Source organism: Aythya fuligula, chromosome 2, assembly GCF_009819795.1.
Source record: "Aythya fuligula isolate bAytFul2 chromosome 2, bAytFul2.pri, whole genome shotgun sequence".
In the NCBI taxonomy this organism is placed as follows: domain Eukaryota; kingdom Metazoa; phylum Chordata; class Aves; order Anseriformes; family Anatidae; genus Aythya; species Aythya fuligula.
In genome coordinates this window covers 44,655,996-44,779,585 of record NC_045560.1, presented here as the reverse complement: position 1 = coordinate 44,779,585, position 123,590 = coordinate 44,655,996, and the positions used below count along the sequence as shown (strand labels likewise).

The following is a 123,590-nucleotide window of genomic DNA, read 5'->3' as shown; positions in this document are numbered from 1 at the left end:
CAACTAGAGTTTCAGTCTTGAAGTAACAGGAAAGTCCTGAACACTTCTCAAGGAATAAAAGCTTTCTTTATGCCAGCCCCATTTCAACTGCAAAAACGCCCAATTCCATATTTCCAACATTATAACACTTTGGTATTAGTGTGAATATGTAATATTACATTAAAGCGTATTTTATTCTTCCCTCTATAGGAATGGTAAAGTTCTGCAGCAGTGCCTTACAAAAGCAGTATCCACAAGTACCCTAGAGATTTAATTCCAGGAGATTTGTTCTAAAGATGTAAATAATAGCTGTGAAACATGCTGTTTCTTTTTTCCAAAGAATGATAGAGGAAGTGTGCTATGGTTGAGATTTGTGACATTACCCAATATTGAAAGTTGCAAACATGCACAATTCAAAGCTTACTTTTTCACAGCCCTTCTCTTAGATAATATCATTTTAGAGTCTTCTTTTTTTTTTTCTTCTTTTTTCTTTTTCCTTTTTTTTTTTTTTTTTTTATTCTTTTAAATCCAATCTGCATATCTATAGTGCTTTTAAAGCATCATTCTGTGAATAAAGCAGATGTAAGCATCCTCTGGAATCACTAATTTGTAATAAAGGGCAGTTACTAAATTTCCACGTTCAGTCAGGAACAACAGAGTTGCTGTCACCTTTGTTGAAAAAGAGCTTTGAGTTTTTCACAAGATCAAGCAGAGATGGATGTGTGCTTAAATGGAATGATCAAAATGATCAAAGGAGGTTGCTTCAGTTGATTTTTGGAGGTAAAAATAGGTATTTGTTACTGAAGAACTCGTGTGAAGAGGCAAGTGTTTTCTCTTCAGAGCACTTATATAACTCAAGAAAGCTCACATAGCTTATGCAGAATTGTCCAGCATGAAATTAAATTAGTGGATCATATCTATTTATGCCAGTTTTGAAGTTTCCCCGTGCAATGTTTCCGAGAGTCTCTCTTTAAAACAATATTATGTATGTGGGATCATATCTGCTATAGCGATGTAGATTTCAGTATGGTAACTCATAGGAAGCAATATTCTCCAAAGAGGCCAACTTGACTAGAATAAATATTATTCAATGATTATGATATATCAATTATAAATGTGTGTATGTTTGTATTGCAGGGAATCCAGGGAGAAAGGGAACTGTATTCTACAGTATTCAATAGTCAACCGCCAGTGATAATGTTGTTTTCTCTGCATGTCTTCTTGCAGCCAAATCATTAGTGTTATTAATGAAACTAATAAACTGAGAACATTGTTTTAGTCCCATAGTTTTAATCGGCATTTAATGATAATATAGAAAGTACCTAAAGGTGATCGTGTCTATGGCCAGTTTCACATGCATCTCTAGAAGGAGTTAAGTGGATAAATCATTCCTGTGGATGAAAAAGAAGTCAGACTAGACTAAACACAAGCCAAGATGCAGCTGTATTGGAGAAAAAAAAAAAAAAAAAAAAAAAAAAAAAAAAAAAAAAAAGGAACAGACTGGGACATGAAAAAATTTGACTGTGCACTGCATGAGAAAAGTGTAAGCCTCCAGGATACAGAAGATGGAGCAGACAGCAAGAATTTATGAATAAAATACAGTGAAAAAGTAGATTAGGGCTAAGTGAACAAGGGAGAAAGACACAGACAAGGAACAAAACCTACTGAAACCAGTGGGACACCTAACTGTGGACTGGAGAGCTGTGGTGGCAGGGAGGATATGCTGACAGGGATTTAACTTGCAGAGTTAGAAATGGAATTGACTGGGCAAAGAGAAGGACACAGACAAAATGGGAGAAGAATGAAAACCAGAAAAAACTGCATTTAGGAGCTAAAGTGAAGAAAAACTTAGCTAGGACTAGAAGAATGAGGTGAGAAGGGGAATTTGGACCAGCTAGATAAGGAGGTTGAGATAATCAGAGAGGTGGGGAGATGGGTAAATCTGGTAGCTGCAGGGACAACCCAGAACACAGAGATCTCACTAGGCACAGAACAAGAAAAAGGGGTTTAGAATACAAAACCATAAAAGAAGAAACTATATCTAGGTGAAGAAAGATAAATTAGGCTGGTTAGGTAGGTAGAGGCAGCAGAACAACTCAAGAAACACTTCTCATTGTATACTTACAAGAAGCAAAGCCTGATTCCTGAGCAGTTGCTTAAAAAATTGTCTCTGTTGTTCAATGAGTGATTTTAGGCCTTTTTCACTAAATAAAAATTACATTCTGCCCAGAATACTACATTATTTACGCTTCTAGAAGCTTTACTGCAGCAGTGCTTTACAACAGAAATTCGTAACCATCCCTTTGTCTTGCCACATCACTTGCGAAATGCTTTTTGTTTCATTTTATAGATGGGAGCCAAAGAACCAAGTTGTTAAAGACAAAAATACCTGGCATTATGGTGCACCCAACTTCAAGTGTGACATTTCAGAATACCTAACACTCAAAGCACAGCTCTTACTGACCTCAGTTACAGTCAGACTCCAGGGTACAAAATCAGGCATGCAGAGAAGAATAAAAAAAAAAAAAAAACACCCAGAACACACAATTGATGACTATCTGCAAAGTCTGTCATATATGATTTGTCAGGATTATTCAGGAATGCCTTGGCATATACCAGAACATCATTGGAGTCTCTAAAGTAGCACCTAAGATGCTGAACTCTCCTCTTTTAGAGGCCCATTTCATTTGCAGATATAAATGAAGCAAAAATCGTGCACATAACCTCATTTTCTACATTTTTTGTGTTAATCTTCAAAGCAAGTTCTTCATGCACACTGAAACTTCTGTACAAAAAACATGTTGAGATAATGCACAGTTATACACTCACTGTGTATGTAATTCATACTGCATATGCACATGGAGTCAATCATGGAAATTTGGCCTCTACAACACCACAGACAAAAAGAACAAACTGTTGCCTTAGGATCACACAAAATAAAACAATAAATTTAGCAATGTTGTTTTTCCTCCCAAGTTTTATTAAGATTTCTCAGCCAAAGATTCAATTTAAGCTGACCATATGCCTTTGTTTATTGTCCATGTAAGAATTCTAATCAGTAAATTATGTTTCTACATTTTAATTTTGCTTTGGAAGGCTGTAGGTTCAGTTCAGTTGCAAAATGCCTTCTAAATAAATACCTCTATTACTTCTCATGCCAGAAAAGCTTAAAAAAAAAAAAAACACCATGTGAAGTCACTCTTTGTATTGCCCCAACATCGTGACATACACTGGCTACAATCCAGCCCCTTTTCACAGAATGCTAATTACTTCCAAACACTGAATTTTGAGGTAATGGGATTCTTTGAAAGCTGAGCATGAAAGTGGATCCCAGGACAACTTGGTCTCAACAGGTAGTGAATATCCCTTCAACAAAAGACATAAGCAATCATGTAGCCAAATATACCTGGAGTTGTTCTAGGTAAGAATAATGCTCGTACATGCTGTGAAAATGTTTGAGATGTCTCAAAATCAAAGAATCATGGAATATCCAAAATTGGAAGGACCTCACAAGGATCATCAAGTCTAGATGCTGGCTCCACACAGGACCATCTGAAAATTAAACCATACTATGAAAGCGCTGTCGAAATGTTTCTTGAACTCTGTCAAGCTTGGTGCTGCGATCGTTTGCCTGGGGAGCACACACAAATTTTTCTCCTACAATGGTGAATGGCATCCTTGTAGCCCTTCTGTGTCACCTGACCTTGCTTCCAACATCCAGACACTTTCTTTTTCCACCTAAGCTTTAGGAGATCCCTGTTCAGCCAAGCCAAGTTTCTGCCCCACCAGACTTTGGAATTGCCTACTCCTGCACTCTTAAGAGGTAACCAGCACTGATGGACCCCAATATCTGCAAAAGCAGTTTCCCAGGGGACCTTGCTAACTAGTTTTCTGAGCAGCCTGAAGTCTGCTCTCTCCATAGTAAAGGTCAAAGTTACGCTGGCAGTTTTTCTCTCATCACCAAACATTTTAAACTCAACTGCTTCAAGGTAGCAAAGACAGCCACCAATCACCATTTAACTCACAAGAGCCTCTCTGCTCACATACAACGGATCTATAGGGGCACCATACCTAATCAGCTCCCTTAGTACCTGTACTGAGAAGTCATCTTCAACTTTAGGAATTCCCTGGACCTATTTGTATCACTTGTATAGCATTCCCAATTAACACCTGGAAGCTCAAGTCGCCCATAAGGACAGGACAGCTGACAGAGATGTCCCTTAATCCTTTATAAAATAATTCATTGGTGTTATTACCCTGGCAAGGTGGCCTATAATAGTCTCCCACAACAACATCTGTTTTATTTGTGTGCCCCTAAACCTCTACCCAGAGGCTCTTAGTCTCGTTGCCAACTGAAAGCTCCATACAATGCAACCCCTCCATCACATACATCACTGCCCCCAGCCTTGCCTGCCCTCCTGAAGAGCTTATAACCATCCACCACAGCACAGTCACAGGACTCTTCCCAACAAGTCAGATTTAGATTGGAAGGAAAATGCTTAAAGTTCACTTGCCCAAATTGGAGATAATGACTTAAGACAAAAATCCCTGACAATAAACAAAGGAGAGAGAGCACAACCCTAGATCTTAGAGAGGAAAAAATACATTTAATTTGGAAAAAAAAAAATTGCTTTGCCTTGTATAGTATCAAAAATAACTTTCTTCCTATGCATCTTATTACTTAGTTGCACAATACCCCAAACTTGTGCTCATCAGGTATATACATGTATAGTACATAGGACTTCTCTTTCTGATTCTTTAGTTAATGGATTGGGGATGGAAAAGAACAACACTTTCATTGTTTCCATTCGGGTTTTATTTTCCCTTATCACATTTTTACAATGTGCTCATAAAATGGAACATTTAAAAGGAAAGAAGTCCTGGATTCCCACTCCCTTCTAATCGCTCTAGTCCCAGGATACAAAGTGTTTTGAGTGTTTTATGAAGGAATTCAAGGTTCATTTGGTTTTTAAAAAAATTACTTGGAAAACCTTAAACAGATTGACCAGCAGAATGGCAGCAGGCAGTGTCTAGAACTTTATGCACATCTGTTATAATAGGTATGAGTTAGCAAAGAACAGTCCAACGTCACTGCATTCTTCTCCTTCATACTCCCAGACTGCCCCCCTCTCATTACATCTAAAAATTTAGCAAGTTTACAGCTTTCATAACAGCTAAGAGATGTCCTTCCAGGATACGTCCTCTGGACTCCTCTGCTTTTTACAGTTCCAAGAACAACACACAAGTAAGAAATAAATCAACTGTGCCAGCTAAGCTATTGACATTTTTTCTGAGCATTGAAGATGCCACTAACTCAAGATCAGTCATATGCCTGATCACTGGGACCAAAAGAATACAAAGATGTTTCATGCATTGTCCTGAGCCTCACATCACCATATCCTTACCTTGGGGTACCCAGGATTAGGCTCAATTTTGGAAACTGTAATCATAAATAGAAAGAGTTGGGAGCGAACCTTCAGTCTCAAATCTGCATTTCCTACTGTAAACACTGAGCGTAGTCTAACACTGCCCTATAAATCCACTTAGGGGATTCTAATGAATGTAATACATCTCCTACTCTGCTATGATGCAGTGATATGTTTATTGTAACAACTATGCAAATACTTACACTATTTACTCCTAAGCTAAATTGTAGTCAAAATAGAGTGCAGAGGTCTAACATGCAACACTAAAACAATCAAGCCTATCCATATTGTTTTTTCAGTGCAATTCACGTTCAGTTTTTCTCTGGTATCCATGAAGATCAGCAAGATAAGGGACATCTTCAGCTTTCACTTCTCTTGTACCAGTATTGGCAGTCCAGAGGATTACAAATCATTACACGAATATCTCTGAAATCTTGAGTTCAGGTAAGTATTATTTCAAAACTCACGGTCTCCCCCACTCCAGTGATGTTCTTTTCTCAGCTAACTAAAAAGAGCAAGTTATGACAGTGCTCTACAGGACTGCCTGACCTTAGGCCCACCAAGTTCAACTTGAAATGGTGGGAGTGGGGACCTGTACTATAGAAGTAGCCTTGCAGTCAAAAATCACCTTTTTTTTTTTTTTTTTTTTTTTTTTTTTCTTGTGCAGGTATTTCTCAGCTTGATCACTTCCTTAAACCAGTTCATCACTGAGCTGCGAGATGTACCTGTGCCTAATGACACAGGATAATGAGACATAGAAGAGAGGAACTGTGGGTACCTGTGAGGAAAGGGAAGCTTTTTAAAAAAAAATAATAAATAACAATTATACCAAAAGTATTTCTCTAAAGTAACTCTAAAGTCTGCGACACAAACTATCAAAGCTTACCTTATGTGACACATTCTACACATCACCATAGGAATAAGGGAGAACACATCTCTTAAAAAAATACTGTAAAATGTTACAACAGCTTGATAACAAGGTTAATTACACACTGTACCTCTTCACAAGGCAGTGGCCCTACCATATGATAGCCTGCCATATTTTCTACTCCCTGAACAAATCCACATCTCAAGCAGCCTGTGGTGAGGCTTCTGGAATCTAACAAAAGCCTGTTTTCAATCACTAAATGTTTTGAAGGATGTAATTCTTTCTACAGTGAAAGATAAAGCTATTGACACTTCATAAATAAGTTTAACAAATTTATATGGTTGCCTTATACAGTACTCTAATTTTGAAATCGTGCCAAGAATCCAAGCATGCTGTCTGAATACAGCATTTATACAATGCATAGAAGAAGGATGGAAACCCCCTGACTTTCTCTCTTCAGTTTTTCAGTTTATTTTCAACTTGCTTTATTAACCTACAGCTGTGTCATCTTTTTTTCCAGGAATCATCTTCTGGGTCTCAGAACCCCCACACATTTTGTTCTCTTTCCTTTTATAGCAATCAGCTGTCTCAGGGAGGATCATTAGCAGCTTTTTTTTTCTTTTTCTCCACAATTATTTCCAATCCAACATATCCCTGGGGATATGAATCAGCAAAGCACCACTGACTTTAATGCCACAGTTTACAGTAGATGAGGATCTGGCCTTCAGATGAGGCTTTTATCTCAACTTTTGCAGTAATCTTTCCTTGGAAAGAAAAAAAAAAAAAAGCTATTGGAAAGGAAAAAAAAAAAAAAAAAAAAAAAAAAAAAGGACTGCCTGGCTGCTGATAATGAGTAAGTACTGTACAAAAAACTCTACTGCTCACATGATTTCAAGGAAATAGAGAGATCTTTTAGTCCAGTTCCAGTGGAATAAATATTTAATAGAGAAGTCCATCCTTCCTGAATGCAGTTTCTGAAAAAGGTGTAAGAAACAGGGCTAGATGCAGCCATGAGGTAGATGAGATGGCAATTCCACTACAACCAATGCTAATGTTAATGCTAATGATCACATAGCTGATGTTCCTGGTGAGTCTCTTTTCCAATCAAAGAGCTCTACACAGGGTGGACTACAGCATGCCAGGTTCTGGGACAATAGTTCTGTTTCTTTGATAAAATATAGGTGGCTTACATTTAAAAAACAACATCAACAAACACAATCAAACCACTTCTTCTAGTGAGCTGGCAGAAGCATGACAGTCTGAATGATAACAGCAACATGAAGTCTTATACTTTTTTTTTTTTTCATAATTGGAAAAAATCCTATCATGACATTGATTCCCGACCCCGAATTATAGGTTGTCCTTCTTCATAACTCTACTTTTATACTCTGCATAATTAATCCATCAGTGCTGTAATCCGTGACAAGTTAAATTTGGAAAAAAAAATGCCACTAAATTTATAATCCTGAGGGCTGGTCATGAGAAAAACTAGCTGATCTACTTGAAAATTTTAAGAATGCAGCGAAAGGTGACTAAATGACAGCACTTAGACAATGTCTCTGACTGAAACATCCTCCTCATGGCTGCATATGGATCACATAGGTGCACTTTTGCAAGTCTAGTATTTTTGTACTCTACTGACACCATACTGTGGGTTTTTTTCCCCACTAGTCTGAGCAGCTCTTAGATGAAAACTGCTTTCGAGGTAGATGCACAAACACTTGCATACATACACAAAGAAGTACACTTAAGCAATTTTTTTGTGCATTCTGCGGGTATTTTGCAACAAAAAACAGGTCTCAACAAACGAGGTACAGTACTGCTAAGAAATTAAATATTAGACTTAGGGATTCTGCAGTTATCCAACAAGATCTGTTCAAGATCCGTGTGAAAAAAATTTGTTGCCTTTAAATGCATAAACACTTTCTTTTTTTAATCAATGTGCAAAATAAAAACGCATCAAAACAGATGGAAGCAATAAATCACATAACTTTGAAGTTCAACAGAAACTGTCTGATTATCTGACAAAAAGCACAGATGTAAACAGGCTTACAGTAAAAACTTCTGTTAACTACTACATTTGTCTGTGATGGCAGCCTTTGCTTATACACAGAAGTACTATGTATTTCGCAAGTGGATGTGAAGACTGCCAAAAGTGTTTTGATTTAGACAGCTCATTTTAATTCATGTTCAGATTATCTCCAAGAGCATCCATTTATTAGTCAGATTTGCATCATTAAGCTCACCTAAGAAACTCTGCGTGCCTCAGCTCCCAGTATAGTTTCATGTCATTTCATAAACCCTATTTATGGAAGAAATGAAATCAATGGTAAACTAAAGGATAACTGAAAATCTCCCCACCTCTCTCCATCCCTTTGCTCGCCTTTAAAGTAGGTACTGGTCTGTCAGAGGTGGGGAAGCAAACCTCTGCCATTCACTAAATGCCAGTTTCCTACAAAAGAGTAAAATCCCCAATGAAGATTTGAACTGGCAACACTGCAGCAAGCTACAAAGTTTTCTAAAATAAATTTGACAGGTTTGCTGTACGGCAAGCTTCTCACCTGAAAGGGTAAGGACATTTAGTTTCACGAGTCTGGTGCATCCTTGTTTGCAGTCCATTGTCCTAAAAGATAAATGAAGACTCGCCTACTATTCTTTTCCTTACAAATAAACACCTTAACCTATCATTGCAAGTAGCAGGTTAAATTGTTACTGATGGACAACTTCTACTTATCGTGTCTTTCACTGAACAACTGATTTCAGGTATCAAAATACTGTAGTGGTTGGCTAATCCCTCCCATACTGGGGCAGGGTGGAAGGGGCTCACTGTATAGGACTGACACTGCTGAATGTTTGCACTTCCCAAAGGATCATTCCAGCAGTACCTATTTGCAGCATATCCGAAGAAGTTTCTAGAACACCATGTTCCTGTGGCAGAATCACAGAAACACTTAGGTTGGAAAAGACATCTGAGACCATCAAGTCCAACCACTAACACAGCAGTTCCAAGTCATGGCATAACAATACACAGCTTATGCCTTAATCCTACACAGACAAGAAATCCTCAATCCTCAGGAAAATGGCATTTGATAAGTCAGCAAAGGAAAGTGAAAATTTTTCATAAAAAAAAAAAAAAACACACACACATTTGTAAGAACTTGTCAGTTTTCTAAAATATCACTGAATCATTTTTAAACCCTGCAGTGACATCTCATGGCTCCATGGTACTATCAGCAGTGAACACGTCAAAAAACAGGGAGAAAACAGGGGAACATATGGAGATGTAGAACACCAGGTAGCTGGTATTGATGTGATCTAACCTCTTTAGTTACTTACACCCAACTCATTTATCCTCCCAAATGAAGTTAGTACAATACAAAATTCCTGTTATAAGGCAGATAAGGCTGTTTGTGCACACAGACTCGTCACATGTCAAGAAAACTAGTTTTAAATAAAAGGAAAGAATCCGTGGGGAAAATAAAATTAAATTCATGAAACTTCGTCTAGTTTCTTTCAAGGAGCAAGGCCAGAGGATTGAAACCATCACATGAATATCATTACAGGAAGCTTTATATCTGCTTTGCAAAAGCCAACAAGAAGTGAATTAATCTTTTTATTAATAAAGTTAACATGTTCTCTCAAAACAACTTATCTAAATGATCATTCAAAACCGAGATCTAGGACTAAAACCATTCCAGTCTAAGAACTCACTGCATCCTTACATTCTTCCACAATTAAATGCAAGATCAGATTTCATTCTTTAATTAACTCAAACCACAATATCTTTTTATAGGTCAGAAGAAAAACACCATATAATTGATTTCCTATGCTGAACAGCAAAGCTTCTAACTAACTACATCTCTTGGGAGTCTGGTTTCTTTCTTGCTTATGTTGCTGCAAATGTTAAGGCACCTCAAGGATAGAAACAAACCAAGAAGAAAAACGATAAGCATGTTACTTTGTTGTTGTTGTTGAGATTGGGTTTTGAGCCCAATACAATTCTGGTGTGATTATTTGGATGATCAAACTCAAGCTCTGAGTGAAAACTCAACTACTCCTACCCGTGCACTACCATGCCACCTCTGAGTCATTACATTTCACTGTAGCAAATCCTCACTGTGCATCTTTCAAATGTCTGCACTCTGTAGAAAATAATAATAATAATAATAATAATAATAATAATAATAATAATAATAATAATAATAATAATAATAATAATAATAATAATAAAAACACATTGGAAACACAGTTTATTAGCTCATTTTACTAATTTTGTGTCCCACTACAAATATTGAAAAGTGAGTATGCCAAAGCAGGAAATGTAATAAGTAAAACCTCTAAAGCCTTAATGAAGAGAAAAAATCTAAACTGGAAGACTAGACATCATTTTATCTCTAAACACTTGGCTTTTAGTGAAGTTAATTACTGAAGCCAAATTTCGCAATGGCAATTTTTGGTATTTAGTGAATATGACAGGGTTTTTTTCTAGAGGACATAAAGACAATCCTCAGAGAAAACTCCCATCTTCTATAGAAACATTTTTTCCTCGTTTGGTAACCACTGGTCCTAGTACAAAGGGAAGGAAAATAGAACATCTGGAAAAGTGACCTCTGCAATGTTCCTGAGAATAGATGGTTTACTGAGCTCCCTTATATAAACTGCAATTCTTTGCACTTGATTGCCACGTGAAGATGATATTAGATCAAGTTAATACAACTTTCAGAATTGCATATCCTTTTTCTCTTTTTTCCTTTAATGTTTCATAACCCATATCACCTTCACTTAAAAATTGATTTTGCTTGCTCTTTATGTCTGTTCTTGTGTGATGTTGTTGGTTTGGGAGATTTTTGACCTATCCTAAAGAATTTTATCACAGTGTCATACAAGAGAAACAGAAGCAGCAATGATTGCACAACTGCCTCTAATTGCAGGAGAACTTGACAGCTCAGATCTGTCAATCCCATGCTTTTTGTTGTTGTTGTTTTTAATATTCTTCCCTCCCTTGTGCTCAAAACCCCATACCCCCAGTGCAGTAAAGTAACAGTCATTTAGAAATAGACCAGCAATAATTCAGCAGATTCAGTCAAGCACAGAGCAAGGCAAAAGGGCTAATCACAGGTATGGAAAGACTTCTAAGTGAAAAATAACTGAGGAAAGATATGACAGATGTTTATGAAGTTGTAAGCAATTTGGAGACAATGTCTCGTTAACAAAAGGGTAGGAAGTCAACTAAATGCAGATGCTGGCAGATTCAGAGTAAGGAAAATGTGCATGTATTATGTACTTAAGTTATAGAACATTTCACACCATGATTTTGTGATTGCTAAGAGTTCAGATCAGCAGAGGGTGTGCAAGTCACATATATCAGAGGTCATTACATATAAAGATGCCACCTTTTAGCTTTAATAAACCCCAATCCCTGAGCTGTTGGAGGATAGGAAAAATCTGGAAGTATTACCAGATTTCTGCTTTGTTCTGTGCTTTTTATACAGCTGCATATGTGCATTATCAAACAGGATAGCAGCTTAGAGGCACATTGGTCGGATCAACTGTTGCCATTCAGGCTTTTATAGCTAGTTATCCAAATGCCAAAAGTGAAGTGATATAAAAACAAAAGCAAGCAATTAAGCCCTACAGATCAAGTGCAAGCCTGTTGCAGCATTGTTTAATTTAGTGCCTCAGAGAAGCAAAAGATTATGCCTATTAAAGAACAACTCTGATTTTAATACTTAAGGACTGGCTTAAGGACTAGAGCTCTTGTAGCAGCATTTATCCCACACGGACTTTCAGGGACAAGGGAAAATAATTTGAAACGTTTCTGCTTGACCAAGGATCTGACAATTTATCATCATACAGAACACAAGGAAAGAAGATTGCTATGTAGAGCCTGAAGTTAAGCTCTCTCTAACAGCAGGATGAACTTAATAAAAGAATGTACACAAGTCACTTATTAAGTGGAGCAGAAAGACAATTTCCTGTAATGAACACAAGGGATTTTGTCCTGAACAGTTACAGCTTCCAGACTGCTCTGTTTCCAGCTCTAAATTGCTCCTTTGTATGTCTGTAGGAAGAAAAACAGGTGAAATATTCAGCTACTAGTACTGCTGGAGGTTCCACTTCTAACTTCCAGAACACAGTCAGTACCACCTTCCTTGCCCTCAGTACCTAAAAATAAATTATAGAAATTGCTTTCATTTACAAGGACATTTTCAGATCATCCTTTTGTTCGCTGTCTTCTGATGGATACTTATCCTACTGAAAACCAAACAAGTACCCTGTTTACTTCAAACTTTAAAGCATTTAACATACAAAAAAATAGCTGTAAGAACGAGACTGTCATTTGCAAAGCCACCTCCAGGTGGAAATGTAGGATGATGATAGCCAGGTTGGAAGTGACATTTCCACCTAATATTTTTCTGTCCTTGACTCCTTCAGATTGTATTCATCCATTTCACATTAAAGAGACTGATGTCTGTAATTCAAGAGTCAGTGTGAACTCATTTTTGGAAGTTTGTAGTAGATATCCCGTAATGACGAGGGAGCTAGAACTCCATACTATATTATACTTGGTGATATTTTATCCCACAGTTAAGCACTGCACAGTGGTCCCACAGGACTAAAGGGAGATTCTGGTTATTTACAGAAAGGAAAAAATAGCTAGCTTTTAATTTGAAGAACTAAGAGTTGTTTGTTTTTTATTTTTCCACACTTGTTTTGATAATAGCTGAAGAATTATGGTTAGATTAAGGGGACTCAAACATAGTGTACACAATTACTTTTGTTCCAGCTGTGTAAACATTTATGCATGTGACCAAATTTAAGCTTGAAAATGTCACCAGCATTAATTATAAGTTTAGTACATGCAAAAACGGAATCAAGTCTATCAGTGCATAAATATTTGTGTCACAAACACTGGAGTGTCTTTACCTATTCTGACACATTCTTACGCAGCGCAAGTGGCATTATTTATGCATACATTGGGAGGTCTGCCTGCTGTCTGCCTGTTTATATGACAATAATACTGCATCTGTCCTCCTACAAAATAATAATAAAAAAATAATCACATCATTTTCTGATATTTAAAAATAGAGATAATCTATAGGTAAAAATGGCTCGACTGAACACAAACATATTTGTACACAACAGGAAAGACTGGGGAAGTTTAAGATGCAGGCTACATCTTTACTCAGAATACTATGAAATTTGTTTTCTGCATCAATTGATGAGGACAAACTTTCTCACTAGAGTGACACTTACCATGATCAAGAAAAATAGTCTTGAAGGAGTTCTTCAGTATCCTAGTGCCCTCCCATTACAGGTGTGTTTTTTTTTCCCCTTTTCCTCATTCCCTCACATACGTTTGTTCTTCCCACCTAGATCTTATGGCATAAGGACATGAAAACACTTTTACTATAAAGGTTCCTCCATAATTATTAAAGTCCAATGCCATTAGTATAGTAATGAAGTTCATTTGTGAAAGAAAAACAACTTTGACAATCCAAAAATCTTGCTAGCCCCAAAATGTCCCCAGAAAGGGACATAATAGACACAATACCAGTCTTGTCACTGGGTATATACAGCACAGACCGTTGAATTCCACCTGCCCAGATTCAGCTGCAAGGTTAGGAAGCACTAAATAATAATCTCACCTTACATGTAAGTGTTTCTAAAGACAGTTACAGATGCAATTCAGAAACGGATGTTTGATTGAATTTCTTTGTGCCACGGCGTTTCCAGGAAGCAGAAGCTCCAAAAACATCTGCTCCAGATGTTTGAGCACATCATACTACATGCTTTGCTCCAACCTAAAGCTATGAATTTCAGCCTCAGATGTTGCTCTACAGAAAAGACCATCCTTGCCAAGCGTCTCAAAATGACTTGGAATTGATAAACAACTCTGATGAACCTACCATCTAATTAGACACGTGTTTCAGAAGAATCAAACAAAAAGGGGTCAAAGCCCTGTAATGCATTTGAAGGACTCTGTCAATTAAGATATGCAAATAAAATTACTGTTTGGGAAGATCCAGTGTAAACTAAATCAGCAGCTGCCCCACACATGACATTCCTGAGTACAGTATGCACAAACTAGTTTCTTTCTCACTGATCTCACGCTTACTATTTCATATCTCAGGGTGAAAGCATTTACATGGTACTTGGCACAGAGCAGCTGATACTCCTCAAGGTCACACCATGTGGTGAAAACACATGAGCACCCTTACAATATGAGCAATCAACACTTAATATCCAAATGTTCACAGGACCAGCAGCCGCAGGAGGGTACAAAGCACTTGGAGGTGTCAGTGGTTCTAACTTTTGTCCCCTTGATAAACAACATGTTACAACTGGGTCTCCGACAATGGCTATCCCTGTGTGATTTCAACATCAAGTTAGGCAGACCCTGTTGCCTAACTTCCTTCTGCAGTTGTGGTTGTAGTTTAATCGACAAACTTCACTTTGGGGTACACCTGTTACCAATAGCACAAGGCAACCCCAGAAAGGGAACCTGAACTGCTTGTACCATAAGATCAATTAGCAACTAACCCAGCCCAACTGACTACTGCAGCAGTAGTTTCTCTCATTTTCCATACAAATTTTATCAGCCCAATGCACATGATCGGTTATATATATCTATATATGCATAAATACTATGTGCAGACCTCTTAATGCAATTATTCATTCAGTGGAAGTCATTGGTACCTTCCACTCTAACATTAGTTTCATATAAAGCTTTATTTAATAAAACTTCCTGTTGTTAATCTCATTTTCCCAGTCAACACAGTCAGATGAAAGGATCTGCAGATGCAATTCTAAAAGGAAGTGCACTTACTAAGGTGAAGAATAATCTTTCTAACAAAATACACTTTTCACTTTCTTCCTTTATTTCATAGTTAGGATCACAGTCCCTATCATCATAACTGTTTACTTCCAAACAGATGCCAAAAATTACAGCCTCTAAAAAAGCTGAGAGACAGCATTTTAACTGTATAAAGAGGGATTCCTTACTTTCAGTGATCAAAGTACTTTTTCTAAGAAACTAATCTAAAGCATTTTCAGAGGAATCCAATCTCTGGTGAAACAGCTCTATTTAATCAAAAATTATCTACAGAATGACAGTAGCATCATTTTATATGAACCAAAGCAACTTAAGACACATCTGTAACTAAACCAGAGCCAAAATAAACTTCTGCCTTTCTCACCATGCAAAAACTTCTAGTGCTAGTTCTATCTAACAGTAGATGGACATCTAGTGGTGCAATGTAATTGACTCCTTTTATTAAGTAGCTTCATACATTAAAAGCCCCATCAACAGAAGTGCTTCCTAACATACTAATAAGTGCAATAGTATGACCTCTTAAAGGTTTTATTTGTTCTTTAGCTGCCTTTCAATAATCCTTGGGATAGTGTTCTCCGGAACTTTTCTAGGGACTGAGGAACAGGTCTGTAGCTTCTGGGGCCTTTTCTCGTGTCTTTTCTGTAAATGGGTGTAACATGGCAGGGGGGTGGAACTCGATGATCTTTAAGGTCCCTTCCAACCCAAGTCGTTCTATGGTTCTGTGGGCTAACCTCTGGCTGGTAGAAACCTCCCCAGACTCCCAAGGCCTTCAGTAAATTGTTGATAGGGAACTAGTTAGCTGTAGCTAGCAAACTGTAACATCCACTAACTCCCTCAGTACTCTGGGGTGAACCCCATCAGGCCCCATGGACTTATGAATGTTTAGCCTATACAACAGGTCCCTTACAATTCCAGTGACCACAGGCAGAAAGTCACTGTTCCCTCAGTCAGGGTCCTCCAAATCTGAGGACCAGGCAGATGATGAGAAGCAAGTCATCTTTTACATAGAATATTACTGCATTTTATATCACTGCAGTCTGTAAAGTTTAAAAAGCATAAGGCAGAAAAGAAGATAGAATGAGAACAGTATCTCTATACGTATGAAATTTGGAGATGAAAAATGATAGATTTTAGTATTTCAGTACTTAGTATTCCAACATTTATCTGCACCTCTTATTAAGTCTATTCAGAATCAAAGAATGGGTTGGGTTGGAAGGGACCTTAAAGATCACCCCAATCCATCTTCCTGCCATGGGCAGGGACACTTCCCACCAGGCCAAGTTGCCCAAAGCCCCATCCAGCCTGGCCTTGAACACCTCCAGGGCTGGGGCATCCACAGCTTCTCTGGGCAACCTGTTCCTGTGCCTCACCACCATCACAGTAAAGAATTTCTTCCTTATATATAATCTAAATCTACTCTCTTTTAGTCTAAAACTGTTCCCTGTTGCACTATCATTGTCTGCCTGAGCAAAAAGTTGCTTTGTATCTTTTTTATAAGCCCCCTTTAAGTATTGAAAAGCTGCAATAAGGTCTCCCCAGAGCCTTCTCTTCTCTAGGCTGAACATCCCCAGCTTGTGAGAAACACTCCATAGCCAATAACTTAGGCTCAGGCGAGGATCTCAGTGAAGTAGTAATTTATTCGCGATTGCAATGGCGGGCGCCCCACAAGCAGGAGAGAGCGCATCTACTAGTTCCAAAACACAGTTTATATACCTTTTGATGGCAGGACCCTCCCCTGTTTCCCCACTGAGTGGGTAATCCAGATTCACAATCTATCTGATGCTTCACAAACAATGCATGGCCTTCAGTCGCCGGCCTGTTAACTTTCAAATTTCTTTTGACATTTTTACTGCTTGAAGTGGTAATGTTTCTTCACTTATCTGACTTGACTTGACACCGTGATTTTCACCTAATTGTCCTAAGGAGTCTGATTGTCTGCATTTTACAAGGTCGCCTGCTAAACTTTCTTATCACTGTAAGCATATCTCAGTACCACATTCCCTCCTTCTAAACAATGTAACTCTGCAAAAACAACATTTCTATTCCCACAATTCCCCCCTTTTCTTTTTTTTTTATAAACTGTTGATTTTTGCAAAAACTCTTTTTATTTTTATTTATTTATTTATTTTAAGTGTAATTTGGTAAATATCTTCCTCTTCTTCACTTTCTTTGCTCTCCATTTCCTCTAATATCATTTTATCTGAATAGGGTGGTGGATCTATGGTCATTTGTTTCAATAATGTGGTTTCAATTAACCGCTGGACAAGTCCCCTTACACAGGGGATAACGCAACAGCCAATAGCTGTCAAAACTCCTGCTACTATAATCAAGGATGTAAATATGGACATTACCATCCCTTTCCATTTACCAAACCAAGATTTCAACCATCCTGTGATGGAAGTGTCTGCTCCCGAATTTTCTGCTAATTCATTGGCAAGGGTGGTAAGCCCTTGCAATGCTCTTGTTACTGTGCCATCCGGGGCAGTATTGTTACGGATAAAAGTACAATGGTTGCCCAGCATCACGCATACACCACCCTTCTCCACAAGCATCATATCTAATGCTATCCTGTTTTCCCAAGCCATTTTGCTGATGGCATCTAGTTGTTCAGCGATTCCTCTCATCGCATCCTTGGTATAATTGATGAATCTCTGCTGATTATAATAGAAATAATTAATCCAATCCACATTTTTATTGATTGTTACCCACCAGAACAGTAACTCAAACCCTGCAGCAATTTAATTTCTGGCTTTATATTCATCCCGAACTCCTCTAGGTACCCCAACAGAATCTATGTATACTCTATCATCAAATGATATTCCTAAGCCTCCTTTACTTCTTCTGGGTATTTGTGATGTTTCTCTTTCAAATGCCAGGGTGAAGGGTATAGCTGATTGAACAAGTGCACAAGTGCCTTCCCAATTAGATGGTAGGGTGGACCGTAAGATCTTCCCTCCACTGTACCACCAGAGATCTGCCCTGGGGATCTCTAGTCTTGAGCAGTTTCCCATCAAGTCTTTGGTAGCACAAGGCAAATTCTCCCAGATGCCAGGTAGCACTCACACCCTGCTGTGAGAGGCAAGCTGTATGGTTACCTATAGCTGTAGAGAATGCAGGGGGAACTGTGATATTGTTATCATGCAAGAAACAGCAAAGAGAGACTTACAGGCCTCATTTCCCCAGGCAGTCTTTTCTTGGTACAATGCAATCATACATCGCATCCCTTGGGAGTCTTTGGTCCACCCCCATGGGAAGGGCACTATCTGGGCAATCGGTCATCCCGAGGCACAAGCATAGCAGTAGCTACGATTGAGACTCTGGACAGTATGTTTGACCCATTCTATCCAGGCATTCACATCCCCATACCCTGTTTGAATCTCAAATGTTTGAACTGCCACATTTCAGAGGGCCTCCTGTTTACTCTCCTGTTTTCTCCTTGAGTTTCTCCCTTTCTCTGATGGCAATAGAGGATTGTTTCCATACAGCTATTCTCAATCTGGCTGTTGTGTCTCTCCCAGTTATTTGTTCTTTCTGCTCAATTGTCATTGGGCATTTAAATCTCCACAAGCTAACACCTCACAAGCATCAAACTTGACGGCTTGTGGTACATAACCCTCTGTCACAGTCACCCATATTTTGATGGGGTATCCCGTTTTTGCTATTATCTGGTCATGCCTTTTCCAAGTTACCAATTGACCAAGGCCTTCTCTGAGGCCTAGAATCACTAAAAACAAAATTAGTAATCAATTTTTCCCTGTCATTATTTTTAAACCTTAGGTTTCCAAATAATTATCGATACAAAAATAAGATGTACACTACTACTATAACAACCCCCCCCTTGGGAGCACTGCAGTTCACTATAGGTCTGTCCTTTCTCTCAATCACAAGTCACACTCATTAGTTACCTGTGAAAATAAAAGGTTAGTTTACAATTGTAAGCTCTTATCCTGCTCAGAGTCCACTACGAAATTTTTCTCTTCAATTTCAACTTCCAACAAGTCTTTTGTAGGAACAGCTTCCCAGGTACTAGCGTCGACAGATGCCTTCACTCGAGTATAGTGAGTCCAACCTTTTTCCGCAGTTCTTACGGCTGTTTCAGTGGTCAGTAATTGTCCTTCCCATTCAGGCCAGAGTTGACTCTTTCCAGGTCCGAATCAGGACCCAGTTTCCTGGATGATGGTGGTGAATGGGGAATTCCAAAGGTGGGGTTTGAGCCAACAACCCACAGGTCCTGAGAGATGACAAAGAAGAAGACAACCCCAGAATACAGCTCTTAAGGAAACTCTCTTATTTTGAATTGTGGTATCTCATCCCTTCTGCCCAGATAGGGCAATCTGAACAGCATCTCATATGGTGAAATTCCTATATCCTTTCTTGGTGCTGTTTAAACCTGTAGGAGTAAGCATTTTACCAAAGGAAGTTGGGTTTCTAACACTAGTTTAGTTAATTGCTTCTTTAATGTCTGATTCATTCGCTCCACCTTCCCAGAAGAGGAGGGGTGCCAGGGGCTGTGAAAATCCCACTCAATCTCTAAGGCCTGCTTTAACCCTTGCAGTAAAGCTTACACCCATCTAGTCACGTGGTCAATTAGGACAAACAAGTAACTCAGTAAAGTTTACCTGTATACTTTGGAAAGGTCAAACCCCTGGCTCCCGTCCCCCTCTAGATGGGTTACAGAACACCTTTTTATTTACCTTTTGACATATGGTACACCCGCTACATATGTGCTTCCCTAAAGTGTATATTCCTACACAGACATACTTTCTTAGCACAACATCACACATTGCTTGCACCTCCTAATGACTCTTCTGATGTAAAACAGTTAATATTTGCCTCATTATCACTTTATTCAGCATTTCTCTCCCATCAGGGAGTATCGATTTTCCTTCAGACTTCATGGCTCCTGATTCCTTAAAAAAATCTTTCTTTTAAAACTTTTTAGTTCTTTCTTAATTTTCAACAATTCCCTGAATCCTCTCTGCATTTATTCTGTTTTCCTTCAGACATTAGATGCCTTAAATACCTGACTTCTCTTTCTCCATATTGTAATTTATTTATTTATTTATTTATTAATACTCCCAAGCCCTGCTTTCCCAGAAAGTTGAATAGCTTGTTAGTAGCTTTCTTCACAACTCTTTTCTCCTGTCCTGACAATAGAAAACGATCCACATATTTGTTAACATTAATACCTCCTTGGGAGGTTGTAATTGCTCCAAAATCTTTTGTTATTTAAACTGACCCAAATAGATAGGTGGCCCTGTAAACCCCTGAGGTAAAATTGTCCACCTATATTGTTGCTTCCGCCCCCATTTAAGGGTCTTTCCAGTCAGAGGTGAATATACATGTATGTTTGCTCTCAGGGCCAGAGAGCACTCCATTAATAACACTGTTATTCCAGTCTAACAATTTACTATTTGAATGCCCAATTTAATCATCAAATCCCTTCCCAACAAATTAGTCCTTGCCTTGGGTACATACAATAATTACCCAGTGATCATTTTATCCCCTAGTCTCAGCTTGGTATCCCCCCCAAAGTGGCACTGTTATCCCAGCCCCACTTTTTAGGGTTTCATTAGTTAATTTAATCCCTGATACTTTACAGGTCAGTAATGACCTAGCTGTTCCCCAGTGTATTGGGTTTGATGGCAAGGTTCGGGGGCTGCGAGTAGGGGGGTGGGAAACTGCAGTGGCAGCCCCCGTGAGAAAAAAAAACCCGGAAGCCTCCCCGTGGCAGATAAGGGACAATTTCATCTGGCCCTAAGGGGCCCACTGCTGCCCAGAGCCAAGCCATGAGCAATACAGTCAGTGCCTCTGTGAGAGCACATCCACGAAAACAAACAAACAAAGAAACAAACAAAAACCTGCTTCTCAACAGCAGTTGAGAGAGCGAGAAACCCCCCCGCAGACACCAAAGTCAGTGCAGAAGGAGGGGGAGGAGGCGCTCCAGGCGCTGGAGCCGAAACCCCCCTGCGGCCGCTGGAGAGGCCCCTGGTGGAGCAGGCTGTTCCCCCCTCCCCGATGCTTGGGAAACTGACCAAACACCACAGCAAATACGCAAATATACCATAACTTCTAGACTGTTACTTAGATAATGCCTACATCCTCTTTCCCTGCTCATTCAACTTCAAACAGCTCTGTTAAATATTACATGCCACACCTTTAACACCTTCAGCAACTCTTTTAACACTTCCTTTATCTTTTTCCAGCCTGTACTTTTCTAATACCAGCACCAAAGGCTCAGTCAGGGTCCAACTTAATTCCATACCTTTTCCCTCCAAGATACTGAAACAACATATCAATATAGCATATTTCATCCCATATTCCTTCTTTCCTCCTTCTTCCACTCCAGATATTCCCATTCGAAGTGGCCAGCCTGGCCACACTTAAAACATCTTATCAAAGCCTGTCTCTGCTAGGACTCAGGCCACAACACAGGCAGCCTTCTTTGCCTGCCATTCCTTCATCTCTCTTCCTCTCCTTTCCATCCTGGCCCTGACTCCCCCTGAAGATTTTCTTCATCTTTCTCCAACCCTCTGCCTCACTACCCGCTGCACTGTCAATACCATTAGTTTCGATCTTTTTTTTTTTTTTTTTTTTTTTTTTTTTTTTTTTTTTTTTTTTTTTTTTTTTTCCCTTCTTATCTCCCCTCCAGACACACCCCTCCAGGGCCTCCCGCAGGAGGGTCCCCCAGTGACTGTTCACTACATTCCCCCACCTTCTGAAGCATTTTCTGCGTATTTTGCAAGGCTTTAATCACACAATGAACTTTCAAGAGCCCTTGGGATACTGGGTCCTCAGGTCTCATCCCCAAGTACTTTCTCATTCTAACCCGAAGTCTCTCATATGATTTCTGTGTTGCACACTATTATTATTCCAGCCAGGATTGGCAAGTGGGTATTTCTGCCCTGCCGGTATTACCCCTGGTCCTGGAGGATGAGCTCTTTCCCATTCTTGTATAGCAGCTCTCCTCCTGATCATTCACATTTCTTTCCCTGTAAACAACATACTTATAGACATAATTCCCTCCCCCAAGAGTATAAATCAGGTCGTAGGAACTGGTCTAATTGTTCAGCTAGGCTGTTGGGGTCCTTGAATAAAGACTTCCTCTCCTTCTTAAAAAGTCCTAACCTCTCTGCTGGTAAGGAGGAGGGGGTAGTTCACCTAAGAGGATACACAGTTAGTGTTAGTACTGTTAGTATCAGGGAAGGCAAAATTCTCAACATATCTTCTACCTTGTTCTAATTCTTGCCAGAGCCTAGAGTACAATCCTTCTTTAGGGACAGTGTTAATTACAGTCCCTGTCTCCCTTCCCGGAGTGACTGCTGCTGCCACCAGTTCAATATTAAGATTATAGGGAGCATAACTTGGCTCCTTCTCTGAAAAAGGAATCTTATTGTTTACACATAAATTTAAAGCCTGAATTTTCATCAGACCCGTATTTTGGCCAAAATACTGCTGTTTCCTTAATTGATTGTTTTGTCCAGACTGATACACAATGTTTAACCTTTTTTTTTTTTTTTAATTACTTTTCTTTTACAATCCCTCTAATTTTGGGATTATGTTTCCAATTTCTTATCATTTTTCAGGAAGAACTATTAGTAGGCACTCCCCCAGGGATATCTCCCTGTCCCCTGGAACTCATATTTTCCCATTTTTCCTAACCCTCGCCAGTATGTGCTACAGAAATTTCCCTTCTGCAGTGTACCACACACCAACGTACTGAAAAATGGGGGTGTACCGCCAAGCACTTCCCCGTGCCAGCGTTACCGCACACCTATGAGTTTACCAGATTCCCTGGAACTCGTACTTCCCATCTTTCCTAACCCTCGCCAGTATGTGCTACAGAAATTTCCCTTCTGCAGTGTACCACACACCAACGTACTGAAAGATGGGGGTGTACCGCCAAGCACTTCCCCATGCCAGCGTTACCGCACACCTGAGTTTACCAGATTCCCTGGTGTACTTCCAAGCACTTCCCCGTGCAAGGATTACCGTACACCAGATTCCCCTGGTGTAGTGCCAGCACTTCCCCGTGCAAGGGCTTACCATACACCAGATCACCCGACCCCCAAGGCAATACTTAATATTTCTTACCTTGGTCTGTGCACAGAGTTACCGGATCGATTCTTACAAACCCGGAGTGCCTACCTTCTTCCTTTCCCCACTACTTCACGGATCCTGCCTCTTTAACCAGTCTCGGGCCCTCTGTCAGCTTTCCGCAGAACCGCCACCGTCGATGCACAGGACCGCTGAAATCAGCGGGGCATGCCTTCCTGCTGCTGCGGCGGTGGGGCTCCCCAGCAGGTGACTGGCTCCCGGACGAGCCCCCAAATTGTGAGAAACACTCCATAGCCAATAACTTAGGCTCAGGCGAGGATCTCAGTGAAGTAGTAATTTATTCGCGATTGCAATGGCGGGCGCCCCACAAGCAGGAGAGAGCGCATCTACTAGTTCCAAAACACAGTTTATATACCTTTTGATGGCAGGACCCTCCCCTGTTTCCCCACTGAGTGGGTAATCCAGATTCACAATCTATCTGATGCTTCACAAACAATGCATGGCCTTCAGTCGCCGGCCTGTTAACTTTCAAATTTCTTTTGACATTTTTACTGCTTGAAGTGGTAATGTTTCTTCACTTATCTGACTTGACTTGACACCGTGATTTTCACCTAATTGTCCTAAGGAGTCTGATTGTCTGCATTTTACAAGGTCGCCTGCTAAACTTTCTTATCACTGTAAGCATATCTCAGTACCACATTCCCTCCTTCTAAACAATGTAACTCTGCAAAAACAACATTTCTATTCCCACAAGCTCTCTCAGACTTTCTGCATAGGAGAGGTGCTCCAAAAGCCTCCATATAAATTTCCAGGGCATATTTTCATATCTCCTGAAATATGACATATTTTCGTATCTCCTGAGATATGACAGGAGACTGTCACAAGTCCATGGAGCCATACGGGATCCACTCGAGGGTGCTGAGGGTGGATGTGATTGCTGGGTCACTTTCCATCGTCAATCAGCGGTCATGGTCATCTGGAGAGGTCCCAGATGACTGGAGGCTTGCTAATGTGACGCCCATCTATAAGAAGGGCTGTGAGGAGGACCTGGGGAACTACAGGTCTGTCAGCCTGACCTTGGTACCAGGAAAGGTGATGGTACAGGTCATCTTGAATGCAATCATGCAGCATATGTGGGACAACCGTGGGATCAAGCCCAGTCAGCACAGATTCATTAAATCTCATCTCATTCTATGACTGGGTGAGCCACCTGGTGGATGAGGAACAGCCTGTTGAAATAGGTTACCTAGACTTCAGCAAAGCCTTTGATACGGTCTCCCACAGTATTCTCCTAGAGAAGCAGGCAGCCCATGGTTTGGACAGGTACACTTTTTGCTGGGTTAACAACTGGCTGGATGGCTGGGCTCAGAGATTGGTGGTGAATGGAGTGAAATCCAGCTGGTGACCGGTCACCAGTGGTGTTCCCCAGGGGTCGGTGTTGGGGCCATCCGCTTTAATATCTTTATCGATTATTTGGATGAGGGAATTGAGTGCACGCTCAGTAAGTCTGCAGACAACACCAAGCTGGGGGGGAGTGTTGATCTGCCGGAGGGTAGGAAGGCTCTGCAGAGGGACCTGGACAGGTTGGGTCGATGGGCAGAGGCCAATGGGATGAGATTCAACATGGCTCTGTGTTGGGTGCTGCACTCTGGCCTCAACAACCCTATGCAGTGCTACTGGCTTGGGGCAGGGTGGCTGGAAAGCTGTGCAGAGGAAGGGATCTGTGGGTGCTGGCTGACGCTCGCCTGAACACGATCGTCTGGGGGTGCTGGCTGATGCTCACCTGAACACGATCCAGCAGTGTGCCCAGGTGGCCAAGAAGGGCAACGGCATCCTGGCTTGTATCAGGAATAGTGTAGCCAGCAGGACCAGGGAGGTGATCGTCCCCCTGTACTCTGCTCTGGTGAGGCCACACCTTGAGTGCTGTGTTCAGCTTTGGGCCCCTCACTACCAGAAGGACATCGAGGCCCTGGAGAGTATCCAGAGAAGGACTACAAAGCTGGTGAAGGGCCTGGAGCACAAGTACTGTGAGGAGTGGCTGAGGGAACTGGGGTTGTTTAGCCTGGAGGAGGCTCAGGGGAGACCTTATTGCTCTCTACAACTACCTGAAAGGAAGGTGAGGGGAGCTGGGGTTGCCCTCTTCTCACAGATAACTAGCGATAGGACTAGAGGGAATGGCCTCAAGTTGCGCCAGGGGAGGTTCAGACTGGAAATGAGGAGACATTTCTTCTCAGAAAGAGCTGTCGGGCATTGGGACGGGTTGCCCAGGGAGATGGTAAAGTCATTGTCTCTGGGGGTGTTTAATGTGGTTGGACGTGGTGCTTGGGGACATGGTTTAGTGGGTGACATTGGTGGTAGGGGGATGTTTGGACCAGGTGATCTTGGAGGGCTTTTCCAACCATAATGATTCTGTGAGCGCATGATTCTATAAACTCAAAGAGCCACCTGCACAGCACACGGTTTTGCAGAACCTACTGCCTTGAACACCTCTATTAAAAAATAAAAAATAAAAAGCAGAAAACAAACAAACAAACTACGCGGGAGCGCACTCCCCACCGCCACACCGCAGGCGGGCGCCATCTCAGGCGCCCTGCCCGGGGCGCGCATGCTCCGCCCGGCTTCCGCGTCAGGGCGGGGAGGGGAAGGGAAGGGAAGGGACGGGACGAGAGGGGCCGGGGAAGGGGCGGCAGGGCCCGGCCATGGACGCCAGCACTTTGGAGCTGGACGCGGTGAAGTTCGCGCAGCTGGCGGTGCAGCGGGACCAGAGCGGGCGCTACCAGGAGGCCGTCTTCTACTACAGGGTATGGGGCGGGGGGGGAAGCGCCGGGGGCGGTGGGGTCCCTTCCCCGGGGCTCTGAAGTGGGTGAGCGCAGTGTTAGGGTGCCTGCGGGCAGCAGAGGGGTGGAAAAGGTCTTAAACTGCTCATGTGGGGTGAACTGAGTGTGTTTGTGGGAAGTGGGTGCTGTTGTGCAACGTTGTTGGTCGTAAATGCCAGCTCTGACCTGTGCTTCCGTCATGTCACCGTAAACAGCCGGTGTGCTGGCTCTGCAGGCATTTGCTCAGCTGCTTCTGCCCTTTGGAGGGTTAATGTGTGGAAATCTGTTGTCACTCTGCCTCTTAAAGCCAGGTAGAGCAGTTGTGCTTGAAACAAACCGCAGGAGAAGCATCAATTATGCATGTTTTTTTGATGTACTGGGTTGAAGATCCACATTTGTTTTGTGCGTCATACACAGACAGCTTACAAGGGGGATACAACATCTGTACTTCTGGTATGCCACAAACATGCATATGGTCCTTCAGCAGGTATCTGTAGAGTGTTTTTTCTCATAAATAGCTGTCTGCTAGACCTTAGCAGTAGTTAATTGCTACGCATAAAAGGAGCAGCACTTCTGTTTTCCTTTGTAATGTGGTGATGGATGTTGACCATGAGCATGAAGCTCTTGGTTCTGCGATGCCCATCGGTAAAATATTTATCCTGATAAGTACAGGCTGTATTTAAGCTTGGGCAAACTAGGCAGGTGCCTATGGGAATAAACCGATAAGCTTGACAACATCATAGCCACAAGAGCAAGAGATGCCAGCTGTGACTGCTTGCCCTGTAAGGAGCAGCCTTTCTGGAGACCATCTTTATGGAGCAGCTCTCAGGGAGTTACTGCTCTGCTTCCTACAAACACAGCCTGCTACGTGACAGCCACCTTCTCATCTGCTGCTGCTAGGAAGAAAAGCACTGCTGCAGAAGTCTGTCTGTTCCTTGCTTTTCCCCCTGTGACAATAATGAGGACAAAGTAAGGTTTTTATCCTCGTTTTTAGGAGTGACAAATTTCAGTTTTCTGTATGCTTGTGAGACTGCGTCAGCTGTGGCTGTTGATTACAACCCTGCCAAACCTTAATGTGTTTTTCATAAATTTAGTGAATGGATAGACAGCTTATGCAACTGAAAACATTTTTTCTACATAGATTTGTGCAGTATAGGAAAAGCCTTAATGCGGATAAACATGCTCTGCATCTGAGCTGGAGACCTACACTCAGTCCTTAATGTACTTTGATTAATATCCAGTGTTTTATGTGCTTACAAACATTTAAAGATCAAAGTCTGAGGAGCTAGGAAACTTTAATTTTATAGAATTTCAAGATTTGATAGCATTATATGAGTAACGCTAATAGAAAAGACTTCATAAACCAAAATTCTAAGGGTTTGATTTCGAAAAGTTTTTATATTGGTTTTCTTCTCATTATTATCAAATTCAATGTGAATAAGTTCAGTAGCATCTTTTTTTTTTTTTTTTTTTTTTTTTAAACCATAAATCTGAAGCTTTAAAAATAAAAGACAGCTTGCAACCTGTGAGCTTTACTTAAATGATTTTGGTGCATGCTCGAGAAAGTTCATTTAACGTTTCTGAGTTCGTGGATTAAACTATACATGCAGATCTAAGATCAGGCCTTAAAGAACTTCAGAAGGTTTATTATAGTTTTATGGGTTGTCTCATGTGTGAGAAATTGAACGTAGGAGACTAGATCTCATTTATAACTTCCTTGCAACAGATTTTTCCCTCTAGCCACTGAGTCATTCTGTAGATGTCAGGTCCTGTTTTCATGCAACTTACGGCACTTAGAGGCCCTCTGTTCATTGAGGATAATTTTCCAGGCAGCAAATATTATCTTTGTTTCAAATTCTTTTCCTTTCAGGAAGCTGCACAAGCCTTGATTTATGCTGGGATGGCAGGGTCAAGCTTGGAAAACATTCAAGAAAAAATAAATGAGTACTTGGAGAGAGTTCAAGCTCTCCATTCAGCAGGTGGGTAAGGAGCTTTCTAATTAAACCTTTGTTTAAATTGAGCAGTGCTGTGAAATATGTGATGTTCGCTCTGCTTTTCATGTTTCTAATTTTTTTTTTATACTGTGTAACAGACCATAAATACAATAAGCACATCAGTGTTTTGACTTCTGTAATACCTCAGAAGTGAAGCACTTATTTCCTAAGCACTTGAGTGTGGATATTCTTTCCTTTTAAATATTCCTAGGAACCATATCTGCACAGCAAATCTGAGAAAATAATTAAATGTAAAAACAGAAAACAACAACAATAAAAAACAATCAGGAACTAATCAAAACTTCCATCTAAGCCTCAGCAGCCTGATGGGTTCAAAGCAGGTGTGCTTGGATATTTATGTAGAATTATTAACTTCAAGAGGGTGAAATAACACAAGAAGTGTTTGGACATAAATAAAAATCTCCAGTTATTGTACACCTGTAATTCTCATTTAGAATCTCAGCCCAAGTGGGATGGTGGGAGGTTTATAGACCAGTCTCCTGCTCAAATCAGGGTAGATGCTGATTTTTGGACCAGGTTGCTTGGGTCTGGTCAAGTCCAGGAGATCACTACAGACAGAAATTCCCCAATGTATCTGGGCTTGTGTTCCAGGGTGCAATTATCATTCTTGTATGCTTGTTATTTTGTGTCTAGTTGAACTGTCCATTTCAGTCTGTAGGCAGTTCTCTCACTCCCTTGCTTTGCACCACGCTGAAGAGGCTGAATCCATTTCCTTGTTACACTGATGATTACCAGCAGATTGCTATTAGGTAGCAGGACAAATTCTCCTGCTCCTGACCATGATTAAGGACCCCGGTGATTGGACACTGTATTCCAGATGCAGCCTACTGGGCCCTGAGTAGGGACGTACTCAGGGACCCCCCATGCCCTTTTCTGCAGAGCTGTTCCCCAGCTGGGCAATCCCAGTCTGTCTGGTGTTGGTCTGTCCCAGGTGTGGGGCACGGCACATCTCCTGGTAGAACTTTCTGTGGTTTGTGTCACCCTGTTTCTTTAGTTTGTCTGTGTCCTTCTGAATACCAGCTGTGCCCTGGAATAAATTGGTTTGGTGGGGTCTGCAGTTTTGATGAAGATGCACTACATGTTCTCCTTCAGGTCATTAATAAAAATATTAAATGAGAGGGACACCTAAGGATCATGTATATTGCAGCAGGTGATACATTTTCACAAAGGATGCAATATTTCATATAATGGAACAATCTTGTCTTTAGTGTAATATGAAAGATTCTGTGTACGTTACTTGGCATGTGAAATATCCTGAGAGCATGTCCCTGCTTTTGGGGAGAGCGTTTGTTTTTCATCGTTGCAGAGAGGTCTGTAGCAAAGTTTTTGTTTCCAGTCAAAAAGTAGATAATGCTCATCTGCTAGAACTGCTAGGACTTCAGTACTGTGTTAAGGATGCTTTGACGTGTCTGCTGCTGTCGAATGCTAAATACTCTTTTTCATTTAGTTCAATCACAGAAAACAGATCCTCTGAAGTCAAAGCAACAGTTGGACTTGGAGCGTGCTCACTTCCTCGTTACGCAGGCTTTTGATGAAGATGACAAAGGCAACGCAGAAGAAGCTATAGAGTTGTACACAGAAGCGGTGGAACTCTGTTTGAAAACAGTATGTTAAGCTACAAGTTAACTTGGTGGAATTATGTGATGGTAAGAAATTCTTCCACTTACACAAGTGACTGACCCCTAAAGACTGGCTTAAAAATGGAGTACCTGTATTTCTAAAAACTGCTTTTGGATCTTTTTTCCATTGTTTTTTTTTATGTAATGTTTCTTCCAGTCATTGTGTTGTTCAACGCTAAATTCATGGGGACTTGTGATTTGTGTATTTTTCTCTGAATCAGATTATACTAAAAACTAGAAATATTCTGGAATTTTTTTCTTGTTAATTTCTGCACTAGAGTGAATGCAATGTTAAAGCAGAAATTAAGAACAGTTAAGATTGAAGATGACTTGCCAGTATGTCAGCTGTATTACTTTATGAGTATATTAAAGGAAGTAATTTTTTATATTAAAGGAAGAAATTTTTCATATAACACTTCCTGAAAACATAAGTCCCCGATACCAAAACTAGTAAGAAAAAAATGTATCACTTGATTACTCAGTGCTCAACATTAAAACTGTTATGAGTGAATTTGATTCACGTTGAAGTTAATGGTAGGGATAAATTGGCTGTAATATAAGAAGAATATAATTACAGGTACTGCTTTTTTCTCTTAAGTCCAGTTGTCATAACTAACTCATTATAGGAAGAGCTCACCATCATAATGTAACTCCACCAAGTCTGTTTCTCTTTTTTCCTCTTCTCTTCCCTTTTTATAGTGTGAATATATATGGGTTGTTGGGAGGGGGACATCACTATTGCTGCGTACTAGAGTAAAACCTTTTTTCTGCTTTTTGCAAACCAGTTTTAGGTAGCCTGAAAAACCTTGGCGATGCACATAATCAGACCAAGAGCTCTAGTAGAACAGCTCTGTTTTGTTTTTGTTTTGTTTTTGTTTTTTCCATTTGAGCTGTTGCATCAGAACTTCCTCAGTCTATTATATAAAACTTACTGCAGCAGCATACTTTTTTCCTCTGCTGCATTCCTCTTTCTGTTCTGTCAGTGCATGCAAATATTACTTACCTATGTAGGAGTTACTCTGAAATTATCTCATGTTAACAACTGATGTTACCTGATCTTTTATTGTGTGCAGATACTACTGAACTTTTCCTTTGGTCTTGATTAGCATCTTGTTTTATTAAGGTGACTGTAGGCTTTATCCCTCAAGGGGATCAAAAAGTGCCTTCCTAGGATGAAAGACGATTGAAGGAACTCTGCTATCTTGAAGCAGTACTATTTCATTTTCTGCTCTGTGTATTCAGGTGGAGAGTTTTACTTTCTTACCTTTGGAGCAGTCAGAGATCAGCCATTCCTTTTCTTCTGTGGCTGTCTCCTGGATGAGTCTGTAGGAGTACCACATCCACTGCTTACCTTCATGGATCTTTCAAAGTCTTTTTCAACCAGGAACTCTTAAGAGTAATTTATTACCAGATAAAAGTAGTTCCTTATAAAGAGTGCTTCTAGTTTCATTTCTTATGGTGATAGTAGCTTGCTTTTTGTTTCCTCAATTGACCTAGAATCAGTCAAGGTACGAAGCCAAACCCTGAAACCTGCTTGTGGGTGTCACAGAAAGAGCCACACCTCATGCTGTGTCTCTTGCAGATTACCTAGTTCCACTAGTAATGCTTCACTTGGAAGGAAAAAAAAAAAGTGTAAACTGGTTGTACGAGTAATCTATTATGGCCTACCTCCCAACTGGGAATAGAAGTTAGCGCACTTGATAACTGTTTTGGTGTCGTGATGTGGATAATGTTATGCATAACATCTGCAAGAACAAGATTTTTATCTTTCAAGTAGACTCTTTCAATGAAAGCAAACATCCAAATCTATCTCTTCCTAAGTTACTATGATTATTTTTGACTTGGTTGTAGGGAAAAAAAATAAAAGGAACACATCTAAGTTCAGTAGTGTACATAACATTTGCTTTTTAATATTTTTTCCTGTTCAGAATTTTAGTATGGTTAATCCTTCTGGCAGTTTTTTGCATATAGTATTTCCAACACTGAAGAATTTTAAATAACGCTTTCATTCTACAAGCATTTGCTAGGATTGCAAAATGATATTCACTTAGTATGCTTTTTATGCTGAGATTTTTAAAAAACACATCTGCTCGTTTCAAAGGAGAATTGGAAAAAATGGGTAGTTACTGTTGGCTGTAATTTAAAAGTGTGGAATTGTACCAACTGAGCTTATAAAACCTGTGTTTTCTTTGGATGTGTAGCTTTTCTGTTTTGTTTTGAATTTAAGGCTACTGAAACTTCAGAAGCAGGCCTGCAGTCAAAACTGAAACAGCTGGCTCGGCAAGCACTGGATCGGTGAGTATAATACTTAGCTCAAGGCAGCAATTTAATTGTATGGGTAAATGGTGCACGGGAGTCTATATCTAAAACAAGTTACGTGAGCGTGAGTTCGATGTAAGTCCTTTAAAATCAACAGTATGATGGAAAATAATGGACTGTGCTGGGCTGTTTCAGTATAAGCTGTTTTCCAGCACTTTTTCAGTCTGTGTTTAAAAAAAAAGTACTGATTTGAATGTGTAGCAAGCCAGCAGTTCAATGCAACAACAAAAAATATGTCTCTTGAATACGTGGTCTTCAAGCAGTTGAAATGCTGGGTTGTGGTAAAGGTAGTAGGTTTTTCTGCTATGATAGTTTTTAGACAAATTAAATCCTGAATTTCTGAGAGAAGGCAAAGCAGTAGGTGGTGCTGAAGCCAATGTTGGTGATCCTGCTATGATCACCATGTAGGGTCGGTCTGATCCTACTATGTCCTGCCAGTGAATTACTCTTAAGAGGGAATTTTTTCTCTCAGAGTTTGGGGTCTTTTTCTGAGGTTCCAGATAATGAATGTTTACCCAAATTCTCCTATTAGCATAGTCTTAAAGGTGACAAAATCTGATGAGTTCTGCTGGAAGTAGTTTATATTTGAGTTGCAAATGGTGGATTTTCATTTATTCTAGAATGGGAAAATAAAGAAGTACTGGCATCAGTACTGAACGTTTTCTAAAACACCTATCTTCTATCGATATTATTTGTGAATTGATTTTTCATAGGAAAAGTGGTATTGGTCAATTTGAGCATTTGTTCATCCCATTTAACAAATATGGGAGCATGAACAAGGAAGTAAATGACTGAAACATAACTTTATTTTTATTACAATTGTAAATAGAATGCGTTTTTATTTGCTTTAGAGCAGAGGCACTGAAGGTATCGATGTCAAAGTCATCTCAGAAGGAGAAGTCAAATGCAGCTAAACCAATTCAGCCAGTCAGAACGTTTTTTCCATTGGGACCTGATTTTTCTTTAAACGATAAACCACAGACAATCAGAGCAGTACAAGCTAGTGAATCTCAAGGTCAGAGATACACTGCAGAGGAGATTGAAGTACTCAGGTAAGTTGAAGCCAAGCTTTTCCAAAGTTTTAAAATTTGTGCACGCATCCTTTGTGTATCTTAGACAGTAAATTATTATACACAGAACAGTCTTGGAAAAACACTACTTATTAACTCTGTTGTTGTCATTATATAGATGTTAAATTGTTTTCTCTGTGGTCATGCAATCAGTAGCTTTTATTCACAGAGCATACTTCCTGGAGTGTATTTACAAGACAATTTTTTATAACTGACTGCAGAATTATTTTTTTATAGCTTTATTTTTGTATATACCTGATTGAATTCATGAAAGATCCAACTCTGAGATGCCAAGGTACAATGTTGTTTTTACAGATGATACAATTAATATTTCATTGGAAATTGAGGAAGCATAATATATTTCAGGATTATGCCTTTTATTATATCTTGTTCTTTTTGCATTGATTTTTTTTATTATAGGAGTCATAATATACGAATAGTAAGGAATCCATAAACACTTTAGCCTAAATTGTGAATTTTGAAAAATATCAATTATATGCAAAAATTCATTGTTTGATAGGTGTTTCAGCATTATTCCTTCTACCTTCATGGTAAATAAGACTGTGTTCAGGGTGATGTTCAACACTGTCCAGGATTTGATCTTAAAATATTTTGTCTGTTACTTCAGTTTCAGGGACTTAAATGGACTAAGGATGTAGTCCTAAAGATGGAAGTGTATGTGCATCTGAAAAGTTGCAGACCATGTAGAATTGCCTTATTAAAATTGCATTTGTTTGTGCAGTATATATTTCTGTTCTGTGGATTTTGGGGGGAGTGTTAAGTCTTGCCAGATAAATTAGTTGTGTCTTATCTTTCATTATAATTTGATTTTTAAAATATTTCACGTATCTTTTTCAGCTAAATTCTTGACTACAACTTAATTGCATTCACATTTAAGTATGATTCTCTTTTTAAAAAAAAAAAAAAAAAGTTCTATGTACTTCAATCAAAAATGTACTAATTAACATATGCAGTGTGTTTATTGGTTTTTGTTTGACAAAGCATTCCAAAATACTCCCCAATTAGATGAAATTTCATGTCCCTAAGTGTTAATTGTTGTCAATTTACCCTAAAATTCTCTTCAACGAGTTGCTGAAGGGACTTGAGAAATTCTATTTAGAATAAGGTGTTTTTTACATGTTACTTCTAGACCTATGAAGAGGTTTGTGGCTTAGTCATTTCTCTGCTGGCATGGTGGCTTGCCCACAGGTATGTACATGTGGGATTAGTGACTAAGCCACCCAGTGCTGCACACCACAAAATCAAATGAATGGCAGTGCTTGTTGCGTTTTCAAGAGGTGGTCATCTTGTCTTCAAAGGCACCGTTTGTTTTTTTTTTTGTTTGCTTGTTTGTTTTAAAAACTAATTTGATTGTCACTTCTATGAATTTAGTCTTGAAAAGATGATAGATAAGTTTGTAACTGTATTTTTCTCTTACGATTTACAGAAAGACTTCAAAAATTAATGGTATTGAATATGTCCCTTTCATGAGTGTTGATCTGAGGGAACGTTTTGCCTTCCCTATGCCATTTTCGTAAGTGCTATTCAATTACTGATCTTGTTTTGTTTTTATTTCCAAAGCTTTCCCATATTATTGCTGTGTTTTTCTTCCTCAGAATTTAAAACTGCTTAAGTAGGATATTAAGCATAATTCACACTGAGTTATTTCAATACTGTGGCCTCCTTTTTCCAGTCTGGTCTTTGAACTTTAATGTAAGCAGATCCTGCTTTGCTTTTGCAGTTGTTTCTTCAAGCCTACCAGCAGAACATTTTATTTGGCTTTTTGGAGTATTGGACTGAGCTGGAAGTTTGGGTCCACTTCCTGACTGCTGTATATATCACTCCACCTCAGTTATCCCCCCTGTAAAATGAAGGTGATAGCTGTTTCTTCTATAAAGAACTATTCAGAGGATGAGTGATATAAACTGCTAGATGTTTATTCATGGGCCATGATAAACATGTCATAATAGACAAGACATCTGGTTGGTAGGGTTTTTTTTTCAGTTTTCTACTGAAAGCTTGACAGTCAGATAAACCTTCATGTTTTCTGAACTAAAGAAATTTTTTAGTATTAGTTCATCCTGTTGAAGTAAAGGAAGTAATTTGGGTTTCTGCTAGTATAGATGGCTTTTTGCAATTCCTTTTTCCTGTTCAGTCTTGTGAAGGAACCTCCTGGGTTTTATTTCAAGTTTTCAATATTTTTGCTTTTTTCACCCCAAATCATCAACTTCGGAGTACTGTTCTTTGAAGTTGTCTTACAGCTGTGTACCTGTTCTATGCATATTTTGTACCATCTGTCAGAAGTACAAGATCTGGATATACCATGAGAAGTTTTTCTAAGCTCTTGACTTATTTCTACTTCCTTCCTCTCTCAAATCTAGTGATAAATGTGGGAAGTTACCGTTATCCCCCAAACAGAAAGCAATGTTTGCCAAGTGGGTACGGCCAGATGACATAACAAATAACCCTACGATGATTTATACCGTATCAAGTTTCAGCATAAAACAGGTAAGTTGTTCCCAAAGAGAAATGTATGCTGCTAGAGTTGATTGCAGGGAATGTGAGACCTTATAAAGGAGAAAAGGAGCACTTTTTCAGAAATGAACCTCTAAATGTGAGAGAGCTTTCCTTAACTCTCTCGAGACTAAGTAAACAAATCAAAAAATAGTACCACCTCAGATTCCATGCGTTTTCTAGCCATGAAAATGAAGAGGTATGTCATCAATGGAAATGAAAACTGGAATTTGAATTCCAGCTGAAAATCCTTTCTTCCAAAAACAGTAGTAAAGTTAGCATGAAAAAAGGCAAGGTGTACTCTGTGGCAAACAGTTTATTTCATGCAAAAAGTAACGGGCAAGATTTTAATTTTTGTATTTAAAGCACAAGTGGCCCACTGAGAATAGTGGAAATGTTTTTGTGTAGTGTTAAGTTGCAGATGGCCTTAGCTATTCTGAAGTGGGCAACAGATTTTGCCATTGAGTATAGTTTACGCTACGGAGTGTGTTTTGGGCAAAAAAAGAGGGTAAGTGTGAGTGAATGATGAAGTAGCTGCACTTGTCTCTCATTACCTTTATTAAATCTTTTAAATGTGGTTTGCTCAGTATAGGAAGCAACATGTTTCCTGCCTTTTTGTAGTAACTCTTGTTTCTCTCAGTTTAAGTCCTTTCCCTTTTGAAGGGCATAAGCAACGATAACATTTTTTCACCTCTCCACACACCCTGTTTGTTTTTTTTTTCAGTATCTAAGTGTTAGTAAATCACATCGTTGTTCTCTTTTCTTTATAGACAATAGTGTCAGACTGTTCTTTTGTGGCATCACTAGCTATCAGTGCAGCATATGAAAGAAGATATAACAAAAAGTTGATTACAAGGTAAATAGCTACTGTTCTCTATGATTTTGTCAGATTTAATACTGCTGAGCTTTGGCAGTATGTTCTGCAGTGGTGGTATTTAAATTGATACCTGTTAAGTTGTATAGTTATATGACTAACGGAAAAATATTTGGATTAGTATTCTCTACTTTCATCAACTTTAGCTGAGATTCTATATTTGTATGACTGTACACAGTAAAAGTTAGTGTTTGTTTCACCTTCATCTCTGTGGGACTCGTGTGGCTTTAGCATTTCCAAAAATGAAAACAATTTGAGGTAGATGAGTATAAAGACATTGGAGTCTAATTTCAGATGTGCTTTGAGAAGAAGAAATAGTTTGGAAGGCTTGCTTTGTTTTTAATAGAAATGTTACTTAAAACATGTTATAGGTTTGTTTTCTTCATTTGCTGTACTAAAGGCTGCCAGATGGTCTATCTTGAATCTCACTGCAGAGTTAATGTTAACAACACTATCTCAATTCAGTTTAACTAGCATACTACAATAAATTTAGCATGGGTTTGGCTGTCTGTCTGTCAGGAGCCCATTGCCAGACCAGTGTGTGAATGTTGTGCCTGGAATTTTGTTTCAGCCTATACTTCTTGAAGTGAAGATGCATTCTTTTCATCAACATTGAGTTCTGTAGCATTGCAGTCTTCCAACCTTTGACTATCATTCAGGCAGTTACTGTATTTAAATGGTATTTGCATATCTTCAGTATGTGTAATAGTAAGATAAAGGTGTTTGCATTGCTTCTGTTGGAGAAATGATTAGGTTACTTGTGTACTTTTTCTTAGTCTATTAAGGGAGGAACTGCAGCAAGAGTAAGGTATGAAAATAAAGCCTACTTAAACACTATTATCACTTTTACTAAATTTGAGTGACTTTTTCATATAAAATTTCACATTTATCCTTAGCATGAATTCTATAAACAGACCATATTAATCCCACTTCTCATGTTATCAGTGTATCTACAGCTATATACTTTGTCACAATTTCTTATTTTTTTTTTTTTTATTTTTTTTTTAACAGTATCATTTACCCTCAGAATAAGAAAGGGGAACCAGAGTACAATCCATGTGGCAAATACATGGTGAAACTTCATATCAATGGCGTACCTAGAAAGGTAAATGATTAGGGGGGAAACTTAATACTGTTACTGTTTAAACCATATATTTTGAAGGATTGGTCTGCTTTACTGTGAAGCTGTGCTTTCAAAGCAAAAAATTTAGGAACATTTTGACGGAAAGTGATTTTTAATTGTTAAACTTTTTGGGATTCACTTTGGTAGTGAAATATGTAACAATAGAGATTTTATCTGCAGACGATCATGAGAATAGCTTTACTCCCATTCAATTCAAAAAAAAGAAGTTTACATTGCATAAAGGAGTTATGAAAACCATACAGGAAAAAAAATGCATCCCATATTCATGAATGAGTATTCCTTTTCTCAACCCCATCTCAGAAAAAAAAGTTACAGAACTAGAAAACTACCAAGAAGAACTTCCAAGGAAGGCTATAGGCCTGGAATGGTCAAAGGACTAAATTGGATGACCAAAGACTTCTAGTAAAGAGAGGAGATGCCTGAAGATAAATAACAGAGCTTTATGACCTCACAAGTATAATTTTCTTAGTGCATATAAATAAGGACATAAAATTGTGTAGCAGTCACTATTGCAGATCATTGTGGGTGATGAATGTTTATGGGAGTTCAAAAATCAAGTGGTTCTATTTAGAGAGAAAGGGCTGCGGGGGTGAGTCTTCAAATGCTATTAAATGCTAAGATACAACCTCTGGGTCAGGAAGTCTGTTGGCAACCCAACAGATACTTCATGGAAGTATCATTTACGTACTTGACAAGCTCTTCATACTCTTTCCAAAAGATCTCCTAATCGCTGCTTTCTGTTAGGATTAATGACTGTGTTTTGTGGAAAAGATTGTCTATTCTTAAATGAATAGGATTTGACCAGAAATGTTGCTTTGACATTATTTTTCCTTTCAAGAGAGAAGAAATTTAAATCTGGAACTAGAGACTGTGAAAGTAATACGACATGTTTTGTTTTGCTGTAGATATGTAACTTTATTTTCCTGCTGGCTACTGAACATAGTATACATTCTTTTTCCTAATTAGATGAGGGATATTTGTGGCTTTTTTTTCTTTCTTCTACTGCTGGTAATTACCGAGCTTTTCTGTAGCTGCCTTCAGTAGATGTTAAACACTTTGTGAGCGAGTACTGTCAACATCTCCATTTTATATAGGGGAAACTGAGGCAGGTGCTTACTGGTCACCTGGTGGACCAGCATATGCAACACCTGGCGACACAATTTCTTGTTCACAAGGGCAAATCACTGCAGGATTGATATGGGTGTCCACATCTAAGAGTGGTCAGGTCTGGCTGTGTCTCAGAAGATACGTATTGCTGAGAGTTTGGTTTTGTTATGGTTCTAGAAGTATTTCCAGAACACTGCATTAGCTTTAGGATGACTTTTTCATTTGTTTATTTTACGCAGGTAATCATAGATGACCAGTTACCTGTTGATCATAGTGGGGAACTCCTCTGCTCTTATTCTAACAATAAGAATGAATTGTGGGTATCACTAATAGAAAAGGCCTACATGAAGGTCATGGGAGGATATGATTTTCCTGGATCAAATTCTGTAAGTAGTAGATTATTTCTAACAAGCAAAAAAAAAAAATCCAGTTAGATAACCTGTCAAATAACTTTCCTTCTAGTGAGATCAAAATTAATTATTTGTAGAGGCAAGTCTTTGATTCCTTCTGTTTGTTTGTTTTTTTCCTGTTTCTTCATTCCACAAGTGTACTTAACTATGCTTGATGAGATCTCTGCCCATGAAAGTGTCTTACTCATTCTAGTTTGATGGAGTTAATCTTGGTACTCGGACTGTAGGACTGGAATGTATGGTTGGAAAGTATTTGTGTTCTTATTGAGTCTAGGTGAAAATTTTGGGCAAAGTTATAACTTCTTTTGCCTGCATCAATAATGCTGATTTGTGATTCAACCGTTATTCTATCAATAGGGCAGTTTTTCCTTTTTAGGTCAAAGAGTCGGATAGGAAAGGAACAGACTGAAGTATTCCATGTATATGGAGGGAGCAAGTACTTCTGGTCTGTGCAAGTTTACCACGTTGTTCCGTGCATTTATATGTTTCAGGTTCCTATAGTTTAGCTACTGATATTAATTAATAATTAATAATTAATAATTAATAATAATGATGCAGCTAACTTGACATGCAAACTATTCTTTCAAAGAGGCTACTTGACTCAAATGAGTTGCCCAAATAATCTTCATTCATTAATTAAGAAGTATTTCTGATCTTTTTTTTTTTTCCATTCAAACTTCTTAAGAGTGTTAATAGTGTATTTTTGATTCCATGGTGCTGTTTGTGTTCTAGTTGGTGTCTTGATAATTACATTTTTTGTGGGTATGACAGGTAATCATCACCTTTGGAAATATACAAAGCCACGTTTGTCTTGATAAGCAAAAGGAGTAAATGTAGCGTGCTTTTGTATGCTATAAAAACATGTATGTTTATGTCAGTGGTGGGCTGACGTTTTGCAGAGCAAAAAATCATGAGACAATAGCTGTGTTATCTACATTGTCCTCCTTTAACTTGCTATCTGGAAAAACAGCTTGACTCATGACATTTAATCTCCACCCATCCCACGTCTTTTGACTATATTATAGCTTCCTTGTCTGTTCAGGTTTACTTACTGTCTGTGTTGTGTTTGTAATTCCTGAAAATCCTACCCACCAGTGCTGTTTATTGACCCTTCAAGCATTTATAGTTCCTGCTTTTCCTTTGAGGAGTACAAAGCAAAAGAAGCAGTATTTTAAGGAGATGAAATGGAGAGATTAAAGCATCTTTTAACAGGAAAACATGAAAGGCCTTACCAAAAAGAATAAAAAACCTAAACCCTGAGCCTTAGAAATAAAAGTTAAATAATTAAAAATGCATTTATAATATCGAGGTTCTAAATATTTCTTCTGAGATTGTGCTTTAAAAGTGTATGAATCAAAGAAGTAAATGCAACACTTCATAGAACTGCGCATGATTGATCACTTTTTAATGCTTATGTAGCTTTGAAATTCTGGTTCTTCATCAGTTCATTTTCTAATTCTATATAGTCTAAATCTTGAGCCTTTTATGTATGGAACTATATTGTAGCACATATACTTGGTTTCTTTCAAGGCACTTATAATTTATGTGCAGGGCATTGTAAGCTTATAGATGGGTTATCTGTTATGATTTTTTTGGATATTTGTATTTCAGAATATTGATCTCCATGCACTGACTGGTTGGATACCGGAAAGAATCGCCATGCACTCTGACAATCAAGCTTTCGATAAAGATAGCACTTTCAGAATGCTCTATCAGAGGTAGATATTCTCTCTTAGCTAATTAAAATGATTAGTATTTGAGCAACTACGCAGCAAAGAGCAGGTCGGAACCACTGTATAAGTTCAGTCTTTAATAGGTAGAAGGAAGTATAGGAAGCGTATCCCCTGGAATTTGATCTGCTGTCTCTAGCAAGTGGATACAGTATGGTGTTAATCACATCACAAGATCTTGGTTATGTTCCACTAGTAAATCTGGAGGAGCAGCAGAAAGCTGGTCAAAACTGTGATACTGATCTTCAGGCTTACTGTAACAATTCTACTTCTAGTGCAAGATACAGCTGTCAGCTGTATTAAACATCAACTAGCAGGTACTTTGATTTATTTCAAAACTTTCTGTGCAACCAGTTTCTTATGCATTTCACAGCAGTGAAAGGGGGATATTCTATTGACTGAAACAACTCCATTCATGATGAGAGTGCGTGACTATTTTTCTACAGTGCTTTTTCAGTAGGTTAGGAACTCTCACTTAATTGCTAATAGCTTTTCAGATATTCTGGCATTGCAGTTTGGAGATGTGGCTGCAATTAGGATGAGATCATAGCTTCACAGTTGTTGTTGATCTGTGCTAGACTGACAATCCGTAGTGCAATGACCCTGTAAACCACGTAGGAACCCTGAATGCATACTTGCTTTTTTAGCATGTGCTAGAAAGCATGTTAGTAGGTCTTCACAGCCATGCTTGCTGTGAAGTTAATGACTGCAATTCAAAACAATTGCAGAACTGAGTTGTTGATGTTCAGACCCTATAGGCCTGTGCTGAATAAGACAAAACCTTAGCGTAAATATTTGCAAAAGCCTAGAAGGATTAATTTTTCTTTCTTGTTTGGGAAAGCCACCTCAAAACCCTGGCGTCAGTGGAGTTGTTGATTTACTCTATGTAGTGATTTAGCTAAGTGTTGATGAAACCATGTTTGTGTTCAGCTGAAGATCTGTGAAGAGTCACTTTAATAAGTGCTACAGATTGAACTTCAGGTTGACAGATGATGATTTTTTTTGTTTGTAACAAAAGTAATAATTTTTTTTTTACGTGCAGCCTGTACTTAAATACTGTAAGAAAATAGTTCCACTGTGATTTCTGACTACAAAAAATGTATTTCTGTTTTTTTTTAAGCATTGTCACACAAATAGTGTACAAACATACCATTGCAGTGTCTGTCAAAAGTGAGTTTGCAACTGGTAACGTTTTAAGTTATTTTTCACCTCTTTTTGAACAGATTTCACAAGGGGGATGTCCTTATCACAACAGCAACAGGTGTGATGTCTGAAGAGGAAGGAGAAAAATGGGGTTTAGTTCCAACCCATGCCTATGCAGTCTTGGATATAAGAGAATATAAGGTACCGAGTGAAACTGAAAGATTTATCAGATACCTGCTTGAAATTTGTGTCTGAGATAGGTATCTACTGATTTTTGTTCTAATGGCTTATACAGTTTATTTTGTCTGAGCTTCACTGGGAAATTCCAGAAGCCTTAATGATGATGTATTTCCTTAAGATATTGGTCTGTATTCCGTATTCATATATTTAAAAAAGGTATCTTGACAAGATGAATCCAGCAATTTTATTTTGTATTTCTTTAGGGACTTAGATTCCTTCAGTTGAAAAACCCCTGGAGCCACTTACGTTGGAAGGGAAGATACAGTGAAAATGACACAAGAAATTGGACCCCAGATTTACAAAAATATTTGAACTTTGATCCGAGAACAGCTCAGAAAATAGACAATGGTAATAAGCATAAAAAGTAGCTATATAATTAAATAACGTAGATCTTTGTGGTTTATCCCTGAAGAAAGGTAGAAAGAAATACAGAAAAAATAGCAGTCCTGTTTTTTCTGATACTTATGAATGATTAGCTCATTATTTACTTGGTGATTCATTTAGTAAGGAGTTATGTATCTGTAGAATCTAATAGTTAAAATTATTCATGTAGTTTTATATACATTTTAAGGGAGCTAATTTTTCAGACTGTATTGACATACTGCTTTTGTTTTCTAAGTGCAGCTATTCTCTGTATAGTTTTTTTTAGTGCTGCGAGATATGCAGCTGCCTGTATCAGGGACTTGCATTATGATGGTGTTACCTTTTTTGAGAGTTCACTTCCATCAGGAATCTGTCAGTTTGCAGGTGGTGTTGGTTGGAGTTGTAATTAAGCAAGCTATAGAGAATTAAAACAAATCCATGAGAATTGTAAAGACGAAGCAGATTGGGGGTGCCAAAACAAAATCCCATGGATATTGGATGAAGTACCTTAGAAATACATTTAAACATACTCAAGTTTATTGAATGTTTTACTGAGCTACTAAACTAGGTCTCTGAACTAGAGGAGCCTATTTGACTATGTATTTTTTTTTCTCAGAAACTTAGGAAATAGGCAGTTCAGAATCAATAAGTGATGTATTTTTTTTGGCTACAACAAAGATTTTCTCATGTTCCTGATTAGAGCTTGAGAATGAAAAATGTCCCGACAGCTTCAGGTTGAGAATTTGGAGATGTGCAGTTATTCTTTGCTTTTCTTGTTTCAACTTGTTTGTTTTAGGGATTAAGTTTAAATTTAGGAACATGGGCAATGCAAAATTATGACTATTTTTACAGAAATGTGGGTTTATATAACCTCTATTATTTGCCTAGAAAGAGACTTCTGAAAAAAAGAGTAAAAGCAAGGTGTCTGGTAAGCAAACAGTAACAGCAGTCCCTTTTTAGGGATCTTCTGGATTGCCTGGGAGGACCTGTGCCAGTACTATGATGTTGTCTATTTGAGTTGGAACCCAAGTCTTTTTAAAGAGTCTACGTGTATTCACAGGTTGGTCCAAGAGAAATTTTTTGTCAATATAGCATTAAAATGTTTTGAGGTGTTTGCTTCCGTCCATTCTTCCCAGTTACAGCTGAAGAGCTTGGACTCTGACCATGGTCCCAAGCCTGCCTTTATATTTCTAAATTCAGAACTCAGGCTTGGAGCGTTTCTGTAATGTTCTTACAACTCCTGTGACCTTTACGATGATGCTGTGGACATAAGGTTGTGTAAGCAGCTTCTGACCTCAGTCCTTTATCTCTGTATGGGAACAGAAATCAGATTTTTGTGCACTCCGTGTTTGTTTAATCAGTCACTAGGCTATGCTTGAGTAACCTAGCTTTTATTTGAAATTGTTTTTCCTGGACAGTTGCAAGTCATTTGTGCAGTGCCTGTTGTCTTTACAAGGTGTGTTCACTCACACCAGAACGGTCAAATTCCATTTTTCACCAGTGTTAGTTGTCTTGTGTTAACTTCCTTGGCTGTTGATTTTTCTGAACACAATACCTATCTCCCACCTAGTACCCAGCACATTCAGCCTTTCCGTTACCCATTTTGAGGAGAAATGCCTCAGTTTCTGGTAGTGAGGGTTCCTCTCTCTTCCCACTCCAGTATGCTGTACCACACCCCCATATTCTCCTCAGGGCTACTCTCATCCATTCTCTGAGGCAGAATGATAGTAATAATTTGAAGCTCAGCTGATAATGCAGCCAGCCATTCACACATGCTGCCCAGTTAAAAAGGGTGGGAGCGTCAACGGGACTTAAGAATGGCTTCATCCATTTTTGTTCCTAGTTTGCCATGTTTTGCATCGTCGCCAATACTTCGTGTTTTTCCCCACCGTATTTTTCTTGTCTGGACAGTTCATGAGGCAGGTTTTGTAACAGGGTACCTAAAGGATTTAAGACTTCATGCAGGCACCTTTCCAAACATGAAAGAGATTAATTTTAATTTTAAAGTTTACCTGAATAAAAAACGATGGGGAAAAAATTGGCAATAGTGACAATATTTGGCTAGCTCATAATCCATGAATTGTTCACCTTTTCCTGTGCTTTGTGTGGTTGCAGTCACCATACCAAACAAGCTGTTTGCATTTAGCATTGCTGATAACCATGCTTGTATAGTAGCAAAGTCATTTATAAAAACAAATATAAGATAAAGCTTCTGACATGGCAATTACGAATACAGTAGTTGTAGATACCAGTAGAAAATTAGCCTTTGGTAATTTTGTTAGTGATAATAGATAGCTCTGTATGCATGTAGGATTTTCAGTTGGTTTTCAAAATGCAAATCAATATCCTACTGATCTAACGAAGTGTCTGCATTGCTTCTAGTACTTGGGATGCAAAACAAGGTCCAGTGAAGGATGCTTACAGCCTGGCTAATAATCCTCAGTACAAACTGGAGGTCCACTGTCCACAAGGTGGTGCTGCAGTCTGGGTGCTGCTTAGCAGACACATCACAGATAAGGTGCCAAGTTCTTTCTAGATTGAATTCTATGATGTCTTCTGTAAATTTTTCGATACTGCTGTCTCTGGTATGAGCTTATATTTTCACGTTCAGGTATGTGTGCATGTATGTGTATATATATATAGATTTTAAATTCAGTGGGTATAGATACCTGCATACAAGATTGTTGAAACGGACCCAGAGTAAAAAATTGAGAGAGTACACCGTAAGGGTACTGAAGTAATTCTAAATCCTGAGGGCCTGAACTTTTTTTCCGTGAGATTGTTCATAGTTTATATCAGATGTTTTAAAAGGAATTGGTCAGGTATTTCAGTAAATACAGCTATGAGACCATACCGTGTGATGATTGAAGGGTTTGAGAGAATGTTATACTTGATTTAATGTTAGTTACATTCCACAGAAATATATATCTCTACTTAATTTGTGTTTTTATAGGATGACTTTGCACACAATCGGGAATTCATTACAATGGTTGTATACAAGACTGATGGCAAAAAAGTTTACTATCCAGGTTAGTATACTGTGATTGTCAAAAAGATGATGTTTAAAAGTAAATGAATTCTTGCAAAGGATTTTGTAGGAAAGAGAGGCACAGTTTGTTTTAAAACTGGATGTCTCATTCTAAGAGGTCAGTCTTTTGAAATAGTTGTTCGAGCATTTGACCATCTTTGATAGACTACACTGAAGGAATAAAACAAACTGCAAGCATTAGAAGCGCTGAGCCCTATTTAGAACTTTACCATAGTGCTGCTAACACTTGATTTTGCCACAGCATTTTCTTTATTGACCTGTTTATTTTGCAGTGGCAGTAGTTAATGTTTAAAGAGACACTGCTTCTGTTTATCAGATAGCATGGTTATTTCCCACATTGGTGAAATGATTTTGGTTTACAGCTTCTCCTAAATGAAAATGATCAATGTTAACTGTTCTGTGAGCATGGCTTTGCAAAGTATCTAAAGTAAGTTCATGAGATACTCTAAAATATTTTGAAGTGTTCAGCTGCATCGGGTATGTAATGTTTAAGAAAATATTTAGATGTTTAATTTTATCCAAGCATTACATTACTCTTGGTCATTATAGGTCAGATTCTGCTTACCCTAAGAAGAAGGGGATTGATTTTTGGAGCTTTGTTGTAGCTGCAGAAAAGCCATGCATGTTTTATTTCAAGACAAATAGCAGATCTGAGACACAGGAAGTAAAGGTAATGGCTAGGTAGACTGCAACCTTAAGGTAGAACTGATAACACCATGGTTTTATTTGTTCTCTATGTCACCATAGAGGTCTTGGCATTTTAAAAAACAAACAAACAACAACAGCAACAAAAGACCTCCTTGAATTAATTCAGTGAAAATGCATCCTATCATAAGCAGGATTTGGTTTGTTTCTTTTACAGTTAGAGAACCCCTTCAGAACTAGGGTTGTGTTCAGATAGCTGTTCACACAACAGGTAATAGCAGGAGTTAATCAGAGAGCAGCTTCTAAAACTCTTCTGAACAAAGAGAGTGGAATTTGTGCTTGTTTGTTATTATTTTCTGTGCATTTTTTTAATTCTCCTACTGGAATGGCTGATAAGTGTTATGGTGTTCTCTGGTCTTGTTTCAGTTAACTATGCCAACCAGTTTGCCTAAAATCCAAATGCTCTTTGAACAGAAAGCATCCACTGAGACCTTACCAAATAATCACCACTTGTTGCAAGAGCTGATCTTGTTAAAGAATTTGCTCCACCTTAGTGCCCAAGACATGCTTGTGATTTTGCTGGTTCTTGTAGCAATGCTTTTGCATGTGTGTTATACTGAAAACATTCTCAAGTGGGCAAAAAACATATTTGTACAGTGAAGGAACTGTTCAGTTGTGCTTGAAACAGTCTTCCAGCAAGACTATTAACAAGAGCTGGATAATTCATCTGCTTTCTCTTGCTACCCAAACTCTTTTATAAACTTTTAATCTCACGAGCTCAAACTCATTTAAAACCCTTTTCCATGGAAATAGATTTGTCAAGCTGCAGTATTATTTTTACCATCTGTTGAAATGAGATCAGAACAAAGCAGGTTAATCCTTTGGCACAGAGGCAGGGCTTTCCCATTCCTAAGCTTCTCATTGTTTTATATTAATCCTTTCCCCTCTCCCATGTTGCTTTGTAGAACAAAGGACCTGATCCTGGGTCTGTTGAAGTAATTGGCTAGGTTTGTTCTTGCTTCGCTAAAATTAAAAGAAGTCTGGAAATAACCAATTAGAGGCTGAATAACGAACTGTATTGTGTAATTGTAAAAGAAAATGTTTGGGATGTTTATAACAAATGCTGCATTTGCATTGCTACTGGGATGCAACTACATGTACGTGTGCAATGATACCAAGGGGGAGGGAAAAAGATGGAGATAGTGTTTTTTTTGTTGCTTTTTTGTTGTCTCCTGAAGACATCAAGATTGTTGCAGAATCTCATTTACCAACTGGAACTGTCCTATCAATAGAGAAGGGAGCATCTCTAGAAGATGCTTCATAGATTTATTTGTATAGAATACTCAAACATTCTTCATTCTTTTCTTTAAACTTCAACATAATCCCAGTAGGTCTCCTCTGGATAGAGAGATGGTAGGAGATGGGCAAGCATTTCTTGTAAGTCATGGGATCTAAGCTGAACTTTTAAGTGCAGAATTTGTCCTGACATGTGATGTACCTCTCCTGAAAATGATAGTTGTTCTTAATATTATTTGTCCTTTTTTATGAGCAAATCTTGAGGCTTTCTTTTGAGAGCACTGAAGTCTGCATATAGTCTGACCTTAGTACCAACAATCTGACTTTCTGGGTAAAATTCGCTGATTATAAAATGGCTAAGAAGTTTACCAAGCTGGGGAATTTTTTTGATGTGCAAAAAGTCCTTTTCCTTTTCAGCTGATCCTCCTCCATATATTGATGGTATTCGGATCAACAGCCCCCATTATCTGACCAAGATAAAGTTGACCTCTCCAGGGACCCATACGTTTACCTTAGTGGTGTCCCAGTACGAGAAACAAAACACTATCCATTACACCATCAGGGTACGTACTGTTGGCTTCAAATGTAATGTAATGTAAGTAGTTATAGCATAAAATGTAATGTATTTGTTAATTTGATGAACAAGAATGCTTTTGGGTTGATATTGTTACTTTGAGGGAGGCTATGAATGATGGAGCAGAACCACTGAATAATGTGCTTGATAATGTTCTCCCCTGTAGTTAAGACAATGTATTGTGTCTATGCAATATAGTTGGGGGACAGGGACAGGACTCGCCTGCCTTGGCAGTCAGCCACTACTTTTCCCCTGAGATCTCTTCTGATTAGAGATGGGCTCCAATGACCTCCATCCTTCTTACCCAAGTATTAAAGCTGCATTTCCTTTTGTGGTGATTTTTCAAAGCACGTAAAGTGAACAACTATCTAAAAACTGCGTGTGTAGGCAATTTTCCTTTTTTTTTCTTTTCTAATATGTTATGATTTCATGTGAAAAGTGCCAGATGAATGCATAACCAACTTCTGCTTTTACAACACAGGTGTATTCCTTGTGCAAGTTTACCTTTTCCAAGATTCCTACACCTTACACCATTTCCAAACGGGTAAAGAAATATTTTCTTTTATGGGTCACTGTATATAATTCTGTTTTGGCTTTTCCATATGTGAGATATGTAAGGTTTCTAAATACATTTTTACACTAATGCCCAGAAATGCCAGCTTAGGCTATTGTCTTGCAAACAAAACTTCTTAGCGAGGTCAACTGAAGCTTAATCTAAGTAATCTGAGCATACCTAGTATAACACCAATCCTGTACTTTTGTTATATATAACATGCCAAAGCTGCTCTTTAGGTATTGTTCGTACCAACATAAAAGCCTTGGGTGGTTGACTCACTCTGTTCACACCACTCTGTAAGAATAGTTGCTTAACTTTTATCGGCATAAAAATCCTATTTGGTACGTAAACTCCATCTTTGTAGTAGTGTTACAGCTGTACCAGTGCAGATAGTACTATAAAACCTTTGTAGAATAGGCAGACCTTTGGAGTAACAGCCTGTACCCTAATATGCAATTATTGTGCGGAGATCAGATTGTGCCAATGCTACTGTAGAGTAAAAACTCAGCCAAGAATGTCACTCGTTTTCCTTTGTTAGAAGTGCATGGTTTTCTTGAAAAATTCTTGGCATGACGGGGCAAAATCAGCAATGGCAAAGTAAAAGCACCAATACCAAGACTGTGACAAATGGACTTAGCATGGCAATATCATGATACTTTACTGGTCTTCAATTTTGCTAAGGCATCTCGAAAGTCTTTAATCACTGGGATAAGCAGTTGCACTGCAAAATAGGAATGAGGTGATATATGGATGGTACGTTTCATATAGAAATGGTCCCTAAGAGTAGAGCAGCGGGGGCAAGAGCAAAAAACTTGACTAAAACTAGCAAGAAGCCCAGGCGGTTTGGGGGCCGGCTGCTGGTAGTATTTCAGATGTTAACATGAGCTGCAGTTATGCGTTCAGCTGAGGTATAAATATAGACAGGAGATCACAGGATGATGTTTATTTTCAGAGCTATACCTGGTATTAGCAATTTCATCCTCAAGAAAGAATAAATTACCAGCTGTTAACTTTCATCTCTCTACTTGATCTGTACGTACCCTGGGAAATCCTAATATAGACAGAAGTTTTCTGTGCAAAGAAGCAGTGTCTTCAGGAAAAGAGAAACGGGGCTACGCTGAGCCACAGTGGAACGGTCCATTTTCTAGGATGCTTGTGCCTGAAGTTGAGGATTATGTTGCTTCATGTAGCCAAGGCACCATACCATCTTGCAGCTAGGCTCTTAAGTTTGGACAGTGTTTTGTAACAGCCCCTTGAATCTAGCTTGTTTGGGAGAGTAGTGAGTGGCTCGAGAGATTCCTGGGAACAATGTGAACACTCAGTGCAGAAAATTGTCACTTCTAGCTCTTAAAAACTGAGTTGGGAGAATGGTTTAAGAAGGCAAAAACACACTGAAGGTGACACAGCTGTTTGAGGCAGGTCATCTGTTTGATGTTGTAACATGTTTAAAGAGAGAATTAAGTATGTGGAAACCTGTTAATTATTTGAAGCTGTGTCTAGTCTTCAACCAAAAAGCATGTTCTATCTGTAGGATTACATGCAAAAAGCAAGTTGCCTTTCTTTAATGCTTACTTGTTATTTGTTTAGTAGTTACCGCAGTTAAAAACAAGCAGATAACTAATTCACAGTTTGCCAGCAAAAGGAAGCTCTGTTAGATATCTCATACTAAAATTGAGAGGTCAACCTCTGGCACTAGCCTAGCTGTAGTGGGGCTCCTGGAGCAAAGTCCAGCTGAGCTGGTTTTTGGACAGCGAGCAGAAAAACTAAATCACAAGAAAAAAATCTTGTTCCCTGCTGGTTTGACGGAAAGGGGAGGGAAGTAACATCCAAGGAATGTATCTCAGCCATAAATTTGTGCGAATGCCTGGCATGTCTTGCAAGTCTAAGCTTTCACTTTAATGACTAGCAGGGGAACTCGCAAACAGATGGCCTGTTTTCTCCACGTCTGAGCAGCATGCTTTTTCTTGTATTTCTTTGTCCCTTTGGAATCTGTCCTCACGGATACCTTTCTTGTCCCTGCAGTGCTGTTTCTCAGAGTGCATGGATGTGAATGGACTAGTAGTGGGAGGAGTGATTTCCAAAGCAAAGGCTATAACACAAGCAATGTTGTCACTCTTACGCTGTTTCTGCTTCTCATTTGGTACAACAGAGGAGATTTTGGGAGAGGAGGGAAACAACAACAAAAACATGACAAACCAAACACAACAAAAAACCTTGAAGCAGATACAGGATAGATGGGAATACAGGTTCTTCCTTAGATACAATTGCTCATAGTCAAAAACATTCACTGGGTCCTGTTACTAAATGTAAGCTGAAATAGCCTACCTTTACAAGGGATTGAAGGCTTTGAGTGAGGTAGGTGGAGGACTGCAGTGAAACTTTCTGAATGCTAACACATTCTGCATTTCACTTACACTTAAAAAATAAAAATAAAAATACAGAGATTCCTTCAATCAGTGACATCTGAACTGAGAGGATTTTCTAGTCTTATATTGCTTTTCTATACACACAAACCCTCAGGATATAAACATTTCTGTATTTCTCATTTCTTAGGTTAATGGACAATGGAAAGGTCACAGTGCTGGAGGATGTGGAAACTTCAGAGACAGCTACAAAAATAACCCCATTTATCAGTTCCAGATGGACAAGAGTGGGCCATTACTAATTGAACTACGTGGACCAAGGTTTGTAGAATAAGCATGTACCAACACAGTGGGAGTATTATGTGCTGTGGACAAGTGTGGTCAGTATTTTCCAAGGAGCGGGTGGGAAGTGCCCTGAAAACCCAGAAGACGAGATCCAGGAGGCAGCTCAGATAAATAATACTATTTGTTTCTAGCTTCACCAGCAGTAGCAATTTAAACTTCCATTTTTTGCTACGAAGGAAATCCTTGATGTACAGGAAAAGCAGGAGTCTTCTTTCGTTTTAGTTCTGGGGTCTGAGCAGAGCTAGGTCTCGCAGAGTAGGGAAGAGGGTACAAAGGACTTGTTTCCTCATATAATTATGTTATGATCATACTTCCTTTTCTTTTATAGCAGAGCTAATATGCAGGATACTAAACACTAACTTAAGGGGTTCTTAAATAATGGCCTGGGCAGTAGCTTGAGCTCTGAAAGTGCATTAACTCTGCGACCTGCAGATCAGGAGGAAAAAATGGATGTCAGTGCCCTGTGGAGTATCTTTCACATTAAAAGCTTCTCCCTGGTGTTGCAAGTGATATTTATAAGTTTATGGGCACTCAGCTGTTGCTCTGGTAGAATATACCTGTATCAACTACTGCGTCCTGTTCCTGGAAGGGCTTAAGAGGACTGAGAGTTGGAGGGGAGATTTGAGAAAGCAGAACATAAAATAGGCTTAACTTATAAACGTAGCTCAAAGCTTTTGACCCTCACAGCCCCATTTGCACACAAAGTAGTGTCAGTATGTTTTGTTTTTTTTTAAATAATGTTTTCTCATAACTGGTATTCTGACTACTGAGGTTATGCAGGTCAAATTCCTACAGCAAAATTCATTCTCTACCTCAAAATGCCAGCATACGGAGCTTCTAACTAGCAATGTATCTCTTAACGTGCAGTCAAGTGTTGTGATGGTTCTTTCGTCTTTTTTTTTTTTTTTTGCAAAGCTGTACACTGTGAAATAGCAGCACATCTTTTTCCTCCCCTTTTGAGGAAACTCCTCTTGTGAAATGAAGATGAGTACAGATGTGTTTCTATGAAGGTGTGGCTCTCCTGCTCCACTAATGAAGCATTTCTTTTTCTGTATGCATTTTCTGCATTTTTAGTTTGTTCTTGGGCACTTTGAATGACAGGGCCAGCTGTGCCTGTTGCATGTATTAAGATGTAGTAGACAAATTGTCCCAAGTTGTAACGCAACATGAGAAGTTCTGCTGAGATGACCAACATTCCCATTCCTCTGACAGTGATCAGATCACAGCCCAGGATCTGTGCCACTCAGCACAGAAATATGTCACCACAAGCTTAACCACTTGAAGGCTGTTTTGGTGCAGAGACAAAACTAGCAGTAATTTTCCATGGAGTACAGCTCTGAAATGGATGTGCGTGTCTTCCTCCAAACTGTGCAGTCGTGTTGTGGTAATTTTCATTAGCAGTTCTGTCACAAATGTTACAAAACTTTAAAATGTGTTCCAGCTGTACTATGCAGTGTTTTTTGGTTCTTTTTTTTTTTTTTTTTTTTTTTTAACAAAAATTGCTCTCCTTATGGTAGTCCTGGTGACCCAAATGACTAAAATGTCACTTTACTTGCAGGCAATACAGTGTTGGCTTTGAACTTGTCACAGTCTCAACAGTAGGAGATCCTGGTTCCTATGGCTTTCAGAAGAAGAGCAGCGGTGACTACAGGTAATAATAGTTCATTCAATGAAGTGTTAGCAGTCTGAAACATTTCAGATCTTATAACGGGTCACTTCTTTTATCGTAGGTGTGGATTTTGCTACTTGGAAGTGGAAAACATACTTGCTGGAGTTTACAACATTATCCCCACCACATTCTTGCCTCAACAAGAGGGTCCTTTTTTCTTAGATTTCAACAGTACTACTCCTCTTAAAGTATCACAGCTTCAGTAAGGAGACAGACTTGTGCACTACTCTTTCAAGAAGTCATTTTGTCCTGTCCTACAGCCTGTGAAGAGGTGAATAACTCTTACTACACAAAGAACGCAATTTTATTTTATGCATAAGTCATAGCCAAAAGCATGGAGTCACCCATTTGCTGATTAATTGTGGTAGACAGCTGTGGTTTTTGCTGCTATGGTATGAGAGTGAGCACTGTTCAATAGGCCTGTGAGCAGGCTAAAATGCTTACGTTCAAATGAACTGGCAGGACATAATTTACTGGAATTTTTCTACATTTCAAATCAAAATATAGTGGGTCTATGTAAGAGAAAAATTAACACTGAAATTCACTTCTCCTGAAATATAGGGCCTATGGGTTTAGGATATCATTCTTAAAACTAAACATCTAGGAAAATGTTATTGTGCATTCTGCTTATTCAGCCTCAGGACCAAATATGTATTGATTGCTATTTGTACTGAATGTCTTGAATGTTTTCAGCACTGAAGTAGCTCTCACATTTCAATGTGAACTTACTACTGCTGAGCATGTTGTCCAGGCTGCCTCTAACATGTTCAGCTTATCTAGAGTGTGTACATAGAAGTAAAAGATAAGGAAGATTCCAGCTTCAGCTATTTCTAGAAGAGGAGCAATGGATTCACCCATATGACATGTGCTTTAAGAGCTGTTATTTTGTATTAGTATTACTTTAATACATATCCTAACACAAGGTACTGTATGGTTTTCTTCCTACTAGCTGCAAAACCTAGCCTGATCACAGTCAGCACTAAAATCAAAAGTTAACCAATAGTCGTGTACAGAGAGCAGAGCATGCCATTCACTTATTAGACGTGAAATGTTTTCAGCTGGAGGTGCACTGTAAGATTCTCTGTATCTACTGAAGTAGTCTCACTGGTGCTAGGGGGTAGTTCACTCCCTCCCATCAGCATCCTAACAAAAATAACAAGGATAAAGCACTTCTTTCCAAATACTTGGCCTGCATAGGAAGGGTCATTTTTAAATTGAAACTGATGAATAAAAGGTAGCACTTAACCCATGCCATCAATAGAAATAAGGTTCAAGTTCCTAAGAAAATAGTGGAAGTGGAATTACTCCAGGGGAGGAAAAAAAAAGTAAAGTCTACTATATCTGCTCTATCTCTAGCCTGTAAGATATATATAAAAATATAAATATCTGAAAAGGATTTAAAGGTTAACTTTTTTTTAAACAAATGACAGGAAAAACTCTATGTGACAAGAGGAGAGGGTACTTTTAAAACAGCCATAGGAAGTTCTTTGCCATTCAGGTTTACCTGGCAGTTTTTTGACCAAAAAGATGTTACTTAAATAGTACCTGTGCTCTAAAAAATAAGATTTGTTCATTAGGAAAGCAAGCACGTAGTACAGGAGAACAAGAAATATCTGTGGCCTCAAGTCACTTTCCTGGGAGTCTGCTATTTACCTTCTCCATAAAGTAAGTCCCTTTTTGTTTCATCTCCTTCATTGGACAGCTTTTTAACAACTGCCTAGCTTTCAAAGGACACTGAAAACATGTCTTTAGACTGCACTTTTCTCAAAGACTGTCTGGGCTTTGTGACAAGTTTGTCACAGTGTGACTTACCTTCTTTTGCAGGGAAGATTCTGATGATTATTGCAATGAATCAACACAGGAAATTGTATGGGCACAAGATGAGCAAAAAGCAAGTCCTTTTTGGTTATCCTTGGCTTTTGGGAGTAGGCAGTTGTGCCAAGGACTACTTCCTCTCTACAAAATTAAAATTTCACTTAGCACAGATTTATAGAGGAAAATATAAATCTTAGCACAGGCTAAACCAGAATATATTGCATCTATTTTTAACACCTATGAAGTTAGAGGTAGTTACGAAGTCTAAATAATATATTCTTGACTGTATAAAAGGCAGATGCCAGAACTAAGTTTTTGCATGTCCTCTGCTGTTTGAGATCAAGCTCATATCTTGTCTGCAGTAAAACCTGATTTTCTTTTGTAGTCTGTTTCTGCTCTGTAGGAAGTTGTCCCCTCCCCTTTTTTGTTTCTCTCTCCAAGCACAAGCTAGTGCCAAAGCTTATGTTGGATGAAATACACATGCAAGGCTCAGCTTCCATATTGTACTGAAGCAAAAGCAAGGAATACTAGACAAAGCTGTCTCTATCCAGACACAGTAACAGTTTGTACATACACAGTACAGTCAGTGCATTGGGTTTAGGCCCATAAATACACAGGATTTAAGTTCAGTATCACTGTCCTTTTTAAGACAAGTCCTGTTCGAATACTGTACCTGCAGAGTTGGTAGAATCCCATCACCGTACATTTCCTTTCACAGGTAGGACAAAACATTCATGTGGAGCATCTCAAAAGAAATACACAAGCTATTCTTGTAAAGTTTGGTCTCTGCCAGTTCTGGTTGTGGCAAATCACTTCTACAATATTATTTTTTGCCATTTTTTATTAGGAAATTAGTCACGATTACTTCTGATATTTTCTGTCAAATGCATACTTTATCACTTTTTTCTGCAAATCTAGAAAAATAATCAGAGATTAAACTGCTCCTTAAGTTTTAGTGCAGCCTCAGCTCAAGATGTAAGTTAAGCTCTTCTTTCCCCTACATCAGTTGTCATTTTTGATCTGTAATGACAATACTAGATTGAGTCAAGCTGGGAAATGCTGCACAGAAAATACTTCTAGAAAAGAGCAAGGCCTGCGTGGGCAAAAATTGAAATAGGTGCACAACAGCTTAGATTGTAACGAGGGTACATTGGTCATGTTACTTTACTCCCACTCATGCAACTCTTGACCATTAAGTGTTCTCTGCCTGTAAACATTCATTTAAAGCCTTTAAAGATTAAACTACAAAGCCTTAGAAAGTTGATTGACCAACAAGCAGACTGTATTGCTAAGTTGTCACATACTGTACAGTTGTAAACTGTCTAAGCTGCAGCTAAATGACAACGAAAGGCAGTTGTTGTAAGGGGCTTTAAGAGGATTTATCGTTTCTTTGATTTACTTAGGCTACTATAAAGAAATTATTTTTTAATTAATATATAATATAATAATATCATAATATCATTGGTGCTGAGGGATAACTGGACTTACTCTTTTAAAAAGTTTGGATGTTCTCCTTGTGTATGTGCTGAAACATCTTTTCTGAGTTTTTTTGTTTTGTTTTTTTAAATCCTACCTTAGAGCTCCGTACACAACACCATATGCTGCTGTTTATAGCTCAGGGTGAGATGCCCCCCCATGCACACACATCTGTTTGTTTTGTTAGGAAGGAATGGGGTTAGTCCTTCATTAATCTAATCCATCAATTTTCAAAGACTTACCAAGAGTTAGAAACTTGATATCATTCATCCATGTACTATGTCATCTGTCCCAAGTCTGAGGTTCAGTCCTAGTTTCCTGATGCAAGTTTCATGAAACTATTTGTACAGTAATTTTTATGCACTTGACCATGTGAACCATAAGGTGTTTGAACAAGCAGCTGCTTAGAATTAAGTTTGTGTACATACAACAGAGGTTTTTATCACTTAGTGAAAAAAATGACATTGAAGTTGTGTGATAATACCAAAGAGTAGTAAAAGGCCTAGATTAAATTTTGCTTTATACATTCTCACTGATCACGTATACTTTGATACACCAGAGGCTTATTTTTATACCCATAAAGGTGGCTACCATCATGTTACACTTCAGAATACATCAAGAATTCCTACAAACAGTAACCAGAGAAAGCTTGTTCGTTTGCCTGTACTCCACAGTGATGTATGTTCATTTAAGTTTGTCATATTTATAATTATGCCTTTTATGGAGTTTAAAATAAAATGAGTTTTCCATTAATTTATTAGACACGCTGTCGTGCCTGCTTGCTTGCACAACTGGAGTGTAATTTACCTGCTGAGCACTGGGGTTGCTGAAGAAGGCGGCTGGAGCAAGATCTTTGAACAAATACTGGAGAAACACAGTGTAACAGGAAGGGTTTGTTGGGTCCCACACCCTGCCACGTTTCTGATCAGTGGCTTTCATCTGCTGGGAACTGAACCCCACCATGACATACACAAGGCAGCACATGCAACATTCTCATATCCTGCTGAACATAAGGTTATTCATTACACAAGCGCAGGGTCTTTGGGTTTCCAGTCAGAACTGGCACTAGGAGGAAATTTGATAGCAAGAGGCTTAGAAAAAAACCTCAAGTGTATTAGAGGTTGACTGGCAGGTGTACAAAAATAGATATTCAGCCTCAAGTTCCTCCATTGGTTTCTCTATCTGTATTCAATGCGGACAGTAGCTTAGTTATGAAATTTTAAGTGAGACATTTAATAGTGTGACACTGTGCTTCTGCTTTTCATCTCATATTTAACGCTGGCAGTCCCAGCTTTTCCCCAAGCAATGCTCACAGCAGAAGCTGGAACCAGTCTTCTTTTTCCTAACCACGTATTGGGCTGGGAAATGCTGCCAATGGTCTTTGGACCATGTAAATGCTCATATTCACTGCCACTGTGAGTTTAACAGCTACAATGTGTTGAATCGAATTTTTATGGAAACGGGGTTCTTTACCTGTGGTTCTGCACATCCTTTAAAGACTAAGCTTGCTGTGGGAAAGGATTTGGCTGAGAAACACTTAGCTTGCACAAACTCAAAATGAAATGTGGAAAACAAAAATGTTTACTGTAGTGTGAAGAATTTTACATTAACTTGGAGAATAGATACACAAGCTGTGGCAAGGACAAAATACAACAGGACTGCAAAAACATAGAATAGAAAATACTTTGGGCAATACTAAAATTCCCATCAAATTAACAATAGAAACGGACATTTTAGATAAAATGGTGCTTTCAGAAATGCTTAGCCACCAAAACTGAAGAGTCCTAGGATTTTTTACTACCACTTATTAGCATAATTACCAGACACTACTACTGCCTAACAGCTGCTGGCAAAACATGCCCGTGCCCTTTCTAGTTTTATTGAACACTTTCTCTAGGGCATACTAAAACCTCAAGTCCTTTTAACAGTTATAAAACCCCACACAGTACAACCTACGGAGCAATTTAAGAACACATCGTCAATCTACACTGGCAACTCTTTTTTTTCTTCATGCATATTTGAAGGATGAACCCCTTGTCGGAACTGTCCCGAAAACATCCATCACTCCCATTTCCGAGCAATAACACTTAAAGTGCTGAAAAATAATACTTCACTTCGCAGGGGAGGGGGAGGGCGAGGGGCCAATCAACTCTTTTGGTCACTGGATCACCCTCAGAGTCCCCGCCAGACTCAGGAAGGTGGCTAGAAAGGGCCCATCGCTGCTCTTACGCCGGTTTTTATAGGGCACGACCGATCTTTATCCTTTCTGTGAGCACCAAAGGAAGAGTGAAGGCTTTTAGACCCACACATGCAGCTTTCCTGTACACAAAATATCTCTACAGCTTCAGCGTAATACAGACAAATACAGATGTTTAAAGAATATGCCACTGATACTCAAGAGATCCGCTGTATCTAAAGAGCATTTCATTCTACAAAACTGAAGCCAAACTGCTCTCTGCAAACGTCTGGCTTGAATTTCAGACCCCCTACTGGCATGAATTTACACGGGAACATTGCTAGTTATTGCTTCAGCCAGGCTGCTACAAAACAATTTTACAAAGTCAGTGAAATAGGGGCGCAGCTTACCATTTGATAACTTGTCTGGCCTACAAAGGATTTACTGAATAAAAACTTCAGCCCTCCACATCCATTAGACTTCTTAGTGCAGTTTCAAATTCTCAGAGTAAACGCTTAAGATTTGGCATATATTATTGGCACAATGTTCTTCAAACACTTAGAAGTTCATGTATAAATATTTATACTCCCATTAAACCAGGACAGGGCACAAGGAGGACTCAGCCAATCTGGGCAGCTTTTCTGCCCGCGCATATTCCCTCTTTGATTTTCATGCACTGAAGGGAGAGCTGCTTCATTCGGTTATCCAAAGCCAGCCCCTCAGCGGAGCTGCTCCTGTTGCTGCTCCTATTCTTGTTCACTCTGTCGCTTGTCTTGTTCTCAGCCCCTTCTGCCCTATCCCCTGCAAAGAAAGGATTAAACTCGATGTTAAATCCTGATTTCATTCTGAGCAATTTAAAGGCTCAAGCGGGTCCCTCCACAGCTTCCTTTGCCAAAGCACGGAAAAATATAGGAGCAGGAGCAAGATGCCTTAAAACTGGAGTTGGCCTTCCAAGCCGTGCTCATCTTGTGCACTGCATCAGTTACAGCATGAACAGGTTTAGGTTGGAGTACACAAGAGCAGCTGTAATCCTCTAGTCTGAATACGTCAGCAAGGGCTTGCAAAGCCTGCAAGTGGTTCCTTTTGGCACCTTATTTGGTATTTTTCCCCCCCTCTGAAAAGCAGGAATTTCAGCAAGCAGGAAAAGGAATTAAAAATTAAACTCAAATTTTCCTTAAAATAAGTGTACCATCGGAATCCCACTGCTCACTGATTCTCTGAGGAACCTCGAGCCCCTCTGCTGCACTGAGGCAAACCTGGGGAAGCTGCGCAGCCAGCAGGAGAACAGTGAGAGCATTTAGGTGTCACTTAACAGGGATGCAGGGCCTTCAGGAACTGCCTTCCCCAAGGAAGCAGCCAGAGGGTCAGAGCTCAGCGAGCTTGCGACATGCCTAGGGGAGCTGAGAGGGTTTTCCTGCTCCCTTTATAAAGCTGAAAAGCATGGGCCCAGGCCGTATCCAGCTGTGCGTACCTCTTTCGGCTTCGCATTCGGGGGACGATGCGCCGCTGCACTCGCTTCGGGGGCCGAGGACGGGGAAGATCATCCCGAACTCGGAGAGGGAGACGGGGCTGGGCAGATCCAAGCTCCCAGGTCGCGTGGCAGGAGGAAACTGAGTGGGCACCTCACAGGGGCTGGTGGGGCCGGAGCTGAAGCTGGACACCGACTGAGTTTCTGAGTCTTCTTCGGATACAAAGCTGCTGCCGTTGTCATCCTCAAACACTTCGGAAGCCACTGCAACGGTGAAGGAAACATTCCCATTAGCAAACCTGTTCCCTAATTAGAAGGCAGACTGCCTCCACCTTATCTTCCCGCTTTTGCAGTTAAAAATCCAACATAAGCTCTTAATATTTCTTTTTGGATGGAGCACTACACAACAACAAGTTAAAACAACAACAACAAACCTCGCCTGCATCATTCTCCCTGATCATGTTTGCTCCTACCTGGACTCTACCTAAAGCAAAGCAACCCCAAACCGACTAGATTAAGCTGCTCGCAACAGGAGGAGGAATTGACTAATGAAAATTCTGTTTTGTACTAGATACAGGGTGCAGATTTTGCTAAAAAACAACATTTTTCAGTCTCGGCTCACTGCAGGATGGGGACCTGTGAACCAAAGGCTTTCTGCACCCCAGGAGTCTCACTGGGGTCAGAAGGTTTCTTACGTGCATCAGCCTCAAAACGTGTGCTGGAATCACACCGGCCTGAAGAAGTCCCAGAAATAGCAAGACATTTATGATGCCCTGAGGTTATTTTCAGTTACATCTCCTCGCCACTCCTGCTGTCAGAGAGGCTCAGACCCAACTCGAGAGAAGAGCAGGAGCAAAGGAAATCTTCCCAAGCAGTCCCCCCGTTATCCCTACACACCCCTCGGACACAAAGGGTGCAGATGGAGGCAGCTGCCACTGGGTTTACTTCAGAGATGTGCAGCCTCTTTCCACTGCACGTTCAGATTGCAGGGCTGCATTTACACATTGCAGAAGTGACCAAAAAGGCTTCAAAAGCACAAAGCTGATGACCAACGTTCTCCACCTTCCTGAGCCCACTTCCGTGGCATTTCGTTCTCAGAGATGGTTTGTTGTGGTTTGGATTTTATTGTTTTGCTTTTAGATGTCAAATCCAAGACCACAACGTGGCCTCTCTTGTCACTTGCTGTGTTTTATCGACACGTAGGAAGCAATACAGGTAACTGCAGGGGCGTGAAGGCAAAGAAGGTAGGGTAAAAGAGATGTTTCCCATTACAGGAGTCCTCTGCTTGGCCAGGAGCACTGACACCAGCTAGTCTACAGCAACCAAAAGTGTACCTATAGCTTATTTATTACCATCCGAGCTTACCGTGCCCCATAGGAGCATCTGCTAGGGCAGAAAAACCCTTGCTGATGCTGCTTTATTGAACTCCAGCAGACAGAAACCACATATAAAACATATAAAAGGGCCTCGGTGGAAGCTTGCCACGTTGCAATGTGAGAGCTTAACCTTTCGTGGCTATTTTGGTTTTTGTGCCTGGCAGGCTGCTAGCCCTGCCCTGCCATACCCCGGTTTTATGCTGGCACTGGACACAACCTGGAGTCCTTCCACCTGTACCACGCTGCCCCTGAAAGGAAACCCTCGACTCTGTTACACCTACGTCTCCGGGGAGGCCTTCTGCATGCTGAAGGCACACCCGTGGGCATCCCAAGAGCCAATCCCCGTCTCACTCATGGGGACACAACCTAGGGACTTGAGGGAATTCAGAAGCCGTGCTGAAACCACATCGTTCCAGCTGGCCCAGACACCAAAGTTGTTTGCTGTGCCAGGAAGGTCCCAGCTCCAAAGTACATGGGGGGGGGGGGGGGCTCTAGGGTTGTGAAATTTTGAACTCCTGCGGTCCTGATTTAGACTTTTCCCTGCAGAAATAGAGCTGAAACGCAGATCAAACTGGGATTGGTGGGACAGGATAGCAAAAAAAAAAGACTTTCTGCACCAAGAAGGGGAGGAAGTGTCCAGGAGGGAAGAAAAAATGGGGCTACATGGAATATCAATCTATCCACTTCCACCCAGAGCCAGGACAAAAGGAAACCGAACACATTCAGCTCATACATCTTCCCCTTGATAACTGGCTGTTGAAGAATACAAACTCCTGCAGTAACTGGTACGGTAAGTTCACCAGTCACACAACAGCCAACTAATTTCAACATTTCTTACAATGCCCATGGGATATTCCCAGGCACAGGAGCGCTCTGTACTCACTCGAGACGCTGTCTGACTCCAGTTTACTTGCTGACAGGTCTTCCACAGATGTATTGCTTCCTTCAGCACCCACACCACATCCTCGGGGCCCCATGGCAGTGGACCGTCTCCTCTCATGGATCTCATCTGAGATCATCTCCAGGTTTTTCAAGGCAGTCTTATACTCCCCCTTCGCCAGGGAGAGTTTTGCCTGCAGGTCATCCACTGTTTTCTTCAGTTGCTAACAAGGGAGACAGGTATTAGATGTGCTTTTGCCATGATCAACGTGGACACACAGCATGCAGCTCCACCTCACAGGCCTGGCACCCCCTGAAGCTGGATGGGCTCCACGTCCCAGGCCATGGGCTTGACATCCCACTTCTTCCAGAACCTGAAATTCACCCCTGAGTAACGTCTGAGTACTATGAGCAGCCCAGTGCATGGAACACGGGGCGGGGGAAATCCAGAGAGGAGAAGCAAAGACAGTCACACAGTGTTTTTGTTCAGCTCTGAAGATGAGCAGCAGGGCTCAAACAGAGTTGGAGCACTTTTACTGCACACAAGGAAACAAAATGTCTTTTATCTTTAAAATGTGCATAGCAAATTGTTGAAGATAAGAGGTTTGGAATGGAATTGGTCGTGTACAGACATGCAACACAGTTATTCCTGTAGCACTTGGTATGCACTTTCAATATTTACTACAGGCAGTAAATAGGCTCAGGTGGATCTGAACGAAGCACGTACCTCTAGCTGGACGTAGTACTTCGCCTTGAGTTCAAAATAAGGTCTGTGGAAAGACAAAGAGCATTTGTTTACAACCACTGGGACAAAAGGCAGAGTACTAGAGTGGGAGTTCCTCTCCTCACAGCACTAACAGAGCTATGCTGTGTTTCAGTGTAATCCTGAGAGGATTCCTATCCTATGTAGGTGATAAAACATCTACAGGTGCTCTCAGCTTTTTTTTTTTCCTCCCCTAACACATCTACTTCTTGTGGGTCTTTAACCTAAAGCCAAAGAGCAAAATTCCAATTTTTGGAGCTGACAACGTAATTCCCTCAGGCCTAGATTCTGCAATGTTTAAACACAACGTCCAGCTTCAGGCATAGACATCCTGTCTGTAACCAACAGCAACCTCTTCTGAGCAAATAGCACTTCCCTGAGCAAACAGCACTTGCCTCGGCTCTAAATCCTACTGCAGCTGCATCATGGATTGTGCACCATGGCTCAAGAATGTGAAACTCTGGCTTTCCAATCCATAAACGCTTTTTTGGGTTGAATTCAATACACGGTCATACATGAAATAACCTGTTCTCATTCCTCTGTGGTTAGGTTATTTCATAGCTCCTATTTTTTAAAGCACAAGAAGAGTGAAAGGCACTTTGCCCAAGTCACCGGAGCAGAAAGGGACTTCCAAAAACTGGCTAACACAGACTTCATCATCCTACAGCTCAGTGGTGCTGAGCCATAGATCTGGTGGATGTTAATATGCAGCTGTGTGCACATTCAGAGCTCACAAGCAAGGACCCAGAAACAAAATTAAAAGCAAAACCAAACCAAAGCAATCCAGTAATCATCCACACATCGATTTGACAGGGCAAATCACCTAAATGACTTTCCTCCAGGCTGTCCTGGTCCTACTTTAGAACAGTAATGCTTTAAGCATCTTAATTCAAACCGAAGCGTGGAGCAAACGCAAATCACTTCTTGCAGGGGAAGCAGCAATTCTTTCACCAGGTCTGCCCGGGGGTTTAGGGAGAGAGAGTCTGGACAACGTGATCCCAAAATGTCCTGCAAGACAAGCAGCTCCAAATTCAACAGCCTCAAGTCCCAGTTTATGTAGCCACTCGACAGCACTGATGTTTTCTGCTCAGTTTCAGCTTTCCTTTGTGTGAAAATTGCAATGCTGTGCGCCAGGTCACCCTTCCAGCATCCCTAGGTAGCATGACTTCAGTACACCCATGATAACACACCTGCTCACACCATTCAACACTTTAATGCGAGGTTACAATAACTGGCATTTCTCCTTTTTGGAGAGAAACTCCAACAAAACATCCTACTTAGGTGGCTCATGCTGTCAGCCCTGCTGTGAAACCACAGGGAGAACACACTGGGATCCCTCCACACATAAATGAAAATCTCCTTATTCTGAGGAAAACAACACAACAGCATCCCTACAAGGGTAGTTTCAGCAAGGAAATGGAGACAAATCACACAAGAGGCAATTGGTGCATCAAGCTCATCACCACAACCATTATAAAAAGGTATATAAGAGCCCACTGACAACTCACCAGGGTCTTTATTTTAAATCTTATTGTAAGAAGAACTCCTGGTAGCCAAACCACTTCTCAGATATTGCTCTTATCTACAGGAATCTGTCATTTTGTGATCTGGTGATATTTTTGCACAGTCCCTGTGCAGTGCCAGACAAACAGCATGCAACTCATTCGAGGAAGGCACACTGCTATACTGTTTTAGCAAACATGCCTGGATCTTCTTTCAGAAGTGCTAACCCTGTCTTGAATTGAGCAAACACCAATCAAAATAGACTTTTGGTTGACCAATTTCATGAAAAAATCATTTTTAGATAGAGGGATTAAAAGCTAAACACAGCAAGCAGATTGTTTAGACAAGCTACAGTCTGGAACTATAAAGAAAGACTGCGAAATACAAAGAGGATTAAGATTTGGTTGTAAACAGGGCCAAAATTTTAAATGGATTCCGAGCAAAAAGCTGTTTTATTTCTCTGCAACAGAGCAAAACTGCTCATCAAACGCATACACATTTATTCGTGACATTCACTGTTTAGCTATGCTCTCTGAAGTCTGTTTCTTTCTCCAGGAACAATTCTCACACAGCTTTGCTACGGCAGCGTTAGGAAGTAAACAAGTCTGATGTACAGCATGCTACTCTGATGCAGTCTCACACCTTTCAGGTTTCTGTCACTTGCCTGGTTGCCTTCCTAACTAAAAATAAGAACTAAACTGAAAAAAAATAAAAACCCTAAACTGCAAAACATCCACGCACAGAGCTCTGTGGCTCCGTAGGCAGCATCTACATGAAATCCCATATGCCTGTTTCTCTAGTCACACGCCACGAAAGGGTTCAGTGCACAAGAACACAACTAAGGACATGCCCAGGAAACTTTTCTTACCCCACTAAGTTCACCAATCTATCAAGTCAGGTGCTTCAAAATGACACTGAGGATGACAACAAATGTTGGACAAATATTCTCCTACCAATTGTCTTACAAAGGGCAACACACTCACAAGTTTCAAAAACCCCACAGAATCAGCATCTCCTACAAGCAGACTTGATCTTTAAGCTCATCTCTGAATATGAAACCTACTTGGATTTATTGATGGCTCTTTTCAGCTTCTTCTCCAGCTGTTTCATCCTTCCCATGGCGGTGTTGTACTTGGCTGCAGTCTCCTTGTGAACCAGTTCGCTTCTCGTTTTGGTTTGTTCCGCCTCCATGACCTTCAAGGGGGAAAAGACAAGGTTCAAGAGGTTGAGTAGCAAGACCCACTGACCATTTTGATTAACACTATCTTTGTAATAAATCCAACCAGGAGAGGGCTGAACCCCAACCACAGGGGTGAGAGAATTGAAATGCAATTCAGGCCGTCCCCTCACCATAACCACCAGAAGACAGCATGCCCAACGAGACAGCCTGCTTGCAGGAGGCTAGAAAGCTGACTTTTCTCCTTAAAGAGTTGGCCAGCCTCAAATCATGCTCTCAACACCGCAAACACAAAGATGTTTGGGCCATGAGCTGACCCCCTAAAACGCAGGGGGGTGATGCTATGCTGATGACCAGCCCTGTGACACACATCAGGCCCAGAGTGTCAGCCACTTTCCGTGGTGAGCAACGGGAAATGTCCTTCCACTCGCTGCTCTGCTGGCCTCTCAGAGCCATGCCTTCTCTCTCCAGGGTACTTTCAGTTTGCAAATTTGAGCTGCAAGTCAGAAAATGCGTTTTCCTTACATGCACTAGCGGACAGGATCCAGAACTGATCTGTTTATATTAAACTGGTGACACCTCTCCACGGGTCTGGCAGTAAGGAGGAAGCAGGCGATTTTCACACTCCCCCTCCTTCAACTCTGAAGGCATTTGTACAGAACAGAAAGACAGGACCTATTTTCTCCAGCATTAAGTTTTCAAATATTTCAGCCATAAGACTAACTACTTGAAGCACATTTGTTCCAGCTGGCTTCCACCGCCAGAACATGTCATCTATGCTCCTAGATGCACAGAGAGAGGGAAAAAAAAAATCAAAGTATCTGCATCTTGAAAAACCTCACTCACCGCTCTACGTTCTTGAAAGTGTCAGCCCTCAGGGTAAACTAAGTAGGGAAAAAGAGCACAGTCAACTTTCACCTGCCTGGTGTGCCAGCCTGCTCAGAGATACAGTGTTTTGTCCCTTCTGATATCTAAATGGAAGTGTGAAACAGCCACAGGGCAAAGCTGGGCTGCATCAGCTGGAAGCTCCTGCTGCCACGACTGGAGGCTACAGATGCTCACCTGCACACACCACTTACCATTAAACAAAAGTTGCTGCAGAACTAGAAGGAAGAAAGGTTTCCAGATGCTCTTCTGATTACTTAAAGTAACCTACTCAACTATAACACCCTTCAACACCCTGCCTTACATATAAATAAGGCAAACACTTTGAAAGAAAGGTCAAAAAAAAAATAATCCAGACTCCTAGCGTGCTCGCCTGCATCCTGAAAACAAGCTGCAGCCTCATCTCGAAACGTTAGAAAGCTGGGCTGATGTGAAGACTTTCCCTGGTGAAATGTGTCAGACGAGGCTGGTTTTAGCATCTAAGTGTCTGAAATGAAAACACCGTCTCCAAAGACTGCACAGAAGCTGGTTTGCCTCCTTTGTAGTGTGGTAAAGAAAGCGCAATTTAAAAGTGCTGGAAGCTACAAAATAATGGGGTGGCTGAAATTTACCCATTTTTAATTAGATGTTGATCCTTGCCATCCATTCTTGGGGCAAAATGAGCACTGACTTTGATACCTGGGATCAACCACCAGCACCAGGGACATAGAACAGGTGAGGCGCCGAGCACCGTGTTTGACTTTGCACATCTTTCATCTCAAACATCCCAGAAACACAGAACTGGGATTTGCGGATGACAGATTGTAAACACCTCAAACTCGCTGACAAAACACGGCGCTCACTGCCAGCCACACACACCCACGCTCATTACCCTTTTGGGAAAGGAAAACAGGTTGCATACCTCATCCTTTTGAAGAAATCGGGGATGTGAGGAACGCCATCCCCTCCCTGCTCCCTGGTTTTCCTATGGGTGTTCTGCTGTCGTGCTCACCTTACCCACACAATCCTGGTCGGAGGGCAGGGACAGCGCGTGCCCTGCCCAAGGGAGAGCTGCTCAAGGTGCCAGGCTGAGGGCAAAGACGCAGTTCTGCAATACTTGATGGCTGTCCCACAGAGGTATCTCCATGGAGATCCCTCTGCTGCCAAGAGGCTTTTTAAGCGTTTCATTGAGACAAGGAGAAGCCACGAGATGATCCACTCCTCCACCAAAGCCAAGCAGCCTCTAAATACAGAAACTGTCAGGGCACGTGGATAGGAAGAGACTTGTGAACCATGCAGCCAGCTCTGCATCCAGGAGGTTCACTGGAAGACAAGCTAGGGAAAAGCCTTACCTTTTAAGAGGGTCTTAATAGAAGACCAGCAAGGCTTGTGTAGGAAAGCAGCACTTCTTATGACACCCAGCAGTACTGCTGGGGGGAAAACATGTTCTTATATGGATTCCTAAACAAGGTTTTGGTCACATTTTCTGAATAAGCTGCTTTGTTTAGTAAATGTTACCGTGCTTCCACCAACAAACCTTGCTGAAGCCATCACAGATGCAATAATGTCACTTCAAAAATGTATCAATCGATTCCTCTTCCCTCCTCTGCCCTCTATTTCCAGCCCAGACTTCTAGGAAAGGAAGGTGAGCACAGAATGTATGTTATTAGTGAATAGGTCTGCACAAGCAGCTTTGTTGCTCCCAGCCAAGAAATGTGCATGAGCTGAAGTCAAAGATGAATGTTGTTACTCCAGGAAAACTGCAGTAACAACAACAGCTGCAAAAGCAACATTTATCAGGGAAATTGAGCAAAGCTGACCATCTGAGCCAGAGAATTATTCTGGACATCTGGTTCTTCCTCCAAAATTTAAATTGATGACTTTTCTAGAAGAACTAGAAATAGAAGAGGTAAGCCAATGCAGGATCAGTAAACCAGAAGGACGGAATCAACGATACAAGGGATAAAGATATTAGAGGGAGGAACAGAAACCAAACTGCATTTGACTTCCAGCACGAAGGGATGGAGAGATTAGGGCAGGGAAGGCTGTGGGTATTTTTGTTGTTTCTTTCATCGTCTTTTTTCCCCAAGTAGTTCTCTCTCTTCTCTCCACATCACGACGTACCCACGCATTTTACACTGACAGATGGTACTGCACGGTGTAATATCAAAGGGAGCTTCACAAGCCAAGTTAAACCAAGAGGGAGCATGCCTCCTTCCTCTTCGCTCTCCCCTCACCCCTTCCTTTTAAAAACGTTTCATGATCCAGAGCCAAAACATTTCTTCTCCCTGCCAGAATTTCTGAAGTGAACATATCCCAGGAAAGACTGTAAAAGCAGAGCATTTTGCAGGTTGCATCAGCAATCAGGAATTAGCAGTTCCTCTTGAAATTCATGCAGGATCTTCCTTTCTGCTCCAACTGGTCTCAAACTTCAGGTGACGCTCTGTTAATCTTCTGGTCACGCAGATTGTTCTCCAGACACCATCAGCTTGATGAGCAGACCCCCTCTGATTACAGGGGGATCTTAAATATGCCTAAAAATAGCCATATCAGAAGTACAAAGTAATGTTCTGGACACCTAAAACTGATGAGCTAAATGCCAGCCTATGTGTCATTACAGCTGCCTCAGATCTGTTGAGAAATGGACTTTTAGAAGAAAAAAAACAACACAGGAATTTATCCAAAAACATACACTCAGTTGAGAGCCAAGGTGGGAAAAGAAGCTGCCTGACTCACAGGATCACTTCACAGCCCTGCACGTCTCTGTGGTCAGCACATAGCTCAAGCACAGACACTTGCAGGGATCAGCTGCATCTTCGCAGGCAGGCTGGCATCTATTGAAACACAGCTTCCTTTGCTTTTTTGGAAACCCAGCTCAAAATGCAAGGTAAAAAAAAATACTGACTCCCTGTACGTACTCATGCTGAATGTCTGCTCTGCAAATAAAAGCGTCTTCCACACTTTCTGCTTCCAACCCATGCAGGAGAGGCAACGTCTCTGCCACACTTCCATTTCTAATCAGTTTACACAGATGACTTTTCTATTTCAGTGGATACAAAAGGCTTGTTTACCGAATCCCATTAGACTGCTGAATTAAAAATAGCAGCATTAGCAGCTTCTCGATCCATGAAGAAATCAAAAAGCAGTTACACCGTGCGGCCCACAGCTCCGCTTCCTTCCAGCAAGGGTCTGCAAATAGCATTTCCTGCTCAGTGCCCTGGAATACAAGTCTTTGTCCACATCCATTAGGTCAAGTGCAAAAGCAACCTGGCAGTATTTCCATAAACATTTATATTTAAAAAAAAAAAAAAAAAGAAAAGAAAAGAGTCTCATTTGTTCTCTTGCTTACCCTTTTCCCTTATGTTCTTGCACCGTTTGTCAGCTACCAAGCTGTTGTAGGGCTCGGATTTGTTCCAACTTTGGGATTAATTCAATAAGGCCCGCTACCTCTGCCTTAAAATAGCAAATAAAAACACTTTGCTCTTGCCTGACATCTCTACCAATATAAAAACAAGTGAATTACTAACCCTCTTCTGACATTTGGCCCAGAGACGCTTTTCTGCGCTTGATTCATTGCGGTACAAAGCACAGCACAGGATTTTTCTGTCCAATATATCTGTCACCTACAAGTACAGGCAGAAAACCTAGCAAATCCAAAAAAAAGCTCAGTGCAACTAGAGTTCAAGAACTTTCTCCAAGAGCGATTCTTCTATGTGGAAGCGGAGGAATTCTTTTTTAAAGCCCAGCCTTCACCCTTAGTAACATTACTCAGCATTAGTAATTTCTAAATGTAATTAACAGCTAATGATCCGAGTATACAAGAACACCAACAGCCAAGCACCTTTGTTCTACGAGATCTCATCTGCCAACTTGTTTTCATTCATGGCTTGGTAGGGACTGCTGATGTTTTCTGCTCCTTCAGCCCCCAGCTATTTTGTTTACCTCGCTGAACCCTAAGCACTCCGCTAATTGCACGCGCTGAAACCAAGCGTTCACTCTGCTCCTAAAAGGAGATACAAAACTCAGCCAGCGCTCCAAAAAAACGATGCCAGATCTGCTCAGTCAACACTTCCAACAGTATTTATTTATTTATTTATTTCCCCTTGTTGGCTCTGCCCCTAGCCTTGAGATCCCCAGCGTGGCTAATGAAAATCAGGAGACAAACTTCCACGTAATTCTCTTGAAACCTTCTGTATCCTGGAAAGGCACAGATACAACGTTCTGGGAACTGAGGTTACCCAGGCTATTTTAAGCACCAGAAAGAGTAGGATAATACAGTTTCCATCCGAGGAACACTCAGCTGCTCTATACAATCCAGCCCGTGCCTAGGAGATTGTACATCTGCCGTGAATAAACATAGGGTTCCTATTTACTGTTCAGCTGCAGCCATCAGAGACGTCACGGTTTGAATCTGCCCTCTAACAAGTTGATGTTCTGCACTCTGTGCTGATAAACATGAACATCACCAGCTCCACATTACACTGAGGAATCACCTTCTGCTCTAACTCACTGGGTCTGCAAACCTCAGGTGTAGTCCTCTTGGCTGCAGGCTGTCAGGGAAGCACTAAGGGTCGTAGAAGGAGACTAGGATCCCCTAGAAATATCCAAGGAAAAGAGGAATCCATTTGCACTCTCGAGATGCCCAGCACTTCTTCCTTTGTGAATCAAAAAAGGTGTAAGCATTTCTGGACTTTGAAACAAGTCCAGAACAACTGGACTTATATCAAACAAGGATAACAACTAGGGAAAAATGACAGCTGCTGGCATCTTGGCACGCGCACACAGAGCACGAAGTTGGGTCTCACTTCAAAAATGCACACAGGTACCAGATCTGCAAATACTTCGTGACAACAGGGACAGTTACACAAACAATACCCTGGATGATTTCTGTGTGTTTTATTTATTTATTTACTTATACGCCAGGTTTTTCCATCTCTCCCCTACACAGCCAACATCCTTTTTGTTCCCTGTTTCGTCTTCTGGCAGCTGGTTTTTACAATTCACTCTGAAATAGAGGCTTTTTTATAGCTGAGAAGCTTCTGCAACAGAACAGAGCTAACACATTGAGGACTGCAAGACAATGTGAGCATTGTATGGCACGCTCACTACATTTGGAATAGCAAGCTCAGCTTCGCTGCCATATCAGGGAAACTCTGACAGAACAAAGGTTTTTAACTTAGATTTTTGTTTCTTTCATGTTAAAAAAACCTTTCTGCATTTTTTTCTTAAACAGACAAGCAAAAAGGAGGCAAGGTAAATGACAGGAAAGATCATCTTGACAGCTGCTGAAATGAATACTGCCTTTCATTGTTAGTGTATATTTTCTGTAGATTCAAACAGACCATACAAAGAAGGTAAGACTTTGTCTAAATGTAAAAGCTAATTCGTGATAGAACAGCGTGCAAGCTTAAAATGCAACACACATTCTTGAGTGATTCCACATGTAGACACACACTCCAGAGGAACAGCATCTTGTTGAAATTTATTCCACGCTGCGAACAGGTTATACTAAAATTGGAACATAGCCCTGGTACTCCACGGTCAGGGTTTCCATGACAAATGCGTTCAGGAATATCCAACCCTATGCAATTAGTTTGGCATAGCTCCAAACACAGATATGCCTGAAGACTTTGTTTATTGCTATTATATAGAAAGGATTTTTTTTTTAATTTTGAGAGCTACTCCTCTAGCTACCAGTGAAGTCAGAGAGAGAACAACAGAGAACTATAGTTTGTCCCAGTAGCAGCCCAAAGCTCTCAGGCTTCATTTCCTATATGTCACACACCTGGACCAACAGAAAAATTTGGTCTTTCACAAACAAGCACCATGTCCCAAAGGAGAAAAAAAAATGTGGAAAAGAAAGATGCTGTGGCGAGCAACTTTGCATTTGTATTACCCTCTGAGTAGCATGGTTGAGCATCTCTTGCCAGGCAGAGTCAAACTGACGTTTGTCATCCTCCAGTAGCCTCTGCTCAGCCAGCGAAATGGTCTCCTTTGCAGCACGCAGCACTTCAGTAGCCCTCTGAAAATCCTGAGTCGCCCTCTGAGCTTCCAGCTGTGCCTAGGGAAGGAGAAATCGGGATTAGAGACAAAGGAAGTCAGTCATGTTTAAAGATCTACCACGGTAATCACTGAGAAATGAAAGAAAAAAAATGCAATAGCAAACTGGGAGCATGTCAAGAACACACTGAGAAAGGCACTCCCTCAGTTTGGTCAGGGGAGATTTTTATCTGGCGGACCATTAATCATGCTGAGGAAATGTTTTGCAAGTATTACATTGCTATAAAGCATAAACAGCTTTTCCAAGAAGGTAGCAGTTAGTTCTTTGGATGTTCTTTGCTGTCACTGGGACAGAAGTGGTACAGCAAGCCCCCAGGACACAGACACCAGGGTAACCAAGGGAATTTGTAACGCACGTAAAGCACTGATAAAGGCCCTGCGGTGCCCTTTGGAAACTGCTGTTATTTCAGCAAAACAGCAGTGAGTTTGAGCTTGAAGGAAGTGCTTTTGAGCATAAAAGCAGGGGAGAACAGACTCTTCTGGTGAGGAAGAGTTGCTGTGAGAGCAAACAGTGCTCCACAACAACATACAACATGCCCAACAAAGCAAGCACAGCTTAGCAGGCATCCCATCGATGAGCTGGGATCTCTCTTATTCTGAACCAAAATGTAAAATCAAACAACATCCACCAGAGATTGCATTTACAGACCACCAGCATCTCTCCCGAAAGCTTTAGAGGAGCTCTGGCAGTCTCTGAGCCCCGCTCCAAGCAGCCCTCAGGATGCTCACGCCCCATCTCTCCCAGGCTGGAGCCACCTCCGCTTCCCACAGCCAAGCGCCAGCCCCCCAGGGTCAGTAACACAGCACTAAGCCCTCGCCCATTCAACCCGAAAAGGGAGAGGAGCCAAGAAAGCAGCAATAACGCCAGACACGCCGCAGGCTTCAATAGCATCACGGTGACAAGAGTTGTAACGGAGTCTACAAAGCTCAGCAGCCTGCAGTGTTGCACTCGAGCACCAGCAACGTGTCCTAGACGTCCAAAATTGATGATTTTGTGATGAACAGACAAAGAATCTCCACGAACAAATGGCCAGCGTTGAGTGCTTGCTGGTTTTGTTGTTTTTTCTTTTTGTCTGGCTTTAAATAAGATAGAGATGTTCTCTCTTTTTAGGGTTATCACTGACTTGTCTGCAATTTCCACATTCAGGCTTTCAAACATGCACATTTCATGTTGCTTTCCTGCATCAGGTCATTTTTTTATTCAAAGTTGTGTGGTCATTTGCTATTTTTCAACTCTACCAGCAGTTTACTTCACCTCAAGTCCTTTTAAGATTGACAGACAAATGCCTCGTTTAGCTGAAAATTAAAATCTTTACCTGAGGTTTCCTACACTATATTTTATACGTTTCATAAATTTATAAATAGTGGGTTTGAGCTGTTTTGCACTGACATAAAGCCCTCCAAACATAAGCTTCACAATCGATTAACTGAACACTGAGCACAGTGAAAGCTGTTTTCATTTACACTTCAATGATTTTTATTTTTTTTAAATATACTGGAAATTACTGAGCTTATACCTATGGGAGATGTCTCTGAGCAGACATGACTGACAGAACAAGATAATGAATAAACCTTTGCATGTCATGATCCACAGAGGAGGAGGCTGAGGCTGAAGCACAGGAAAGGACTCACGTACAGAATACAAAGCTGAGGAAGATGAAGTCTCTCACGAATAAAGGAAGGGGTTTCGGTGTAAAGGAATTGGGAAGCAGCTAAAAATCCCTGACACAAAGTGCGAAGTAAAAAAAAAAAAATATCAACACATTTCTCCAGCTAACAGCTGGCTACACATCCTCAGCACCAGCTGCAACAAATACCTTCACACTTCAGACGCCATCGTTACTGGTAAAGGTAATGGAAAGAAAAACCTTCCCTCCCTGCCCCATGGCGGGGCGGAGACGAACACCTAATTCAAACACAAGTCTCGAAAGGAAATAAAGCACGCTAAGTCTCCCTTCTGATGTCCTGAAATAGCAGCAAGCTCTGCTTAACTTCCTTCCCTTACCACACAGAAAGGTATTTCGCCCCAAAGTGGCTGTGGAAAAATGAGTTCCGTGTCAGAGGTCTCTCAGCTCTTAGGAGTCAAGGGGGGGAAATCAAAGTCGTCACAGTCGGAGCAATGATTTCCTTTCAGCCTCGGTCCTTGATGCAATTCCTTCTGAAGCGGCTGTTGTTTTCCACAGAGGAGAAGTTCATCCAGCTGTGCCCTTTGCTGCTTTCAGGCAGCTTGCACATCTCCATCTTATCTGAAGTTCTCATTAGGAGCCAGAACACTGAAGTGTGGATTTCCACGCAAGTCTGCACACCCCAAAGTGGCACAGTGCTTTGGGCCACTTAATATTAGCCTAGTGCAAATCCATTAATAGGGTCTTTTAGAAATTCTCACGACAGAAAAAAAAAAAAAAAACTCGGAGATTTCCCTACCACTCCAGTCACCAGTTGTCTGTTTCCAACCTGTTAATGCAGTTTACAAATGCAGAATATACCTGGATAAAGAATATTTTGATTTAGCCACTAACATTAACCCTGGTACCCTCCAAGCTTTCTGAGGAACTTTAAACAAGGCTCAACCTAAGCTTTTAACAAAGCACACAGAAGGAGCCTAAATCCTGAATCCCCAAAATATCCTCTGCTGAACACTCTGAAAATTCATAACTCTTTTCTCTCCCAGCAAGTTCAATCCATGCTGGTAAAGGCATCAAATAAAGGTCAGAAGCTTTCCATAAAAATAGTTCGAGCCAGGATTTTAGAAGCAAAATGAAATGCGAGACTCCAGTGACAGCCTGCATCTGGGGAAGCACTGCACCAGGAGAGGACAGATTTTCACGGAAGATCATCCCAGAGGGAGCCAGGTCCCAGCAAGGAGGCTGCCAAAGCCCAGTCCTAGAGGAGGCTTCAGCTCCACGGCTCTCCCAGCGCAGGTGAGGGCCTGCCCGTGCAAGGAGCTCCTTGCAAACGCTGGTGACCCAGGGAGAACTGCACCAGCAAGTCTGTTTTCGAAACTCGAGTAAAACCAGATCCCAGGGGCAAGAGGAGCCCAGGAGAAGTGCAGTTTTCTTACCGTAACTGCATCAGCACTGCAAAGTTTCTGTTGGCACAGACAGCCGGGTCAGGGATCAACACATCTGAGCCAGCGAAGAGGCTGCAGAGCATTAGGAGCTGAGTTTCCAAATCCCCAAGGAAAACAACGCCTAATGGCAGCTTGCAGTACTAGCTGCTCTTTTGATGAAGCCTCTAAAGCACTGCAAGAAAATGTTCTTTGTGATAAGAAAACCAGAAGCTAAATCTACAACTCAGCTGGACTTTTAGTTGTTTGGTATCTCTAGCACCTGGACTTGTAGGACGTGTAAGAGCCAAAGCTGAAAACAGGCAGGCCAAACTTCTAGCCACATTCAGTTTCAGGTCCTGTAACGTGTGGGCAAATGGAAAAGTCAAACACAAACACACCTAAGTGCTCTCAGCTCTATTTGTTGAATGCTAGTCAATGAGGCCGGTTTGAAAACACTGCTCTGGAACACAAAATGTTTTCTGATTTAAGCAAAAAGAGGTAGTCCAAATAATTTCACCTCAACAGTTATCTGAAATCAGTCTGCAGTCTCACTCTAAACAGCTTGTTGAGAGCCTGGCAAAGAGAAAAGCTAAATGGTAGGGTACAGAAAGACACGTTAGTCATTAGAGAAACATCAACAGGTCTGTGGTTTTGCCGATCTGAAAAAAGATACTCAAACGCTTGTTGGTTAGTACAGTTACTCAATAATTAGCCTTCATTTAAAATTCCCTCCAGCACGTACGAGTTTTTTTCGGCACCACTACCAACAGATTGCTCCCACAGTCCCAGTCTCAGCTTGATGGAAGAGGTCACAGCCATGCTCTCCGTGTCCTTTTAAAACCAAAGAAAGCAGGAACTGGCTTCTCCAGCCAGCCTCTTAACGTTGTTCCAGTACAGTGGTCATTTCCTCTCAAAGCCCAGAACTCAAAATTCAAACAAATGGCTGAAAAAACAGGTGATTGTGCTTTAAAACACGAACTGGTATTTGAGAAGGGAGATGCTTAGCCTTGAGATAGCACAAGTGAAAATGTACCAGGAATCAGGACAAAAAGCTCCTAGGAAGGCTGGGGGCAAGTGGGATGTCGGCTTGCTGCCTGTTACCTGTATCGGTGCTGCCTGATAGAAATTACTCAGCATAAAGGCGAGCATCTCCTTCAAAACTCATGAGCTCGACCAGCAAAACCCCTTACTGCAGAGGACAAAACCTTGACGCCTTGGGAAGTGGGGAACCTGTGCCCCAGCTCTCAATCCCACAGTGACCAGGAGCTCATTGTGCCAGATCACCAGAACCTTGCGCTAGAAAATGTAAGTGAATGGTTTGACCGCTACAGACCCTTCCCCTATTAGTGTAAAACACAGGACCCCTTGAGAAATGCAATTAAGCAACCACCCAGACCTCAGCTCAGGAAAATCCCACTATCACAGCAGCCTCCTGCACTTGTCCACACCAGCAACCTCCTCTCACCAGCTCAGCCCCCTCGCAGAGCCTCAGACTTGCCAGCCAGCTCCCAGATACTCAGAAGCTACACACAGTAGTAGCAGCACTCGCAGAAGCCAGTGTGATAAAAAATGCACCAGCTTTTCAAATAAATAACAATGTAAAATTAAAGGGACACCAACGGGGGTTCATAATTACAAGCTATTGATTTATTACCGTAACGAGGTCCCTCTGGGGAGATATGATGAGCTCTCCTTTTCAGGAGATGCATCCTCATGGGCAATTCCCCTCTGAGTCTGCACAGGGCCCTGCAGAGAAGGGAGCCAGGCCCAGCTGCTGGATTGTGCTTTTAGCTAAAGATAGCGATGAAAACAGAGAAGGTAGGCTGTGGCGAGCACGTAGAAGAAAACAGAAACACCACCTTTTAAATAGGGTCATTCTGCTGGAACTGGCAGCAGCACACCTTCAGGCCAGCACAGGCACATCAACTTGTCCGTTCTCAAAGCAGAAAACCCTGCGCTCTTTAATTATGAAATACAATCTTCCCTTCAGTCCACTTGGCTTTTATTGCCCCAATCCCCACCTGCAGTCAGAGCCCTTCCCCAGCTGACCTAATAGAGGATTTTTCCACCCTACAACACACGGCTTGAATTTTCTGTTTTAACATCAATCAGGACACACCCTACTCTTCCTCTTTTTCATCTAACCTCCTAATTTTTGTTGCTGCCTACTTAGTTGTGCAAGACTGAAGTTTCCCTTTCACAATGGTGTTCAACGAAGGTGAGTTTTTTCCAAGTTTGTGCAAAATTGGCTTTTCATTTTGCAGAGGTTCACCTGCCTTACCTCATCGCTTGCTGCCAAGGTCACGACAACTGCTTTATCTCAGCATTTCTGTGCGTTGCCAATAAAAGACAGGACAAATCTCTTCTGTGAAATGATTATAAGCTGGAGCGTGAAGGGAACATTCGCTGCTCAGAACAAGGCAGCAGCAAGCCACGCGCTGGCCTAAGGCCTTTGCTCTGTACGAGTCTTTGTTAATGTGAAACCAGTGTCTCTCTCATTCAGTACTCTTTAAAACAATAGCTTAATTGCCACCAGCAAAACTTACTTGCTTACTACAAACCAGACAATGACTTCACTGGCTTCCAGTCATGCTCTTCAGAAGCAAGTTAAGTTTCAGATGCTTCCATTCTGGCTCGCTCTCCTTCGTTTAACAACATCCCATGGATAATTCACTGGGTAAAGTACAACATGCTTCAAAACAGGAACTTTCCTCCATCAGTTGCCTACCAGAAGTTACCAGTGCCCCCTACTCAGCATGGAGGTTCCACACTGTGGAATATCCAGTTTTGGGGCCCTCGGTTCAAGAGGGATGTCAAGGCACCGTTCAGGGTCCAGTGAAGATTTATGAGAACAGTCAGAGCCTATCATGGCTCCTGCAAGGAGTGCTGAGGGATAGGGGCTGGTTCCTCCCTCACTAGACTAAACTGAGTGATCGGATTAGGTGTCAGATACAATCTGAAGAGGAGCTGCCAAGATTGTTGAGTCAAATGACCACTTCTCAGCAGCAGCGTTAAGGTATAACATGAAGTAACAGCCACAGCTTGGAGGTTCGGGTTGCATGCTGAAAAAAAAAAAAAAAATCTTTTCTACACGAGGGACAGGGTGACCCTCGGGCAGGTTACCCAGAGAGGCTGTAAATCTGTCTCTGGAGGTTTTCAAAACTTGGCACAGCCACGGCGGATGTAATCCAGCGACAGTGACAGCGCAGCTTTGAGCAGGGGGTTGGATCAGATGACCTCCAGAGGTCCTGTACAACCTGCACTTCTGTCAAATATCTTTGCTATGTTCTGCTTTTCTGTCAAGCAGTGGGAAATCAACAGCACAAAGAGCACAGTTACAACAAAGACCCTACGCTGATGCTGAATGTTTTCCTAGATTCTCAGACCCACGCACACAATTTCTTGAATAATTGGAATAGTGATCGAGCTGTGACACTTTAAAGAAAAAGAAAAAAAGACCATGACCTTCCTTTCCCCTCTCCCTACAGACTAAAAACCCCAAGCCAAACCAGAACTGTGAGTTTGTCAAAAGACAGAAACCCCTTCTTGCTGTAGGCTATGTACAGATGCTTATAAACAACTTATAAAAATCCAAAGCCTCTGGAGTGACCTCATTTTGGCAGATCTGAGGCTTTTTGTGATCTATACTAATCTGTGATGACTGTCTGCATTACTGACAGAAAATGCAGTCTCTCACGAGTCTGAAACACCCTCATATTCTTTAAGCTGATTATTGAAAAGCTATGAAACCACACGGGTTAGAATTTGCTTTTTTAAGAGTAGATTTGAAGATTTTTATTCGTGTGGCAGCAGGGAAGAGGCGAGGGGAGGGGGGAAAATAAGTCTTGCTGAAGCTTTTTGAAGCACAAACCATTTCCTTCCTGCTGCATAACCAACGAAAAGCCCGTGGAATAATACAGTGACCAGATGGCTCGTAGTTTCTGCTTTCCGTTAGGTGTCTTTCTGGTGCTGTTTGTGCATCTACCTCTCTTCTTCTAACAGCTAAATTGTTACACAACCCACCTGACTCCTGGTTCTGAGTCAGTTTTGTTTTCCCTGTAAACCTGGGCTACAGAAAGGCCCAGGAGATAAGAGCAGACCTATGAAATACGTTGCTAAAGTTAGGGGATGTGCGTAGCTCCCCTAAGACAGGCTGACAAGCCGTATTATTCCAAGAGATAAAAGGCTTGGGGCGTCACCAGCAGCTCACTTCATTAACTGTTCTGCTACCAGCATGCGGACAGACGGCCTCAAGGACAGAATCCCACCTCCCTTCGTTAGGAGCTACGGAAGGAAACAAGAAAGAAAATATTTAAGCATACAATACCAAGCCTTCCATCCTTTTTTCACGAGGTTGCTGCAAGTTGCTGGTGTGTCTGGAGCTACCCAGCCTAGTTAACAGGTCTACAGCACCAGAATATCCCAAATTGTTCACGCTAACACCATCCAGACCCAGCTTTCTTGGGCACTCGTTGCCATCTGCCTGCTAGTTGTACAGAATTACAAAGCTGCTGCCTGCTGTAAGAAGGGATCACGGAACACATCCAGGTTTTTCTCTCCAACGTATAATCACCTTATTAAGAAAAATATCAAGACAAGCCCTCAGAACGAGGGTTGGGAGGAGGGTTAGGCAGTGACTCAGGGAGTCCAGGGCTTACAGCTGGTTTCTAGGTTTACAGACGCTCTGCATGCTCCTCTGCACCTGGCAGCAGCCTTCTCGGCTGAAATTAAATATAGAAGCAAGGAACAAACTCCCACAAATATACACTGCTAGATTTACACCGCCTGCTTTAATGCATCTTGCTAATTAACCAAGATAATAAATGCTTAGTGGACATGGCAGAAATATGCTGGAGAAACGCTGGATTGGTGTCTCACCTCGTTGCCTCCAAAGCAGTGATGAGGTGTTCTGGATTTGTTCTCCCCATCCCTAGAAAGCCTCACACCTATCAGCAACAACCCAACAGCAAAGACACTCTCTAGAAGGAAGGCCCAGGCTGACCTTGTGCATCTCTGGCAGATGTACAGGATGCTCAGACAACTCCTGAGGGGTCCTAGCTTAAAGGAAAAAGTTGTGAATGGTGAGCTGGGTACATGAAGGGCCAAGACCATTGCTTGAAGGAGAAAGCCTAGGTAGTAGCAGGGACAGAACTTCATTTACCCTTCTTAAATCCTCCTGTAAGAAGAACAGGCTATCAGCACCCTTTTCTAAGTGAAAAAGGAACATCAGAAGCAGACGCTGCTAAATTAGATGGCCATTTCTTCCACACCTTACCAGTGACATTTGGCTTCTAACAGAAGGACTGCAAGTTTGCTGCAACTAAGAGATTTTTTCTTACAGAAACTGAGTCAATTCAGAGCCATTCTCACACGTGCTATAGAGAAAGACTCTTCTGATAATCTTTTTCAGCAGGAACAGGCAAGAGTTCATAAATTCTTACTGTTTTACTGGAAGTCATAATGAAACGCCCCCAGAAGGCAGCAACCAACATCCATATTGGATTTGTTTTGGCAGCAGCCCATAGCACGAGCATTTTTCATTACACAATAAACTCCCACCCATTCAGACCACTGTACAGAACAAAAGTTCGGGTGGTTGAACAACTTCCCAGAAGTTGCGAGGCTCCTGCTGCCTTCCAACACTCATCACTGAGCTGCTGCCACGCACAACAGGTACACAGTATACTACCCTGACCTCGTGTCACCCAGTCTCAAATGTTGGCTACTATTTTTAACAGAGAAGCATGTCTGTGGCTTACAATCTCTTGAAATATTAGTATCAGCCAGAAGAGACTGGGAGGGGAAAAGCTGAGAGTGAACAAAGCAAGGGAGTCTTCCCTTCAAATTACCTTTTTTTTTTTTTTTAAATGCTGTAGAGTTGTGTTCTGGGGATGGCAACGCAAAGGATGTGGCTATGCCAAGGAACCCACTATCTTAAACTTTCTGGGTTTTCCAGATTGAAGAGGATGCAAAATAATTAAATCCTCAGACAACAGCAGAGGGAAAAGGGATACACCTCTGTTTTCACATCCCAGCACCTTTTGAGGAGAGCTACTTACACCTTCCTGCCAGTTCCAGCGTTTGCCATCGCGTCTGTGGCTAAGCTTGGAAGCCAGATTGCCTGCATTGCTTCTTCCTGCTGAAGGCAGCAGATATCTGACAGAGAAACAGATCTTTCCTGCACTAGCTCCCTCCCTGCTACTCCAAAGAAGGGAGGACATTTCCACACCAGCTTACACACCCCAGCATTCCCATACCCCAGACCTACTTGCACAATACTTGCAATATTTCACAATGGAAAAATGCAAGAAAAGGCGTTCTTAAAGAGCAGGAAAATAATTAGCTCATTGTATCATCGGCAATTACTGAAGGGGAGGTTGAACCGCTAGCTGGCTTTGTGTTGCTGCCATCCAGAATAGCTAAGGATTTGGGGGGGTTGGAAAAAGTAGATAAAATATCTCTTCTGGAGAAGCTCTTCAATATGTTTTGATGATAATCAGCATTTTCTTCTACGTCTGGAAGGAAAAGCAGAAGAGGAAAGAGACTAATTTACAGTGCACAACTAACCAATTTAAATAACGGAGCCCTCCAAGGCATGTCTTCTATCAATGATGATAAAACCAATCACAGTTTTCGCATCAGCAGCTTATACAAATTAGTCATCAACAGAACAGTATGCTCACATAAAGCAAAGATGTGGGGTGTATAAATGTCAACCCAGAAAGTAACTAGACCCACTCAATGAGGCACAGAAAGTACAAACAGATGCAGGAGGTCTAACCTAATCAATGCAGGTATTTCAATGGAGTGGCTAAACATTAGTTCCTACTTTCCACGGGTGGTAAGAACATCTTATTTCAAGATGGGTTTGCTACAGGTGCCATCTAGGCTGTAGGAAACACAAGTAACAGCAATATGGAACAGGTAAGGATTCGTGGAGGGTTTTTTTTAGTTAGTTTGCAAAGTAGCAGCTGCTGATGTTCCCAAACACAGGGCAGATTTCCAGCTGCTGGGGATTAAGATGGCAGAAAGCTGCCCAGCCCTGTGACCTACTATCCTGCATTAGCAGGGCTGAAGGGAAGGCAAATGCTTTGAGGAGCTTTCCTTCACAGATCTGATCTTTGGTATAACCTTCCAAATCCTACCAGGCAGCATCTGCTACCGTCTCAGCAGTTTAAAAGGCACTGTTTGAGACACTCCAACACCACAATGCTCAAGCAGCCAACAGAGGCAGAACACAGCCGTAAAACTGAAGTCTTAAAATAAATAAATAACAGCACTCTAATAAATAATAATAATATGACAGATGTCAGATTCCCTTGCTTGGCTCACTTCCTCTTCAGATGGGTGCCTGGTCCCACAGCCAGCCACACACGATGCAAGAAGGAGGGGTGAATATACTGGAAGTGCCCCTGGGGATCACAGCAATGGGAACTCCATGTTGCACAAGAGGACTAACGTCACACTGACACAGTTTCCCTAAGCCATGCCTTCTGCAACAAAAACGAAATAGTGGGAAGAAAGGGTTCAGGTCTAGAGCAGGCCCACAGGGAACAGAAAGACAGAAAGTGAAGAAGGCCACACACAACTTCTCAGGCCACTAGGTGCAACCCACAGCCTCCACGTGTCATCCTTCAAAGCCCTACTTCTGACATATCTCACCTCTACGTTTCTTCTTACCATTTCTTTACCACTCTGGGCTGACTACCCACATGGCAAGTCCATTTTTGCTTTCCCTCCAGAGAAACCCAGCCACAGCTTTCCAGGCAGGGCCTGTGCTACCTCTCTCCCTCCCATACCTGGCCTCCCCCTAGCACTGAGGCCACCACAAGTCTGCACCCCAAAGGTAGGCTATGATGTTTGAGAAATTTAAGTCCCAGTTCAAGAAGGGAGCTGTTGTCCCCCGTCTCGGTGGCCTTTCCACCCCACCAACCTCACAAAATAATCCAGAGCCTAATAGCTAATACCAGTACCTACAGGCCTACAAGAAAGCTGGAGAGGAGCTCTTGGTCAGGGAGTGTAGTTATAGCACAAAGGGGAATGGCTTTAACCCAAAAGAAGGTAGGTTTAGGCTAGATATAAGGAAGAAATTCTTTACTCTGAGGGTGGTGCTCAAGAGGCTGTAGGAGAGAGACCAGAATTAACAGCCTGTTAATTGTGATGCTGCACAGACGATCATTACTTACCAGTGATAATGCAGCGCTACAGCTGTAGAAAGCAGTCGTGTGCTTTAGGTGTTTTTTAACTTAAGGAATTTGGAAGGATTTTCTAAGGATTGGGAAGGATTTGTAGAAGGTTTGTCATAGTCAATTTTCAAGTCTCTGTATCCTTGGTTCAGAAACGGGAGTCTACCAGGCAGTTTTTTGGTTTCCAAACAGTTAACCAGAAACGCTCCTTCAGCCAGGAGGGGTCAGCTGGCTGTCCCCCTGTAACCGTGCCAATATTTTTGCTTTTTTTTTTTTTTTTTTTTACTAACTCCGTGGCACGCTGCCAAGCAGGAATTTAAGTTTGTCACAGTTCTGCTGACATTTAATTTTTGCTTCTCAAATTCCCCCTCCCTCCACCTTTTTATTTTGCCAAGATAAGCTTACTAGATAATACGAATCAATCTTAACTCCTTGCTGCCTTAAATGCGAGCATCAGGATTTCTGCTCACAAAAGCAGCCGTGTCACAAGGAACCTCTTTTCCATCCTACCTCCAAAATACCACTGATAGCACACCTAGGAACCAGAGAGGAGGACCTGGATATCCTGCGGTTGGATCCGGACCCAGGAGCTGTCGTTCACCCTCAGAGCTGCCCCCCTGCCTGCAGCCCAGCCAGCTGGTGCTGTGATCCAATTAGTTATCAGTCACTGAGCGGATTTGGATGGGAAACTAGGGTGCTGTAGGAAGCAACACTGGCAAGACAACACTTTCCAGTTCCTAATTAATTTGTTAAGAGTGATTGGCAAGTTATGTTGATGGAAAAAGCCTCCATCTTTTGAGCTAAGCAAGTTACCATCTGCAGAGCCATACTGCTTGCAGACATCTCAAGCTGAGCACCTAGAATCCGAGATGCGACGGCCACTGTGGAAAGTTTTGTTGAACTACAGGAGCTGCAATCTTCTGCACAGAATGGTTATCAGCCTCAGCAGCTGAGGAAGAGTCTTCACCATCACCATCAAGCAGCTAAATTACTCCTCAATTCCTGTTGTGCGAGGAGTTCCTCTGCGTTTAAGGAAGAGGGATGCATTTCAGAAGGCTTTTCACATGCACCTGCCTCTCACCACTGACCATGGACAGTGATTAAGGGCCTGAATGATTATTTAGACTCTAAATCCTTCGGTAGATAAAGCTAATCAAGTTAAATCCTACACACTCACTCAGTCCACTATAACCTTCTGATCCTACTGGTCAAATCCAACCAAAATCCACATTTGAAAGAGGAGATAATTGCTCAGTGGTAACCGGCTTCCCCTAAGTTTTGTGAAGACACCCAGATTAGAGACCCAGGGTCCAAATATCTGAAAGCTCACCCTTAATTCTTTACCTTGTCGGCTGACTTCTTTAAACAGATGTACCGATCCAATATAAAATATGACAGGAGAGAAAGATTATTAGTGAACTGAAGGTAAGGAGCTGTGCTATATACAAAGTGGTAGAGAGCACAGTGGCTGTCCCTGCTGGACCAAATCTACTTGTCCATCAGCTGTGTTTAATCCCAGGTACACCCAGACAGCAGCAGCGAAGACACTGTTGCACAGCCCTGCCTTCATGTTTTTCCAAGCTTTTTGTGACAAAAAGGTCCTTTTAGGTTAAGTACGCCAACAAAATGAAAGGCAGAATTAGTTGTAAAGCTAAATCAGGGAAGGTCACCCAAGGGGAAGGAAGATGAGTGCACCCTTTCAGTGTGTTGCTCTCTGAGCACTTGTTACAGATGGGTCCCTCAGTGAGTGACACACATACATATGACCTAGCATAGATCTTTCCTCTCTTTTTGCCTCAGGCAAGCTTTTCAATGCTCTTTTGTAAAAGCTAGACAGGGCAGGGGGTGGAGGGGAATACCACAAAGCAAAAACACAGTTCCTCCCAAAACAGGCTCAGCACTCAAGCTGAGCAAAGCATCCACACCTACTCCCACTCTGAGCCAGTACTAGGGACTGAAACATCACTTCTCACTCTGCAAAAAGAGCTCAGTAACGGGAGAGAAGGCTTCGTTAAGAGCAACACTCCCAGGGCTTTTATTCTGGTAAGGGTCACTACTGATGCATAGGTTTTTGTACTTGTAGAGGTGGGGAATACTTTTTTATCCGACTTTTTTTGCCATCAGAAGCAAAGCAGGGAAGTCAAGTTCTCCTCTTCGGTTTGTCCCTGAGTTCCCAAGTGATGATGTATGGGTAACAGTGTTTTAATGGCACCTTTCACCCTAAAGTGCTTTTACTGCCCTTAATGAACTCAGCCTCACAGCAGTTTGACAGCTCCATTTTATACAGAAAACGAGAGAAAAATGAAGTAACATATTTAAGCCATGCAGCAACACAAGATCAACTCTGAACAGCCCGGTGACTTACACAATAGACCACACTTGTTTTAGCACAGCATCCTGCCCCAGTGCATGATACCACTAGTGAGGTAACACACTCCTCAAGCTCTTACCACACGCTCAGACACTATTGCATAGGAGCTTTCCAGACCCAACCCTGCAAAATGCTAAGTCAACTGTGGCTTAAGACACTCCTTACCTCAGAAGCTCAAAACGTACACTTGTTTACATTATTAACGTTTGCTGGCAATGTCACCCTTCTTCCCCATTACATTTGGGGAAAAAAAGAGGCCAATTTTCAGACTAGTCACATAGGGAAGCAGGACCTTATGGATCCCTTCCAACTCGGGATATTCTGTGATGCCATTACAGCATAAGTCAAAGAACAACCTTAAAAAGAAAATATGCCAAATACAAAAGTGTCCTTGCAGTAGAAAAATAAAATTTGATTAAACAACTAATTTGCATCAAAACGCTCTGAAACAGTAGGGTACCCCTGTAGTCCACACGAGAGACCCACTGTGAGACCCAACGAGGAATCACAAAGTTGTCTTTGGAGAAGTTTCACGAAATCTTCAGGGTCAAGAGCAGCAGCTCGCTCTTGCTTCAGCCTCAGCAGAAGCTGAATATTAATGCTTTTGTGCCAACAGACAGCATCCTGATTCCCCGTGCCACCGCTTGGGAGGACAAAGCATTGGAATGGCAACACCAAGGGCCCATTGTTCTGCTAGAGCAAAGTTCCACCCTGAGACAGACCACGCTGAAATTCTCTCGGCACATGTTACACAAGCAAGATGCTACAGGACTCTCACATGGGAGAATTCATTTGTTTTGAATTCCCCACCTCCTGCCAACACAGGATTGCACAAGATGGGGAAAAGGGTGAAGAGACGAAAGGACTCACGATCCTGAAGCTCCTCCAGGGAGTACTTGACTCAAGGACGTTTTTTTTTTTCTGACCCCACATCAGTGCCCTTGTACCATTTTAATGTGTTTTATTTTAATAGTTTAAACAATATTTCCAGAAGAGAATCACGTTGGTGCCATGAGAAAGCAACCTCCTTGGTTTCACTAAATACAGCTTTTATCAGATAACTTGCCCTACAACTGGCATCTTAAATGCAAGCAACTCTGGACAACTCCCGCATTTCTGCCAAACTAGGTTTCTCTAATTATGCAGTTCTTTGTTCCCAGAAGACTTCAATTTACAGGCCTTATTTTTTACTTCCCTTTACTGAGAACAACAAACAAAAATTTACACTTCCTTTTCTCTTACAAGCACAGCAGTGCAATTTTATCCCTCATTGTTTAATTAAAGCTCTTTCAGCTACACAGAACCTTTTGTCTGGGCTTTCAGAAGCAGCCTAATGGCTCTGAAATAGCTGTAAAGACAGCAGGTAGGAAAGCAACTTCATAAGCTACGTGTTTTTCTAAACTTGAGTGGAAAGATATCGAGCTGTTGCCGTGATTTCTTCACAATTTTAGGAATCAGAGTGTAACAGAAAGATGTCAGGCTTACATCTAAACACACTAATATTCTGGTACTTCCATTTCATATCCCCACCCAATTTGCTCCCAAATAAACTGAACTTTCCTAGACTACAGACAGACTACAAAAACTCTTTGGGCAGATGCCTTACTAACAACTGATACCAATCTTTCCAATCTCCCCATTTCCAGAAAAATCCTCTGTTCACTGTCCTTCAACACCAACACTCCTCTTTGCCCTCGTAATTTGTATTTCAATGTTTTATTAGACAAGGAGCCCAAGGGAAATCAGAGGTGATCTTTCAGCTCTTTCTCCTGAGCAAATACAAAGAGGGAGCTCTGTTCCACAACTGGCTCCATAACACAAAATGCAAAAAAGTCAAATGAATGGTAGGAAGGGGAAATCAGGGATAAGTAGCACTTAAACTTAGCTAATGACAAAATGAGTTGGGAGAAAAATAGGAGAAAAAAAACGGTATTCTCTAACAAGCCCAAGGCAAGTGTAGTGATTTTGCCAGTCTCAGGACTCGAAGCTGTTTCAGCTTTTTAGTACTCTCATAAAGCACCTTTGAAGTAGTACGACCAAATTGATCTCAGAAGCAGCAAAGATGTAGGAATAAGAAATTTCACTTTTAGGACATAATCTCCTGCCAGCTTCAGGACAGATGACAAAGTTCACTGCTCTCAGTGCCTGATGTTACAAACCTCAAAGTCATCTGATTTTTTTTGTACTGCAGAGTATGGATTTCTACCATTGACTTTTCCAAGTATAACTCCTGAAGTCCTGTGCGTTCTGTACCTTCCATAGCTATTTATGGTAAAAATAAAAAAGTATGAGATCATATGTGAGACAGGGTCAGTTTTGTTTTGTTTTGACATCCTAATTAACACAATATAAACAATCAAATCCTTGTTCTTGCTTCGTTACCAACTTACTCTCTTCCTCCAGATCACTACTACTGGTTTATCTCTACCCCAGGCACTAGGCCCTGTGGGCAAGGACTGCTTGCAGAACAGTTACTGATGAGCAGTAGATACCACGCTTTGCTTGGAAGCAGACTTTACTTTTTACCATGCTTTTACTAGTCTCAAGGATTAAGTCTAATAATCCCCACACATCATCTTCACTGCTTGAGATGACAGCCCTATTTTCTTGATGAAGTCCCTATTTTCTTGTGTGACACACCTCATCAGCCCAATTCCTGCTTCATCAGCTTTCAAAGCATAAGGCCTGCATGAGGCCACCTCACTTTTCTGTGCCCTGCTCCAAGGATGTATTCTTTTCCCTCCCCCTTTTTCTATTACTTGGTGAGTTTACTTTCTGCCTCCTGGCATACACCAACACTCATCCCCTACTTATTTTTATAAGCAAAATCCTCCTCCTGTCTTTTTTTTTTTTTCTTCTCAACACCTTTCACATGTTGCCCCACCTTTCTTTCACTTTTCCCATGAACACAATCACATCCTGGTTACCCAGCTACTGATTACAACACGCACATTTCCAGCTCAGCACAGAAGCAGCAACCCCAAGCAACACTTCCCCCTCCTTCTGTCCTCCCTGCCATGAGAGAAAAATAGCAACAGCACTCGAGGACAGCCTCTCCCTGGAAGAAATAAAACATGAAAAAGCCTCAGACACCAGCAGAACCCATCAGAGATGCCAAGCAGAAGCACTCCCCAAGCTATCATGTTCAACTCTCAGCTACTTTATCCTTCAGGTGAGAAGCTGCTTGACATCTCACAAGCTTCCAGTTGCAGCTTTTTATCCGCTCAGCGTTTTGCTTTAAGGAAAAGTAGCCACACAAGGCCTACACTATATTTTCAAACAATTATAGCTGTTGATAGGACAGAGCGAGGCTCTGAAAGGCCATTCGTAATGAGGAGAGAACAGCACGAGCTTGCTGCTATTCATAGTTCACGTCTGCTGTAGCTGTCCGTGGCCTGAAGAATACGTGCAGCTGTGGCTGTGAAGAAACACACTTTGCCATCGATTCACACGGCCAACGTGCAACTCAAGACACAGACGGTGTCAGCCGAGTACATACGCTTAGGACGTTATTAATAGCAGGGGAGCGCTGCAATCGCTGTGTGCTCTCCAGCATAAGCTTATAAGGCAGAAAGTTCTCACCTGCCTGGCCACCCTCCGAGCTTCCCAGTAAGGTTTAGAGTCTTCTACAGCTTTCCCAATCTTCTTCACCAGCTCATCCAGTTTTACCGTTGCTTCGACCAGCACGGAGCGGAACTTCTGGCGTGCGTCCTTCGAAACGTTGCAGAGCAGGGAAAAGGAAAGAAAGGACAAAGATTAGAACTTTAAACTTTATTTCTGCCCGTTTGTTCCTACCTTCAGGTTGTTCTTCAGAGAGACAGCTTCCATACAGAGCCCGCAATAGCCTGTGCTAGTCGTCACCTCTGGTAGGATTTCTCAGGGAGGAATAGCTAGTAAATGACTTGGTGGGGGAGCAAATCAGGGTGTTACAACTTCTGAGAGGCAGTTAAGTGGCAAAGACATCTCATCCACTGCACCGTCTCATAGTTCAGGGTTGTTCAGGAGCATGCATAACCTTCACAGAAATGAGTCTGTCCTCACGCTTTCCAGAGGACACGTACCAGAAGTCTCCCTGAAACTGCTTTACAAATTTTTAAGCTAGATATTTACTAAGGGTTTTCAACACAATTTCCAGAATCCTTCTCGCTGAGCCTCTCCTTTCAGTAAACAGAACTGGGCCTAACCCCACTGAGCAAGCTGGCACTCAGATGGGACCAGCACCTCTTCAACCTTAGCCTGTGTCCCACCTCCAGCAGCATCCCCCAGCAGAGACACCACTTCACAACGCGGATGAGGATGGACAGGACCTGCTTTCTGCAGGAGGAAGAACCAGACCCATCCCACGTGGCAGTGGGACGTTTTCCAGTGGGCTCCTCTTTCTGTTTCACAAATGCACCCTACTTACTGCAAGAGCAGCAGCAGCTTTCAGCTTTTCATTGCAGAAAGATTTTCCAGCATCAAAGCCCATCTTTTCAGCTATACTTTGTATCAATGGATAAGGACTCCTACTTTCCATTTGATTATTATTTATTATATTTAAGTGAATTCCAGCTACTTCCAAACTAGATGAGTTGCCCTTTTTATGTAATTATCTTTTCAGCTTATCTGCAGCAACCTCCATACCCTCAAGCAGAGCGATCCTGATTTCCATCTCAGCATCCAGCACAAACTAAATCAATGGGATTGTTGCAGAGGGATGCAAATACAGGCTGGGACCTGGCCCAGAATTTAAGGAGACCAAGATGAAGGACCGTGTGAGCTCTTGACAAGCCTCGTAATTCTAATTAGAGAGCAGGATTTAGGCAGACTGCTGGACTGACACGTTGATAAATCAGGAAGCAGCTGGCTTGAAGAAGTGCTCTAATTCAGGAGGCTTTTGTCATTACTGCTGAGGATTTCTAGAATGCACAACTGTTTATTCATTGGAAGAACTAAAATACATCGGAGCCTACTACTTTGCTCACAGAAGCAGAAAAATCTGCAACAATACATTAGTTTTACAGAAAAAGAAACATACTTCAGTAAAAGCTGCTCTCATTCCATTTCAGTCTTCTCTAAAACCTTAATCAGCATCAGTCGTATTTTTTTTTTCAGTGTAAATAGCTTTGGTTTCTTAAAGTGCTCCAAATTATTCTAAGAAAACACTTAAATGGGTAGCAGGGCCAAAATGGAGAATTAAACGCACATTAACTTACTACTGACTGGATTGGAGTTCTTAAAATGAAATAGTTTCTCAGTGATAGTACGAAGCGTATCTTTCAAACAACATCTACCAAGTCAATGAGTTTCTTAATGAGAACAAGTTAGATACTTGCAATTAAAGTACTGGATGGTACACGGTTCACTGCTCAATATGAACTTCACGAGAAACTGAAACAGGACTGCACGCCTGATGACTATATTGCAAGAAAAATGCTAAGTACTGAAGTATATTTCACAAGAAAACATTTTCCTATAAATGCCTAAATAACATTTAAAAATTCATTTCTAAATGAACGTACCTAAAGCTTTGGTTTTCGGTTTGTGAAAGCTGTGTGGTTGGATACTAGTTGTGGAAAGTGAATAATTAGAGAGAAAAAGAGATATATGCAGCGATTTACCAAAAAAAAAAAAAAAAAAAAGCAGTTTACACATCTGAAGAAAAGCACTTGGCACAAAGAGATCTGTCAACAGCAACTGTGTATTATCGCTAACAAATCTGTGCTTAGAGACCTGCCCCAAAATTATTCATGTAATTACATCTACACTTAACCAACGTGAAAAAGACTTATCCAAAAGGAAGAGAGAACAGGCAATAAAACCCCAAGAATACCACGCAGAGAGCAGTCCCACAGGAACATCTGGATCCACAGATCTCCCACCAACTGGGATGAGGCGCATACGAATCACGAAGCTGTAACTAATCCTCTAACAGGCACAGGTCTTGTAAACACTTAAGCAGGAGTTAAACCACGGACACAGCCCCACCGAACAGGAGAGTTACACAGGATGGGGAGTTTCAGCTGAGGAACGCACAGGAGTGAAGCTGCAGTCCTCATTTCCCCCCAGAGACGCCAGTTTCCTATTTTGAAGCTTCACACGGGGTCTCCCATCCTCATTTTTTCCTATGGAGAGGAATAATGAGTAACAAAACGCCCCAGGAACTTTACACCCGTGTCATCCGCTACGTGATGTATTTAAAATGACATCTTTATTCCCAGGCTCCCGATTGCCACGAGCTCAAGCCTGCAGGCTCCGCCACCTTCTGCACGAGACAAAAAACAGATGCTGACGCTCTGCTTGGATCAGCCCTGCAGCCAAAGGCTCCTTCAGACACTGCAACCAGGAGCAGAGCTCTCTGAGAAGCAGCGACACCAAACCCACGAGCTGCCCTTCGCTTCAGCCCTCGCTACACCACAAGAGCGAGCGGCTCCCATCACAAAGCCACACAGCACAGCAGCCCCGCCACGTGCTGCCAGAACACCTGCAGAAGTCAGCCCCCTCGGGACAGCACAAAACTCCCCCGGTGGGCACCACCAGGGAGGTTTGAAGAAGAAATACAGGTGCAGCAGCTATTTTTTTCTCCTGACTTGAAACCAGGGGGGTCAGAAGTACCAAGGCTTCTGCACCACGTGCAGCAGGAGCCTTGGGCTTGCTGCACCTGCCTCTGGCATTGCAGTCTTACTAACCAGGCTCTGACACAGGTGTTTGTCATGCACACACTCCAGCGGGCACAGAGCTTCGTGCATCACGTGCACAACTGCAATTTACTTCTCCACGTCTTCTTCTAGCGGCCGCAAGAGCTCCGCTTCCTCCCTGGAAATCCTTCGCCTTTTTCTCCCACGTGGTTGATTTTACAGGGGCAGTTTTAGGGAGCGTGCCAGACCTCCGTCCCTTAAACGCTTTTGTTGCAAAAAAAAGGTGGAAAGAAACAAAACTAAAGTTCTGCACTTCACACGCACCTGTTGAAGGATAAAGCGTGCTTGTTTTTCCTTCCTGATGAGTGATGGTGATGAGCTGGTGTTAGGCAAATGCCAGGTGACAGGCAAATCACCATCTCTGCCCATCAAAGGAAATGGGTATCCTCAAACCCTTTTCTTTCTCTCTCCAGCTATTAATTTGCCATTTAAAAACAACATAAATCGGTATTTGGAAGTTGTTTTAACCTCCTGCTTGCGGACAGGTAGAGACTACAAATACAATCTGATTTTTTTTGCCTTTTAGTCCTCTTAAAAAAAGGCCGAGGGAGGCAGGCCGGGAGAGGAACCGGGTGCTCCTTTCAAAGCAGATTTTCTCTGCTGAACTCCTCCCTTCAGCTAGAAGCCCTTTTCTGCTTCAAGGCCGTGAATCAAGCAAAGCCCTTTGACTCACTCAGGTGACAAAATCTTTCCAGAGTCAGAGCGGAGGAAGAAGCCTTGCCTTACTCACCCACAGACAAAAAGCAAAAGGCAAAACAACAAAAGCAAAGCAGAGTCCACGTGCAGGAGCCATTTCCTAAGGAAACAAGCGAATTATAGACACGGAAAGAGCTGCTAGAGCTGCACAAATCCATCACGCATGTATATCACACTCCAAAAGACAGCAGCAAAAACGGCTACAGAGCTGCTCCTCCCTTTTCTTCTCTGGGACACTGGAAAATGCTGCACGGGGCTGCTGATAAGGCGGCGGATGTTTCTACAGATAAGCTTCCCCAGCCCGAGCAGGCGTGGTCAGAATGAGATTCCTGCAGCTGACAGGCCATTCTTCTAAAACTTGGAAGGCTGAGGGTTTAAAAAAAAAAAAAAAAAAAATTAAATTCTTATGTGGAACGCGGTCAAAATCTCGAGCTTTACCCTGAGAAAAGAAGTATATTGAGGAGGAATTTGATAAAAGGACCCTTCCCCTTTTGAGAGGAGTTTAAATGCTGACAAGGCTCGCAGGGGAAGGAGCAGCACGGCAGATAAAACCCTGTCCTGTGACTCTGTACAACACCAACCCAGAGTAACCTTTAGGGTAAACCCAGGCCTAAAATTAGCACAAAGCCTCGCAGATCAGGACCAGAGGATCTAGGCAAGCATAGAAGCAGGATCCTAACCAAGCCCTGCCTCCAACAAGCGTGGCTGAATCGAGTTTTCGTGTGCGATCACCACCCCTCAACAAACATTGGCAAGCTCGCAGCTCCAGCTGCACAAAAGCTCCCTCTGACATAAACCACACTCTGAGATTGCTGGGATTCCAGCGGTCACGTTAATGCTACGGGCAGGATTCCTCTCCCCACGATGCTGCCAGAGGGTCCCTCGATGAATCTGCTGCATCTGAACTGCACTTTGGAGAGGTGGTCGAAGGCACGGATGAGTTCACAAAAGTGCATGACTCACCCACACAGCCGAGTACATTCACAACTTCTGATCTGAGCTCTGATGGAGACACATTTCCAGCAGGCAGGAAAAAAGCCCCAATAGTAAAGTGCAGCTCTAACATGCATTTAGTCAAAACGTACTCACATCTCCACTGCAAGATGTTTCCTGCATCTCCTCACAGAGGCTTCAAACAGACAGGGACGCTAGGAAAGCCAAGTGTTAAATCCCCTGGAGGACCTTCATCACCATTTTGCTGTGTCAGTAATGCTCGGCGTTGCACTTAGCGTGAGCAGCGTTGAGGATTTTAAATGAAGGCTAATCAAAGATTCATTAACAGGCAATACATTAATGCACCATGTAACTACCAGCCACTCAGTGCCCTTTATCAGGGCCATGTGTCCTGAAGAGGCTGCGAGCATCGTCAGGTCAGGGTATTTCTCCAGGGTTTAGTGGGATAGGTCAAAAGAGCAAAAAACGAGTAATTATATCAACTAAAAGAACAGATACAGCCAGCTTCAGCATATCTCCTCAACACATTCCACACATGTAAAACTTTACAAACATTTCATACCCACAGCTCTTTTGCTGTAAATGGAAACTGGAGAGAGTGGGCACGTGCAGCAGCCCAGGTCAGAGCAACTCGTGCAAGCCTACAGAAGTCCAGGACAGTCTCACAGAAAGCAGATGCCACAAGGCTCCTCTTCCTGCTGCTCAGGGAGTACACCAAATCACAAAAACCATCATAGTTGGTTGTTTTTATTTTCCTAAACTTCCTTCAAAGACATACACCTTCCACTCAAATGCTCCAGTTGCTTTTTCAGATTATTCAGGAAATACTCAGCAGTGGGAATGAATGGACCTCGAAGTAATACCACAAGACGTCGGATGCCGGCTTCCTGTAATATAAATAGCCTAATGATATTGCGTTCCCATTAAAGTCAGCTATGATCAGGTATTATTTGCTTCGTATTTTCAATAATGGAATGGAATAGGATAGATGTAACTCCTTTGTTTGGAAGAAGAAAAATAAGCACTACTTCTAATGAAACATCTTGCAATGGCAACACCACCACAAACTAGGAATGAGCAACAAGAGGGGCCCAAAGCTGCTAGCAGCAGTCAAAACAGCAAATCTTCAAAGCCAAACTTGGTGTGGCTCTCCCCAAAGCCCACGTTCTTAAGCAGCATTCAAGGACTTGTCTTGGAAACAGAGCAATCCCCATTCTGAATTCCCCCTTCCAAGCTCTGGATTTATCCTATAGAGCTGCTTGGCAGAGCTCTCCTTTTTTTTTTGTCTGGAATGAAAATGTGGAATTTTTTATTATTATATTGTAGGGGGAGGGGTAAAATATCTTTCCTCCAGAAATGTTCAAGCCCATTTAAAACGCATGTATCAAGATGTATATAAATTTAGGCCTTACATCACCCAACTGCATTTGTCCTCAAGATCAGAGCAGATCAAAAGCAACACAAATCTTCCTGGATTAAAAATGATCCACGATGCTACAAACTGGCTTCAATCCAGTAAGACTTCAGATGAAAAGTGAAAGGGAAACTTTCATGAAAACATACTGTTGATGGTATCTTAAATTTAATCCATCAAATGTAGCTTACAGTGAGTACAATTCAGATCTGCAGTCAACATCTAATAACACAGAGGTAGAAAGCATCGTGTAATTGTTCTCTGTGCTGACACCTAGTATTTCTTAGACTAAGTAAGGTAAACAACAACATAAAACCAAGCTGATGTGGAAACGTTGCTATTTCATTTACAGTGATATATCCAAGGGCCTTTCAGCCTTTAGAGCTCAGCATGTGTCTCTCACGTAGTAGCTACAAATCTCCAGACTCTGCAAACACTTGAACACATGAATAATTTCAATCAAGCAGTAAAATCCCATCTTCAAGTCATTGGGATTTACTTCATGAGGATGCATTTGCATTACTATTACTATTCTACCTGCTTCATAATACGTCCTCAGCGCAAGGTTACGACAAGATGAATGAAATCCAGGCAACTATCCATGGCACCATCTTTCAATTTCAGTACCTCAGCATGAAATAAGGAGATTGCAAAGACTTATCTATATATAGATATATAGATATAAATATAGCTAGCACTGCTCCCGAGGAGACTCGGGGCCAATTTAATTGGGACTGTTGTGACTAAACAGATCCACTAGCATACTGTGTGTGTTTTTTTGTTTTTTTTTAAAGTTCACTCCTAAAATTTAAATCAATGTAGTGACACAGAACAGTTCTCACATCTGAAATATAGTTTAATTTTGCATAACAAATAGTCCTCCATTCCGCGAAGCTTATTTGCCAATAAATTCGTGATCTACATGCCAGAAAGCACAGAAAATGGAAAGAGGTAGGGAGAAGAAGACAGCCACGTGACAAGTTCAGGGACCGCTGCATCCTGCCCGGTCGAACAGAACAGGTCAGTTGGATGGGACCTGCAGAGATCATCGAGTCCGACCGCCTGACCACTTCAGGGCTAACCAAGAGTTAAAGCATGCTGTTGAGGGCATTGTCCAAATGCCTCTTGCACACAGACAGGCTTGGGACATCAACCACCTGGCTAGGCAGCCTGTTCCAGCGTTTGATCACCCTCACAGTGCAGAAATTTTTCCTCATGTCCAGTCCAAACCTCCCCTGGCACAGCTTTGTGCCATTCCCTCACGTCCTGTCCTCAGTGATCAGGGAGCAGAGACTGGCACCTCCCTCTCTGCTTCACCTCTTGGCCTCCTCTTCTCCAGACTGGACGACCCAAGTGTCCACAGGACGTGCCTTCCAGCCCATTTACCAGCTTTGTTGCCTTCCTCTGGACACTTTCAAGTACCTTGACATCCTTTTTATACTGTGAAGCCCAGAACTGCGTACAATATTCAAGGTGAGGCCACACCAGTGAGCTGTCACCCCACCAGCTTCCTAACTATTTATTGCCTATTTGCTGCTCTGCTTGGTGCATACAGTGGCATTACTCCAATAACTTCAAAGTGCTTCAGGTACCCATCCCATGCTTCCCATCTCAGGAAAATACACTTATAAAGAAAAAAAAAAAAAAAAAAACACAACCAAGACCTTGACATTTTTTAGATAGAGAATAGATATATATAAAGGTGTACTTTTAGAGTATATGCAATCTTTACGTGCTTTGATACAGCATTCAAAATGTTATGTTATCAAAATTATTTAGGATCTAAAGTAGCATTTTATGCTAGTTCTCCTTTAACAACATATTCACCTTATACTTCCACAGGTTTTATCTTTTGTTTTGCAGTTAACATAACTTAGATGCTCAAGTATGCCAGTTAATTCTGAGTTGGTATTAGATCAACAAACCAAGCCTTCCAGAATAACGACCAAGTGGCTCAAACTCAAACTTAGAAACAACCACTCAATAACTTACTATGGGATTTTTAAATGTCAAAAAAAAAAAAAAAAAAAAAAGGCAAAACTGACAAGCTTAAACAAACAAACAACCAAACAAAAGTCAGGAGATCCTGGCAGATACTTGGATGCCAAAGATCTTTCAAACAAACACACTTTCACTGTCCATAATCAGAAGAACACAAACCTAAAACAGTTACTTGTAAAAACAGAACTTGTCTAAGTTTAGTTTCAAAACCTAAAAATAGGGTTTGGCCATGGGGGAGGTTGTGTGCACCACTCACTGTCAGCATCCCTCTACCTCGCTCTCTCTCTCTCTCTCTCTCTCTCTCTCTGTTCCAGCTGTTATCTCAGTTTACAGCTTTGAAAATTACCAACAGTTCCTTGTAGCCAAATAACCAATCCAGATGACACAATTCAGGAGGGAACCCCCACAAAAATATTTTTCTATTGCTCACAAAACCCAGCGTGCAGAGAAGGAAAATGCAAGGATGAATTCCCTACCTCCAGTTCCGTCTCTCTCCGATTGATATCATCTGTAGATTGATTCAACTTTTCCAGCTCGCCCTGGAAAGAAAGATAGAAAATGTTAAACGTGTGTTAAGAAACCTGGGGGGAAAAATGTTTCTGAGAATGGTCATTCAGCATCCCAACAGAAAGTTCACAAGGGCCGTGGCTTACACGTTTAATGAAAACAGGAAAACTTGAGACACTTAGAATAACTTTGTCTTCTATTCTGCAGCTTACAAGAAAAATAATCAGAGAAGCTCTACAGTTTTATTTTAAGGTAGTGTGTTTCCTGTTCTGGGCTATTCCTCGCTAGAAAAAATAAACATAAGGTACAATAATGTCTGTCCTGTTGATCAACATAGTGAGCATCTGCTAGTTTCCAGTGAGATACAACCCCCCAAAAAAAAAAAAAAAATAGCATAACCTTTTTGCTGTCACAGTAAGTCCAGCTAAAGCACAGCATTCATATGAAACACATGAAAAGCGTTTTACTCTGGGTTTTGGCAAACCTTTCTGTAATAAAACCAGTCAATGGGACGTATGATTGTGTTTACTTAGCCTGCCTTCGTGCCAGCATTTTGATCTCTAGCAGCAAAAACCAGAGGTGCTAAATCCTTTGAATAAATATTTACTAGGGGTGGCGTTGGCATGAACGAAGTTACCATAAAAACAGAGCTCGCCGTTAATGACTTTCTTACCACAACAAGCAACCCTGGGGAGCAGCTTCCAGTAGCTTTAATTATTTGAGCAGCACGTTACGTGTGCGATCCTACCTGCTTCAGCAGGGGTGTCTCTATAACTAAAGGCTTACTCGATTTGCAAACAGCAAAACCGATGGGCGCTCGAGCTGGCGATCCCCTGCAAGGTTGCAGCGATGTCTCCGGCTATGATCAGAGGGGGATTAATCCAACAACCCTCCTGTTTTTGGAGGTCAGATCTCACCCCCAACCCCCAGGATTTGGGAGGCACAGCCCCGCACACCCACGTTTGCTGAAGCAGAAGCGACCTGAACCGCCTCCCGCTGCCGGGCTAGGAAAAGTTCCCGTGCTCATAGCAAGCATGGCACCCTATTTTTTTTTATTAATATTTTTTTTTTTAGCCAAAACCAGCAAAAAAATAAAAAAATAAAAAATAAAAATGAGGCCGGCAGCAGCTGAGGCAGCTCGGCTGCAGGCCTGGCTCCTCCGCCAGGCAGCCGCGGGTGAACCCCGCAAGCCAGGCTGACGGGGGAGGGAAGGGAGACGGGGTGGCTGTCAGTCTGTCCGTCTGTCTGTCTGTCGGGGATTTGGGATTTAGGATTTGGGGTCCGGCCGCTCAGGACGCGGGGCTGGCAGGCACGGAGGGCAGCCTCCGCCTGCTAAACGGCGAGAGGAGCCCGCAGCGTGCTCATTTCCCCCTCCTCTCTCCCCGCACCGCCGAGGGGACGAGCTGCCCTCCCTCACCTGGATGCGGGGGTCCACCTCTTCTTCCTCCTCCTCCTCCTCCTCCTCCTCTTCTTCTTCTTCCTCCTCTTTGGGCCGCGGGCCCTCCTCGGCGGCGGCGCCGCCGCGACCGCGCCTGGACCCCGGCTCCATGGCGGCGGCAACCGGCGGCGACACCGACAGCGACAACGACACCGACGACACCGACAGCGACAGGGACACGGCCACCACCGCCGGGGACACCTCGAGCCCGGCCCCGCCTCCGGGAAACCCCTCCCCGGCCGCAGCCCCCGGCTCTTTGTGCGAGGAGGAACTGCGGGCTGGCTTCCTTCCTTCTTCCCTTCCCTCCCTCCTCCCTCCTTCCTTCCCCCTCCTCTCTTCTTCCTTCCCCCTCCCTCCTTCCTTCCTTTCTTCCCCCTCCTCTCCTCTTCTCTTCCTTTATTTTTTATTTTTTACCTCCCCTCCCCTTAGCCCGGCACCCCCCAAGCTCCCCCAAGCCAAATTGTTGGAAGCGCAGGTGTGAGGGAATGCCGCCTGCACCTTGCGGGTCCTTTCTCTTCCTAATTATTGTTTTACTTGCAAAAATAAGGGGCTTTCGGCAAGCTGGGAAACAGGAATGAAGGCCAGGTTCCCATTGTGTGGCAGCTGGTGCACCTATGCTGGATGCGGCAGAAAAAGGCATCCCGAAGCCGTGTCCTCGTCGTGTGGGTGGGAAGGAGCTCGGTTCCTTTTTAGCCCCAGCCTTCCTCGCTTTCCTCACCTCACTTTCCTCAGGCACAGCTGAAAGCCCTTCTGTGGGCAGCAGCGAAGAAATACAAAATTAAAAACAACCCCAAAGAGAGATTCACACTGCATTCCCTCCTCATTCCAAAGGAAAACCATCTTATTTTGTCTTTTCCCTCCCAGCAGGACACACAGACCACGCTACCCATATGGGAAAAATCAGGCAAAAAGGGTCAACTGGCTCAGCTGAGGCCCTTCAAATCATACCAACTGTGCTGAACCCCTTCCTCACTGCCTTTGGGTGGGTAGCAGGTCATTTCCAACAGGTGAGGAACACATCTCCACCTCAAAAGTGTCACTTTTAAATTTAACCCTATTTTTGTTAAAAGACTCTGCAAACAATACCAACAAAATAAAAATAAGCAAGTAGTTCTTATACTCGGTGGAGAAGCTTCCTTTGAGACTGAAAATCAAAAGAAGATTTCAGCAAAGCATAAGAAGAGAAAAATTCACGTTCCTTGAGGTGAAAAAGGAGGGAAACACAAGTATTCAAGCTCTTCCAAACAATATAAAGTAACTGAGAAAAAAAAAAAAAAAAAAAGGAAAAAGAGAGTGACACAAACATTTGAAAATAGTATAAACATGGAAAGTGACACCAACAAAATAAAAAAAATCAAGGAACAGAGGAGGTGTTGCAAAAACGCAGATGGGTTGTTTGCAACATCTTCATTTCTCACAGCAAAAGAAATCATGTAAAGAACAGGAAAACATCACCAACCCCAAGTGGTTTATTCTTACTCATTTCCAACAAGGGAATTAAACTTGTGCAAACAGCCCAGAGCTTTCAGGGCCTTGGGGTGTCTCATCCCCACTGTGCTGTGGCTCATGCCAAGGCGGTGATGGTCCGACACCCTAAAAGGGGCAGAGAAAACACAAGGCAGCAAATGGAAGAGTTAATGTTGGCAATCCCACCATCACTGCTTACATTTCTAGAAAACATGGCTGTATAGAACAGATACAGTATCTTCAATATATTTCCCCAAAACCCACACAAACTGACCCACAGCAGCGACACACAAAGCGCTGCCTGCTGCTTGGGGTACCCCAGTGCTCCCATACAGACCGTGCTCTCCCCATGGGTTTTGTAATGTTTGAGCGAGGACCCTGTTGTTCCATTGCCACCGTAACGGTCCCAGTGATTGTCACAGCTCAGATAAAACCAAGCCAAATTCATCAATCTGCCACCATCGTGTCAGAGCAAGCTGTTTCTATCCGCATTCGTACTTGGAACGAGCGTGCTGGGGGAGCTGCCTGCACAGCTCAGCCCTGTGCGAGAGATGGTATGAATACACAGCCCCCTCTTCCCACATCTCCGAAAGCTCACACGCAGGCCCCAGGCCACTGAGACCATTTTATATCAAATCAACACATCAGGAAGGTTTATTTTTAAGGAACTGCTGAAGAACACACAGATCGTGAGTTTGCCATCACAAAGGTGCAAACAGAAAAGCAGCCTTGAGGGAGAGGTTTGAAGGGAACAAGAGAGACCACTCAGTACACATGAAAATCAATAAAAGACTCAAGAATATTATTTGCATGGTCAGTTTTCTCTCTTCCCCATGAAACAACTCTGGCTGAAACGGCTGTCACATGCAAAGGGCAGCAGCAGAGCCCCAGGAGCTGCGAGCAGCCATCCTGCGTGGCACGCAGGTGGGCTTCATGCTCTGCTTACGCCAATGCAGCACAAGAAGTGAACGGCAGATGATGGTGTTTGGATATTACTTTCATGAAGTCGTGAGTAATATCATCCCAGCAAATGTCCTACGCAACGTGTTAAAAGTCAGCAGCCTCCCCCAAAAAAAGAAAGCCAGTCATGCTGACCTTTTCACTTCCACCCCAGGTCCCATATGCACAAAGGCGGCTGAGTCAAGCCTGCACGAGGATGGACTGAGACAATCTGTGTGCTTTCTCTTGCATCAATATTTCAAAACCTCGGTCCAAAGCAATGTTTGCATATCAACCGCTGTGCAGTTAAGGGAGAAACAGCACTCTCTTTCACTAAGGGGATTCCAGGGCGGTCACAGCAGAGAATTAGCACCGACTCACTGGGTCGGGATGCATCTCGACAAAAGTTAGGCTGGAGATGGTACAGCTCATCTGAAAAAGCACAGGGAGATGTACTGATGCGGGGAGAGTCATGAATGAAGCTACTTCAACGACCTTTTTTATCACACCAGGCAATAAGTGGCTGCATTGCACGACACAACAGCAGCCATTTGGGGTGCAGTCCTTGTCATCAGTGCCAGATCCTGGAGCACAGAAACCTCTGGACAGGGTGATGCTCAGGCCCAACAGCAATCTTATCTTTAGGGGAAGGTGCTAGATAACCCCATTTTCTGGTCCCACAGAAATTTTCTATGTACAGGCAGCACATGACAGGAAAAACAGAGAAACTTCTGTGAGGGAGGAGTACAGAGAGGAATTTTCTCCCTTGTTCTGGAGGATGTTTTGTAGATTAGGTATTACATCTTCTGAATAGGCATTGGGGAAATACAAGTTGCATTTTAAATAAAATCAGCTGGGAAGTACTATGTATCAGTGAAGGACTGCCTGGGGAAACATACTAATGACTGTTAATAATTTAGGGGGGAGGGGGAATCAAAGCAAATGGTTAGCATAAGTTAATGTATACTTGATGATGGTAGATTTTGAATGGATTTTAAGGAAGGAGCTTTTTGTTTTTGTTTTCAAGTCTAGTCTTACATTCAAATTTCTGCTTATACATGCACTCAAAGCTTGCTTCTGCCCAGGCACTAGAGGCAAGAACATAAAATACAAATCAACGCTACATCTCCTTCCTCAGAAAAAAGACCTACTATCTCCTCTTTTTGAACATTGATACCATTTAAGTAGAGTTTGGGATTAATTAACACACATTCGATTACTGAAGACACATTTGCAGTTCATGGGAAACTTTGTGGAGGAAACTGATTGAGACTGCCTTGCTTACATAATCCCGCCTCTCTTTCCTCGAAGGGATTGGAAAAAAAATTTTGCCCTGAAAAATTCTGCTTTTGTTGATTATGGTGCTAGAGGCTAATTTCCAACTTGCCTCAAATACTGAAGCACTATTGCAATTTGTTTTAAATAATTTACTATCAAATAAACACAGAAGTAGTATAAACAATCCAATTCTAAGAAAAAATGAAGTGTGTAAAACATGGCTCCCAAAACACGTTTATGGGCATAAAATCACCTAAGTAATTGCTATAACTGAAGTAATCCTGAAGACCATACTAGTTTACCATACTAACTTTGACAATATTACACCAGAAATTAGCTTAGGCTGGGGAAATTCTCATTTAAAAACAAAGAAACCATCTCCCTCTTCCAAACTGCAGCAAAGATATTTCTCTATCAACATTCAAACCCCATATGCTTCGCTGCTTTTCAGAAGTATATTGCACATGTTCAAAACACTTTTAAGCACTAAGCAGGATCTCGCCCACAATCCCAGTAAATTCGAAGATCTGGTTCTCCAAGTCTTAATCTCACTGATAAGAGGCTAAGCCTATTTATTTATTTATTTGTTTGTTTGTTTATTTATTTATTTATTATGGAAGGTACAGACTGCATTTACAGAACATTTTAAATCCCCTGGATACACATGCAGGGTGTTGAACACTTCAGAAAGTGGTCAGAATAAAAACTTCTGGCTTATTTCTCAATCAAATTTTCACTCTTCCTTACTCACAATGGTTGCAGCGTGCTTGCACTCTGCATTTTAAGACATGTTAAGAATCAATTATTCTTTTTTACACCTTTTGTTAAGATGCAATCACCTTTTGAACTTGCATACAAATGAAGCACACAAAGATGCATTAATGGGGCCTGAGCATCTATGGTACAAACAATCAGATTTCCCCACACGCAAGGAATGTATTTAAAGAAAATGCTACATCCCAAAATACCCTTTAGTTTCACTTCTTTTTTAACAAGAACCATTTAAGGATTATTAAAAAAATACCCTCTGGGCTTTGCAAGGCTACAACGAAAGTAGGTTCATTTAAAGAGGTACAACCTATTTTCTAGCCACACTGATCTTAGTATATTTCAGAAAAACTAAATATAAGAATTATTAGCAAAATTACTAGCTTGGCTGATTTCTACTGGATATATATTTGTTCCCCATGAGCTACTGTTCTTATTATTCTGAAACCTGATCTTCTTGATGATGCTTTATACAGATAGTGTGAGTGCAATACATGTATTTTACATAAAATTTGCAAAAATCATACTATATATGGTACATGACAAACAGCTTGATGGGTTCCCTAGCTTGTTGCTGTTTCACTGGGAGATAACCACCACCACCACAGGACTTTCTCCTCCTCCAAGCTGTCCAGGCCAGGGTGGGCAGCGTGGAATTTCCCACTGGAAGTCATCGGTACAAGGACACTGTGTCTACAGAGGAGCAGAGCAGGCCCACAGCCCATCTGCCCAAAATGCAAAGTCTGCTGTTTCTGCAGATTTAGGAAATACCACAGTAACATGAGAGAGTCTTCCTTGTATCTGTTGCTGAGCGATAAGGAAGATCCCCTTTACAATGCCTGACACTTGAACAGGGAAAACCCTATACTGCATCCTTTTAAGTTGAATGTATTCACGCAGGCTCGCCGTCCTGCCATCTGCTTTCCTCGATAAGCAGTCTCCCATCAGTTTCGATGGGAGCAGGATTAAGTGCAAAGGTGTTAGTCTGTACTCAGAATAAGGCCTTAGACAAGAAGTGGTGCCTCGTGAGAGCCAAAATGAGATGCAAGAGCCATTCTCCTCCACCCAGCCTGATAATTCAGTAATGCTTCTGCAGTGATCCAGATACATCATTGCTATTCAGTACAAAAACACCCACCTTCATCTTTTATTCTTTGTTCTTATGCAAACCACTTTTAAAACATTTATTTAAAGAACAACCTATACTGTCCAAATAACATTAGCCATATGCAAGAACATATCTTGTTTTCCAGTCCTTTGTTCAGCTTAATGTTCAGGTGGGCCTGGTTCAGAGTATTCACTTGACCGATGTAGTCCAGCGAGAGTCACAGTTGCTCAAAGCTGGCAGATTTGTCACACAGGATCCCCACTCGTGCTTTCAGCACAGAGTTTCCCAGCTCAGGAGGAAGGGACTCTCACACCCCCCCACTGCATGCAACGCTCCTCCTGAGAAGTGTTTTGGGGCACGGCCCCATGCTTCTCCCTGTGACCAAGGAGGCATCGCCCGTGGAGCAAGGCTACCTTGTGTGTGCAGGATGGAAGCACAGTCCTGCACGAGAGCGACCTCGTGGCTGCTAAAAGCTCTCTGACCACAGACTTTGCTTCTCAGTAATCTTGCCACCAGACAGGAAATTCACTGATCTCTCATTTTAAGCTGATGAGCGTACAGCACTAACAACGTGAGCCTCCAGAGCACCTTTCATCAGAGGACGTCAAAGCACTCCAGCACCAGCTATTCGGGGAAGCATTCCCTTTGTTTTCCTGCGCAAATCCCACATCATAGAGATACTAATTGATTAAGTAGAGGGAAGCAGCAGAGATATTTCAAGTACAAGATGGCCCTGAGAAACACAGAAAGAGACTGAAAGTAAATTTTCAAACAGTAGGCTGAGTAGCCCAGATAGCTATAGAAAGGCAGAGGGATTTGGGACCTCATTATCGTCGTGGCCAATTAATGTGCAAAGAGAAAAGGCAGAACCCACTGTCTATCTAGAGAAATAAAAGACAGGGGCTGGCAACCACTCAGGGGAACTCCTGCCTCGGAGTTGTGGAGAAAAAACAGCAGCCAAGAGGGAAGCCCAGAGGTGGGGACAGGCCCTTCCACAGCCAAGCCCAATTAGCAAAGTATTCACCAAGGACTTTGCACAGTCTCTGTGCTTCCTAACCGTGTCTGGCTGAGCCGTAAGTCATGATAGGAGAAATGGGAAGTGTTTCTCTACCCTCTTCTTTAGTATCCTTCTGAGGCTTGTTATAGCCTAATTTACCTTGTGCCAGAAAATATGAGCTTTTGCAGCATCTAGACACAGAAACACTCGTCAGTGTAACTAATCTGAGTTTCATGCCTGCAAGATGGGTCCACGCTTTGAGTGTCTCCTTAGTAAGGAAATCCAAAAGCCATTTGAATACTCAGATGTAAAAATCCATATCAGCTTCACAGAGGTGAGATGCTTCCTGTGTACCAAGAACCTTTGCCCCCTCTCCCATCATTTATAGCGAGGTTTTCTGCCCGCCACCTGGCAGAATCGCAGTCTTCAGTGCTTCCCATTACATAAAGCCCAAGCGACTGAGCACATTGTGTGTGGGAGTGAAGCAGAGTCTGCTTTAGCACCCAACATCGTACTTCAGGAGGAAAAGCAGTGCCTGTCTGCGCTCCCTCTCCTGCCTGCCCTGCATGCTACAGGCTCCAGGAGCTGCTGCAAAGCGGCCTACATGTCCTCTGGGGTCACCAACAGCAGCCTGGCCCCCATAGGGTTGAGGTTTTTCCTCTCATATCCCTCTTTCACCCTATCTGTCACCCACTTCCTCACACCCCAACTTTCCACCACCACAACGCAGTCTCAGCGGCGCTGTCGGAGCCTTGCAGCCCAGACCACATGCCAAGCTGTGGGCTGCCATTCGCCCATCCCACCCCTCATCAGCCCTTCCCCACAGGTCCCTCAGCCACACAACTGCTGCCTCCCTAAACCAGAGGCTGGGGGTACATCTGAGCCACCCAGCAAGGAACAGAGGCAGCAGCACCCAGACATGGTGTAGGCTCTGCAAAAATGAAAGCAGAGTTGCCCGCTGCTCTGGGGACTTCTGAGGATGAGGGAATATCCCTACCGCCTCTGCAACGTGGCATTATGTTTGGAAAGTACAGCACAGATAGGGAAAAAGGTGTCTGCAGAGTTTTGTGACAGTGAGTGGTTCAGATCTCCATCAGCTGAGGAGCTCTATAGGCACAATGTCAGATCTTTAAGTTACCAGATCACAGGCACCTGCTTCTGGTCTCAGGATAAGTTGAACTGCTTCACACTTTTTTCTTTTACTAGTTCCAGACCTAGGGTTAAGAATATTAACTCAACACCACTAAAAGTCTCTTTCCAAGGCCAGGCTAGCTCTGGTCTCTCCCAGATGGCAAAAGCAAGCACTATAACGGAGAATGCTAACAGAAGTGGCTTTGGGTAAGAGACCAAGAGAAGACCTCTTATACTATTATTGTTATATTTGCTTTCCAAACAAACCTGTGAAAATACAAAGAGGCTAAATGACTGCAAAAAGGCCACACATAAGAAACTCCTGGCAAAATTCAAAGTCAGACCTCTAGTCACTTTAATTCTAGCTTCACCTCTCCTCTAGACTTTCCTTTATAGCATGCTTCACCCTTGCTCTATTCCTCTAGTTCTGCAAAAGGTCTTCTCTCATTTTGAACTAGAATTGCATATTTAGCACCCATGCCTTGCTGCATAGTTCTTGAAAAACTTACTAAAATTTCCATAGCAGAAGTTACACAGCAAAACAAATTCCCCCCAAAAAGTAAGCCTTGGTATGGCAATAAATCCTGTTGTTGTCAAAAAAAACTGTTGCATTGTTCTTACTGTTCAATATGGTTCAACACAAGTGTTTGTGCAAACGATGCGGCTACAGCATTTTGACTCCCACTTTGGGGATGTGTTTCCTTGCCTGTTGCAGATACCGGAGCCTGTAGTACTGTCTGGGATACACTTACCCTCACCAGACCAGACTCTTTTACCACAAAAAGCACACTTAACCCTAGGAAAGAATAAAGTATGATGCCGCAACTTCATCTCTACTGAAATCTCTCCCATATGAGGGCAGTTTTACAAGCCCGCTTGATAAGATTTGTAGGGTCAGGAGTGAAGCATTTTACCTTGGGAGTCCCGACAGCCCACCCATTGGTCAGAAAACTCATTTTCCATCTCTTTTTCTTTTTTTGAGACATGCTCTAGAGGGGGAGATACATAGGGTTGCTACGTGCCAGGCAACAGTGGCTTCAAAGATCTGGCTTCAAAAGCTGCTCCCTTCCCTGTCCCAAAAGACCATTCATTGTTCTGTTTCCCTTGCTCCATTGGCACAAGGAGGAAAGGTGGCATTTCCCTCATTCTCAGCCACCGACTGCGTCAGAACAGCACTTTTCCAGCTCATATGTGCAGACAGGCCATGTCCTGGCTGTAACAAGCGGTGTATATCTCAGGAGCAAGCTCCACAACAGCAGGAAGAGATAAGGGAGCATGCTTCAGCCCTCCGGAAAATCCTGCCCAAGAGGACCCTGGGGAGCCAGACAGAATGTGCTTCATTAACGTGCAGATGAACACAGATCATATTCATGAGGACCATGTTTCTCTGATCTAAAACGTGACCCTTGAGCTTCCCTTTTAGCTCCTTTGGCCTTTCCTCCAGCTGGCTTCCATCTTTCATTTCCTCCAGTCCCACAGGGTAACTCCTTGCAACTGAGCTGCTGGCAAAAGATGCTGTGCACCCCTGCACCACACATTTCCAACAAGCTGCCGAGGCACAAGCAACTCTCACATGGCCAAGTATCTGAATGCCCTGGATATGGTAGGCATGATAAATACCTGGGGCAGGTTCTGGTAGGACAGTGGGATTTGACATGTCCAAAAGTTGATTTGAAAGGGTGCCTTCAAAGCTTTTCACATTGCTTTTTGTAAAAAGGAGTATTCAGGCACTGTGTCTTGCAAACGAAAGGATGTGTGGGTGCTTTGCTGCCAGGACCATTTCAGCTAATGGACTGAACAGCTCAGGAAATCAGCAAGGTCACCAGCCAAACATGCAGATAAGGAGGAAAGTAGTTGAAAGTCTTTGCATTTGGCAGGTGTGTGAGGATCATCCAGCCCTTGTTTGGAGAGGGATACACGTATCACAAAATATTCTGAGACGCATTTGACATGCAGGTCTTCTCAGGAGCAAGCCAACCAGAAAGAAAATGGATCTTCCTCCTTGGTCATGATCACAGGAAAGGGCTCAGTGTACTCAACTCCCTGGAGATCCAGAAGGTTTTTCTCTCAGATCTCCCAAACAAAACTGCTGCCAAGAGTGTAAATGCAAGGGGGTGAAAATTGCTCTCACTCCGTCTGGCATCTGTGCTGCTCCCCAGCCCCAGCAAGCAGAACTGAGGAGCCCCAGTATAACAGCAGCTGCAGCAGTGCAATCAGCCCTCCAGCTGCCACTGCAGAGGGCCAGAGATCTGCAGTGGGATGCAAGGACAGGAACCCTCTCCAAACAGCAGGAAATACCATTGATTTTCAGATGCAGGCATTTTGCAGAGAGAGCAATAGGAACAAAGCAGATGTTGGGCAGCCTGCAGCAGAGCTCTCCCCTCGCAGGCATCCCTTTGGAGCAATAATTCCTTCAAGGGGGGCAGGGGAGAAAAATAAAACACCCAGCAGTGTACTGATCTTCACAGGCTGAGCAGCTTTAATGCTGTGTAATCCTCCAGAGGGAGGAAACAGCATTTCCTTTGTGCTAAAGACATCAAAATGGTTGAAGGTGGCAATCCCCACTGACATTACCTTTATTAAAGGAGGGATATTCCCACAAGCCCTGAGAAGGCTGGGTCAAGAGCCAGCATCTACTTGTAGTGACAGAAAATAGCAGGCAGTTGGGACCTCTTGAAAGAACATATAGGCAAACGTGCACACAGACTAGGGGCTGCATATCACAGCAGCGCACATCAATTATACAGCTATCAAACAGTAGCGTAGCAGCAGCGATACGAGCGATGTGAGCAGCTCAATAACTGCCTTTTATTCTTCTCGAATTTGGCACCTGTGTTATTTTGCAGCAGGTATATAATTAGCTCGTATTCTGAAGGGGGGAAGTGGTGCCCTAGGGTTGTTGTTACACGAGTGCCAAGCCTTCTTGAGCCACTTCCTCAGCAAAGAAACATTTTTCCATGTAAATTGGATAGAGAAGCGAAAGAAGGGAGATAGGCATTCTCAGTAAAAATCTGAGTACAATGAGACTCCTTTTAATTAAACCGTACTTTGAATAACAGTAGGATTCATGGTATTCTCACAGACACTCCCCTGCATCTAAATATCAAACAACTGTCAATTCATAGTGGCACTGAATATAAAATCAGATCCTGAGCACCTTAAGGCAACATGCAAGCCTTGCCTCCCTCTTGCTCAAAATGGGAAGTTAAAATTCTGAATAGAGGATCTGAAATACAAAGCTATATTATATTGGGAGCAAAAAAAATGCCAATGCATTCACCTCCCCTTCCTTGTGAACTGTTCAGTTATAATCATGTCCCCAAGCACATTCTGCACTGAATCACTGTGACATCTGTTAGGGAAATGAACACAAATCTATATCTGCATGCAGCAAATATATTGGCAAGGTTGCAGTGGGGGGAAGGGAGATTAGGTGTCACTTTTCACACAAACTAGAAAATGACAGCTTGTCACTTCCATGAGTAAATACCAGGAGAAGCGAGAGTAGGCAAGATGCTTCTTCACCTTTTTACCCCACCATAGCATCACAGAGATGCGGATTAAGGACAAAACCGTGGCTTCGTGTCCCCTGCCTGCAGCAATAGCATCTGGATGTGGATCGCCCCCCTGGGAACACCAACTATAATGGATTGTATCCGCCACTCACATATGTCAGCAGAGCTCCCCTGAGTGGAAGGGAGCTGTGCCCCTTCTCCAGCTGAAGAGCAAGACCAACATGGCAGTGATGGGGACAGGCCAGAAGGGACACAGGGGGTGAGGGCACAGAATAACCTCCTTTGGGTCACTTACAAAAGCAGGAGGAATTGCTCATAACTTCAGCAGCAGCAGGGACAATGTTACGGTACAGAAGCAAGGGGTTTAGTCATGACTTACCTACATGCAAAAATCACGATGTAGTATAGTATGACCCTCTTCCTACAGATGCAGACAGCTACAAGAAGGCAAAGTTAGCTAAAATCCCCATGTATTTCCCCAGGGACAGGTGTCTACCCACAAACAATTGCTGCAGAGCCACTCACACTATGTCTTGCTTGCTCACCTGAGCTGAACCATAACGCTATGGCCTCTTTTCCACCCCTGCCACAGAAGGCTGGGGATAAAGACAACATAACAGAGGATGTTCAAGACACATATTGCTCCTTCCTCTACAAGAAATGCATTGCATTAACAATTAGCAGTATATCATAGCTGGTGCAGAGCAGCACAGCGTCCTTTCATTGATTATGGGTTGTTTTTAGGAGCATCTTCCCCACACCCAAAAGCCTGTGTTAAAGGCATTGTGCATTCTGTGATTCATGTGGTGAGACTAACATGACTGTAGAAATGATTTTATTTCAATTCCCTTTTAAAGGGATGCACAGCCTCCCACCCACTCTTCCTTGTGCTTTTACAGTGAGAATTTGTTCCTAATTGGTATCCAGGCGTGCATAGTCAAATCGATTCCTCTTCAAAAAAGAGTGCTGCTTTTTATCCTGATGAGAACACACAACACTGACTTCACTTAGAGGATCTGACTTTTAAAATCACTATGAACAGGTTTTGATGGAACCATTCTTGATAACAGATGTGTAGTTAAAATACTTCCTGGTTTTATGATAATTTGACTACAACAAAGTAAATAAGTGGCTTGAAAATAAGCAAACCTTTAGGAACGTCGACACTGGAGATGAATACAAAATTCAGAGCTCAGAATTCTCCTTAGGACTGTTATTAGTCCGTAATCTCCTGATCTTCCACAATCCTAACCTGAAGCTTTAAAGATAAATGTACATAGAGAAAACTTTGACATTTGGACTCCTGACGTGCATTTGTTTTCTCATGCAAGAGATAAACTTTAAGCCTTCAGGAGTTACATATTTACAGTGTGATTTCACAACAAAGAACGTGGAAACTTCTATTTGGTAGAAAAATAGTAACACTTTCTCTGAGAAAGCTGTGCTTTATAGTTTACAGCGAGAAACCGCTTGGAAAAAAAGTAGAACAGAAAAAGGAAGGTTTTTTTTTAAGCTCCTTGAAGGACGGTTATTCTTACAACTGTAAGAAGTCTTCGCATTGAAATGATTTAGTCAGCACACTGAAATACTAACTCATACTTTTCCACCAAGCTTTTTAAATTTGTGTTTTCACAAATCCACACGGTCTGATGGGAGGGCTGTTGGCTACAGCCGTCCCACTGCCATTTTGAAGCAGAGGTGGAGGAGAAATATGTGAGCTGCCAGGCGCCTGCTCCTGTGCTTGCCACAGCCTGACCGAGAGCCACGCTGCCTCTGCTGCTGCCACCCCCGCCTCCAGCACTGGAGTGGGAGATTGCAATATGAGCGTGCACAGAGACTGCAAAGAAACACCTGGATGCCCTGTAGGGGAAAAGTAAATGCAGAGAAAGAAACAAAATGTTCGTTTTAAAATGACTTTTCCGTCAAATATGTAGCAAAAATGTCTCATCACTGTTTCACACGTAGACTGACAAGCAATAAAAAGTCCGAAAGAAGTTCAAAAGACTCTGCTTTTATCTGCCACGCAATTTGTTTTTGAGTCTGCAGTCCTGTGTGGTTTCTCAGATGAGCAGATCTCTCTTCTAGGTGTTTCTAACACACCTACTGACTTAGATCCCTATCCTGCAAACACTAATGCACACATTCTCATCTGCAGTACCCAGGATATATTTTATGTGCAGTGTATCTAGGACACCTTCAAATACTGAGGACCAAAGTCAGACATTACACATGGCACAGTTTGGTGAAATGTTACTATTAAAATAAAATGAAAAGGCCCAGGTTTTTAAGTCAAGGAATCTTAGCCAGCTTTAAGTTAGTCAAGAGTTAATAGAGCACAGCCAGCAGTAGAGCTGAAGTTGTCTTGCACTGCATGTTGACTTATGTCCATATTCAAGTTGTAGTAGGGATCCTGACCTGAAGCAACTCTCCAAACAATCATTAGCTTTACCCCACTTTTCTGGTGGTCACAAGATCTCGCAACTTTTGTTGTTTGGAACCAAAGCAGAAGCCCTTCAGCTTGTGTGCCTCTTCTCAGATACGCAGGAGCCACTCGTTCAGACAGGCTTCTCCTCTCTTTTCCCTCCCAGACAAAGATCATCCTAGTGAGGAGGCAGATCTCTCTTCCTCTCACCCTTAGTTTCAGAAGGGAACATGACCCAGAACTGGGAAATAGGCACTGGCCTTGACTCTACAGAGAACCACGCTATCTTTGCACAGATGTCCACAAGCAGCCCTTGGATGAAAAAATTTAGAACATGAAATTATAAAGAATGAGGTGTGTTGTTTTTTTTTTTTTGTCTTGCAAACCAGGTTGTGTTATATGCAGGCTCACAGATCAGTTAGTGCAATATAGGATCTTTAGTAGCCTAAGAGTTTGCTGAGATAGGAACACAGAGATGAAAGGAAGAGGTTGGACGACACAGGCTGTGTATCTGCACATGAAGAGTGGTGTCTAGTCGCATCTAGTCTGCGCACCAAGAGTGGTGCACTAGTCAGAGCAACAACGGGCCAGAGAAGGCTGTTACTGCCCATATATATATATAAAAAAATAATAACAAACTGGATTGTCAGTATTTCACTTGTGCTTAATAGAAAAAGGAGTAATTAAAAGAAAATCCAGAAAGAAGTTGAATAAGGATAAAATAAGGAGTAATTAACCGCATTTTGGGTGTAAAGCAATTTCCTCCAGCACATCCCCTTTGCAAATGAGCTGGAATTTGGACCAACGGAGGCAACACTTTTTCCACAACACATACCAATAGAGCCTGTTTTTCACAAATTATGAGGAAGAACAGGGGTGACTAAATCACAGTAAAGTCAGCCCAAATTTGCATTCCACTGTTTTAAGTACCACTTTCATACAGGAACTCAAACCTGCCCCCAAACAATTGTAGTCTAAAGACAATAAAACCAGAGGAGGAAGGAAATGTTTAGCACATACAAATAGTAAATGCTAGTTATCTGATAGCTTATATGGCTGAAGGAAAGAATGAAGTCAGGTATGTCATGCTACTGGAAGGAAGGAGAATTAGAAAGAAGGACGTTATGGAAAAGGAGGAAAAAGGGCTGGATAGAAGGTGATGTACTTATGGGCTCAGTTTCCTGGTTCAGAAATCACTCAGAGCCAAGCAGGCACGGCAGTGTGCCTCGTGCAGACTGTGCTACGACCTGAGAAGGCAATGCCCCAGGAATGCAGGTTTAAATACACACAGGCACGGTTTTTAGGCTAGGTGTGTCTTACAGAACTCTGCTGGTGCAACAAAGTAAAGAAATATTTGACATCTTCAAACATTTTTCTTATAGGGCACAGAAAAATGCTCCCATTTAAATTCTTATTAAATTCTTTGGGGTTCATGTATGAAGTGGATGATTTGGGGTTCTGCCTTCTCCCACAATAATGAGCAAGTGGGTATCTGTTTTGTTAGATCCCCTATTGATTTTTTGATTCCCAAGCATAATGAATCTGCCTGTCCCTCCCCAGACATCTGCTCTAGGGTAAGGAGATATTTACTAAGGGTGTAAATTCAGTGACAGACTGGCTCTGTTTGGTGCAGTGTTACAGATATTTCTGATCTGTGAACACATTCCCATGTTCTTTTATCACTTTGGTTTTTCTCCCCATCTCTCTAGTGAGCATAGAGGACCTCCACATGAGGAGGCCAACATCTAGGTAAGTCCCACACTCCCATAACTATTACTGCCCTGCTCCATCCCACCCCCCAGCAAACTGTCATAGTCTCAACAGTTTATCAAGATGTTCACTTCACGTCTTACCATTATCACTTAGGACTTATCCATTTCTCTTCAGACTTATCAACACTATTTTATGTTGATACTCCTGTTTCTGATATTATGTTGGTAACCTCACTGCTAACGTGTGTTATTTGCTTTAGGGAGATTAGTCTATACAGCTTTGGCTGCAACATTATCCACTTTTCCTTCCTTCCTGAAGCTCACCATTCTTCGATTCGTGCTGCACACACTGCTGGCACCAGCAAACAATACAACCCACAGGTGTTCTCGTATCCTTCTTCCAGAGCTGCATTGTCTCGGCCCACAATGTTCACCTGCCTGTGCATTGCCAAATTTTGTTCCTTGAGAACCCAGCTTTGAGATCCGGCATGCCCTTCTGCATGAGATCTCTGTACTTGTGGTACTTTAGTTTTCATTCTCTACTACATCCACAGTATTGTAGGCTTGTTCAGCCTCCATAAATTTCATAAACTGCTCTGGGTGTTCTTCTCCACTTTGCAAAGTACAATTGATCTACATAACTGGTCAGTTGTGTGTTCTCCAGTAATCTTTGTCTGATTGCTTCATCTGAGATCCCAATCAGCATATGGCAATTCATCAGGGCCTATGTTAACTCCCCCAGTTGGAAAAACTGGTTCCTCACTTTCCATCTTCATTTCGTGTTCCCATATTGAAGCCACAAATCTCCCTTCCTTGTATCTTTATTTGGTTCCTATTGCAGAGGTTGAAGCGTGCCTCAAGATTCTGGGACATGTCAACTGATTTAGAACATTGCCAGAAAAATAAATAAATAAATAAATAAATAAAAGTATCTCATGAGTGTCTTTGCTTTTCCTGGTACCCACTGTCTGCATAAAAGGCCTCTGCTTTTCCAGAGAAGGCCAGCAGTGGTGGCATTTTCAACTGTGACATTTCCCCCACTCAGAACATATTCCTAGTCCATTATACTCTGGGTACCATCTGCTCTACAAGCCGTACACGGCCAAGAAGCCTGGCCACAGTTATTTATTTATTCGGCGGATAAGCCCTAATTGCTTAGCCTGGAACAACGCGAGCTGCTGCACCGCACAGCGTCCCATTCCAGTCGCTTGTGCCGCAGCTTCTCAGGGGTACAATGCCCCAGCCCCATTTCAGAGGCAGCTGTGACCAGCGATTAGTTCCAACACGGAGCAGTCGTGCCTCCATTCAGCTCCTGTGAAGAGAGGAGGGAGCAACCACTCTGTAGGCCTGCAGAAGGCTTTTGTTCCCGTTTTCACGCTAGGAATGAAGCCATGAGGCTGGGAGCCGAGCAAGGCACCGATTGTCAGAAAAGGACATCTGGGATACAATTTGTCAGTCATCCCACCACCCCGCCCGGTGCTAGGGAGGGCTGGAGGGGTCTGTAGCTAGAAGGCTGGGGTTATGGTGTTGTCCCGAGCTGTGTTTTGGATGCAGACTCAATGAGTATGTGCCAAGATGGTCAAACCTGTTGAACAAAGGGCAGATGACAGCTTTAGTACCCCTCTTGCAGGCTGTACAGCTGCTGGCTCTAAGTATCTGGCTTGGTGCAAGCCCTGTGGAAAGAAGGCTTCCAGGCTCATCCTTAGCCCACGTGGGTTGGCCACGGCTCCTCTGAGCTGCAGGCAGTGACAAAGTCCAACCTGCCAACAGGAACATCACAGTCCAAGGTACCGCTCATCCCACTCACTTGTGCAGAAAACAAAGATAGGTTAGTCCTAAACAAAGAGAAAAGGAAACACAAGACAGGCACACAGACAAGCTGCCTTCATTTTTTATTTTTTTTTTCTTAAACAGATAGGTTTTTGCAGTGACAGATGATTAACATTTACAATAATTCAGATACTAAATATCCAAAAGAATTACTGCTGCATAAAATGTGATTGAGGCAGTTTTACACCGTGGCTTATTAGGAACCAGTTACCAGGCAGCATACTAAGCACACAGTGTTTGAAATGTGATATAAAGCCAGCAAGAGGTAAATGCAATTTTGTTCTATTTTTCCTCTTTCCCTTTAAGCAAGGAGGGCATGCTGGAGACAAAATGGGGATTACTACAGTAGAAAAAAATGCAAAATGGCAAACTAAACTACAGCTGAGTTCAACGCTGTAATTAATGAAAAAGATACAGCCTCTCTGGTCACGTGCATCTTATGCAGTTCTGATGCTGCTCAACTGGAGAGCAGCTCACCTATGAAACAAAAGAAGCAGGAAGAAAATGGGAATCATTCATATAAACAGAGTTTGGTCTAGTATTTTTGGGGGGCTAAGAAAATAGTGTATTAAGAAAATGTGCATTTCTAAGCTTTGAAAACCGTGTCTTAAATTACTGCAGTTTCTAGGGTACCAGTTTAGGGGGAATCCCATTACACAGAAACAACCTGCAAGTCATCAATGCAACCAATTATTACCTCAGGGGTAGAGGATCCCAGCTGCCATTACCAGTTAATGGTATTTCACCTCTGTCTCCTTCACATTATTCCAACAATATTGTCTAAATAACAAATACCTCTGCAATACAACTATATTTTCTTTAAATACCTGTTGTGGCCCTTCTCCAAGATCCAAGAGCTATTATAGTAAACAAAAAAGGACTTAATAGCATAAAAGAAAAGACTGTAGCTGTCTTGTCTATAGATAACCATTACCAGCTCCTCCTACCACCGTGTTAAAAGTTAAGACAGCAGCTCAGGCTGGGGTTAGAAGGAAGGCAGCTCTGTGGTTAGCAGCTGCTGCCACCTTGTGAACAAAATTCCAAACACCTTCCCTCCACCCTTTTTAGTCTATTTAACGTAACAGGGTATGAAGGGGAAAAAAATCCAATTTTTGCACAAATAAGTAACTTCGTGATAACATCTCCACATTTAGGCACAAAACATAAGACAGCTTCTGACCAAGTCTTAACAAAACAGAGACAGCTTGCAGAGAAGGAAGCTATTTTACTGGTGGTACAAGAATTCCTTTTCCACTGAATTGCAAACAATACCTAATGTTACCCTTACTCAAAAGATACACATCATACCAGCTGTATACTTTGCTAGCCAGTATTGACAGGCAAACTTTCCTTCCTTTCCTGGGTCAGATTCTTTTTTAAAACCTATGTTCCTTCTGTGCCTGCACTTCAAAGAGCAGTGCAAGACATGTTGCTCTAAAACTATCAAATATAAATGGGTTTAAAGCTACAAATCCATCAGGCTTCCAAGCACAGGGATCACCAGCTCTCTATCCTCCCTACAGACACAGTAAGGTTGGATTTGCTGTAGTTCTGACCGGGAGCAGACTGGGAAGACCAGGAGAGTTCAGGTGAAGAACAAAATATGTCAATCTTCAATCTGGAGAAGTACTTTCCAGTGTTGCCCTTTTACCCAATCCTTTTCTTTCCTGTGTAGCTTTGTAGGGTTACCTCTTCAAGCTCTAGACTCTGAAAAAGTTGATGTAGTAGTAGGAAAAATAGGAAGACAGAACTGAGACAAAAACAGCTACTGGTTTCCTATGCACCATTTTTTCACTTCAAGATCATTCTCTCCTCCCTACAGGGCAAGAAGCGAGAGGCAAAGCTTAGTGATCAATGAAACAAACATCAGAGTTGTCTGTGCTCATCTTTCCAATTCATAGGATCATGAATGGGTTGGGTTGGAAGGGATCTTGAAGATCACCTCATTCCAAACCCCTGCTATGGGCAGCAACACCTCCCACTAGACCAGGTTGCTTGAAGCCCTGTCCAGTGTGGCTAGGGATGGGGCTAACATTTCTACGGGTGGGGCATCCACAGCTTCTCTCACCCTAATAGTGAAGAATTTCTTTTTAATACCTAATCTAAATCTATTCTCTCTTAGTTTAAAGCCATTACCCCTTGCCCTATCGTTACACTCCCTGAAAAAGTCCCTCCCCAGCTTTCCTGCAGGCCTCCTTCAGGTACTGGAAGGCCACTGTGAGGTCTCCCTGGAGCCTTCTCTTCTCCAGGCTGAGCATCCCCTCCTCTCAGCCTGTCTTCATAGAAGAGGAGCTCCAGCCCTCTGAGCATCTTCATGGCCCTCCTCTGGACTTGTCCTAATACATCTGTATCCTTCTCATGCTGGGGGCCCTAGAGCTGGATATAGTGCTCCAACAAGTATGCAGTAAATGTTTCATATTGTGAACCTGTTCACAAGAATCTTCTTTGGAAGAAGCCATGTGTTAAACTTAATATTTGGGCTCCATTCACTCCAGTTCCAGGGACTCTCCTGTAGCCCTGTACAATCCAATTTTTCAACACTTTATATTTCTTTCTACCTCCTGTAATATTCAACACATTCACCATAAAAATCAATGGCAATAAAAGCATAGCTAAACTAAGGATATACAATGTTAAAGGTTCCAGGAAATGTCAAGGCAAGCCACAAAAGCGAATTTCACAGTGAGACTCACAATTCATTCATATTTATGAATGTAGTCAACAGCAGCAGATTTCCAACCAGCCACAAGACTTTATGAAAGAAAACTGTATCATCACAGTAACAGACAGTTATATGGCTGCTACCTGTGCTGCAAAACCATTTATTTGAGTGCCCCTGGAGCAAAGTCTGGCGCTGCACATCTTCAGCTTTATTTGGTACGTAAACATGAGTAATGCCACTGTTGCAGCTACAGTTTCACTTGCAAGCTTTTCAAGCTTGCCGGACACATTCTAGCTCTTTTTCATTAAATTTTTGAAAGTTACTACTTTTTTTTTTTTTTTTTAAGATATTAATCTTTGGACTTTTATTGCAGTACTAAATAATGCTGCCTGACATTGCATTTACTGCCAACAGATAGGCAGCCCTGGCATGTGAATAAATCACATTGCTGCTAGCACAGACAAAGAAGTCTTGTTCCTTCAGTTTGTCGGTGAAATTGCAGAAATAAATATTCAGTCATTCACAAGACACCTTTCTTTTTAAAAAAGTACTCACAAATCTCAAGATCTGTTGTAACTAGCAGTCATTCTCTCTCACTGATCCTGGCCAAATTAGTCAGAGATCTCACATAAGTTTGTATAGATGAAGTACAAAGCATGCATTATGAAATCAAGGTAATAACTCTCAGTATTAATTAAGAAGCTCACCCTGTCTTCAGTGAGCCTTTGAGAACATTACTCTGTTTTAAGGAATATATGTAATTTCTGTTGTAAAGTCTGCTTGTGATATTTTCTTTTCCTTTTAAGGTTTTGTGGTTTGTTTGTTTGTTTTTAACCCTTTACTTAGTGGCTTGGAAGGGTCCCTCAAGTAAAAGGAAAGGCTAATATTTGTGTATAGAGGAAAGGCTGTTTGGAAGAGGAAGATTTTTCAGTATTTCTAAAATACAGTCTGGCTCTGCAGCAGCTTGATTGTTTCAGTTTACTTTAAAGAAGGTTCTTCTCTCTTCTGAGTTTTACATTTATTTTTAATAGGCATTCTCTTGGCCATTGTGTCTCAGACAAGATCAAGAAGATCCTGATGGTTGCTGGAGGTATGCTACTGTAACAGGTCGAGACACTAGAACATCTTCATGTTCAGCTTACAACTAGTAATTCACATTTTTCCAGACAAAAGGTGACAAATTTCATGTTCCCTGGGGCCAGATCCTAATGAATATGACAGAGCAGTCCAGAAGGCAAATTGAGTGTTTAGATGCTGAAGCCAGCTGGTCACTGCTAAGAGTTTCAAAACAATGTTTCTGAAGGTAGTTCAGAAAGGGATAGTTGTAGTGGTTTTGTGGCTTCTTCACGGTATTTTACATTCCTATGAAGTTGGTTTCACTAATAAAACAAGTGGAATAGAGCATTTATTGTATTCATGCAGAAAACAACCCTCTTTTCCTCCCAACCACATGCCTTTCCTCTCTCCTTTGAACGCTAGGGTTTTAGTATAACAGCAACAGGTCTGGTATGTTTAAAAGGCTTCCTTTTGATGATAAAATATTCCAGTTAAGTATCACCTTTCATATAAAAGCTTGAAGCCAAATCTAGGGAAAAAAAATAAAGAAGGATAATGAATGAAAAGTATCATCAAAATCTTTAAATGTCAGATGTATAACAATCCCATTACGTGTGAAGATATTACCTCACTGAAGAGCACCTTTTCAGGTATTTAAGGTCTACTAGAGGGAGTAGGGGTCCGGAGAAGCTGACTGTAGACAAATACTCAGTGGAGCCCAGGCAATAGGCAGGCTGTGGCTTGTTTGCTCTCTGAATTTTCCTATGAGTACCCTCAGTTATTCCAGTTGCGGGTTTCAGTGGATGCTACAGATGTTGCAAATGTGAACTGGAGTTGATAGGACCTTCAAAATCAATCAAAATTTTCCTAAGATGAGCTTTGAGAGTTGCTGGAAAAGAGGGTAAATGTTCATAACCTAGGATTATTATTAAGTAGAGGTACACAAAATTACTTGTCTTTTGGAAAAATCACACAGGCTTTTCTTCATGCCCTTGTCTTCCCCGATTTCACAGAAGCAGTATTTTCTCTCCAGTGCAAACACAATGAATGGTGCACATCAGCTTGGGAAGAAGGAATGAAAAACAGTTCTCTAATGAAACATTTTACCTGGCTAATAGCTTTTATTTTTGCAAGCAATGCCTCTGTGTGCCTCCCCATGGTAAAGACTCACCATCTGCCTTTGCTCTAATAAACGAACTCATATTATAAATATGGAGTGCAAACATACTCATATCCTGAATCAACTGCACCCCAGAGTCAGATCTTTTTGCAGAATGTATAAATGGTAAATATTTGCTCCCAAATGTTCAAAATAGCTCGCAATGTTTCCTAATAATAACAAGCATAACCAGCAAAAAAATCATTATTGCTACACTATGGAAGGTAAAAATCCATAAACAAAGACTTACCTATTTTCAATAGCCATATCTTCACACACATCTTTCCAGTATAAAATTCTGCTGCCCAGAATATCCTGAGTGTATTGCTAATATTGTACACAATTAGATGTTGCCCTTCTGTCTGCCTGTACTGTTAGTCTAGTTTTGGAAGCTACAGGCTTTCATTCCCAAAATTTTACGTTTTAGGTGAGCAACTCATTTAATTGTATATCGTTCCTGGCCTATAAGACTCAGAAAACTTGTTTTGCCTCCTATAACCTTAGACATAATCTTACCTTTTTCCTCTGCCACACACTGGTTCTCACCACTGATTTCTTCTTCAAACACAGGTCTTTCACAGAACTCTTCCAGAAACTAAAAACAACACAAAACAAACGAGCAAACAAAGCCCAGGAACACCAGTTAGGCCTACACGTGACCTTTCAGTTCCATATACCAGTTTCTTCTCACACAACCCAGGCTGTATGTTTTACAATTCACTGCTTATGCTTATAGATGCTAGATTTTCAGGTCCTGATTTTATAGCACTTTGTTTCATAGGAATGATGCACATTCAACCATGGGGATAATGCTGTATTAACTGCTTAAATATCGCGTCTTTGGAACCGCAGGAACATTCAGATGCATGAAAGATGCACAGAAATAGTGTTTTAGCTTTCAGATGAACCACTACTTTAAAGTTCAAGTGAATTGGTCTCAGCTGCCCATATTCCTAAGGAAACAAAGCTTACCCATGCATACAATACCCATGTATTGTATGCCCAATATATGTGTGGATTTCTGTCTAGTCTTAGCCTGTCTTCAAACACATTGGCCAATATCAACCAAATTTGACAGAATAGTAAAGGTCACAGAATGACAGAAGACCCAAAAGACATTATATTTCTGTAAATTTGATGAAAATAGCCAAAAGGATCATGTCCTTACTAAGAATGGCACAGTAACATTCTCTTAATATACGCTGTTCAATTCCAGTAGAAGACATTGGAGTATCCCACAGAAGAGAGAGACTTTAGGATTCCCTGACTGCAGGAAAAGCTTTAACCAGAGTTCACACTTTATTAAACATCAGATAATGTCATCACAGCACACCAAATCTTAAACGCACACACACACAAAATCAGGCTTTCTTAGTCCCACTGTTTAGATAATTATTTCTAAGTATTGCTCAGAACAGGGTGGTAGCATGAAGTAACTTACTGATTATACTTGCTGGATCAGCAGCCAGCTCAGCTTAGGAAGGTTTTCTGCAGACAATTAATTCAGTCTCAGCAGCCCCCACTGATTGAAGACAACTTGAATCAAAGAACGATCAATACTTTCATTACAGCTTTCATTACGATGGCATAGTAGCTTGTTTGTGCAAGGTGAGCACAATTCAGTGCACGATGGTTTTTTTTCCAAGCCCTTTTGAGACTATTAACCCT

At 41.8% G+C, this 123,590-nt stretch overlaps 2 protein-coding genes across 4 annotated transcripts; one reads left to right on the top strand and one right to left on the bottom strand.

The window, feature by feature from the left end:
• The first annotated feature begins 25,821 nt into the window (after positions 1-25,821).
• CAPN7 (calpain 7) lies at positions 25,822-57,081 on the top strand. 3 transcript variants are annotated; one of them, XM_032182672.1, is made up of 21 exons: positions 25,822-25,968; positions 27,854-27,962; positions 29,446-29,603; positions 31,845-31,912; positions 32,788-32,988; positions 34,454-34,540; positions 35,388-35,514; positions 36,291-36,376; positions 37,406-37,499; positions 38,885-39,031; positions 40,667-40,773; positions 42,009-42,129; positions 42,372-42,516; positions 43,492-43,591; positions 44,914-45,049; positions 45,485-45,560; positions 47,939-48,084; positions 48,577-48,639; positions 51,205-51,335; positions 52,918-53,010; positions 53,090-57,081. In XM_032182672.1, the coding sequence occupies exons 1-21, from the start codon at positions 25,867-25,869 to the stop codon at positions 53,232-53,234; spliced, it is 2,442 nt and encodes an 813-aa protein (XP_032038563.1). In that variant the 5' UTR covers positions 25,822-25,866; the 3' UTR covers positions 53,235-57,081. The 3 variants fall into 3 exon arrangements, with proteins under 3 accessions (XP_032038563.1, XP_032038566.1, XP_032038565.1); XM_032182675.1 differs by lacking the exons at positions 44,914-45,049; positions 47,939-48,084; XM_032182674.1 differs by lacking the exons at positions 25,822-25,968; positions 27,854-27,962 and having other exon boundaries at positions 29,589-29,644.
• A 796-nt stretch (positions 57,082-57,877) lies between these two features.
• Positions 57,878-100,164, bottom strand: SH3BP5 (SH3 domain binding protein 5). Its single transcript, XM_032182676.1, has 9 exons — positions 99,858-100,164; positions 98,410-98,472; positions 89,774-89,902; positions 72,422-72,586; positions 65,548-65,678; positions 62,946-62,988; positions 62,223-62,442; positions 59,967-60,227; positions 57,878-59,296 (listed from the first exon to the last, which is right to left on the bottom strand). The coding sequence occupies exons 1-9, from the start codon at positions 99,987-99,989 to the stop codon at positions 59,115-59,117; spliced, it is 1,326 nt and encodes a 441-aa protein (XP_032038567.1). The 5' UTR covers positions 99,990-100,164; the 3' UTR covers positions 57,878-59,114.
• Positions 100,165-123,590: the final 23,426 nt, after the last annotated feature.

Bases quoted from the DNA above. Each gene is read 5' to 3' on its own strand.
- CAPN7 (XM_032182672.1), top strand. From the start codon at position 25,867: ATGGACGCCAGCACTTTGGAGCTGGACGCGGTGAAGTTCGCGCAGCTG. The intron at 39,032-40,666 runs GTAAGTAGTAGA...TTTGTATTTCAG, and splicing joins ATTTTCCTGGATCAAATTCT to AATATTGATCTCCATGCACT. The intron at 53,011-53,089 runs GTAATAATAGTT...CTTTTATCGTAG, and splicing joins AAGAGCAGCGGTGACTACAG to GTGTGGATTTTGCTACTTGG.
- SH3BP5 (XM_032182676.1), bottom strand. From the start codon at position 99,989: ATGGAGCCGGGGTCCAGGCGCGGTCGCGGCGGCGCCGCCGCCGAGGAG. The intron at 62,443-62,945 runs GTACGTGCTTCG...CTCCCTTGTTAG, and splicing joins AGTACTACGTCCAGCTAGAG to CAACTGAAGAAAACAGTGGA. The intron at 59,297-59,966 runs GTACGCACAGCT...CTTTCTTTGCAG, and splicing joins CGAATGCGAAGCCGAAAGAG to GGGATAGGGCAGAAGGGGCT.